At 34.2% G+C, this 144179-nt stretch overlaps 6 protein-coding genes and 1 pseudogene across 6 annotated transcripts in view; 4 read left to right on the top strand and 3 right to left on the bottom strand.

Annotated features, from left to right (window-relative positions):
- LOC133173318 (heat shock 70 kDa protein 12A-like) overlaps positions 1-5501 on the top strand; it is a 14034-nt gene extending 8533 nt beyond the window's left edge. The window contains exons 2-6 of the mRNA XM_061308308.1: positions 686-817; positions 1292-1588; positions 2177-2401; positions 2612-2771; positions 2985-5501. Of these exons, the coding sequence (XP_061164292.1) occupies positions 686-817; positions 1292-1588; positions 2177-2401; positions 2612-2771; positions 2985-4036 (1866 nt within the window). The 3' untranslated portion in view covers positions 4037-5501. The remainder of the gene's footprint in view (positions 1-685; positions 818-1291; positions 1589-2176; positions 2402-2611; positions 2772-2984) is intronic.
- Positions 5502-9350: 3849 nt separating this feature from the next.
- On the top strand, positions 9351-11239 carry LOC133173481 (nuclear apoptosis-inducing factor 1-like). The gene is made up of 4 exons (XM_061308467.1): positions 9351-9508; positions 10436-10604; positions 10859-10934; positions 11142-11239. Exons 1-4 carry the CDS (start codon positions 9351-9353, stop codon positions 11237-11239), a joined length of 501 nt encoding a protein of 166 aa, XP_061164451.1.
- A 3212-nt stretch (positions 11240-14451) lies between these two features.
- On the bottom strand, positions 14452-19566 carry LOC133173007 (putative nuclease HARBI1). Its single transcript, XM_061307884.1, has 4 exons — positions 19360-19566; positions 16066-16403; positions 15016-15232; positions 14452-14496 (listed from the first exon to the last, which is right to left on the bottom strand). The coding sequence occupies exons 1-3, from the start codon at positions 19564-19566 to the stop codon at positions 15016-15018; spliced, it is 762 nt and encodes a 253-aa protein (XP_061163868.1). The 3' UTR covers positions 14452-14496.
- A 25207-nt stretch (positions 19567-44773) lies between these two features.
- LOC133173482 (uncharacterized) lies at positions 44774-71926 on the bottom strand (annotated as a pseudogene).
- Positions 71745-114439, top strand: LOC133172997 (metabotropic glycine receptor-like). The gene is made up of 10 exons (XM_061307866.1): positions 71745-73522; positions 82377-82485; positions 83508-83846; positions 86435-86503; positions 96824-96933; positions 105516-105751; positions 105973-106111; positions 108424-108529; positions 112962-113135; positions 113304-114439. Exons 1-10 carry the CDS (start codon positions 72726-72728, stop codon positions 113619-113621), a joined length of 2397 nt encoding a protein of 798 aa, XP_061163850.1. The 5' UTR covers positions 71745-72725; the 3' UTR covers positions 113622-114439.
- A 22751-nt stretch (positions 114440-137190) lies between these two features.
- Positions 137191-141509, bottom strand: LOC133173003 (U6 snRNA-associated Sm-like protein LSm5). The gene is made up of 5 exons (XM_061307881.1): positions 141413-141509; positions 141145-141240; positions 139178-139205; positions 138774-138846; positions 137191-137533 (listed from the first exon to the last, which is right to left on the bottom strand). The coding sequence occupies exons 1-5, from the start codon at positions 141453-141455 to the stop codon at positions 137501-137503; spliced, it is 273 nt and encodes a 90-aa protein (XP_061163865.1). The 5' UTR covers positions 141456-141509; the 3' UTR covers positions 137191-137500.
- Positions 141510-141560: 51 nt separating this feature from the next.
- The window catches only part of LOC133172995 (kalirin-like), a 148302-nt gene continuing 145683 nt past the window's right edge, over positions 141561-144179 (top strand). Inside the window, exons 1-3 of the mRNA XM_061307863.1 lie at positions 141561-141745; positions 143309-143383; positions 143766-143880. Of these exons, the coding sequence (XP_061163847.1) occupies positions 141679-141745; positions 143309-143383; positions 143766-143880 (257 nt within the window). The 5' untranslated portion in view covers positions 141561-141678. The remainder of the gene's footprint in view (positions 141746-143308; positions 143384-143765; positions 143881-144179) is intronic.

The raw sequence follows: 144179 nt of genomic DNA on the forward strand, positions 1-144179 counted from the left end.
TAAACAATCATCAGGACATATAACAAAAACATACACACACAAATATTTATTAAAATAGAGAGAAAAAAATTAAATACAAATAAATTATTAGGTCACATGAGTCAGTCGGGCGACCTATTGCTATCTGTTTTTGTCCGTCGGTCGTAAACTTTTGAACATTTTCAGATTCTCTTGAAGCTTAACCAATTTTGACATATAGCATCAATTTCATGGTTCTTTTTCTTGCCAACGCCTACCATAACACGGGGCCTGGGTTTTAAGGTCTCATCCGAAAGACCCGCAACTTTCACTTCAGAGTGCCGAGCGCTTGGTGGAGGAACAAGCACTACCTATTTTTTTATCGACTTAGGTCAGTCGCAGCCGTGATTCGAACACGACCTTTCGATCACAGGGCGAGCGATTTACCGACTGAGCTACCGTTTTTTTTTTTTATCCCTGATCATCTGATTTTTCTTGCTTTGGATAACATATATGGACCATCCATCAGTTTATTTTTGTTTTATTTTACACTTTTGTGGATCCTTTACAATTTCGTATTATACTCGATGACCTTTAAGGCCTTTGGGCCTCTTGTTAAAAAATATCCGGTCTATTTTAAAGAATTCAACATTAAATAGTAACCTTAATAGTTTTTTTATCTTCTTTTTTTTTTTTTTTTTTTTTTTTTTTTTTTTTTTTTGATCAGGTGACTTTTTCCACACTGAGTCCGCCCCAAGCATGTGCTGCTCCAGCAATACCTCCTCGGATTCCTCTGACCAACATACAGAGACAACAACAAGGAAATAATGGCCAATTCTCCATCCAGTTACAAAATCAGGTAGAAGTGCAACTAATTCAACCGAAGACTCGTTATATTGATTGTTTGTTTGTGTGTGTGTGTTTAAAGTTCCTTCGAGAAGTTTTCACTCATATTGAGACACCATCTCTTGCCGGTGGAGGACTGCAAATTTAGACCTGTACTCGCGGCATTTGCACAGTGAGGGATCTTCAGCATCCCAGCAACTACTGCGACATGGGACCTCGGTTTACATCCTTCAAGTCCTGCAGTGGGATTCGAACCCGCAACAAAAGGATCAAATCAAATCAAACTCCACAACTCTAGAGCAAAACTACTGCGCCAAGCGGGTCGACTTTGTATATCATAAACATACCGGACATTACACTTTTTATGTCTTTAAACCACTTCAGAAATGTATATGTTTTGCAGATGAAGCAAAGTCTCCCCAAAAATGATCCTCGAAATAATTCATTGACCAATTCTACATTTTAGTGTTTAATTTTTTTCTTCCAGGAATATCCAGAACGAGTCTTAGTAGCCGCTATAGATTTAGGAACCACATTTTCTGGCTATGCATTTTCGTTCCGTCACGATTATCTTTCGGACCGCTTGCGGATCAGTACCAACCTCTGGCCACATAACAATGGAATGTCACTGAAAGCACCAACCTCTATCTTGTTAGATCAAAACGGAGTGGTGAAAGCATTTGGATACGAGGCCATCAAGATGTACGGTGATTTGGCCGAGTATAACCAACATACTGCATACTATTTCTTCAACAAGTTTAAAATGAATCTTTACCAACAAGGAGTAAGTATTTAAGTATTATTTACAATCTAATATGAAATTAACAGAAATGAAATGAAAAAATAAAATCAAACAAACAATTTCTTTTCTTTCTTGGTATGGTTGTGGTTGATTTTCTTTGATGTTTCATACAAAATAAATTCTGATATTCCTGCAAAGTGGCGGAGCTTATACAGTGAGGTATCAAATATGAAGAAGTATATGAACATCTAAACGTTTAAATCAATGCCACCTGCAAAACTAAACCTACATCAACGCACGCTACGGAAAATTCCACATATTTAACGCCAAACTATCTTCCTTCATTTTTACTTCAAATTCCATCCATAGCTCTCAGGTGTCGCACGTTATATGATGATGAGCGCAAGATGCAGTTCGGTAATAGTGGGAGGGACTTGCCAATGTGCCACGTGATTGAAGATTGACAATTTGCATTTATTTCGATATCACTTGATATCTTCATGAATTGGACATGTTTGTTAGTGTGAATTCGTCCCAATCCATCAGAATATCACGGATACCGGAAATAAGTTCCATAACTGTAACAAATGAGTTTTAAAATTCTGTTAATGCTCGCTTATTATATTTCAGGGACTTTCAACAGACTTGAAACTTCATGATATCTCTGGGAAGACAATGGCCGCAGTTGATATTTTTGCAAAAGTTATTGGATATTTAAAGCAGCACTTGTTAACCCGAATAAAAGACATAGACTCGAAACTCACCTTGTCTCCCAGTGACATTCAATGGGTTGTGACAGTTCCTGCTATATGGGATGACAAAGCCAAATTTTTTATGAGAAAAGCCGCTGAGAAGGTAGGAGACATTATATATACTTGTAATTTCTATGGGTTAAAAATGGAATTGCCGTACGTAAAAATGATTTTCATAGCTATTATACTCCGACTAACTTCCAAGCTCTATTATGTTTGTATTTGAAATTCATAGAGATTATAATTTGCTTGTTGTGCAATGGATGGTCAGCTGGACACGGTGTTTCAAAGCCAAACTATTGTTTATTACTAGGCTGGCATTGAAGGTCGAAATTTGACCTTAGCTCTCGAACCGGAAGCAGCATCTTTATTTTGCCGGTACAGCCCTACTTATCAGAGCAATGTCCAAGAGAACACCCATATATTTGACATTTTCAAACCAGAAACAAAATATATGGTTGTTGACCTGGGTGGTATGTTTTTTTCTTTGATTCCGGTTTAGCACATTACTCTTCGAAAGCAGGAGACAAACTTGCAGAAATCTTAAAGCCAAACCTTGCACTTTATTAAACTATCAAAAATTACCAATGTTTGAACATATCGAAATTAAGTAAATCTTTTCAATATAACATACATTCAGTTTGATATTATGTAAATTTTAAAACTTTTATTGTTATATCCCAAAGGTGGCACAGTGGACATCACGGTTCATTGCGTTCACGAAGGTGGTGCTCTAGAAGAACTGTATCAACCTACAGGTGGTTATTGGGGCGGCACAACTGTTGACGACGAGTTCTGTTCCCTCCTTGTGGGAATTTTTGGTCAAGAAGTGTATAAAGAATTTCAAGATAAATTCACATCTGATGTGATTGAACTATTTCAAGAATTTGACGTAAAAAAACGCGTTTTTGAACCAGGACAGAATATGCCTGTGTCAATTAAGATATCTGCTTCTTTAGTCGAGTTGTACAGGAGACACGCTGGAAGAGAAATTCAGGAAGTGTTAAACACTCAACAAACTCAAGACGTCAAAATTAAGAGAGATAAGCTTCAGATTTCTCCTCAAGCTTTTATTCACTTATTTGACAAGTCCATTTCCAGTATTGTATGTCACATTCAAAGCTTACTTGAAATGACAAATGTCTCGGGCGTAACTGCTCTTTTATTAGTGGGTGGTTACGCTGATAGCCATGTTGTCAGGGACGCTATCGTATATCACTTTCCGAATCTTCAAATCATCCATCCTCAGGAGGCTGCCTCCACTGTTCTTAAAGGAGCAGTGTTATTTGGACACGAACCCCGAGCTATCGAGGCAAGAGTATGTAAATACACATACGGTATCGCAATGTCTGTGCCGTTTAAAGAGGGTGTTCACGATCCAGACAAAAAGAGATTCGTTAATGGAGAAGTCATATGTGACGATGTGTTCGATGTCCATCTTCAAGTTGGCCAGCAAGTGTCTCTGTCAGGTACTCGGAGTGGAAAACCTTACAATGTCTACAGTGGACAGTCGCACTCTTTACTAGAAGTCTACGCCTCCTCTGTACCGTGTCCAAAGTACGTCACCGAAAGCTGGTGCACAAAAATAGGATCAGTGGTTCTCGAGTTACCTTCAGATATGAAAGAAGATGAAAAAATTGTTGTAGGTCTATATTATGGCGGAACCGAACTGGGGGTTTATGCCTGGAATTCAAAAACTGGATCACAAACCCATGCCTTTTTCGATTTTTTGGGATAAAAATAATTGTAGTGATTTTGTTTGAGCAAACCAATCAAAAACTACATTCATGCTTCTAATTATCAAAAATTGAAGGATAAACCTCAAGACAATCGCTTGCATCTATTCAAGGAGGGAAACCTGAATTTAACATTTTGAAACTTTTTTAAATCAGATATCCACGTTATTCTATACTTATCATTAAGACTGTATGTCACTTGTGACTTTGATTCGATTGAAATGCAAAGAGATTCTTTGACTGGATTTGAAATTAACTGCGATTTATAAAAAAAAAAAAGAAGCTTTATAAGAACCCTTAACATTTCCAAGCAAGATAATTTACTGGAAAATTACTTTATTGTTTATGGTTCATATATGTTCATATTCTTCGATAATTAGATTAAATAGGCAAAATAAAGCAAACCGAGATATGTAAAACCTATAATTCTGTTCCACACTTTCAAACTTTTTTTAGGAAGCCCTACGCTGGTCTATATTTATTGCAAATTCGTTAAACACATTTAAGTCTGGAAAAGTAAAAGATTTTGGCATGGTGAAAACTCCTTCAACATCTTGAATCCCTGTAACCACAACAATTGTTGATTAATTACTATTATATCTAAAGATGCTAGAATTATTTTTAAAGCAGTTTTTAGAATGAACTCTAATTTAGACGTTTAACCTGTCGCGGTAACCTAGTAGTAGGGGGCTCGCTTCGTGATTGGGAGGTGCCGGGTTCGATTCTCGTTCCCGGGGCCCCAACAAACCTAAGACGTATAGGAAGTGGCTGTTCCTTTGCTACGCACCCGGCACTAGAAGTGAAAATCACTGGTCCTTAGACCTTAAAAACAGAGGACCGTGTCACGGTAGGCGTTTGCACGATTAAGAACCCTCACTGCTCAGTCGCCTTGAGTGCCAAGTAAAGGACTAAGGAATCCCTTCACCGGTTTTATCATGATGACGTCTCAGTTGATGAAAAATTCTCGGAAGGGACTTAAAACATCAAACAATCTTATTACGTGTCCTGCACACTCCATGACTTGTGACGTCTATTCACTGACGACTAGCCTGGCACCGCTTTTAAAAGAGTCTTACAAAGGCTTCAAAGATGATGGTTTCTAAATGGAAAAGTATGCTTTGAACTGAGAGGGACATCCTAATTAATCATAAACAATGAACTGAACACATGGCACAATCATGGGGTGACCGAAAGAAAAAAAACTGTTGATATTTTCAATAAAAGAGCAACAGACCTTTCGAGTTTTGTAGCTTATATAATAATTAGAAGATAATAGGTATATCTATGAGAAAACTTTATATTATTTATACTTTAGGCTAATCAGTACGTTTGTTGTGAAAATGATTATTTTTGCATACTGATTTATGCGTTTCAATTATACCTATCCCATTGTGTGTTCATAAATATTGGTAACTAGAGTGTTTCAAGGAACGCATGTGTCGCCTGCTTTGTAGCTTCATTAAAGGTGTAAATAAATCTAAGAGTGGTCAGCTTTTTTTTTTTACTATAAGCTTGATATAGTTTATGCATTTACCTGCAAAGAAAAAATGACATCCATGGATAGTACAAGACTGCGATAGAATCTGACAATGAAAAATTAAATTGAAATTAATAGAAATAACTATTTTCATTTTATTTATACCTGTTTCCAACATTCCTCCAAAAGAAATTTCAGTCTTTCTTTACTGCAATTGTCAGTCTACACGATCCATTGTTGAATATCGATGTATTTTTATGGTATTTAAATATGTTTGATAGCATATAGTTTCACTATACTTTTTCATGAGCTAAACGTGTTTCAAATAATCATTCAAAAGAGATTTAAGGAATGAGAGCACCAAATCCCCGCGCCGGCCGGATAAACACGTGGCGTTGTTTGTGATGGAATGTTGTATAGAGTATTGAATGGGTAGCGTTATCTGATTGGCTGAATTGAAGTATGTAATTTTTTACGTTTTAAAGTAAAAATATTAATGTTTGAAATAAATGATGGAATGTAGGAATATTACAGGAAATATAGAAATACCAGGGAAGATTGTAGGAGTGGGGATTGATATTTTAGGCAGAGTGTCATTTACTGCGGATCGCTATAAGTTGTAAACAACTGCAGTTTTGACCTATAAACGCCATGGGACCCTGTATTTTTTCGGGCTTTTTTATAAGCGCTTAGAATAAAGTTTAAAATGATGCCAAGGATTTGTCTGAAATTAAATTAGTATAGTACTGAGAGGGCAAAAGGTTTGTATAGAGTTCTATGGGAAAATAATTAGTGGTCTCTTCCCTATATTAAGTCTGTCTTTACTGCAATTCTCAGTCTACACGATCAATTGTGGAATACCGATCCCGATGTATTTTCATTGTATTTAAACATAAGTTTGTTTGGTAATTGAATATCATCTATACTTATAAATTAATAAATTTTGCAAATAAACTCCGAAACGGGTACACCAGAGTTCTTACTCCCATGAGAATACACTAGATACAAGATGATGTCCGTAAACTTTATTTAGATTTCACTCGCTTAGTAAGAATCATAAATTAAATTAAAAGTCTACTCTCATTTTCTATAAACAGCCATAAAATAGCAAAAACGTGAGTACGGTGGCGTTTCCGGTTGGCGGATCTATGTTACTGGCAATTGTTAATGAAACCGACAACTAGCAATCGTTTATTTATTTCATAAAACGTCACCACTGAATAATTCAATCAAAACTTGATTTAAATGATATAAAAGAAATAAGTTGTGATAACCGATTAAAAAGGGAAATGTGCAAATTATTTTCATCATTCACCGATCTTAATATTGACGGAAGCTTCTAGAACATCATATAGCCCGATGTTAAAAAGAAAAACGATCGAGGCGATTAGCTGCATGAACATAAAAAAGCTTTTGTGTGAATGGTCATTGAAATAATGCTAAATCATTGATAACACTATACATTATGTATATATTTATATATCGAAAGACTATTACATATCTGTAGTAGGTTTTACTAATAAATTTATCGATAAAATTTGTATATATTTCTCACTGAGAGCATCGTGACAACGAACCCGAAGTACAATTTGCGCTTCATAATAAACTTGCTTATATGAAAACAGAAAATTAATGAATAAGTACGTTTTTTACATATCAATAAGGTACATACATATTTATAAACCAAGACCCAAGTACCTCTGAATTTTATACCCCCCCCCCAAAAAAAAATTATCAGTAAAATGTGCATATTCGCTGCTTTTATCCTTGATGGAAATGAAATAAGAGCATCTGAAGTACAATATCCATAACATAGTATAACAGGTTTCTCAATAAACGCCAATTAATGAAATGTTATTTTTCAAGTTTTTACAAAATGGAGGATTGGGGTGGAGAAGTACATCTACAGTACTTCATGCGTGATTTTGATCAAAGTACTTCTTCCTGCTATAAGCCTGTAGGCTGTCAGTAGAAACTACAATATTTTCTGTAGGTAGTGGTACAAATTCAATTCCCGGCGCTTACGCGTGCGGTTTCAAAGTACACTATCATGAGCTCATATTTACATTTGCAAATGCTTTCCTTTATATAACACTATTAAAAGCAATGTGTATCTATATCCGTATAAACACGGGTTCCTCGGGTCATAAACGTTCGACGTAATTTCTCAGTGACGTCATAAAGGGTCGACGCGCAATCAATGGATCAAATATGTGCCGTTGAGTTTGAAAAATAAAACATTTCATGCGTTAAAGATTATAATCAGGAAAATATAAAATATGAATAAGTCATAAATGTAAATATAAGTAATAATGTATCATTTTTAAACATCTATCGGGATATAAATACGGGTTGGTACGAGATCAAATTTACCATAAAGCCCTTCGGGCTTTATGGAATTTGATCTCGTGACCAACCCGTATTTATATCCCGATAGATGTTTAAAAATGATACGAGATCAAATTTACCATAAAGCCCTTTGGGATTTATGGAATTTGATCTCGTGACCAACCCGTATTTATATCCCGATAGATGTTTAAAAAAAGATACATTATTTCTTAAATAAACGTGTATAAATGCTAGTTATCTAAACCCTGCCTCTCAAAAGTCATAAGTTTAATTAAACTGCCTGAGTTATTTTTTGCAAAGCAGATCAAAGGTCAAGTGGATTGTAATACTAGTATTTTTTCATATTTTCTTATTACAAACAGTGCACATGCTAAATAGCATAGACTTACCCCTTAAATATAAAAATTATGCCGTATATCGGCACGGCACTACGAAATGTATCAAGGTCAAAGGTCACGAGATTGGTAACCATGGTAATTAACAAAAGCCATAGTGTCAAGCATTATATATGCAAAATATCAAATCCAGACCTCTCACAATTCTTGAGATATAGGGTGTGACAGACAGACAGACGCCGGCGACACAAAAAGTGTGTTTTGGTCGTCAGTAATGAGATACATAAGAATGATAATGTATGTCGGATCTTACCAGCGTTTTAGAGACCTAGATAACAGGAAAGATAACTCTAAAAAGGCACTTTAATACCAAGGATTTTGAAAATATTGTTTTTCTTTATCAATACATTTCATTTTAATTTCGTATTGTAATTAATTCATTATTGTTTCTTCTATACTGAAGACGTCTTCCCTAATTTTTCAGCCATGTATTTTAGAGAAAATGAGTTATCTTGAATTTTATCTTGATTTTTTTTTTTACAACTTTAATTTCTTTAAAAAAAAAAGTATGTTGAACAGATAAATTTGTTGTTTTGTGAACTTTATTATAAATGTATATGCCATGAAAAGCAAAATTTGTTCTGCTACTAATCAAAGCTCAAATCCTTCTGTGTTCTTTAAAAACATTGAACACGATCACTTTAAGTCCAGGCTTTTTTGACAGAGCGGCTTTTTCAATAAAAATGGAACTCGTAAATTTACTTACCTTGTTATTGGTCATTTGCAATTTTAATTTATTAAAAAACATTCTGATTGTACACACAAGTACCCAAAGTTGATATTAAAAAGATGCTTGAGTTTCTGATTGACAATATCTATGTGGTTTTAGGAGATCAGTACGCAGTTTTACTAAAGGTCGTAAATTTTGTCGTAGACGTAGACGTAAACGTAGACTTTACGAATGAATTTACGTGTGCGTAGATAGCGTTTTACTAAAGGTCGTATCTACGCCCGTAAACGTAGCCTTGCATGTAAAGTTTCTCGTAACTTACGACTGGAACTCTTCGGAAGGAAGGCAAATAAACTATCCTAGTAACGAAAGCTGCGCATGCGTATTAGCTACTTTCGATTACATTGCGAGTCGTCTGCAAGATCATGGATAGAACGAAAGCGAGGAAGCCGAATTGGACGGACATCGAAATGGATGTACTAATGGAGGCATATTGTAACTCCATAAGGATTATTCGAGGTAAATTTTCTCCATCTATTACCTCTGATGCTAAGAAAAGAGCATGGGAAGAGATAACAGAGAGGTTAGTTTTTATTTTGATATTTATTTAGGCCCCATATTTATTTTTTGCATGTATCTGATTCTATTCTATACGTTAAATTTGCAACAATGCAAAAAAATAAATTTATAAACGGCATAAAGAAGATTCCTACTATACATGAATTCAATTGATTAATTATTCAAAAGACACTTCTGTGAGTGAAGACATGTCCATATTAATATATCACACTGTATGCATTAGGCCTAAATCTTTGAAATCGTGTAATGGAAACGTTCCATCAACTGACCAAGCCGTCATAAAATATCATTGAGATTTCACAGTTTTAATTTTTTTCTCAATAAGAGTTGATGTACATAATCCGCCACAATTAGATCCGCAGATTCATTTCAAATAGAAAGCGAAAGTAAACAGAAGGCGATAGTGAGCTGGTGAATCGAAGATGGAGAGAAACCCATATGTATGTTCTCTTATAAAAAATGTATCCATTTAGTATATTCTGATAATATGCCACCCCCTGTTTGTAATGCATGTATGGATTATTACAGGGCGTACTATTTGTCAGTCTGAATATGAATCCTTATCCATGTTTTATCACCATTTCAATTTTCATACAACAAAACAAATATCGTGGATTTCAAAATTATGACGCACTGTAATTAACAAATACGAATAGAAAAATAAACAGCAATACCATGATTCATGGTCACCATGAATACTGAAGACGTATACACTAGCTGGTATACTGTATACCGGTACTAAATACATGTACATATTATATGCCTGTATGCATCCTTGGCAGTGCAAAATTTTCCACTGTATTTACAATATATATATATATATATATATATATATATATCCATTTCAAATATAAAATTTTTATTTTTATCATTATTTCATTAGGTAATTAAAATATTATTAAAATAACTCTTAGCATTAAAATAAATGCAGAGTGAATGCTGTAGCAGTATCATGCAACAGAACATTGGATGAAACCAAAAAGAAAATACAGGATAGTCTGTCCAGTGTGAAAAAGAAGGAGGCTTTCCGAAAGAGAGAAGCATCAAGAACAGGTGGAGGACCCTGTTCAGAAGTGATTTTTAAGCCATGGGAGGTGACTGTGAGTATTTGGTAGTGGATAGAAAGCTTACTATAAAAGTTAAGTAAAAGTGAAATGAGTGAATAAAGTTTATACACAGGATCAAATGAAATGTTCAAAGAACCTGTCTTTAAAGTTTCGCATTTTTAAAAAATTACATCACAAAAGGAATATTTCTAGAAATGAATCACTAATTCATTAAATGGAAACAACATTCTATGTTTTTTATGGAAATAAATTTAAGCTTACATACTAATGTACTTTGATTTTTTTAGCTTCTTGGAACAATTCCACAAGAGATTATACATGGCTTAGAAGGGGCAGCAGATACTAGATCAGATGCAGATCAATGTAATCCCATATTACATTTACATTAGAAATCGCAGTATGAGTTAATTTTTTATGACACCATGAATCTCAAACATTTACTTTCATATACTTAATACATGTACAAAGAACTATATCTGTATGATAGAATTGTTGTATGATATTGCAAATCTAGCTGTAGAATTTTGTAAACATACTGAAATATTATTCTTTTTTATATCTGATGTACAGGTCAACCAAAGGAGACAAACTTTGATTTGAATTGTCCCGGAGCAACAGGGGATTGCAGTGCGACATCTAAGAATGTTTCAGGTCATTGGACTGTATAATACATTTTATTATATGACTGAATAATTCCCATCTCTCTGATTGGCTGAGATCCAACAATTTTAGAAAAATACTATTTTATATTGACCTGCTCGTGATCTTCCAGGTCAATATAAGGAATTATTTATTCTACATTGGACCAAAAATAGATAGGGAAATTCCAGATTGATGCAAATAGTTTAGGAAAGTTAGTTCACTTGCTCATGACATCCACTGATATGAACATAACATTAAGGCACATATATTCTTGGGCGAGGGGTTGGGGGGGGGGGGAGGAGGCCTGTACCTCTCCCCACCTTTTGAGAATGTTAAGTTTTAATTTAAATTTTAAGGATAAAAAATTTCAATGTAAGCCTCCCTCCCCTCAAAAAAGTTGTGGACCTTTACATCCCACCAAATAAAATTTTGATTTGGGAGAATTCTTTTCCTTTTTTTAGGGGGGGGGGGGGAGTCAAAGATTTGTTTTTAGGTAAGTTGTAATTTTTTTTTTCCTTTTAATGCCCCCTTTTCAAAATCAATCCCATATATGTGCCTGATATTTATTTTTTCTACATTGCACCTAAACTAGAATTAAAAATTCCAAAAATAATACATCTGTGTTTTTTTAACCCTGTTTCTCTCATTATGTTTGGCTAGTACTTCAGTATATGTGAAGAAGTAAGATGGCTCGGATTGCTTAATGAGTGTATGTCATTTAATCATTGAATTGTATATTAAAACAATTATTGCTGTTTTTTCTGTCAATACGATGATTTAGCCACCTTCGAAGTACAATACTCACCTCGCCCTTCGGGCTCTGTGAATATTGTACTCCTTAGGTGTCTAAATCATTGTATTGACCTCAAAAACCAGCAATAATTGTATATTGTTTATAGTAACTGTGTTTACAGTCATTGTTGATTTTATAATCAAAATCTACATTTTTTGCCCCCCCCCCCCTCCACCATGAAATTTCACTGTCCAACTATCATGGTCTATTATTTCTTCATTCCATCATATTTAGTTTTTTAGTATTATAATAAAAAATATTCATCATTTTTGATAAAAATTGAAAAGTTACATATAATTGGAATTATCCTTATTTATGAAAGATACATTTTATTTTAATCACATATGCTATCTAATATATAACATCATGATCTGGAAATTTTAGAATGTGTGGTTGACATACATGTAACTTCTGAAGAGTCTTCAACTCCATGTACAGGTATGTATGCATGCATACTTGATATCTGATTCTGACACTAATTCATTCATTTAAGGAATGTTTTTAAGTTTTGTGTGAGTTATTGGTGTGTAAATCACACAGACTTGTCACGTAGGCATATTTCATGAAGCGCGCTAGCGCTTCATGAAAAATATGCTTACGTGCAAGTCTGTGTGATTTACACACCAATAATTCACACTAAACTTAAAAACATTCCTTATATTTACATTTTACAAGTTTAAAAGCACCAATAATATACTCAATATTTGAATTTCTTGCTGCCCTATATTGTTACATTTTTATTAACGTCTCTGTAGCCTCATTGTGACGTCACTTTTACTCGAGTTTCACCGTGTATATTTCTATGCGTGAGTATACACAAAAATGACTTTCAAATCAATTTCACAGTTGGCTTAGTAGAAAACACAGCAAATGTAAATATTATTAAATGATGTTACAACTTTTTATTTAATTATCAGGATTTGCATATAGCATTTAATTGAATATATATACGGTAATAAGATAAACCACCAAGGTTTGTGGTTGGATATTCAATCAAGGGTTTATGGGGATTTACCCCGGGTTGTATTCTATACACCCTTTGGCCTAGGAATAATGAATTTATTTCCTATGTAACAAATAAATTCTTTGTAAACATAAGTCCTATCACGCTACACGCTACTCAATTCCTAAGACAGTTTGCAGGCAAGAAAATTTTATAGACAAGATCTTTCACATCTGTTTTCATTTTTATTTCAGCCTTGCCATCACAAGCATGCAAGAGAAAGAAGAGTATGGAATCAGTAGGAAAGAAGAAGACTGAAGACTATGGTAATAGTTAGCAAAAGAATATCCAGGGTGCATTAATCATAGAAACAAAACATCAAAATTCAAACTTGTGAATATTCTAGTTATTAAATTTCTGAAATAAAATATATATAGCATTAATTGAAATAAAATAAAACTAAGTACAACTGTCACAATTTGTAAGGGAAAAAAGGTCTCAATTTTATTAGTTTCAACTGGTAAACATTTTTAGCACTGACATCAATCTAATGGATTTATTGTAATGTTGTTATGCTTCCTGAGCTGGTTTTTAATATGCCCTTTTTTGCAGAAAATGGAATTAAAGAACTTGTCGATTTGAAAAAGAAAAGATTAGAAGTTGAGGAAAGGAAGGCTCAAGCGCTGGAGAGAGCTGTAGCAATATTGGAGGGATGGCAGAATTTAGAATCAGGATTGTCAGTTCCTTCAGTTATTTTTTAGCTCACCTGAGCTGAAGGCCCAAGTAAGCTTTTCTGATCAAAATTTGTCTGTTGTCTGTCGTTGTCATAGTTGTTATTGTTGCTTTTCACATTTTCATCTTCTCTAGAACCAATGGGCCAATTTCAGCCAAGTTTGGAATAGAGTTTCCTTGGGTAAAGGGGATTCAGATTTGTTAAAATGAAGGGCCACACTCTTTTTCAAGGGGAGATAATTAAGATTCAAAATTGTTCAAATTATAACCCCAAGGGATAGGGCCAGGCCACAACAGGGTGTCAAAGTTCAACATAAGAATATATAGGAAATATCTTTAAAAAAAAATTCTTCTCAAGAATAGCAAAGCCACGATTAATTATATTGGTTTTGAAGCATCCTCAGGTAGTGTAGATTCAATTTTTTCAAATCCTGACCCCGGGTCAGGGTGAGGCTACAATAGGCAGTTACAGTCTTACATAGGAACTTTTCAAAACTGAATGTTTTTTGATTTTTCTAAGCCAATATGCTCAGGTGAGCAATGTGGCCCGTAGGCCTTTCGTTAAATTCTTTGTCATCAACATTTGATTACACTCTGTATATTTTGCCTAAAAAGAAAAACACTTCTCTGTAAAACAATTTTCAAAAAGTTGATACATGTATATGGTTACATTGTTTTTCTCTTCTACGGTACCAGATACTAATGTGAAAATAGACAAGAAAATAATATTTATAGATTATTTATTTTAACTTTAAATTATTAAATTCAAAGGCAAAATACAGCGAGTTCTTCATTATTTCAGTTTGTCCTCCTTTCTACAAAGTAAAACAAATTTTGCTATGAAATAAAAGTTACTTGAACTAAAAAATAACCATCAAAGGCAATTAAATTTTATGCACTTACAGTGCTAAGTTATATCCCGGACAATTTAAGGAGGCTCTAAACACCAAGGAAATTGTGTTTTGGACTTTAAAGAAATATACATGTATCATCTAAAGGTGTCCATGAATACTGAATTTATCTAGTGGGTACCTGTCATTTCCAGGATATGTTAAAAGATAATGAAGTGGTAGTGAAAGAAATCACTGCTGTTTACTTACATTTGGAAAATACCTGCAAATAATGCATTCAATTGCTTTATATTACAGTGTAGTATAATTTACTTTAATAATACTTAAATCTAAATCAAATGGTGATATTCACTGTGTATTTCCGTTTAATTCACATTAATCTATGGGTAGATCACTTTAACTGCATAAAACTAATAGGGAATTAGAACTCTCCTGTGCGCAGTGTTTAGAGTCTCCTTAAATGTTGCCTGTTATTAAATTTACTTAAAATCTTGATGCAATGTGTTGTCTCAGGTCTCTGGCTGACCGCAGAGGTGCTCCTCCATAAACATAGTTGTTGTGTTGTAATACAACTTGACCACCTTGTTGTAAGGGGATTCTCTCCTCAATGGCCTTGTTATGAAGTCTGCAACATGTCTCAATGACAAGTGCACATTTGGTCGGTGTAAATGGCAGACATCCTCCACTCTTGTGAAGACATCTGCAAAGTATGAATGGTTTGATTGATCAAATTCTCAATTTAGCAATTATGAAGGCTAAATTATGATTTAGTATATATTTTACTGCTTTTTCATTTATATATTGTTCATATATGGCTTTTAAGGTAAATATGAGCACTCGTTCTTGATGGAGATAATAGGGAACTAGTTTCTCACGTAAACTAATGATACTTATACAACTTTATGTTACAGATAATATCTAATGGAAGATAATTATGATGTTTTGAAAACTTATCACATGCCTAAACCTGGATTTAAGCACGCCAAATGCCCTCTCTATAACATTTCTTGTCTGGCAGTGAACATGATTATATCTTTCCTCCATTTGAGTAGAAGGGTTACTGAAGGGTGTCATGAGGAAATCTTTCAAAGGGTACCCAGAGTCACCCAGCAGCCATCCGCCTTCTGTCAGGTTAGCCATAATGCCTGGAATGTTGGAGTTTGACATGATGTATGCATCATGCGCACTGCCTGGGAATCGGCAATTGATGTTAAGAAATCTGAAATAAGAGTATAACATCGTATGATCGTAAAGAAAATTAAGCAAGAAGAGAAACAAAATGTTCTCCATTTGAAAATGAATTACAGTAAAACTTGTCTAATTCAGACACTACTGGTTCCAAAGAAAATGACCGGATTACACAACATTTCGGATTAGACAACATTTTAAACAAATAAATTTACTGAAATTGACATAAAGATAATATCGTATTAAGCAAGATTTTGGATTACACATCATCTGGATTAGACAAGGTTTACTGTATATTTGTAGATGGAGTGCATTGTACAAATCGCTAACAATATTTGGATAGACCTCATCTCTGCGTCCACTACCCCTTGGATATTCAGGGCATGAAAGTTCTTTCTTGACACATAGATGTGTTCGTCATCGCTACTCATTCCTTTGATAGGGATAAGCGTCCCGTCTATGGCTCCTACCACGTTGGGGAAACGGGCGATGCAGTAAAATTGTTCTTTCATTTTCCTTAGAGAGATCACTGATGATGGAAATTTAATGTTCTGCAAGTGCTCACAAAGGGCTTGACACACCCTTGGTATACATACAGAGACGAACGATTTCGAAACCCCATGAATGTCTCCAACTTCGGAAAAGAAATCAGCCTTTGCGATGTAACGTAACGTACATAACACCTGAAAAGGAACCATGAGACTTCCTTTTAAAGAAACAAGTCACATTTTTATGCCCCGCCATGAATATGGCATATAGTGTTTGTCATGTCCGTCTTCCGTCCTTCCGTCTGTCCTTCCGTCGCGCTTTGCGTTTAGCTCAGTTCAAAGCTCATTTTCAAAGAAACTATCCAAGATATTTTCATCAAACTTCATATGCTGATAGATATTGATGTGAGCTATGCAACTGGATCAACATTTTTTGACCTTGACCTTTCCTTTGACCTTAACCTCACTTTTCTTAAATTAGTGTCAAACTTCATATGCCATACATACTGATGTAAGCAATTCAACTGCATCAACATTTTTGACCTTGACCTTTCATTTGACCTTGACCTCACTTTTATCAATTTGTGTTTAACTCAGTTTTAAAGAAACCATTCATAGTATTTTTAATTATCAAACTTCATATGCTAATACATACTGATGTAAGCTTTTCAACTGCATCAATATTTTTTCACCTTGACCTTTCCTTTGACCTTCACTTCATTTATTTTAAATTAGTGTTTAGCTCAGTTTTTAATAAACCATTCAAAATATTTTTATCAAACTTAATATGCTGATACGTATATGTAAGAACTATTAAACTGTATCAAAAATGTTTGACCTTAAATGTTCCTGTGACCTTGACCAAATTTTTCTTAAATTTGCATTTTGCTTAGTTTTAAAGAAACCATTTAAGGTATATTTTTATGTAAGCTTTTGCACTCATACATAATTTGGTGAGAATTTATCATCTATATCCAACTTTTTAGATTTCAATTTTAAAGAAAGTATTCAAGATATTTTCATCAAATTTCATACACTAATACAAATTTTCATGCTGCATTACTAATATACCCTCGGCGGGGCATTCATGTTCTATGGACATATTTCTAGTTACATTTATATACGTATGGCACCGTGGCATATTTCTGCCCCCAACATGCAAAATAAATTATTTAAATAATATAAGATATGAGTATTTTTACTTGCACTCAATTTGTATTGGCATTAAGTTTATTTACATCTAGTGTCATTACAGTGTACAGTTTTCCTTTGATATGTGTAGCATATCAGAATTTTGTTTATGTAAGTTTAAAATTATGTTTTTTTAATTCTTATACAGCTTTAATAATGAAATATAGGTTGATAAATAAAAGTTATATAAACAAATTAAATTACAAAAGTGTCTGTGTTAATTTAATTGACAATTTTGTTAAATTAATTTTTTTTCCCGCTAAAACTCTGTTTAGCGATTGGTGCAGACCTATCACTTGACTGGCAGGCGCAGATCCAGGAATTTTTTTCCGGGGGGGGGGGGGAGGGTCCATCCCAGTCAAAAAAAAAATCCAACCGAAAATTTCTTGACAAGCAAAAAAAAAAAAGACAAAAACAAAAACAAAAAAAAAAAAACATAAGCAAAAAAAAAAAAAAAAAACAAAACAAAAAAAAACCTAACTAAATAACCCCCCCCCCCAAAAAAAAGAAAAAAACAAAACAAAACAAAACAAAAACAAACAAAATTAAAAAAAAACAAACAAACAAAATTTAAAAAAAAATTAATTCCATTTCCAAACGTATCAGTTTGCTTCAGTATATACCTTTAATAACTATGCAAATTCAAGGAGGGGTCCGGACCCCCGACCCCCCTCTAGATCAGCGCACGACTGGTGACCATTGGCAGGTTTTTGAATTTCTTATGGTGTTGGTCACTCCTGTTCCGTGCTGTTGTTCCAGCAGGTTGTATTAAAAGTCTATTTTATTTTTAGAATTTTTAGATTTTCAGTCATTGTATTTTTGACGTTTTGTTTGATATTTAACTTTGAAGTTAAAGTATTGGTTTAGGATAAGATTTCGGCATTTCTATATTTTCAGTAGTTAAAATCTTGCATGTTTAATTCTTTTAGAGCAGCACAGCACTTTATAAAATATATCTAAAAAATTATTGGAAAGCCTAAATTCCATAATTTTGGGAAGTCTTTTGTTAATTGTACTTTGTAAATATACCTGTAAATAATTTTTAAGTAATGTGCTAAACTTTGATAAGAAATTAAATAGGTTTAGTTGATATCACTTTATAAATTAAATTTATACTGTCTAGTAAGCTTTTATGACATATGAGTTCATAAGTTAAAATACGCATTTAAATGAGAGAGAAGATATTTTATGACTGGTGTTTCCTATTATTCTGAGAACACAAGAATAATGTATATATCTACAATGTCTTGTGCATGAAATTTTAGCAAGGCCAGGAATACATATATCAATTTATTTATACATGCAGCTATATGGATGATGAGTACGACCTAGCTGCTTTGAACTTAACAACATGTGTTATATATAGTGTTTTATAACTTGAATATATACAAAACTGAGGTTTACATGTAAAATAAAAGAATTTATGTAAATGGGGCCAGAAGAAAAGAACCTTGTAATTTTAATGTGGTTTTGTGTAGATTGTGAGCCCCCCCCCACCCCCCTTAAAATGTTTGCCGTCTTCGTGAAAAAAAATTCAATACAAAAATTGAACCCACTTAAAGGTTATCTTTGCATTGAACGAAACATAGCGTTGCTCATGTAAGCCTAACGTTAGATTTAAACTTAGAAAAAAAAAAACACACACACACACAGTGCATGTATAAGAACACGTGTGTACATGTGTTATGTAAAGAATGAATGCTCTATCAACAAGAAAAACAGGTTTTTGTTTTTTCCTTAATTTTTAACAACATAAGGGCACTATTTTTTCTTAATAATTTCCTTGAAATATATTCTGTGGGGTAACAAAAGTGAAACATTTATCCGTTTAATATATAAATATCTAGCTACTTCTGCCGGAATGTTTGTTTCCTAGACCTAACGATTCCTTGTTTAGAAACTCCCGTTGCCATAGGATGTGACATGGATGCGCTTTCAGTTTCAATGTTTACAATATTACCTGCAACTGAGTGGGGATGGCATGAGATCTTTGCGTATATGGTCGTAGTTGCTCGTCCACCCCATCAATCATGTCAAAAATTACTCTTCGAGGGAAACGGTACCTCGAAATGAGCTCCGAATCATTCAAGGAGTCCAGTGGTTGGCTCCTATCGCGGAAAACACGCTGTTGTCTTAAGGAACGCTGCATAATTAAAATTGTCGCCATTTTTATTTACGCTAAGTGTTTTTCTACGACTGCTATAGGGCACACGTAGATTTTGACGTAAATCTACGTTAAATCGTAAGATACGACCTTTAGTAAAACGCAAAATCGACGTAAGTTACGGCGACGTCTACGTTTACGTCTACGTTTTGACTTACGACCTTTAGTAAAACTCGGCACAGGTCTTCCACCAATCTGTTGGAATACCCATGGGTACCAATTGCGCCCCGTTATTAGTAGACCTATTTTTGTGTATATATATATATATATTGTGTATATATACAGATTCTGTGTGAGGACGATCGATATGTTTGAAAAAATATCGAAATATCGCAAAAAAAAATTCTGACTTATGTTTTTCTATGTGTACCTAACATGTTGGGTTTATTATACAAAATACACTAAATATAGATACAAAGATATATAGATACAAATATGAAATTCATAATAATTAACACAACTTGTGTAAAATAATTTTGCTTTATCACAGATATACAACTTCTTTAAATAAAGTTTTCTTAATATCGTATCTTGGCTCAAATATTGTGATACATATCGTATAGTGGCTCAAATATCGTGATACATGTCGAAATAGAAAACACTGTATCGTCCCAGCCCTAAAAATCTTATACATAAGAAAAAGAAATCTCTTGCTGTGGCCTTCAACTCGACATTTAGATAGATCGACGAACGTATTATCAATTAACAATAGTTATTTCATTCATATGTCGACATGATATATCCCAGTGAGCTTGAAATAAAAAAATACCACAGAATCTGATACGTGTTTCATATTTGGATATTTTAATAGAAAAAGACGTTAATGGTAATCTGACAACCAAGCTTTATGATAAACGTGATGATTTTAACTTTCCAATCGTCAACTTCCCTTACTTACCAGGTATACACCAATATACCCTCGTCTCCTGCATATGGGTGGTGTCACCAAGAGGGTTCAAAGTTTTACATAGGAATATAAAGGAAACAACCTTGTATCCTATGGTAGTGTAGATTCAATTTAGTGAAATCATGACGGCGGGGGGGGGGGGGGGTAGGATGAGGTCACCATGGGAGATCAAAGAACGGCAAAATCACGATTAGTCATATTAACAGGGGATCAAAGTTATACAAAGGAATATAAAAGATAAATCTATAAAAATTTTCTTCTTAAAAACAGCAAAGCCATTATTAGTCATATTATTTCAGAGGCATCCTTAGGTAGTGTAGATTCAAGCCTATTCTAATCATAACATCCCCCCCCCCCCGAACCACTTTAATATTTAATTTTTTTTTCAAAACTGAACTGATTTCTACTTTTCTCCAAGCCATAGTGCTCAGGTGAGCGACTTGGCCCATGGGCCTTTTGTTAACAATTATTCAGAAAGAGTTATCTTTCTAAGGCATAAAAAAAAGATGCACAACACAATGTATTCATTAAAAAACAAGAATAGTAAACATTTTTATTAAACTATGAAACTATGACTACGTAAAATAACTGCTGTGACAAGTTTTACCTTTTAGGTTTTTTTCTAGCTGTCTTGTTAGTTCACTCAATCACTGTACAGTAACAGTAGTCCCTCGTGGTAACACCTGGAATCAACAATTCCACTTATATACTTATTTTTAAGTTTGATTGTAAACTCAAAGAATTTATTGAAGAGATATTAACAAATATATGTGATAGGTTTGCAATACAAATTTAAACCTCAAACATAATATCCAGTATATTAACCGATCTCATTTCTTCTTTGAAACTGATTATTTAAAATCCTGAAGTTTTTTATGGGATTTTTCCTTTATACGTTTTTCTCTGATACACCTAAACTGAACAAAATATAGATATTCAAAAACATTGTAAGGCTTCAAATCTAAAACTTGAGAAAAACTGTTTAGATTCCCCTTATTTACTAGAAATTTACCTTATTTTCGGCTTCTATTTTTTTTCCATCCGCCCCCTGAAATATTTGTCGAAATTTAAGATGTCCCAGTTTTGCTTCCTTAACAAAAGATGTTTGTGAAACACTTATGCCCCCCCCCCTGGAATTTTTCTAAGTTTAAGGGGCATAACGCTGTCAAAATTGGCTCGATCGTACCCAAAACAAAACTTGACCTAGATATTCTTCTGATAAATCTGTATATCAAATTTCATTTTAGTATGTGCAACCTCTGGGAAGAAAATGAACGGAAATGTTGGTCGACCGACAGACAACAGCAAAGTAATATGCCCTCCCTTATTAAAAGGGGGCATAAATATATGCCCTCCCTTCTTAGGAGGGGGCATAAATATAAAGCGTCTTTTATAGTGTTCTCTAGCTTAGAATGCCATTTGTTCGTTTTGCTGTGTGAGAGAAAGGGTCACTGCAAAATGAATTAGCATTTGGTTTGAATTTCCTAAAGACCGAAGGTCAGGGTCTTGCTTGTCGAATCAGGTGGTGTTCTCTGTTCCTCTTTTAAAAAATTAACTTTTTAAGTGTTCATTAATTTATTCAATTTTTGGTGGGATAGTTAGGTTAAGATTAAAAGCACAGGTTAGACCTGTAAAGAAGCACTGAGCTGTATTTACACGTATATTCAGTGAAACGAAATCATAGTGTACATCACAAAGGAAAGATGAGTGTTCAGTATACCATTGTGTGTTATTGTAGCTATGGCTTATCAACACATCAAGGATGCAAGCGTCTCCATATGAGTGAAAAATTCTCCAGTGTTTAATTCACGTTAAACAACAAACAATCAATCAAGGATGCCGAAGAATATTTAAACTCAATGCTAAAGCAATCTACATTTTCTTACAAGAGGATTTCCTCAGCGGGGAAGAAGGATACTTCAGAAAATGAGGAAATCAGATGTGCTTTAGCATCGATTTAACAATCAATCCTAAGGAGTTACAAAGGATGATATAAGGAAAATAAGTAAAATATAGTGGCCGACTTTAAGGATTGTATGTTGTTTTAATCCCGTTCGAGAATTTTTCACTCACATAGAGATGACACCATATACCGGTGAAGGGCTTCAGATTTAGACCTTTATTCGGCAATCAGGGCCATTGAGCAGTGAGGGATCTTTATCATGCAAACGCCTATCGTGACACGGGGCCTCGGTTTTTAAGGTCTCATCCAAAGGACCCGCAACTTTCAATTCAGAGTGCCGAGCGCTTGGCGAAGGAATAGTTGCTTCCTAATTTTAGCTCTACTGGTCAGAGACAAGAGGAGCTTATGCGTCCGTCCGTCTGTCTGTCAAGCTGTCCGTCCCTCTGTAAACAATTTTTCAAAACGCTACTCCTCCTACAGTTTTGGTCTGATTTCAATATAACTTTGCACACAAATACACAACACTAAGATATATAATTATTTTTTTTTATTGGTTTTTGATTTCGATGAACGGCGTTGCCATGGTTATTAAAAATAGAAATGTCCTTGAAATACTTTCAAAATGCTACTTTTCCTACAGTTTTAGTCTGATTTTAGTATTACTTGGCACACAAGTAGACTACACTAAGATACATAACGCTTTGTATCAGTTTTGGATTTCGATGAACAGTGTTGCAATGGTCACTGAAAGTAGAAAGTTTCTTGAAATACTTTCAAAATGCTACTCCTCCTATACTTTTTTCTGATTTCAGTATTACTTGGCATACAAGTAGACTACACCGAAATACTGTAAACCAACTTTTATTCGCGACGACTTTATTTCGCGATTTCCCGGGGGTAAACTAGTTCGCGACGATAAATTTTCGCGATCAAGCCTTTTTTGGGTCTGTTGTTAATAGAAAGAGAGACTTTAAGGAGAGGTTCGCTGCGAGAAATATTCGCGATGACGATGCTCTCGCGAACATAATTGTCGATTTTGTTGAATGAGATCTCCATGGTTACTTAAAGCAAAATTTCTGAAAAATTGTTTTAATTGGCTACTCCTCCTACAGTTTTAGTCTGATTGCAATAAGTCTTGCCACAAAAAGAGACTAAACCAAGGATCATTATTCTATTTATTGCTGTTGCAAAGTTTCAAGTCGCTACTTTTATCTTCCTTTATAAGTACAGCCAGTAGAGCTGCAGTCTCGTCAGAGACTTCTGGTTTATCGACATACATGTAGGTTAGTCACGGCCGTGATTCGAACAGACGACTTTCCGATCACGGAACATGCGCTCTACCAACTGAGCTTCCGTGAAGGCCCTACTTTAAGGAAGATGTCAAGAAGTTACCAATGAAGAGTTGACCGTTCCTATAAAGGAAGAGGTTCCGAAAGATCTGAAACCAGAGGTCAAAGTGGAACCGATGTTGCAGAAAGAACAGCAGATGTTGCCAAAAAAAGGAAACAGCTTTCAGGCAAAGTGGATGGGGTTACGATGGACAATGATACCAATATCGAAAAATTGTTAAAACTAAAAAATAAATAAATAAATAACTTCACTGGAGACCAAACTGGAGGAAGTAAACAAAGTTGCCAGCACAGAATTAAGATCACCGATACCAACCAGCAGTACTCCCAAAACAATAACATCAAGATTCTTAACTGGCCAGAATACCAAGGCCAAAAGCTGAAAGAAGAGTTACTATGAACTAAAGTGGCAAGAATAAGGGTTATACATGTACCTTCGATCAGCTGGGACATCAGTGCCATCCATACTATTCCATCCAGTCATTAACACCACCTGTGCCCCCGTGATTGTCAAGTTCAATACTGCAGAGATGAGATAATCATTTATTACAAAGAGGTGAGAAAATAAGCTTTTACAAAGAGGAAAAAGTCAAAAGGAAAACAGTCATCTTGTGGCCAGTGCATTGTACTTTATTATTTAGAGAACGAGACGAGTTCTTTATCGGGGTGGACGAATGTGCAGCACAAGTCTCATGTATTTACGAGGTCGATTTCTCTAAATGATTTGTGACAGGATTCAATCAAAATAAGCACCTCCCAGTTTTGCATTGTGTAAGCTGTATCCGCGGACAGCGTAGAATAGCCGTGTTTCGAGTTATGCCGGAACACCGTTTTTATTCCCCGTTTAGTCACGCCGATCACGTGATTTTAGGAAAATGTTCCACAGGGTCACTTCCGGTTTACATTCGAGTCGGGTTGTTTACTTTAGTTACGCCTGAAATCGAGATTATGTACACCTGAAATCGTCTATTTATGTGTGTAATATAATGTGTTTACCATGAAGGTAAAAATATATTTTAATATACGTTTATTTGAAATATCTAGGGTTCTCCTTTCTGAGTCAAAACCAGTTCTTGTACATGTGTCCCTCGATATCAGTATCAGTTATGTAATTTTGGAAATAATACATAGTAAAAACGCTGTTTAACGACTACTTTGTTGTATTTTACTCTATAAGTTGTTCTTCATTCTAGAACATGTAGTGTCAACATGCGTTGTCGTAAATTGTCAATTGGGCGGAATTGTAGCAACTGTAAAAAAAAAGGGGGGGGTGAAAAAAAGACTTTACATAAAAGTGTTGTGTCCTCTATAAACAAAGTTCTTAATGTATATAGGATTGTTACACATATTTAAACATTATTCCAATATGTATTGAAATCGAAATTCATTGTAAAAAGCCTGACAATTGGGTACATCATCTCAAAAGTCATCATTTCAGGATTTGTTTATATTCCAAATACCATGCACAAGATCAAAGCATTTTAATGCTAGAATTTTTTTTTTTTTTTTGGGGGGGGGGGGGGGGGAGACTTGTTCGGTTTCTTAAACAATCAATATAAACATGTAAAATCCCTTTACTCAATAAATCAGATTGAAAAAATATTTTGCTACTGCTTGACACTAAAATTATCCAAGATCTCCAATGATGTATGACTGAGAAAATACATGTACCTTGTATTAAGTGTACCAAACTTGACACTAGAATTCAAACTAAAGTTGAGTGTACTGCCTTAATGGTGGTCAAGATTCTGCACAGAAAATCAACTGTGTAATATTTAAACATCTACACACAATTGTAACTGGAAAGAAGAAAAATGTGACGGACCAGACCAGGATTCAAAACCCAGGCACTTGCATCACTAGTCAAGTGTTCTACCAACTGAGCTATCTGGCTACCAGCAACTGAACCTAACTACCGGGTAACTGCCACACACTCAATAACCTGCAATGTTGCTGAAATGCCATGTACCAATATGCACGTTTTATCAATTTACAATATCTCATGTCCATACACATATACAGTGAAAGTATAATTTATATTTTGAAGATATTTTTTTATTGTAGGTTTAGAACATATTTTTGAGAAAAATAAACAAACAAAAAACATTTAGCAACATACAAAACAGTTCCTCAATGTATTCAAAATTGTTTCATTCAGATACTAAGACCACCTGAGAGTATTATAAAGCAAACAAAAATAATGTCCAACTGTTCTGCAATTTTATTTGCATGTTTCACCGCAATCCAATATTTTTTCTATGATAAGCCAGAAATCATATCTATGCTGACACGGTGGAGAAGTGCACAGTAAGTTTTAAGGTTTAAGACACACAGCAATCTTCTGATTGGCAGGACTTAAGCAAGCTCTTCTCCTAAAACATAAAAATGGGTATCAGCCTAAAAAATCTTGCTAAATATATGTGTACTCTATACAAAATTTAGCACAATAATTTATTAAATGTACTTCATTTTATCAAATTTAAAAAAATTAAAGATGAGGATTCTGTCTTGTATATTTTATTGTCTAGTCCATGAGAATTTACTCAAACACTGAGAATACAGAGAATTTTTATACTATTATATATACATTACATTATGAGGATTTAATACAGCAGACATTGATTTTTCATTAGCAGGTATACATATTATCAATCTTGTGAAAATCATAACTTACACAAAACTTTCAAAGCCATACCTTACAGATGCAATGAGGTGATCTGTCATAGTGGTACTCCAGCAACATCCTGCATGCAGACCTTTTTCGTTAACTATATATGGTAGAATATGAGTGTTCTTTTCTATACTTCTTCTTGTCAGGGAACGTACTTTCCTGGAAGCATTGTAAAGCTACATGTACTTTACTGATCAGATTACCCCCCCCCCCCACTTTTTATATAAATCATAATTTGAAACAGTTATTCAATACTTTTCCTTAAAAGACCTAGTATGACTTATCTCAATGATATTTGTAATGGACACGGTCAAGTTTCATGTATATATAGTTATACTTAGGCCTTAGCTCTATCTTTTAAATTTATCAGTGCTTCTGTGTGGAGTTCTCTAAAATTCATTTACAACTAGTTACAAAATTGTAGCTGTCTGGGAAATAACATTATGACAAACATCTCTGTTGTGTCAATGTCCTCATTAATTAAGTTAACTGAAACTGAAATATATGTTTTTAATGTTATTTGTTCAACTTTACATTATTTCTTAAAGGTGCTTGGACACAGATTTGAAGTTAATATTTTCTCAGATTTTCTGTATAATATCATGACTTATATGTTGCTATAGCATTTCATACTAAAATATAATAAAAATCTTATTTCATGTCGAAGTTATTGAAACTTCAAATTTCTGGACGCGTTTGATTGACACATCCTTGCACTTTCACAATTTTTAATTTTATTCTTAATACTGAAGAAAAGTGGCAGTTTTGTTGTGTATTAATGAAAAGTAAATTACAACTATAATCCAGAAAATTCAGAGTAGAAATGTTCGAAAGCAAAACCCACTCACAGTATTGTCAGTACGTGCTCAGTGGTGCTTGCAGACTTTAACAATTGAACACACACCCGGTGAATCGTAAACATTAACAATAACAGAGCTCGTGCCCTGTATACAGAAACAGTTTACGTTTCACGGGTGTATTCAATTTGTTAAACTCTGTACACAACACTGAGCACGACGATATTAGTGAGGGGGTTTGCTTTCGCACATTTCTACTCTGAATTTTCTGGATTATAGATGTAATGTTTTTCATTAATACAAAACAAAATCGCTTCTTTTCTTAAATATTAAGGATAAAGATAAAATTTGTGAAAGTGCAAGGATGTGTTAATCAAACGCGTCCAGGAATTCGTAGTTCCAATATATTTCCAGATAAAATAAGTTTTTAACTATATTTTCGTGTGAAATGCTATTGCAATATATAAGTCGTGATATTATACAGAAATTTTGAGAAAATATTAACTTCAAATCTGTGTCTAAGCACCTTTAAAAATAAAAGTGAAATCTTAGCCCCCCCCCCCCCCCCCCATCTCCCGTGTAACACTTTCAAACTGCATTTCGTTTAAAGATACATGTATTATAGAACAAGTAACTTCATCAGTTTTCCATTATTTTTTAAAATTATTATCCAATATTGTTGGCCCTGCTTTCAATAAAACAATTTGATTTCCGTACTTTGCTCAGTCGCACCTGTAGATCTGCTGCAATTGACGTCTGGTCGAGTTTTTCAACGAGGACAACAAAAGTGGTGTGTGCAAATAAATTTTCTAGACAATTCCATGCTCGCAACTTAAAGGAAATTTGCATGTCGCAACTTAAAGGAAATTTGCATGACAGTAACAGAGTTAATGATAAAAGATAAAAGTTTCCAATCTAAACAAGGTATTGAATAATACCGGAAATAACGTTGAGGAACATTTTTTATGCGGCGTGACTAAAAGGGGAATAAAAACGGTGTTCCGGCATGACTCGAAACACGGCTATTCACGATTAGTTTTGACAACGCGGTAGACTAGTAAACACGTTAAATAGAACTCTCTTAAATTCTTAACAGAGAAGATGTACGATATACCTTATTACAAATTTGTGACATTATGGAGATTGAGAATAATGTGTTTGAGGGACTTCAAAATCTCAATCTTTAATGCATCATTAAAAGCGAAGAGAATGCTTGTTCTAGATTTTGGCCAGTCGTCAGCGACGGATTTAAGACTTACAAAAAATATAGTGCATAATAAGCAACCATGAACCATTGGCTTTATCATTCTGAAGGAGACACAAAAAAGCTATGCAAGAAAAGCAAACACGTTGTGACGGACTTATGCAACATTATATCGGTTTTCCGTAACTGTCAATTTTTCTTCTCGTTTGAATCGAAAAAAACTTGTAGGCTATTTACAGAAATAATTTAGAAAGTGAATGAGAAAATTTGACATTTTACATTCACAAGGAATTTCATTAAAAAATTCAAGTAGAAAAAAAAATAGTACTCACGATACTGCGCAAGGTATTGGGAATTAAAATGGGGCTACAATTATAGTTAAGCAGCTCAGCCGAAGTTGCAATATTTTTTTTGAATACCTTTGAATTAGAAATCCAGTTATGAAGGACTCTTACGGTAATAGACCTTTCTGCAAATGATTTTAGATATACTTTTGTGGATTTTTTTTTTATTGTAGTCCAAAATTCTTTCAGAACATTTACAATGAGATAACTAGATAAGAAAACTTGTCTATCCTTATCTGTGGGGAGTGGAATTTTGTCCAGTCAATTTAGCGACTCAACGTCCAACTAACTGCAACATAAATGATTTCATTATAAATTAAATCTAACATGTATAAAATATTTGCTGTAAAAAATATAAAAAAAATCTAATGAGTGGAATGAATAATTTTGGCATAAGCCATGGGAATTATTATAGAAAAAGGGGCATAACTACAAATTGCAGAAGTAAATGAAAGAAAATTCCCTTTTTTCAAGAAAAAATCATGAAAATTTGAAAAATTAAAATCAATAGATTTAATTCCCTTAAATTACGATTTAGAATGTATGGATCATTTCATTTAGTACATAAATAATAAATACATGTATACTATAAAAAAATATCCATAAAGATTTAGAGACAAAATTTGCCCTATGCTATGATAGCTTCTGCCCTAACATTTTATTAAGTCACCTGAGTCACTCAGGTGGCCTATTGTTATCTGTTTTTGTCCGTCGTCGTGCGACGTGCATTATGCGTCGTTCGTAAACTTTTAAACAGTCCCATCTTCTCTTGAACCACTGAAGCAATTTCAATCCAAAGTATCAATGGGTAAAAGGGTTCAAAATTGTTAATTTCATGGTACCCCTCCTTGAGGGGGGGGGGGCGTTAGGGGTTGACTCAAACCATCAAAATAAGTGCTTTCTTTAAAAATCTTCTTCTTTAATCTTGAACATCAAGCAGTCAAACTGTTTGCATGTTGTAATACTTATTGAGAACTCTACCGAAATTTTAAATTCATGGCCTCAGGGTCAGGGGTTCTGGAGTTAAGGTGGGACTCTAATGATCATATAGTGAAAATGAATTAATTCTTTAAAAGGTTTCTTCTCTGCTCCTGGGTATGAGGCAAAGAAACTAAGTTTATACATGTAGTTATGACGATCAAGGGTGCTTCTTCCAAAATTATGAATTTCATGGCAATACTTAGCATCGCGATTACGCCACAGTTATCTAACTTAATGTCACTCTTTTGCGGCAGAGTTAAGGAAACTCTAACTCTCGCAAGATTTCCTGGGCATAACATTGCTTACGCTAGCAACAATCCAATGATTCAAACAATTAGTATGCCTAAAGTACAATGCATTGCAAAGTGTTCAACTTCAAACAGCAGGTTGTCTTATTTGGAATGTTTAAAGTTTTTTTTTATCAGCTTCCAAAAGTAAAGATTATCAGAAAAAATAGTTGAATTTAATTAGAAGAGTTGGCCTATTGAAAAGTATCAATAAAATGTAAAACAAGAGGACTAACTTCTCTTAAGTTTTATTAGCATGTTTCAGCGAATGTTCCACACGATATTTCACCAGGACTTTTTTTTAAACCTGCCCTTTAAAAATTCACAATGCTCGATCTCGCGCTGTATGCAACAGCACATTGCCCAAGCTAACAGGCGATTCCTACCTTCACTGCGAAAGAGTTCCATTAAGTTAAGTAATCGGGATATCAAGTATTGGGTCAGGGGCTCTGGTTTTACGGCGCAGGCTCTATTACATATATATAGTAAAAATGTTTTTTTTCTCCGATCCGGGATATTTAGCGGATAAACTAAGTGCATGATTATGATAAGCAAAGATGCTTTTTCCAAAACCTTGAATTTGTGACCCAAGGGTTAGTTGTTCATGGGGAAGGGGGCTTGAATATATAGTGAAAATACATTATTTTTAGGAAACCTACTCTGCCTATTTCATTATTGAATGTAGATTACAAAAATATAAATTACAAAATTAGTACCAGTGCCATAGTAGCAAACCATAAAAAAGCGTATTGACGAGTATTATGAGTGAAATAAAAAAAAAAAGTTTAATAAAGAAGCGTTTTGTAGGAGAAAATATTAGGTTTATACTTAAATTTTATAGTTTACCTTAAAGATTTAAATAAAAAAAAACGATTCGGTGTGGTTCTTTTTGATTATTTAAAATGGGATTTATATCAAATTCCTTCACTTTTGGAGAATTTAAGTCAAAAGGTTTATTCCTTCTACTCATCCAGCACAAGCTGTGTGATAAATAGTGGAATCTTAACCTCTTCCAGGGAGAACCATAAGCACCATATATTTTGACCAATACAGTAGAGTTGCCAGCAATTTCACTGAAAAAATCAGCATATCAAAGGTGTATTCAGAAATGGGAAAGAAAACGAGATAGGATAGTAAGCAGGTGACCTCTTTTTGACATTAGACGTAGGTGAAAAATCGATCAGAGAACAGGTGAAATTAATTTAACATTCATCAAACGTGTGGGGATATTATATGCAAAAACCTTTTCAAAAAAAAATTTCACACATTTTGACTAGTAATTATAGGTTTAAAATAAGATGATAGAGAGGAGCAAGGAACAGTTTCCACCTACTAAAAAGTCAAAGGTAAGATTTTTTTTCTCAGTTTTATGCCTGAGTGCAGTCCTCCAATAAAGAAAGGACACCAGCCTGGAACCACATTATCTGGGGCTGATGTGTTATATCCGAACCATGTAAATGTGTTGTTACCACAGACGAAATCTTGAAAATTATCGAAAAGAACCAAACCCAATTTCCTTCCTGGCGCATGCAGCACAGATTCTTGGCCGACCCGGCAACATCTGGCCCTGTGGAAAGACTACACCATAGACGAATTTCACATTTACGAAAGTTATTTCCATTTGCGGGGTCAATCTGGGGTCAACCGGCGTAAGACACTGTTTTCCCTCTATAACATTACCAACTTTTGGGGGCAATATCTCACAAATTAAATCCGTTTGAATATGTTCATTATGTTTTTCATGTTGCCCCATACTAAAGCAATTCAGGAACGGGTCAAAATTGTCCGATTCCGTTTGAACATCGAAAATATTTACAGGTAAGTTAAAAAGGACATAGTGACAAAAATAAGTGTTATGCCGACAACGGGAGATAACTCTTAAGAATGTGAAATTCGCCTATTGCAGGCAATTTTTTTTTTACAGGTAAGAAAGCTGTTTATTGACTAACAATATTTTTTTGAAAATATGATGAAGATAACATGCAACTATAATTTGTAAAATGACAAGTATATTATTCCGATATTTATTTACCAACTAATTAAAAAGTTAATATGTAAACTCTTAACACTGTCCTCTAAAGAGTGTTAAAACTTGATGCTACACAAGGATCTGAAGAAACCCCATTTAGGGTCATCTCCTGTTGACCTTTCTGATAAAAATATTCATTAAAATGTTGACCAATCAGAGAGATCGTACTTAAGCGACATTCGGAAAAATGAATGTAGAAGTGAAAGTAGCTGTGGTGGAGATCAAAACAAAGAGCTAAAAAACATGGCAAAGCAAATACGAAATATATTTCTGAACAGAAAAGACTGGTCGTTCTTTTGACAGGCTACGAAAGCCAGGTGATGATTTTCCATTCATGTATCATCGGGTTTCACTTCTGTAACTGAATTCCGAGATACTTCTAAATATCTCTTGAGCAAATGTTTGTTTGGATAATTGAAAGGTCACCAGGATATGACCCTGAATGGGGTTTCTCCAGATCCTTGTGTAGCGATCTATGTGAGCGGATCAAAGGATCTGATTTTAATCAGATTGTCCATGATAGTTTAGATCTGCCCTTTGGTGTAAAATAGAATAAACTGAAATCTGAAGTAAATAAAGCAATTTGAAAAAGATAAACGCATTCTTAATATTTACGTGTCCAAGCTGATGGCAGTGGTAATTGCAACAGAAAATATGCCAGTTAAACTTTGATATTTTTTAAATATATTTATATCTTATATATATGTTTTCATATATATATATATATATATATATATATATATATATATATATATATATATATACACAAAATATGATTTTTTTTTCCCATATATTTATAATGTTCCCTTAGATATATCAAATCTCTTGGAAAATTTATTTGTCCAAACATCATTTAAAAAAAAAAACTATTTTTTAAAAATAACTATATATCACTTTTTAAAGAGACATTCTCTTTATGGACAAATATACTTTTGCATCTATAATAATGGACTTTCTTGAGAGGTCATGCTGAAATGCGTCTTCAACTGAATCTAATGATTATTTCATTTCTAGGATTTTTTGTTTTCAAAGCATTGAACAAGGCAATCTTTTTTAAAAGCAAAATTTTGCAATCTATGGTCGATACAATGACCTTGTTTGTTAATACTCTCATAAGGATGAATGTTGACTGACGTCTTTCACACAAGTTCATAGGCCATTATTACATACTGAATTGAAACGTCACGGTAGCGCAGTCGGTAGAGCGCTCGCTCCGTGATCGGGAGGTCGTGTGTTCGAATCACGACCGCAACTGACCTAAGTCGACAAGAAATAGGTAGCAACTGTTCCTTCGCCAAGCGCTCGGCACTATGGAGTGAAAAATGCGGGTCTTTCGGATGAGACCTTAAAAACCGAGGGCCCATGTCACGGTAAGCGTTAGCACGATAAAGATCCCTCACTGCTCAATAGCCCTAAGTGCCGAATAAAGGTCTAAATTAAAGCCCTTCAACGGTGACGTCTCTATATGTCTGAAAAATTCTCGAACGGAACGTAAAACAACACAATCAATCAATCATACTGAATTGACTACAGATTTCTCCTTTTACCCGGACATGTCATAGGGCACACGGCAGATGTGACCTTTTGATAGGAAACACTTATTCCTCATGATCCCATCTCTGATGTTCTCGGAGGTCTATATTTGGCCTGCTTACAATTTATACTCTTGCATTGGATTCTTGATCGTCATTACTGTTTGTTATCTCCACATTTAATTTTCCTAAGATTTTTACTACAATTTAATAGACAACAATATGTTCCATTTATAAAACAATAATAGTTATCAAAAATCGATATGATTCATTTGGTGATGCTAGATATAAAGAGAGACTAGAAATCGAAGAAAATAGTTATTCGGGAAATTATATTTTGGTTTTACTCGTAAAGTCTTAAAAAGGGCCCATGATTTTTTTTTTAAATTAATTTATCATATTATTATAATATAAAAAAAAATGTAATTCTATTTGTAAAATATTCAGGTGCATTTTAAACAAAAGTATTCCATTAAAGTTAAAAAAAAAAAATAAGTATGTTATACAGAGAGCAGTTATATCACGATTTTACCTATCACCGTTCGTAACGCAGATAAATTGACAAATTTTCACCGATAAGGTCGGCTGACATTTTTAGCTATGAAGTGTACCGGCCATATACTTTGCATCCTAGACCAGCATTGAAGCATCTTGACTCAAAAAATAATGACAACTTTCCTGGTTAAAACTGTTCAAAATTTATTTTGTTTATAAATAGAGGCCGTCTCATCAATCTATCACTGAACAGAGTGTGCATGAAGAAGCGCGCCCTCTGGTGAAAGGGTAATATAAAATTCTTTAGGACGACTCGTCTAACTATTTTCCCCAGAATTCCAATCTACGCAAGCGCACTTGCAGTTTCATTCCAACGTAACCTCAGTCATGGGACATAATTATTCGCCACTTTAAAAATGGCCGCCAAAAACGCACGTCCGCTAAAGTTACTTCGCTGTTTTTGGTTGATATATATAAAATCTTACCTCAATATTTGGTCAAATTTCCTTTTATTTTGATAACTTCATTTACTCGTCCTGGGATGGAGCTGTAAAGGTCTGCATTTCGAAATTTGTGGCACTTCACCTAAGCAGGTGACGTCTCTATATGAGTAATAAAACCTGGCCTTGTGACCATGAACCAAAAAATTCTCAGACAAAAAAAAAATTCTCAAGATTTAAGAATATTCCTCAACACCAATCAAATTTAAGATTTAACAAAAGTAAATAAAATAAAGAATAATGGAGATAAATTTATTACATTACAATAAAGAAAGAAATAATATTTAGGGTCTTCCGTCTCCAACGGAAGACCCTTCTATTATTCTATTGTTTCTTTTTCACTTTTATTATTATTATTATTCTTTTTTTTTCTTTACAATTTTTGTGCAGAAGATTTCTCGGAGTTGGCTCGATCGATTTACTTGAAAATTTCAGGGAAGATGCATCTTTGTCTGAACCTTATACGTTTTTTTTTTATTTTTTTGAAATTCACCTCCGGTCGGAAGTTATCGCCCTTTAATCAAAATTCAGAGGACCTCCTTGTCTGCAATGGAACTCAAAAACGATTAAAGCTAGAATGCTGAAATTTTCAGCGATGATAGAGGGCATGTTGCCATTGATCACCTGGGTTTTCATATCTTCCGGAAGTGCCTAGTATGGAAGCTCGGTAGGGGTCAAAATTTAGGACACGAATCATGAGTGAATTTTAGAGACATTTCTTACGATAACTTTTTAACTATGAGTATTTTGTTTAACCATATTGAACAGAAATTGTGTAGAATTACAAGATCTTTTATATGATATCAAAGAAAAAGGGCTGACTGATCACATTAGGGGCTGAGAAGGGCCAAAAGTCTTTAATCAATAATTCTTTAACGATCAATATTTTGTAATGCATTACTGAAGCAAAAATGTTTATCTCAAGAATTTACAACTATATATTATGATATTCACATCATATGTTACATAATTAAGGGCCATAAGGGCCAGAATGCTTAATCTTTGACGCTTTATATCTCAAAAGTGGGAAATATTTTGAAAAGCAATATTGAACAAAAGATGTCCAAAATAATGTTTTATACAAGATGCAACCTTTCATTTTTTGCTAAACGTCCCCATTAAGGAGTTGAAGGGCCGGCCCCTAAATACTTCTTTTGCAAATATCTCAGAAACGAAAAAGAATTTCTGAATAGTTGTTGAACAAAAAGTGTTCAAAATCATGAGGGCTTTAAAGAGATATGAATAAAAAGGGGCTGGACCCTCACAATAGGGGCTGAGAGGGGCTGAAAGTCTTTGAACAATAACTCTTTAACGATCAATATTTTGTAATGCATTACCGAAGCAAAAATGTTTATCTCAACAATTTACAACAAAAATTATGATATTCACATCATATGTTACATAATTAGGGGCCATAAGGGGTCAGAATGCTAAATCTTTGACGATTTATATCTCAAAAGTGGGAAATATTTTGATAAGCAATACTGAACAAAAGATGTCCAAAATAATGTTCTAAACAAGATGCAACCTTTCATATTTTGCTAAACGTCCCCATTAAGGAGTTGAAGGGCCAGCCCTTAAATACTTTTTGCAAATATCCCAGAAACGAAAAAGAATTTCTGAATAGTTGTTGAACAAAAAGTGTAAAAAATCAAGAGAGCTTTAAGGTGATATGAAGAAAAAGGGTCTGACCCCTTAAATTAGGGGCCGAGAGGGGCCGAAAGTATACAATCAATAACTCTTTAATGATCAATATTTTGTAATATATTACTGAAGCGAAATAGTTCTTCACACACTTTATCTAAATAACTTGATGTGGAAATCATATGATACGCAATAAGGGGTCTTTAGGGGGCCAAATTGCATAATCTTTCGCGCAATATGTCTCGAAAAGGAAGAATATTTTGATAAACAGTATTGAACAAAAGACGTTCAAAATAATATTCTGAACAATATGCACTCTTTCAATTTTTGCTAGACGTCCCTATTTAGGACTTGAAGGGCCGGCCCTTAATATTTCTTTTGCATATATCCCGAAAACAAAAAAGAATTTCTGAATAGTTGTTGAACAAAAAGTGTTCAAAATCATGAGAGCTTTAAGATGATATCAAGAAAAAGTGGCTGACCTCTCACATTAGGGGCCAAGAAGGGCCGAAAGTCTTTAATCTATAACCCTTTAATGATCAATATTTTGTTAAACATTATCAAAGCAAAATTGTTCGTCTTAACAATTTATTTATATCATTATATTTGAACGAAAATCTCAGTCAAATTCTCATTTCATCTTATCAAAAATCGGACGGAAGACCCACTCGTTGCTCGCAACGAGATCTCATCTAGTTTTTTAAATTATGTTTTCCCTAATATTCTTTGTTTGATGATAGTAAACTTTATAATAATAAATTTATTTTCAATGATGTTAGCAGCCAACAAAGTTGTTGATTGCGTGAATTATGCATGGTGTATATGACATTGAAAATTGATTGATTGATTGATTGACTGTATGTTGTTTTACGTCCCATTCGAGAAGTTTTCACTCATTTTGAAACGTGACCATATACCGGCAAAGGGCTTCAAATTTTGACCTTTACTCGGCACTCAGGGCCATTGACCAGTGAGGGATCTTTATCGTGCCAACGCCTGTCGTGATACGGGGCCTCTGTTTTTAAGGTGAAATATATAAAGATAACGAACAGTATTCAAGCTCAAAAGTTCATTAAACAATACAAAATATTGCAGAGCAAACGCGGACCTCCAAAACATTAGAGATGGGATCGGGTGCCATGGAGATGTGAGCATCCCCCGTCGACCAGTCACACCCGCCGTGTGCTCCTTGTCATGATCAGGAAATAACGGAAAAATCCGTCGACAATTCAGTGTTTAAATAATGGCCTAACAATTCGTATGAAAAACGTCAGTCAGCATTTGACTCGATGATAAATTGTATTTGCTGACAAGGTCTCATCCGAAGGACCCACAACTTTCACTTCAAAGTGCCGAGCGCATGGCGAAGGAACAGTTGCTACCCATTTTTTATCGACTTAGGTCAGTAGCGGCCGAGGTTCGAACTCACGACCTCCCGATCTCGAAGCGAGCGCTCTACCGACTGAGCTACCGTGGACGGTCCATAGATTATTGAAGTTGGACATCAATATCCTTGAAATAACCGTTATAATATGAATACCAGTACTCTTTCTGAATCCTTCCATAACTTTGAGTGCCATTTTATCGACAGTAAAGACGATAACTTGCCAGAGGGCGCGGATACTTAGGGAAGTCACGGCCCGAATTTCCCTGCCGGCAGCAGTCAAGAAGATGTTCAGCCTGTCTCTTATCAGCAACTGTGTGGCACCCGTGGCCAAAAATCTTAGAATAGCAAGAGAGAGAGAATCGGAGATAATGACATATTCCTCTTCGTCTTGCGTTCTAAACCAAATCGCAGTTCCTCGTGAATAAAAAAGATGGTAGGTCTTCTAAACCGATACCTTTCAAAGTTTTGTTTCTTTGTTTTAATGTTGTTTAACGCCCCTCTCGAGAATTTTCCACTCATATGGAGACGCCACCACTTGCAGGTGGAGGGCTGCAAATTTTGACCTATACTCGTACTAAGGCCATTGAGCACTGAGGGATCTTTTTCGTGCTAACACCTACTGCGACACGGGACCTCGGTTTATACGGTCTCATCCGAAGGACCGGTCTCCACGTCCCGCAGTAGATTCAAGTCCGCGACGTAAGGATCAGCTCTGTATTCCGCGACTTTAGAGCAGCGCTCTAACCACTGCGCCACGCGGGCAACTTATATTTCAACTAGTTCCTCATCAGATTAAGACAAAGAGTCAACCCGATCTCTAAAACCCCGTGGAGCAGGAAATGCCCTAGCATAACCACGATTGCGTCGAGACGTTGATGTGCAGCAGTCATGTTAAATTTTCTTGAGAAAACTCTTAAGTATGCTAAGAATCAAACTGAAGAATTTTCTTGACTTGAGAAAAAAGAATTTTTATGGTCAGTAATTTTGTTTAAATTTGAGAAATAAATAAAATCTGAGAAAAAAATGAGTTAAGAAGAACTTTTTTATGTCCGATTATTGTTTTATGGTCACAAAGCCTGGAATGGGATGCTTAATATCATACAATCAATCAACCTAATGGAAAAAAGATTGGTAATTGATCTTCGCACAAAATTTATTAATTATCAGAGAATGTGTCATAAATTTGAATCTAGGTCATTTTTGGCAAGTTCAAAGTCCCTTATATGAACGCATAATTTATGCCCTACCTGATCTTGAAATGGATCTTGAAAAGGGAAGCATTGGATTTTTCGCACAACGATTTTTGTGAGCCAAGGCTAAGGACCTTGACCTAAGTTCATTCGGAGTTCAAGTCACTGGCAGAAAACTTTTATATCAGTCTGTTTATTGTCAGAAATTTTTATAGTTTTGGGGTATTTGTGTTTATCAGACTTACTGTGTTTCAAATTCTAATCAATATATGTTTATATGCAAGAGACATGTGACCTTGTGATACTGCTAAGAAATCCCATTAAGCGCTATAACTTTTTTTGGACATCACAATAGGAAATGGTAGTAGACTTCAACTCGACATTTAGATATATCGATGACGTATTGTCAATTAACAATGGCTATTTCCATTCTTATGTCGATACGATATATCCTTGTGAACTTGAGATAAAAGATACCACGGAGTCTGACACATCTGTTTCATATTTGGATATTTTACTTGAAAAAGACGTTAATGGTAATCTAACAACCAAGCTTTATGATAAACGTGATGACTTTAACTTTTCAATCGTCAACTTCCCTTACTTATGCAGCAATATACCTTCATCACCTGCATACGGGGTATATATCTCTCAGTTGATTCGATACGCAAGAGCATGCTCTACGTATGTACAATTTCTAAAACGAGGTAAATTATTGACAAATAAGTTGATGAAGCAAGAATATCAGCTGTCTCGTTTGAAGTCATCATTTCGTAAGTTCTATGGTCGATACAATGACCTTGTCAGCAAATACAATTTATCATTGAGTCAAATGCTGACTGACGTTTTTCACACTAATTGTTAGGCCATTATTTACACACTGAATTGTCGACGGATTTTTTCCGTTATTTCCCGATCATGACAAAGAGCACACGGCGGGTGTGACCGGTCGGCAGGGGATGCTCACTCCTCCATGGCACCTGATCCCACCTCTGATGTTTGGAGGTCCGTGTTTGCTCTGCTCCTATTTTGTATTGATTAATGGACTTTTGAGCTTGAATACTGTTCGTTATCTCCATATATTTCATAGTAAAAAGTCCGGACTATATCGTGCCCGGAGTTAAATGTCGCACTGTTCCTCAAAGCATGCTTTTGACTCTTGAGGATCGAATAAGTTGGGAGACATAAACACCTCATGCAGGTGCATGATGAATATTTCTACATACATTTTAAGTAAGAAAAGTAGACAATGGAAAGGCTGAAATGATACCTTTTGTCATAGAATATATTTGTAGGTTGTCCCTATCGTCTTTTCTATAAAACATTCAAATATCAAACAAATCATAGGATTCTTTAATTTCTTGTTCACTGGGATATATGGAGTCATCATATGAAAGGAAGTAACTATTGTTAATTGTTAAAATGTCGCGATAAATCTGACAATCGAGTTGAACGCCACAGCAAGTGGCACCTCATCCCGCCTCTGATGTTTCTGGAGGTCCGTGTTTGCTCTGCTTCCGATTTGTTTTGTTTAAATGGACTTTGAGCTTGAATACTATTCGTTATCTCCATATTCCATTTCTTATGTAGAACTTTTGGAATAAATTCTGTTTCATAGGAATATAGGAAGCAAGTCAGCTAGTACGGAAGTGCAATTAAGGAAATTCATTTGATTATTTAAAGACCTGTTCTCCAAAGACTACAAGATGTTGTCAATGAGGAACTCCATCACCTTTTTTTAACTTCAGAGTATATTGTGTGTAGCAACAGAGTGAATTTCAAAAGTAATTTTGCTGATGACCAATCAAGCATTGTCTTATTTTTAATTGAGTATTAATTCTAATGAATAGAGTTGAAATACTCTATACATATCACAACTGTGACCAGGGATGCTGGTAATGAATTCCAGATCGCTACTCCGGCTGGGAAGAAGGAGTCCTAGCATATGAGGTGGCAGAATGGTTGTAAAAACTCAAAGCATGTCCTCTGGTGTAGTTGTTTGTAAATGACTTGATGGAATGTCTATGAAGTAATTCACAATCCTGCACAACATGATGGCTAGTGCTGTTATCCGCCTGGACAGCAGGGTATCAAGATGGAGTTGTTGGAGCGTAGATGTAACGCTGCTCTCCCTGCTGTAATTGCCTATGGTGTATTGTGCAGTCCTTCGTCGTACAGCTTCTATCTTATTTATATGGGTCTTGTTGGTATGATCCCGGACGGTAGAGGCGTATTCGACCTGGGTTTTCACTAGAATCTTATAACTGGTTGCCTTGATGGACCGTGGGCAGCCTAAAGGTTACGGCTCAAGAAAGCTTTCTTGTAATGTTACTTATATGTGATCCCCAGTTGAGCTTGAGAGACACTGGTCGATAGTTAGATGCCTTAAATTTATCCCCTTTCTTGGTAAGTATAGGAGACACTAATAATAATAATAATAATAATATAATACTTTATTTAAAGAAGGTAACCTGATTAGTGCAAGCACAATTCTTCCCCAGGGCCTTCTGTCAATAAACATTACAAAGTTAACATAGTTATACAAATACAAACATATAATAAATATATACATAAATATAAATACAAAAGCAAATAAAATGAATAACAAATTATTCTGACATTGTTTTACATAATGTTTTACTTGTTTCTTGAAAGCATTAAGAGTTGGTGACATTTTTATATGTACAGGTAAATCATTCCATAACACGGCACCAGAGTACTGGAAGGAATTTTCAAAAAGTTTACATTTATGAATTGGCACACACAAGTCAACATTGGATTCAGATCGAAGATTATATTGATTATTACTTCCGGTTGTGTGACAGTGTGATGAGTTCATAGCGGGCTCCGTGAAATGTTAGTTTTTATAATGTTAAACGCGAAAACTGACCTTAAACGGGTGTAACAGACTGGTAAGACCGATGGTGCGGAAAAGAAAACGGAAAAACAGTAACCCAAACAAAAACGTCAGATACAAACTATACCAAAGTCACTCCAGGGACAGAGCAGTCTGAGTTACCCAAGATGGCGGATATGAACACGGACGTGAGGGAAGAAGATCTTAATTCAGAAGGAAATATCAAGAATGAGGAGGAGGAGGAAGTACACCTACAGTTAGATCTAGATACGAACAGTGGTGAGTGTGATGACTCATTGATTCAGTTGTGTAATGAATTAGATCCACCACCCGCCCATTCGAACACGAACCAATACGACATACAGGGGCGACCTACTTGGGTTGGGGAAATATTTACAAAGCTCACAATCATTGATAAAAAACTCTCCAAGATAAATGAAATAGATGAAAAACTTGAGAAAGTCATACAGAAAGTTCATACAGTTGAAGCTGATTTAGCTAACCTAAAGAAAACATCGGGAAATATGGGCAACGCAATAGGCTTATTGAAAAAAACGTCAGACGAGGTCAAAGGTCAAGTATATGAAGTAGAGAAAGCGCAGAAAAAAATGGAAGATACAATAACTGACCTACAATGTAGAAGCATGCGAGAAAACCTGCTGTTCTTCGGGCTGGCTGAATATAGAGGCGACAGGAGGGAGAACTGTGCTGCTTTAATCAGTGATTTCTGTGAAACACAACTGGATCTACCGTGCATTGGAGAAAGTATTGAAAGGGCGCACAGAATAGGAAACGTGGACGAAGAGAGAGAGAGAGAAACCACGCCCAATTGTAGTAAAATTTAGCTCCTATAGAATGAGAAAAAAGGTGCGAGAAAATGCTCCAAAACTTGCGGGTACCAGATTCAGTACACAAGAACAATTTTCAAAAAAAAAATACAAGAGGTGAGAAGTAAATTATTTCCCATAATGAATGAGGCGAGGCGTCACCGAAAGAGAGCATCACTGATAAGAGACAAACTGTACATAGATGGTGTGGAATATATTCCGGAACCTGTTGACACAGCAAACAATGGATAGGACAGACATGAAAATGAATATTGTGACAACTTGAAAATAATTTCATGGAATATAAATTGTGGATTTTCATCAAAAATTAAGGATAAGAGTTTCAAAAATTTCATTCTTACTTATGATGTTGTCCTTTTGACCGAATGTTGGTTAGAAAAAGATTATCATGGATTTATTGAAGGTTTTGATTCCTATTACTTTCCTAGACAAAAGAGTAGAAGTATACAGGGAGGGGGGTCAGTGATTTTGATCAAGAAAAAATTACATAAAAATGTTTTGTTAAAAACCAGTATGACTCAATTTTATGGTTAAAAATCCAGGATATATTTTATAATGTAGGAGAAGACATATATATGGGATGTGTTTATATTCCCCCTAATAATTCTTCCTTTTACCGTCAGTATGAGTGTGATATTTTTTTGGAATTGGAGACACAAATAAGCCATTTTTTGTCGAAGGGTAAAGTTATTATTTTGGGAGATATGAATACCAGAACCTCCACTAAAGATGAGTTTATTACGGATGATGTACTCCAAAATGAGATACTTAGGAACGTAGCCGAAATATTGACCTATGAAGTAGACTCACCATTACCTATGCGTGTTAACCCAGATAAAGTAATTAATGACTTTCGAACAAAATTACTTTCTTTGTGCAAATCAAGTGGATTACGAATACTTAATGGACGTCATAATCTGGCAATGGATAGAGATTTTACTTTTATGGAAACAAGAGGCATGAGTGTCGTTGACTACTGTATTTCAACCCCTGACGTGTTTGAGGTAATATTGATAAATTTATTGTGTCAAATTTCACAACTTTCTCTGATCATGCCCCATTACACCTTTAAAATAATTTCTAGTAAAACGGACAAGCAGCAAAAATCTTATACTAAATGTAACAACGACAGTACACAGAATTTAACAGGTTGGGCACAGTTCTTTTTTCGGGGAAGTATTACTATAAAACGGGATAATTCCTCTTTTCAGTAATGAAATATATCCCATAAACGCGTAACTTTTACACAACTTCCGCCTATCGACGTGTTTTCGAAGAATATAAGAAGTGCAGAAATGTCTTTACATGTGGTAAATAGTTATTGTCTGCATGACACATTTTACTTTAAAACCTTTTTAGTTGTGGCTGCATTTCACTATGATAAAGTAAAATTTACCCCTGGGTTCTCAAGAAAGACATTTTTCGGCTCCTAATGATATTATAATTCAGTTAACTTACGTTAAACTCTTAAATTCAATGATCCATCTGAAACAATACTCCTTTGGTAGCCATTTGCAATGTTCTTTCACTTTGAAAAATGTCTAGTCCAATCAGAAAGCGCAAAAGATCATGCAAGATTGCAGATTTTGTATGGAAGGTCTAATGTGTTTGAATTCAATGCATGATTTGTCATAAATTGTTAAGTCATACATGGAATAATTCGATGCGTATTTCTCACACCAAAGGATTAATTATCACAACTGATTATCAAGTGCATTTATATTATTATAATATTATATTATTAATTTTTGTCACTTTTAGTTCAATACTTTAACTGTTTTGTCTTGTATTATCCTATTCTACTACATCTATTTTTCAACATAGACGTAATTCTATAGATCAGAATAAAGCAGAAAAGACAAGAAAACTATAATAACACATTTTAAGAACATTAAAAAAAAAAATACTGTAGATCACTAAACAAAATTCACGAATAAAAATTCAGAATGAAACTTTGCAATCGGAGTCAAAATTCATTTCTATGCTTATTATAGTGATAAATGTTAACAACAAAGTACAGATGTGCTACACAGATTATACAGTCTGATAACAATATGGTCACAAAGAGTTAAGAAAATACTGATTAATATTTAAAAAAAAAGGAAAAGAAGTACAATCAATTATATATTATTTGAGCAGAAAAAAATCAGTAAATCAGGCAAGACAAGCCTGGTGTCCATCGGTGAAAACAAACACCCCAAACGAAAAAGTGTTTCCATTAAGAAAGCGGCAAATATAGCCAAAGCTTTTAGTACAAGGAAAGACACCATGTTTTCAAAGGTAAGCTACTCCTTTTGTAACTTTGTTAGAAAGTTCACAAGACCATCTTTTTTGCCATTTTTAACCTTTTTCCACTCATTTTGTGATGTTACGTCCATTTCACACTTTTCAATTTTTTCTTTTAATTGTGCCTTTGTTAAAGTTTTAATATTTTCTGCATTGTCTCTTTGTTTTTGGGAAATTGTAATTGGCTTGGGTCGAAATCTTTTTAAAAGGGAATTTGTGCGTGAAACTTCCTTTGCATAATTATGGAAATTGGCCTCGCATTGCTCTGCATGTGAGAAGTCGTATGTCCGGGGCCAATCTGTCGCCACACATTCCCTCCAGCTTCTCTGATAATAAGATGTTACTCTCCTTGATGATTGACCTTTGAATTAAAAACCATAAACACAATAATTTTTAATATCGAACATACACAGTGCTAGATAAATATATAAAACATGAAGAAAAAAAAATAAATTTAAAAAAAATACGAAAAACACACCTAAACCTGACAACTTCATCCTTAATTCCATGCACATAAGTGTAGTTCCCATTATCATCATCCGACACTCCAAGGATATTTATCATGTACTCGTGAATCTATATAGAAAAATATATATTTTATATTGTAGGCAAAAGAACTAGAAGTCGCGACAGGGGCCAAAGTGAAGATGTCCATAAAGGCTCCGTCGGGCACAAAGTATATCTATGGAGAGGTACGGGATGTTTACAATACAGGTTATTTGACCAATACCACCCCCCCCTTCAAATTCCAAATGTTTGTTTCTTATTTATTATTTGTTTTTATTTGTTTTTGTGGATGTATTTGTGCTGTCCCTCTGTTTTGTTTTCAGTTAATACGTCTGTGTTTTATTTTATTTTTATTCCACGTTCTGTTTTTGTACCTGTGGTTGTTTATCTTTTGTATACACAGGATGAATCAAGTTTTTCCTTCCCACGGGCGAGGTGGATTGGGTGTGACGGGGAGAATAAAAGGAAAAACTGTGATTATTGGTGTCGTTGCCATTGCCTTGGCTTTAAAGCCAAAACAAAGGCCGCTCTTTCCAGGTTGCAGTGGTTCTGCCCAGCCCATCATGCACTAGCATTGCAGTGAAAGGCGTACATGTTGTTGTTGTGAACTGTGTTGTTTGTTTGTTTGTTGTTGTTTGTATATGTTTCTTTATTTGGGGGGGGGGGGGAGAGTGTGTGTGTGTGTGGGGGGGGGGGTGTTTGAGGGGGTGTGTGTGTGTTTGGGGGGGGGGGGTAAGGTGTGTCTTTATTATAAAGTTTACAAAATATAACAATACAATAAATCATTAATTTATTTACTGCAGTCATTCTCTCCACGTTTCGGCATGCCCTGATCCATCCTTGGTCATCTGGTAGACCCGAAGGAAGCAGCCTTTTCACATTCCTTTTGAAGCTTTCCAGCACAAAATCTCCGCCTTCTCCTTTACAGTCGTTGCCTGAAACACTATAGGACTCGTGGTTTTTCAGGAAATTCAGCAATAATGGTGGACATTTGGTCCGCAGTACTGAATCCCTGAAAAACGTTTCCATATAAAATGGCATGTTCAGTCCATAAAAGAGGGGCGCAAAACGTGCTTTGGCAACGTTAATTGCATCGGAGTTGTTTCTCCGAACACCCGCTCTAAAAACATGGACCGACAAGCAGTAAGTAAATACTGCCTCTGATAGAAATTTTTGCATAACAGAACCTTGGGGTATCCATTGAAAATACCCTTCGGCTGTTGGACACTCCTGCTGGAAAGAGGCATGTTCGAGATATGGCTGGAGCAATTCAATGGACATGCTGTACATGAAAATTTGAATGATCTGCCAGCTTTTGTGGTGATCTAAAGAATAAAAATCCATATAAGTAAATTGGTACCAATTTAATTTTAAATGAATAACTGAAATATATTTTTATTAAAAAATATCGGATGCATTTTGGCAGGAAAGTTGCGCTTTTGGAGAATTAAATCCAAGCATTTTTGCAAGCCTGTAAAAAAAAAACAAACCAAATCTTAATTTTTTTTTTCAATTTTATGTGATGTTTCAAAAACTTTTTTTTTAAATTGATAATTACCTGCACAAACCAACGTCCCACAACAGTTTGAATAGAGCTTTCACCATATTAATTTCATAATGGCCCAGTCCTATGAAAAGAATTTCAAAATAGTACTGTGCAACATCAACAGCAATAAAAATATTTTTAAAATAATATAAATTATAAATTCACTACCTGGTACTAGCATGATATCCTTATATTTTCTACATTGCTTTGCATCACACTGGTGGTTAGTGTTGAGGCAGTGCTCAGTCAGTTCCTCCTCACTTAAAAAGTCTGCATCACAAGCTGGGCAGGTGTGGACACTTTCCAACACACGGTGTCCAATCGTGTAGGGTAGGGCGTCGCATCCAATAACTGCCCAAACCCTCTGAGATTCCGCAGTCCGTCGTAAAATTTCGTCAAATACCTAAAGAAAAAAATTCAAAATATTTTATGTTGTTCATAGATCTCTCTCTCTCTCTCCGTCTCGGCCCGTAGAAAAGTGGGAGTATGGAATGAAAAGCAAAGGATAAAAACGTAAACTGGCCAAACTGGAAAATATCTGTCGGGGGTATATTTTTTGTTCCTTTTTTCAAATGCTAGAATTGTACAGTGTTCGACCGCACACCAGGAAAAAGTGGGAGGGGGGAGGGGGAGAGAGAGAAGCTTTCAAATGAAAGTTTGCACAGTAAAAACAGAGCAGAAGGAACCGGGGGCACGGAGGGGGGGGGGGACGTGCCCCCAATAAATTTCCCGATATATAGAATACTATAGAAAACGTAGCTACTATATGCTTGTGTCTCCCTTTTGTTTTTGCTTGTGAAGGATTTTTTGGTAGTTGATAGTGTCTCCCAAACTGAAATTGCTTCCTACGGGCCTGAATCTATCTATTCTCAGAAAAAGTAACCCCCCCCCCCACTTCTTGCATACTACGGGCCTGCTCTCTAAATTCATGTACCTTTTCCACTGATTCATAGGAGCAAGAGTTTTCCATTATGGGATCACCCATAGTGCATGATGGTTTGGTAGTGTGGTTATTTTCGATGAACGTGTATCTGGAAACATATGAAATGAATTCTAGCATGTGTTTTATATATATATATATATAATGTATGTATTATTTTATTGTTCTACCGGTACGATATACATGTACATGTATTTTGATAAATGCATACTTATACAGGTGTTTACCTTTCAGTAGCTGTCTGAGGTTCAAAATCACCCCCATCCATCATTTTCTTTAACAATATATTGACAAAGTCCTCCCTGATTAAATCCAACAGCGTATGAGTTAATGTATATATCATACGATACAATGAAAAACGATGATGATAATAATTAAAAAATATTTTTTTTGTTCTCTTTCCTTAATAGTAATTTATTAGTACCTGTATCGACTAAATTGCGTATGCTTAAGTTTCATATCGTTGACTATTGTGTCAACCTCCTCCTCCGAGATGCTAGGGGTCCACCACATACATGGGGAGAAATCTTTTTCTTTCTGGAGGTTGATGGTTTTATCAGGCACTATATGAACTATTGTTGTTATAACACTTGACCTAGACTTGTAGTCCGTTTCTACGTGCCACTTTCTTTCAATTACCTTTCATTAAGATAAAAAAAATTGTTTTATTTTTGGACAATCATGTTGCGCCAACATTTTCGTTTATTAGTGTCAACATCGGTGTATTTCATACTAAAGACAACCAGTTTAGGAACTAGTTTATTCAAAATGGGACTAAATGCAGTAAATTTGGGCGCAATGTTGTCTAACCTGATTATTATCAATAAAAGTGAACGTATCCCAGAGAGCTGGAAACTGCAATGGTTCCGTACTCTTTAGGTACTGCGAAATGGTGGAATAAGAACCAGATGGACTACCTGTAATTTTTTATTACAAGTAACAAATAACGTTATTAGATTAAAAAGTAATTGCAACCTTTTGACTCACAACGAATATATATATATATATATATATATATATATATATATATATATATATATATATATATATATATATATATATATATATATATATATAATTAGTACATTTAATAAATTGAAATTGAAATAATTTACCAGCTGATATTATTTTTACACCAGTTTTGCTGCCTGTTAAGAAATATGTCAGGACATTTTGGAAGAACGAGAGGGGGGCCACATATTTCCTATTTGCAAGAAAATAAACGGCATCAACAGCCTTCGCCATCTCCAGCTGACTATCCATATTGCCACCAATACCCTCCAAAAACGACAGAAGGACTTGATTCCTGTTCCTTAACCAGTCTATATCAAAAAAATATCATGAGAAAAAGAGGGGGGATGAATGTTGATTTAAAAAAAAAATTGAATTTCATTTATGTATAACATATGTTTTTGTATTATACCGGCGAGTTTAAAGTCCTGTAGGAAGATATCGTTATTGTAGAAATTTCTCTGATCAAATGCATCTTTACTAATGGCGGATGAGATCTTCCTACCAATACAGTTGGATATTCTTGAAAGGTCCTCCTCTTTAAAATTACCCCTTTCAATAGCTTTCAATATTTCTTCGCAAGAAATAGATGATGTTGGTTCTGTTTATAAAATCAATTCACATTCATATTAAAATAGGAAACACCATGCAAATTATTTATTTTGAACAAGAATTTTTCACTTTATACTGAACATATTTTATACCATTTAGTTTTCTTTTTTTATTTTCCATTAAGTTTTTTTCCGCATAGTCGGCGCACCCTTCACATACATAAACGGCTCTATCTGACAGGGCTCCGCAACCAAGAAGAGTCTTAATGACATCTTTCCTTATTTTTCTGGTATTTACGCGGTGGATACGGTTACATGAATCCTCGTTGTTACTGCAATATTCCTCATGCCTTATGCAGCTACACGAAAGTTTCCGTTTTGGAGGTATTCTCTTAATAATAAATAAATAAATAAATAAGAAAAATATTATTTATAGAGTATATGGTACTATTACTCAGAAGTAAAAATATGCCACAATATAGGTTTGTGGATTTAAATACGTGTTTTATTCGAGTCAAAATTGAAATCAAGAAGATAAAAAATATATATCATAGAATAGTACTCTAGATACAGATAAATCATATAATTATAACAACATCCGTATCGTACATTGGACAAAACCTTGTAGGGGGTGGGTGGGGTCAATATTCAACATTTTTCAACGAAATGAAACCATATGTGCATAGAAAAGAAATTAACCAGAAGTGAAAAGAAGACCTGAATATATAACTTTCATGATTTTTAGTCTCAATTTTCATTTGAGGCACTTCTGGCTTTGAAATATTTAAAACATTTATTAATTAAATTTTGAAAATGTACATGAGGAAAAATTAATTTTTTTCCCCAAAATTTCTCTAATATTTTGGTGTTGGGAAACAAAGTTTACCCCCCCCCCCATCCCCCTTGATGGGAACTTAATTAAAAATGATTTTTTATAAATGATACTAAAGCTTACACGAAGTGAGAATGAATCTTATCCTCCCCCTTTCCCAATGAATTAGAAAATGAGGCATTGAAAATCTCCTATATAACTATTTTCTAAAAAACATATTCAAACTTTGTATTAAAAAATATTATAGAGTTCCTAATTTAATGTAAATATTATTTTACATGTCTATTCAGGGAATTGATGATTGCTGGAATTTTGATCAATGATAAAAATCTATTTATTTATAAAATGATTCATAGCATAAGTATAGATATATACAGTATACACAAATATTACCGTTTCAATACAATTTATGTACGAACTAATAATTTCCTTTTTTATTGTCTGTATTAGCTTTCCATACTTTTTAAGTATTCCCAAACATCAAATATTAAAAGAACAATACTTGGATCATAGAGTCACGTGATCTTTACTTCCTGTGAATGATGCGGAACTGAGAAGTAGAAGAACTAATTCTCGGTAAATGTTTCTTCATAAATCAATTCAAATTCAACTCAGAAGTGAAAAAGTCAATGCCTATACTAAAGTACTTACGAATTTCACTGCTTATCACCAGTTTCTTCTTAACTGCAGCTATGAAGGACTGAAAATTTTGGCTAGGTAATCTATTTTTATAGAGTAAATTCGCGCCACATCGCATTTCTCGTGCACTTTTACTCAGCTGCACGGGATTTTTACCTTTCTTGAAAAATAACAACAAATTCCTTGGATATGGGAATGTTTTTATTACTGAAAAGAGGAATAATCCCGTTTTATAGTAATACTTCCCCGAAAAAGGAACTGTGCCCAACCTGTTTAAGGCAGGCAAGAAAATTTAAATGGAATCCCGATTACGTAAATGAAGCAAAAACTGAATTATTAAAGGCATTGGAAACATTAAATTCTTATTGGAAGCTCCGGAGGATGAATCTCAAAACACGATTGACACATCTGTAGATCTTTTTACAACACAGATAACACAGGCCATGGAACCATTTTTGAAATACAAAGAAAACCAATGCGTACCCATACTCGTTACTCATCTGGAACGACGCACGAGGACAAACCGTGGTTTACAGCAGAATTGAAATGAAAACACAGTCATCTACCTGTTCAATCAAAATAAGACTCAGATCGCGCACCAGAATTTAATGCAGTCAAAAAGAGAATATAAGACACTGGAGGCAAGGCTAAAAAGACAGTTTAAACGTCAGGAGGGAAACGTACTCGATTATATTCGAAAGATAAATCCAAAAGCGTTCTTTAGAAAACTTAAGAAAAGAAATATTGAGGAAGTGAATATACACCCCGATACCCTATTTAATCATTTTAAGGAAACTGCATCTAACACTAACGCGCGGGCGTGCCCGGATTTACATATTGATGACACTATTATATTCGAAGAACTTGATAAAGAAATATGTGAGAGGGAAATTTTAGATGCAATAAGTAGATTAAAGAAAGAAAAATCACATGGAACAGATTTATTAATGAATGAATATTTTATAGAATTTAAAGGAAATCTTTTGCCATATGTCTGTAAATTGTTTAACAGAATATTACTCTCTGGTTTTTTCCCACGAATGTGGTCTGAGAGTATAATAGTTCCTATATTTAAAAAGGGAGATATGTCCGATCCAAATAATTACAGAGGCATTAGCCTAATAAGCTGTTTTTGTAAATTATTTACGTCAATTCTAAATCAACGTCTACTCTTATGGTCAAATGATAATGATATTATTACAGATGCTCAGTTTGGGTTTCAACCCAGTAGGGGAACTACAGAGGTATATTTTGTCTTTCATCTATTATAGATATCACGTTACGTAAGAAAAAACGTTTATACTGTTGTTTTATTGATTTCAAAAAAGCATTTGACTCGGTAGATAGAATGAAATTATGGGGAAAACTAATTGTTATTGGTATAAGAGGTAAATTGCTTAGAATTGTTCATAATATGTATCAAGGTATGAAGTCATGTGTACGGTCTACAGATACTTTATCAGAATTCTTTAAATCTAAAATGGGTATTTTACAAGGGGAAGTATTGTCCCCGATATTATTCTCTCTGTATGTGAATGATTTTGAAATGGCATTTTTAACAAAGGGCAATATTCCAGGAATGTGAAAAAAAAAAAATATAAACAGCTGGGTAACAAATATAAGAGAAAAATTGTTTGAAATTGGGCTAGGCGACCTTTGGTATAGTCAGGAAAGCATTCAATTAAAAACACATTTTCCTATTATTAAACAGAGAATTGTAGATATTTTTATTCAAACAAGTTTCGAGCAAATAAATTGTTCATCAAGATGCAAAATTTTTAAGCATATCATTGATAAATTCTCTCTCTCCAATATTACTTAACAAAAGCTATTCCAATCAAATATAAGAAGCAATTAAGCAAAATACGTATGTCATCCCATAACCTAGCTATTGAATATGGTCGTCACAATAACATACCAGTAAATAACAGATATTGTGAAATGTGCCATTCAGATATTGAGGATGAATTTCATTTTATTTTAAAATGCCCTTACTTTAGTGATATTAGATGTCGATGTATTAAGAAATATTACTGGAAAAAACCTTCAGTTTTTAAGTTAATACAACGGCTCAGCGTAAAATTTTTTAAAGAACTGTGCAATTTAGGTATTTATCTCAAACGTGCTTTTGAAGTACGAGAAAGTGTCACAAAATCATTTTCTGTCTAATGTATATATGGTCAAACTGTATAATACTAAAGTCTGTTACAATTTAACATTATATACTACATATATTTGTATTACCATGTCACACAACCTTAATCTTTTGATGTTTGTTAACTCAATGCTATAAGATGTATGTCTTGGGCAATAAAGATTATATATAGATAAAAAAAATTGAAACATGCCGTTTATATAAGTTGGGCAAGAATTAAAGAGGGTTTTATAAAACAACACATATTTATTTACAGTAAGTTGTTCATAGACATTAAGTCAATTAAGTTCATCAAAAAGAGGTCTTGAGGGTGTATCAGGGGGAGCATCTAAAATATACCTTGCAGCACGTTTTTGAAGCTTATGAACTCTGTCTAGATTTGATCGGAATGTATTGCCCCAAATTGTAAGGCAGTAATCAATAGTAGGTATGATATATGCATTATAAAACAGCTTGCGTGTTTGAATGGGAAGATACTTTTTAATTCTACGGAGTGTAGAAATTTTACGTGAATGAGATTTACACACATGGTCGATATGTATATTGTACTGTAAAGAATTATCTAAATATACTCCAAGAATTTTTTCATGTGTTACGTTGTCTAGTTTCTGGTTCGATATGTATAAAGAAAAATCATGCTCCGAGAATTTGATGTCTTCTGATGTGTACCTATTAACATGCATTTAGTTTTTGAAGCATTAAGTATCGTTTGATTCTGAGAGCACCATTTTTCAATACAAGCAATGTCCATTGATAATGAATTGACAATAGATTGGGAATCTTTGCCAGGGACATATATAGTGGCATCATCTGCAAACAAATCTATGTTTGAATTTTTAATATAAAGTGGAAGATCATTAATGTAAAGTAAAAACAGAAGAGGTCCTAGTATAGATCCCTGTGCAACTCCCGCTGTGACTTGCTGATAAGCTGATTGTTTGTTAGACAGATGGACACTTTGAAGTCTGTCACTTAAGTACGATCGGAACCATTGTAAAGTTATTGCATCAAAATTATAACATTGTAGCTTTTTAAGAAGAATTTCATGAATTACTAGGTCAAATCCTTACTGAAGTCGAGAAAGACAGTGCCAACAAGTTTGCCTTGGTCCATTTCATATAACCATTATCTGTAATTTTTGTTAGGGCTGTTTGACATGAGTGCAGATCTCTGAAACCTGATTAAGATTCTATTATTGAAAATAGAGATCATATATATTTTGCCACATGTTTTTCTATAATTTTTGATAATGTCGGTAAAATAGAAATGGGTCTGTAGTTATTTGGATCTAGTTTGTTTCCCTTTTTAAAGACTGGTGTAACTTTGGCAAGTTTAAGACTCTTAGGAAAAATACCAGATGTAATACTAGCATTTATTATATGGGTCAAGGGTTTATGTATTATTTGTGCAGTAAGTTGTAATAGACGTGGACCAATAGTATCTCTACCTGATGATTTACTAACATCTAGCTTAATAAGTAAGGAAAGCACTTCATCGGGACTTATAAGCGGGATAACAAACATTTCTATACCCAATTTAGACTGTACAAAATTCAAAAGGTCGTTAAAGTCAATGCCATCGTCTTCAAAAATCTGGCTGAGATGATTTCCGGTCCACTAGCCTTGTTAGGGTTGAGGTTGACCTTTTTCTGTAACATTGATGTTATTTACCGTTAGTAGGTTGTTTGACCAAGGTCCGGTAGATTACTTAGTGACTTTGTATGGAAGACAGATTGAAACTGCTGATTCAAGATCTCTACCTTATACTTTGGACTGGAACGAAATAAACAGTCGTTCTGCGAAGGGAAAACACCTGAACTGTCACACCGCTTACTCCTGATGTAAGAGTATAGCTTTTTTGTTTGTTGAACCCTCCTCTACTAACATATTGATGATGTATTTGAGGTACGGCTTTCTACACTCTTTAGTCCATTCGCCCATCAGCAGTGTGTTCTTTAAGAACATAATTTACAATTTTGATGACAAAATTAAGAACTGGACTACCGAACCATATATCCTTGTAACCATAATTTTCTGAAAGAAATGTCAGATTCAAAGGAGTAAACATAGTGCTCTGTGAGAGATTTTGTCTCTCAAAATTTTGGATTCAACCACATTAGTCATGAAGACTTTGTAAATAAGCACCCAACTTCTACTGCCAAAAAACTTTTTTTGACACTGATTGAAGATAATACTGCATTCAAAGTCTTAGATGGGACCTACATTTTTATACAAAAAAGTTTTAGAAAACAAATTTCATGGGAAGTCCTACAATCTTTATAAACATCGGCCAAGCGATGAAAGCAATGGCTGTGGTGGGGACAGAGGAATACATTTTATCAGTCCAGAGCCCTTGTCAGATACCAGAAATAATGATACAGCTATAACAAAGCATATGGTGACTGTGAACTCTGAAGGAATGGATGATTGGCTTTAGGACAATGATTTGTGTCTTGTAGACAGGGGTTCTCGTGATTGAAGGAAAAGGTCTTTCTGTGCAAATGCCAGTAAATTTGACAAAAGGTTCCAAGCAGCGTTCTACCAAAGACGCAAGCATTAGTCGACTCATTACAAAGATTAGGTGGATGGTGGAAACTCGAAAGCATAGCGGACAATTGAAACAATAGCGTTTTTATGCCCCTGAAATCGAAGATTCAGGAGGCATATAGTTTTTGGACTGTCCATCCGTCTATCAGTAAATCTGTTTGTCCGCAAAAACTTTAACTTTACCCATGATTTTTGAATGGTTGGTGCAAGGACTTTCTTATTTTACAGGTATATTGTGACAAGACCTTAGATGGGGAATTTTTTTTCTAAGAAAATTTCAACATCAATCCTGAATTTTCAAAATATATTTTCCGGAATGCATAAAAAAGATTGCTTCCTGGAGGTTACAAAAAGTTCTTAGTCGGGCCTTTTTCAGCTAGTCGGTCGGGAGAGGGCAACCAAACAATTTTTTAAAGATGGCCTTATGTATTACTTCTGACAAGACTTTTCCTTTGTTGCCGATTTTTTTTACCTTTCGACCTTGACCTTTGAGTATGACCTACTTTTGACTTAAACCTTGGCCACATTTTCTGAATAGTTGGTGCTTTTGTGTTTCACTTGCGTTTTCCTTGTTTGGGTATCAACATTTTTGAACTCTTGACCTACATTTGATAAATTTTATCATTATGAGCTGCCATACCGGGGCATCAGTGTTTCACTAACACATCGTGTTCTGATAAAGTTGTGCCAAACCATTATGTCATGTATCTTGAAGAGATACTGTGAAAAATAGCTGCAATATTCAACAGGTACCATTGTCCACCTGCTAGTAATCAATTTGATCTCCAGCTTCCTGAAGAAATATTGGAGAAGAGTAGACAAGGAAACTGTACAAACCATGGTAGAAAATGAGGGGTTGTTGAAAAAGAGGAAGAAAAAGGGGGATTGTTGAAAAAGAAACCCATTTAAACAGAGGTAGATAGCTCACCTCATTTCTTAAATGATTTCCCAGTGCTGAGGAAGACAAATTGAGAAAGATATCAATTGTGGTATACCAGCTACCACTTTATGCAAAAGAACACATGAATAATGACAATGTATACCAATTTCAAGTGTGCGAAATTAAAGAAAACCCTCTGAAGGTACGAATTTAATCTCGCCACTGTAACAATGTATTGCACACTTTTTCCCATCCAAATTCAGATAAAATGCACCAAAACTGTTTTCATTGTCACAAACAATTTTTGATGACGAAACTCCGCACCTTTACTTATTCTGCAGGTTTCAGTTTGGTGTCAAGGTATGGCAAATTTGTATTGATTGATTGTATGTTGTTTAACGTCCCTCTCGAGAATTTTTGCCGGTGGAGGGCTACAAATTTTGACCTATACTCGGCACTTAGGGCCATTGAGCAGTGAGGGAACTTTTTCGTGCCAGCACCTACTGCGACACGGGACCTCGGTTTATACGGTCTCATCCGAAGGACCGGGCAAATTTGTAATTATAGATGTAACGATTTATTGATCCCGTTTACTACACAAAACTAAAGGACATCCAAGCCTAATTTGATTAAAACCGGGTGTCACAAACAAGGGTGGTCATATTCAGGTACGAAAAAATAAAAAAATCTCAGCCGTTTTTTTGGAACTGTTTGAGGCACTTAACTGACTTTGGATGTTCATACTATACTCTATGGATGGACTGATAAGTGGATGGTATTGTACCTATAAGGTTGGTGCAAGGGTGGTAGACTGCTCTGCACACATTGCTAGCATTATTTGGTACCTTGAGTCCCAGAAATTCAAGCAGCATAGATTCTTTTGATCTCTCTGGCTCAGACAGTGTCTGAATGCAGTTCATCTGTAGAGGAGTATTTAGTGTTGTAAAATCGGTTGAAAATCATAATCGATTAATCGGTTACATCGTTTGAATCTAACCGATCGATGATCGGCAATTAATCGGTAATCTTTTGTGTTTAATGGTTATTAGTTTTATAAAGTAGCATCTGAGTAACTCAATTTTATAATAATAAAAGCATGACTGTACAACTAAAGATTAAATTATTAAATATACTCTGATCTGTTTCATCATTAATTTTTGTTAAACTGTTGATTACGAAAGGAAAACATAGATTTTAACACAAAAAAAGATTTACTTGATCTGGCAGAAATAATCAATTGTTGACAATCAGATGGAATCTATTGTTTTTCAGTCACTTTAAATTTTGAGTTTTTTTTTGTTTGATAAAGATTGGTAAGGCCAAATAAAAAAATATGTGTGTTTCCAGTATCATGCCAAACAGTATCTTAGATATGCATTTCATTGACTGAGTTATGAGAAACTGTACTAGTGAAAAAAAAAGAACAGTTCAAAATCTGGATTTGGAATAAAACGTAGTATGGTCATTGAGTAAAAATTAGGGTTGGTGGCTTAACCGGAAACTCATTTTTTGGACTATGGAGGATCTCCAAACTACCAGTAAATTCTCATATTTTTATTCATGAAGATAAAAGAACTTCACTGTTTTTGTATTTCTCGACTTCTTTCTTGATCAGATTCACTGGGTCCTTTTTTCCTATAGTGGTTGTTTCCTTCACGAATATGACCTCATCAATCCAATCTTCATATTCTTCATTTTTCTTTTTGTTCTCTGAAAATTCTTTGGTTGTTATTTTTATGCATCTCTCTACTATTTGCTTCATTAACTGGGATTTTGTCTTTGCTCTCCTCTTTAGGGAACATAGGAAAGGCAGGGAGCATTTCCTCACTTTTTGTCGTATCTAAGGGTTCGTCTGGTTTCTCTTTCTTTACAGTTAGACGTCACGGTAGCTCAGTCGGTAGAGCGCTCGCTCCGTGATCGGAAGGTCGTCTGTTCGAATCACGGCCGCGACTGACCCAAATCGACAAAAAAAGGTAGCAACTGTTCCTTCGCCAAGTGCTCGGCACTTTTAAGTGAAAGTTGCGAGTCCTTTGGAAGAGACCTTAAAAACCGAGGCCCCGTGTCACGGTAGGCGTTGGCACGATAAAGAACCCTCACTGCTCAATGGCCCCGAGTGCCTAGTAAAGGTCTAAATTTGAAGCCCTTCACCGGTATATGGTGACGTCTCTATATGAGTGAAAAATTCTCAAACGGGGCGTAAAACAACATACAATCAATCATTTCTTCACAGTTACTGATTGTAATTCAACTTGTGCGGTTATCTCCTCCGAAAGTAATTTTGCATGTTGAAAATCCTCTTGACCTAAGAATTGAAAAATTTTAGTCCTGGATTCAGTAAACATACTAATAGTGGAATATCACTAAAACATGATGCGCCTGCTGTGGACTGTAAGCTTGCTTTGGTTTATTTTTTTCTTTTGCTTTGGAACACTTCCAGAATTTGTTCAAAATCTTCTACGTGAAAAGAGGAAAACACTTGCTGTGGTCTTCAACTCGACATTTAGATTTATCGACGACATATTGTCATGCAATTAATAATGGTTATTTCCATTCTTATGTCGACACGATATATCCCGATGGGCTTCAGATAAAAGATACCACACAGTCTGACACATCTGTTTCATATTTGAATATTTTATTAGAAAAAGACGCTAATGGTAATCTAACAACAAAGCTTTATGATAAACGTGATGACTTCAACTTTTCAATCGTCAACTTCCCTTACTTATGCAGCAATATACCCTTATCACCTGCATACGGGGTTTATATCTCTCAGTTGATTCGATAGGCTAGAGCATGCTCTACGTATGAACAATTTCTAAAACAAGGTAAGTTATTGACAAACAAGTTGGTGAAACAAGAATATCAACAGTCTCGTTTAAAGTCATCATTTTTTTAGTTCTATGGTCGATACAATGACCTTGTCAGCAAATACAATCTATCATTAATTCAAATGCTGACTGACTTTTTTCATACTAATTGTTAGGCCATTATTTTACATACTGAATTGTCGACGGATTTTTCCGTTATTTCCCGATGATGAAAAGGAGCACACAGCGGGTTTGACCGGTCGGCAGGGGATGCTCACTCCTCCATGGCACCTGATCCCACCTCTGATGTCTTAGAGGTCCGTGTTTGCTCTGCTATATTTTGTAATGTTTAATGGACTTTTGAGCTCCGTTACTGTTCGTTATCTCCACATATTTCATTCCAGATATTTTGCCAGATGAGTCTGATTTAAATGTGATATCAAATTCGTAGTTTTGCCTGTCATGAAAAAAGAATTCATACATTAAAAAGGTTACAGTTTGAGTGATTCATGAAATCAAAAAAATTATAATTATAATGTTTTAACCAAGGCATACGTAAAGCACGTGCTGCATACTGACACTTACCTTGTGTACAGATTTTACATATGGTTCTTTCCATGTCTAGGGACTTGAATGTCGGCGGACCCTCTGCATTTGCTTTCTTGAAAAATCCGATGTTTCCACACAATTGATTTTGTTTTGCTACCTGGATGATTAAAGAGAGTTGTCTGACTTTCACTACTACAGCTTCGTCCATTTTTGATTATGCGTAATTTGAGAAACCTGGTCCGATAAATCTGTGAAATTCTGTAATAAATGAAATGCGATTTTCGCCTCAAAACATTGAAAGCCAGTTTATTTTATTCAGATCAGATCCTTTATTTTAAAATACAAACATCTATATTATCTAACATTTGTTCTTGAATATTCTAGCGTTGTACTGATCCGGAACAAATACTTGTGACCATATTGACCCACTCATTTAGCATGTTAAAATGGGTGATGTCAACACCTCAGAGGTCATTCTAGGTTGCACAACAGTATTAAAGAGCAAGAGCCACGAACCATCAAAAATGGCCCTGTCTCAAAAAGTAACGGGGTTTTGTCAATTGATAGTGTAGACTTTAAGCTTTTCTTTGCCGTTTTTCTTTTTTCGATATCGATTATATTTTTTGAAAAAGAGAGTTTGAAGTATGACGGTGTTTTAAAAGAAAAATGCTAGTAGAACGTCATTTTTTGAAACGTAACGTCGTAGGACGGAAAAATTACTTTGAGAGATTTTACATATGTGACTTTGAATTAAAACTAGTATTAATTGGGATAGACATTTATTATCTTGCTAATAAACTTCATAATTAATTTAAGACAATTAAGGACAGTTGGAAATTGATTTCACATTGTATTTCTATCCCTTGAACACATTTTTGTGCGATGCATCGCTCCTAATTACATGTAAGTATTGAGTATTGAACATCATTAAAAAAAACATACGACTTGCTTCAAATGACGATAGCCTGTCCAACTTAGTTTTCCGGACTTTTTCTACACGCCTGCAAATATTACCTGATCTTTGGAATGCGCGTCCAGGCACGAAGTTTGTTTTTCAAAGTGGGGAAGAGGGCAGTCAGAAAAAAAAATAACGAGATACCTGAAATGATCTTAAAACGAATGTTTCTAAACTGAAGAACTACAATGTAATTCAATAACTGGATAGAAGTAATTGCAAAAATATTGTTTAAATGGAAATAGACTTTTAATGCGAAATTCTTAGATCCTGAACTTGCGAGTATTTTAACATATAAAAGTTCTAAATGATTTGGAAAAAGGGAGGAAGTAAAAAGTTAGGAAGACTTGTTTCTAATCCCTTTATTCATTTGTAACAATATTTTGAACGTCGTTTTCGAAACAGAGACATAGATTAATTGAAAAGGGGTGTCGCAACTTATCAGAATGGTTTATTAAGCAAACAAAACTCATCAAAACATTGTCGCCCTAAATGTGAGTTTCTTTGGAATAATATGGATTACATTTCCAAAAAAATATATTATTAAGAAAGACAAACCTGTTAAAAATCACTAATTTAAGGCTAAAGCAGAAAATAAATCAGCCCTGTTCATTATTTTATATTTATCGATATTTTCTAGAAACCCCCCCCCCCTCCCTTCTCTTACAAAATATTCGAATATTTCTCTTCCAAATATCTTAACTGCAAGGAATTTGTAAAGATAGAAATCTGCGAAAATTATATGATTATTTTTCATGTAAATGTACAAAAGAATTAAACTTGAGCAAATATTCGTTTTTAGCATACGTAACTATAGTGTAAAATTCCTACTTTCGATTTCATTGCACATAATGGTTTTTATGGTTTATAAAAAGAGTAGAGCTGCATTTATATTGCTGATATGTGCAGGCCCGTAGGAAGCAAATGCATTGGGGGGGGGGGGCACAGCCATACATTTTCAGTTGACAGTTGAAGAGGCACTACCAAAAATTGACAAGGAAAAAAAAATAAGTCATCAGACGTTTTTATTGAGGGGCACAAGCATAGCATCTATGTTTATTATAGTAATCTATATATTGGCAAAATTATCACCCCCCACCGGGTTCCTACGGCCAGGCATGATGTGGGTCACAGTCATAAGTGAAAGACATGTACGGGTGTTCATTTATCCTTGTCTTATTGTCCTGCAATCAGCGCAAGATTGATTTTATTCAACAAAATCTTGCTTAAAAAGGTAACACCCTCAGAAACAATAAGAGCTGTCCCTATATTTTCTTTTCAGTTTTCTTTATGAAATAGTTTTTGTACACAGTGGTGGCGCCGCACCAGGCACCCCTCCCCTTCTCACTGAGAAAAAAAATGAGAGGAGTAGGAAAGTATTCAGCAATTTTCAATTTCTAGATTGATTTCTATTAATAAAAATAAAGAAATTTGAATTCAAGACAACTTATGGGATTAAACTTTAAATAATTACATTAATTGCAAGTTTTGCTGTCATTAGTTTGTGATCTCCCCCCTTTTTTCAACCTCAACTGGAAGTCTTGGATCAACCCCCCCCCCCCCCGATAAGTCCTTTCTACATATCATGATACTAATAATTAATTAATACCGAGGAAGGAGGTACAAGTGTACTATACCAGAATAAGCTGACAATAGATTTAAAAAATATTATTATTTCATGTATTATAAAAAAATCTACTTCATTGGGTATAAAATAACCCATACGTTTCAAAGAATATATTCTTGGTTTATTGTTTTGAGTTTTAAAAACATTTTAAGGAATCTTTCTCTCTCTCTCTCTCTCTCTCTCTCTATGAGATTTCATGGTGCTGAATTCTTAGATAAAACAAAACTGCATACTTACAGTCGCAAAGAAGAAATGGTGGCAGATAAAAAAAAAACTTAAGAGTAATTTATATGTAGTGTACTTTATTTTATTTATTTCTATTCTTTATTTTGTCTAAATAGATTTAAAACCACTACCCCCAACTATCTGACGATCAGAAGCATAAATTATTTATATTGTGATAGTAACAATAAAATATTTGGAGCACAGTAAAAGATGCATAAACATTTTATACTGGATTTCTTAGACATACTCTGATATTTTTTTATGCATTTTTGCTCACTGGGATGTAACTGAATTATGTTTCACAAATGATGACAAAATCACTTATGTGTTATATGTACACATGCATCATCAATATCCTCTCTTCGAAATTTATTAAATGCAGACATATTGAAAAATATTTATGCTATTGAAGCAGGATGGAAATTCACCCTTTTGTGTTACATGCATAAGAATCATCTCAGAGGATTTTTTAAAATACAGTTATTATATCGATATCTTATATATGCTGGTACAAAAGAATATAGCTATAGTATATATGCCGGTATGTGTGTATCGATATCGGGTTTCGTCAAAACACTTGCACTTGATGAACCCGCGCCCGTGACCTAGATTCTGTTTAGCCGAAATGTAGATGATTATACAAATGCGTTTTTTTAATTCTTTTTTTTTTAATTTTCACTTTGCACAGCAAGCTATGTTTTTATTATTTCGTTTGTTTTACAGAGGTCTAGCGTGATATCTTTGCTACATTCTCTTTTAATTTGTTTACAATTTGAGTCATGTCTGTTAACACGCACAACATTATTAAACTTGTCACAAAAATATCAAAAATAAATAAATAAAAATAAATATATATTTTAAAAAATGCTTAAATATAAAATTGTAGGTCTAATAACAGCTTTAAAATAGCAGGCATTGTGGGGGTGGGGGTGGGGTGGGTGTGTTAAGGGCAGTAAAGAAAACAATTTGGCGTGAATTTCTGATAATTAATAATCTTGTGGTATCATCCAGTTGGGCTTAAATCATACAAATAATGACAGCATTCCAGAGCATAAAAAACTTTTCAGCAACATTCCAAATAGTTTAAAGCCTTTATGACGTCATAACTGACGTATTATTAGTAACGTCATATATAATGGACCTACATGTATTCACAATAAAAAAAAATGTTTTGCCAGATATTTATTTTAGAAAATGTTTATTCTTGAGGTTTTTTTTCCACAATAAGCGTTTTAAACGAACAATAAATTGCTTTTTTCGCATATTTTGTGAAATTTATAATTTTTTATTGTTGCATGAATTAAATGTTAACCATTGATTCACAAATTAGTGATTATTTGATGCATCAAAATTTAAATATAAAATCAAATTTCATATTGGCCACACCCACGAACAACAACGATAATAAGCATAAAGATTTGTATCGGCAATATCTATATCTATGGTAAGTATAAAAGTTGTTCTTGACTGTGGCCATAACTAACTTTGGAAAAATCTGTCGAAAAATCGGCATTTTTTTAACGTTTTTATCACACCATTGCATGTTCCAACCGTCGCACGTGCCTAATGGCGCATCATTTAACAAAATAAGTTACGTATGGAAAACAAGTATGTTGTCCTCTAACATTTAATGTATAGGACTCTTGATGAATCAAAACTTTATTTTTGTGAAAAACACAGGGCCAAATTTGATGGTTCGTGGCTTTAGCTCTTTTCCTACCAAAAATGCGCATCTTTGAGTAGATGGTCTGAATTTAAAACAAACTTTTGAGAGGTTTCCTTTTCAGATCCTGTTAAACAATTGTGTAAAGGAGAAAGGCCTCAAACTGTCCATTCTGTGAGAGAAAGAACTAATTGAAGTCCGTAGGCCTACTTAAAACATGATTTCCTTTGTTCAGAAAATTAAATAAAAAATGTACAAAATGACAGGTAGCACACATACAATGACAAGTTCATTGTTTACGAAATGGACAGTCACAGGTAAGCTAGGGATCCAGAGCAATTTTCTGAATAGCCATTATGTTTCCAGATGCAAATAATAAAAGGTCTTTGTCTTAAGAATGGACAGTTACAGGTGGATACTAGTATTTATACAAGTATGCGATGCTTCAAAATCAGTTTACAGTTTGCGTTGTAAAGTTATACATGTTTTCCTGTGATGGAGTGAGTATATGACAAAATTAAAATCTTATAAACCGAAATATGCACAAAAATAGTGATATTTGGATCTGGAAACAGAAAGGTAAGAGTAAAAGAAATAGCAGCCAAATTTTGACCCAGAAATGAACTTCGACGACAGATACAGATGATCAAATTCAAATCAAACCTGGAAATGTTTTATTTGAATTCTATTTTTGAGGATATATTAACTGCAGCAGTGTAATAGTGAGATGCAAATTGTATTCTGAGTGTTGGATTAGCCATGATCCAATGTTTTTCATAACAAATCTGGAAATGTTTCATTTTTCTTCTACCGAAATATTAACTGCAGCAGTGTAGTGTTCATGGTGCAAACTGATTTCTGGGTGGAGGATTTAATATTAGACGTACTTCTATCTGAAAATGAATTCTCCTCGAGGGTATGATTTTTCCGAAATTTAAATCAAATGTAAAATTGTGTCATTTGAATTCAAGTTTTGTGATAATTACGTTTTGAGTATTGAAATAATGTGCATCATTAATGGACTTAAAAGAGTAAAATCGAGTGGATGCTGTGCAGACATTGTATTCTGGATTAACTTTGAGCTCCGCTTTCTTTTTGTTATTTACATGTAAATTAAAAAAGTATCTAATGTATCTGTTTTTGTTTCCCTCTTGAACACATTCCAAAGTTTACCTGTAACTCTCCATTCTGTTTGTTTTAACTGTCCATTCTTTTTGAAAAAAAAAACTGTCTATTCTTATAAGAATGGACAGTTTTCCAAAAAGAATGGACACTTACAGGTAACTTAATGGATTGTTTGAGGAGTTATCTCAACATTAAGCTACAGAATGGACAACACAAACAAAAGGTTTACGTCACAATCATGTTTTAATAATAAAGATTTTAGTACCAAAAAATACATAGCCATCCCACAGGTGCTGTGGAAAGGACCCCCCCCCCCCCCGAATATACACCCTGGGTCCAAGGATATTTTTATTCATTTTTTTCCATAAATTAATCTTCTAGTACACATTCACAATGTATTCCATATGAAAAATCCAAAAATTAACGTTTTCTTAAAAAAATCATACCCGCGGTATCAAAAGGCTGACAATCACCTGCTTGCTGCTCTTAACAGATTACATATGACGTCACTGACTTATTAGACGCGCAGTGTAGGGGAAACAGAAAAATGGTTCAATCTTTTTCACAATTTGTAATTTATTGATATGAATTTCATAACTTTGAGTCGCCCGCGTGGCGCAGTGGTAGAGCGTCCGCTCTAGAGTCGCAGAGAAAGGATATAATCCTGACGTCGCGGGTTCGAATCCCACTGTGGGACGTGGAGACCGGTCCTTCGGATTTCTTAAAAATATACGTCAACTATTGCTTTTAAACATTTTAATTATAAAAACTCTTTAGTGCCAAGAAACATAATCCGCTAACGTACGTGTTCGATCATGTTCTTCTTCCCCCTAACAACAGAAGTCCTGTTGGACACGTCTTTGCATGTTGTTGACGTAAATATAGTTAATAATGAGGACCTGGAATCACTTATTATAAAAAGGCCCAAAATTTAGAGAGCCCCATCTTTCAACTGGCGTCATTATTAGCTCACCTGGGCTGAAAACTCAAGTGAGCTTTTCTGGTCACATTTCGTCTGTAGTCCGTCTGTCTTTCTGTAAACTTTTCACATTTTTGACTTCTTCTCCAGAACCACTGGGCCAATTTCAACCAAACTTTCCACAAAACATCCTTGGGTAAAGGGGGTTCAAGTTTGTTCACATGAAGGGCCACACCGTCTTCAAAAGGGAGATAATTAAGAATTGGTAAAAATTTGGTGTCATCTTTCAAAAATCTTCTCAAGAACCATTGAGCCAGAAAAGTTGAAACTTATATGAAACCTTCATTACATAGTGTAGATTCAAGTTTGTTCAAATCGTGACCCCCGGGGTAGGGTGGGGCCACAATGGTGGTTCAATTTTTTACATAGGAATATATACATTTTTAAAAAAAAAATCTTCTAAAGAACAAAAAAGCCACAATTAGTCATATTGGTATGGAATCATCCTCAGGTAGTGTAGATTCAAGTTTGTTCAAATCATGACCCCCGGGGGTTTGGTGGTGCTACAATGAGGGGTTAAAGTTTTACATAGGAATATATAGGAAAAATCTAAAAAAAAAAAAATCTTCTTCTCAAGAACAACAAAGCCATAATTAGTCATTATTATTATGGAATCTTGCTCAGGTAGTGTAGATTCAAGTTTGTTCAAATCATGACCCCCGGGGTAGGATGGGGCCACCATGGGGGATCAATTTTTACATAGGAATATATAGAAAAAAAATGTAAAAATCTTCTCAAGAACAACAAAGCCACAATTAGTCATATTAATATGGAATCATCCTCGGGTAGTGTTGATTCAAGTTTGTTCAAATCATGACCCCCGGGGGTAGGGTGGGGCTACAATGGTGGATCAGAGTTTTACATAGGAATATATAGGAAAAATCTTTAAATTTCTTTTCAAGAACAGGAAAGCCATGAATAGTCATATTGATATGGAAGCATCCACAAGTATTGTAGATTCAAGTTTGTTCAAGGCATCTTCTTCAACTAGTAGGGTTGGGCCATAGTGGAGGATCAGAGTTTTACAAAAGAACATGTATAGGAAATATCTATAAAAATCTTCTCAAGAACAACAGTCATTATTAGTTATATTGAAATGGAAGAATCCTCAGGTAGTGTACATTCAAGTTTGTTCAATTCATTAACTGAACAACCCCCCACCCACCCGATCCCCGGATAGAGTGGCAGACATCTTTAAAATTCCGTTTTCAAAAACAGCAAAACCATGATTAGTTTAAAACATGGCACCTGGGGGTAGGGTATGCCTAGAACAGGCTTAACAGCTTTACATATGAATATATAGGAGAAGAAATCTGCTGACGAAGAAAAGCAGGGCAATATTGATTCAGGTGAGCGTTGTGGCCCATGGGCTCTTGTTTCGAAAAATATTAAAAATTTATGGAAGATGACGCCAGAAGATGGGGCAAACATGAAAAATACCATGACACTTTGTCGGAATGGATCAAAAGTATCAGATGGGTGTTGAAATCTCGCATTTAGCGATCGAGGGGAAATACGAAAACCATCTATCCTTCTTTCTTCATTAATTCAAAAGTGAAAAAAGAATAAGAAAGAATATGCGATTTATATGTACTGGTCCCAGCCAAGAAAGCAGGTAACAACATTGCATTTATAAGGCTCATTTTTTTTTTCAATTGTACTTTAGAGAAGCTGGGACTTAATTTCTGCAAGTGGTAAACCAACTTATACTCATAGCTCCCTTTCTGAGGAGAAAATTCTTCAAAATCATGTAAGTTTTGAATATTTTTAATTTTCCCAACAATCAAATTGAATTTTATAAACAAGTTGATGAAACAAGGATATCAACAGTCTCATTTAAAGTCAATATTTCACAAATTCATTAGTCGATACATTGACTTTGTCGGAAAATACAATCTATCATTAAGTTTAATGATGACTGACGTGTTTCATACTAATTGTAAGACCATTATTTATACGCTGAATTGTCTACGGATTTTTTTTCAGTTTGCCCGAACCTGACAAGGAGCACACGGTGGGTGTGAGGGTAGCAGGGGATGCTTACTCCTCCAAGGCATTTGACCCCACATCTGATGTTTTTAGAGGTCCGTGTTTGTTTTGCTCCTGATTTGTATTGTTTCATTCGAAAAAATGTATAATCGTGCTTACTTTGATGTACAACTATAGTATGACATTATTAAATCTTTGAAAATAGTTTTGCATGTTCGTAAAATATACAAAGAAATTTTTACAAAGGTAATTGAGTCCAGGTAAAATAAAGGAAAGGTAACTCTTTCATTGGATCTTTCCTGCCAGAATCTTCGTGATATCTAAATACTTTTTATTTAATTTTCAATTTCATTCAATTAATTTTTAATAGTCATTAAACCTTTCAAGATCATTTTGATTTTCAGATTTTGAAGGGAATCCATCTAACAATTTTCCTTAAAATACACCTTAAATTTTGTGTTTTTTAAGAGCTGTCATTTTGAAAGCAATCATACGATATGATATTAAACAAACCTGCATTTTAGATCAGAAAACATATTTTACATTATATATATATTGTAAGCTACCCAAGGGGTGGCTAGTATTTCTGAATCCTCAGCATGTACAGTATACAGGTAATTACTTCATCATCTAAATAAATCATCTATTTACCAGGATGCACCAATTTAATTTGCTCTCATGTAAAATAGACCAGGCTCCTCTCTCTGTAGATACTTGGTGGAATAAAACTTAAGATGATGATCAGTCATACGTAAAGCATCTCATTCGTACGTAAAGCATCTCATTTATCATAACAATATAGGCAATACTCATATAACAACATAAGAAAACATAGCTGATTCTTCAGAAACACAAGTTTAGGTCGTCCAGTGTGGTAGGAGATTTCTAACTAGGCTAATTACGTGTAATTTACATTATAAGTATCTCACCGTCTTTGCTTTCTTCTTTATCTTTTTTAAATGATGCCGCCGTACAACTAGCTGAAATCTGTCGTAACGTAGTACGCGCTTGCTTATATATAACCTCCCATCCCCTGTCACATGACTCAAATTATCCAATGAAAATATGCCGTACGAACTATCAACCAATCAACAGCTTGTATGGGAATCTGAGTTCCCACACAAGTTCCCACACAGAACTACTTTTGCCACACAAGCTGCCGTACAATATCGTAACAAATATAACAACGTAAAATTAACAACTAGAAATAGAATACATAACATAAACTTGACTAGACGAATAAATTAATACCTTCAATGTTTATAAAACATTCCTAGGCTGTACAATAGGTACTAAACAAAGTAGCGTATGAATATCGTAACTACCAACGATATCGTAAACAAATGTAGTTCCGATTAAGCTGACTGATAATAAAGTTAATGCTGACAATAAAGAACTACTTATAGCCTCAAAATACACAACAACTCAAATTAAAATGTAGAATCTGATCCAATATTCATAACTTGAATCATAGATTACTGTAGTATATATGTCACTAAACTGGAAGTGACGATCCGAGTAAAGTATGATGGCTACCAAAACATGAAATGTAAATCCACCCTCTTATCCCTGATATTATAAATCCTACGACTTTACATGAAGCAACAACAGGTAAAATATGATGATAATAGCTGTTACTACAATCGTATCAAGATAAGCTGACATATTATTTTCAATAAAATCGTAAACGAACAACTTTTCTGGCAGGCACATGATGAATATAGATTTAACAAGTATGAGAACTGGACGACCGCATAATATTACGTATAAAATAAAGTGATATATATAGGATCTCCCATGATTTGTAGTTGGATATGATTTTTATCCAACGAGTTGTGTGTTTTTTTTTATCCCCGAGCCTTGGCGAGGGGATAAAAACACACAACGAGTTGGATAAAAGTCATATCCAACTACAAATCATGGGAGATTCTTTTTATCCCATGTTTAATACTTCACAACCAATGTTTTACACTGTTTTATATAGGTCTCCACTCTATTTTACTTATCACGCTAACGCAAAAACCATTGTGACGTCACAACTGCACTTAACTGTGGGTTATGAAAAAAATATCCAATGAGTCATATCCACGGGATAAAGGGGTAAACATGGGATAAATTACAATATATTACAATATGAACATGATGGAGATAAATATACAACATATTTCATAAATGATGAAATTAAAAACCTCAGTCCTAATGGCACATTAGGTTATGATGTATTACACTTCAATTGAACCCATTCTAACAGCTATGTTTACGAAGATAAACTTAAGCTTGGAATAGCTTAAATTCAATTTTATTGTAAGATCTATAACTAAAGTGTAGTGGACTATGAAAACTCGGACCCTTTTGAAAATACCACGTATACGAATAGTGTAAATATGTAACAAAAATATTTTTACTTCCATCATTGATACAATTGACTTATCTGTTAATCTGCCCGTACGCATTATGTACAATTTAAAAAAAAAATTCACAGTAATGTTTTTATTTTCTATTTGTAATGATTCAATTACAGCGTTCTTAAAAATTTGTTTAATTAGCTTGCAGAGGTGGGGTTATCCTGGATGGCTTCGTCCGTTCTTCAGTTCATGTTCAGGTCTGTTCCTGTACTCGCAAATGTTTATTCTGCCGAGAAATGTGTGTATTATTTTGGAGACGATTAAGATATTTGTCCTGACAATTATTTTCATTGAATGCAAAAGATTTCCTGCTATTTGTATTTTGCAAGTGAAAGAAGTTGCATTTTAAAAATTCCGAACTTTGCACAAGACACGCTTACGCATCCTCTTTTTAAATCTTGAATTGATTTTGAAAATCTATATGATTTATAAAATGTATTACTGAACTTTAAAATCACAAGCATCTACTTCACGTTGTCCCCGGCCCCCTGTGTACGAATTCATGGTCAGTGATAAAACAATACACATTCCCCTCCTAATTTTCCTAAAAGTTTCCTGGGATTCAATCCTAAGCCCCACTGATTGAGGAATTGATGTATTCCCTCTTCGACATAAAATCCATGGTACACCTCCCAAAGAATTCTAAATATATTACCTACAGTATTTTTTTAAACAAATCAGAGATATGATGTTTAAAGAGAAACAATGTTTCCTCCGTGTTCGACCACTGTTACCCTGCATATTCCTTAAAATTCAGGATTCCGAGTTGTCATTTCTGATTGTCTTTTTTCGGTGACTGGACTGTATTCTACGAGACGAAAAAAAGGATTGATCATTTGATGTCGACAATAGAAAAAAATCCACTGGCTCAGTCCAGTTAGTAGCTTATCACGTGATTTGCAATCAATATGTAACATGACAGTTGCATGAGGCACGCGCAGCACGCGATAGCATATCGATCGATTTCCCAAGAAAGCATTATCATAATGAAGTCCAAGACACCAATCGCAAGAAATATTCCTTAGAAAAACATAAGGAAATGTTTGTAAGGTGTTTAGCAATGTATATTATTCTGACACATCCCAATTCTCGTAAGTTTATTGATCAGTGTATGCAGGGAACATCGATACATTCACGAGACTTGAGCAGTTGACTTTTGAGAACACCCCATACCTGACAGAGAGCTCGTATTCCATTTGTATACTTTGATTCCGACATGCGATTATGCGTTCAAGCTGCTTATATCTGCTGCAGGCACCATAGGAATAAAATGACTATAAACTGGTCTTCTTCACTCGACAGCTAGGCTTGGAGCTCGAAGTGTTTGTGAAATTTTATTGTTGTGTATTATTATAATTTATTTCCCAGTATCTAGCGAGGGAGTTAAAATTGCAGCATTCAGTTCTTTAAGGTAAATGATGAAAGATCATTTTTTTTGCTTGCTCTGAAACCAGTCTGAGTATGAAGAATGTTTTGATAATAAGATAGAGAATGAGAAGCTAAGAGAACATCGAATTAAAATATATGGTTCGTATTTATTGATTCATCGTTTACCGCGAGGAAGATGGCGAGAGAGGATGCAGCGTGCAAAATAAACATATTTTAAGGGGAAATTTAGTTGCTTTGAAAAAAAGAAATAAGCATTGTGAAAGCATGTGCGGATATGAGTGCCATGAACACCACTCAGGGAGGCATTTCTGCCTGGGCGACGGATGCCGATTATTATGAAACGTGTAATAATTGGAAATATTGATGTGTTGTGTCTGATGAAGAATGTACGAGGCTCAAATCGGAGAGAAGGAAGTGTGGTAGAAGCGCCGCTTTAACCCAGATCAATAACTCGGCATTTTCTGATTTTGATCGTCAATAAAGAGGGATATTTTGATGTGTGGCTATCGAAAACACGTTTCGACTGTCTTGGCTGATACTGGATTTTTTTCTTCCGATGCGTATTGTGGAGACGAATTAAACATATGAATTACACACGCCAGTGGAATAGCTGTTCATCTTCACCGCCATGGATTTGTGCGGGTTCGCCTGGAAGAATATTTATTACGTTCCGCTACTTGTGGAGCTGATGTTATTGAATGTCCTTCACCTCGCGGGGGGAGAAACACTTCAGAGAAGGGACTCAAGGAAATATCCATTATATGTGCCAATTACAGGCAAGTCCAACTCCACAGAAGATGGGCAAGTGCCGTTCACCCCAATATCCATACAATCCTCTTTAGCCCTACATTATATAGATTCTGTGATTAGAAATCCAAGTAAAATCTGCCTGTATAATAGGTCGATGGTAAAGCTGGATTCATTTAAGTTAAATATTGTGAATTCGTCTTTCTGCAGATTGTATAAGTCTCATGCAAAACAGGTTGTGTGGATAGCAAAATCTCTGACTGGATTACTTATAGACCACAACAATTCTAAAGTAGCAAATTTGATCAACTCTCATATGAATTTTTTGTATGAAATTATTAAATGGACTTTATTTGACAATACTCAGATAGCAGGATGCGGTATAGCTTTTGACAACGATACATTTCTGTACATGGCCAAGTCAGATTCTACAGGATTTCAAGATTTATCCACCAAGTATAACTTTACAGATTCTGAGTTTTACTCAGTTCCTGCAAACAAAGATTACACAGGGGTTTGGAACCGAAATGAGACGTTTAGCAGATTTATTGTACCTCCCCTCGATGTCAAGGATGGTTACTGGACAGATCCTTACTATGACTGTAAGAAGTTAGAAAAGTGGATTATTACGTATTCGGTGCCTTTCTTTCACCGACCAAGAGAAAAACCAGTTTTCAGGTAATTTTATAAAGGGAAAATATAGTCCAGAGATTTGACACAGAACCGATTTTTTTTTAAATAAAATCGCTTTTGGATTGAAATTAAGAGGTTTTTGCTTATTTTGCCTGTTAGATTCGCTCTGAAATGAAAATACATAAGAAAAGGTAGACTTTTTGGAACAGTACTCCCCTTATATTAATTGACACCTTTTGATTTCTATCAGATGCACCAACCTAAAAAAAATTTAATTATAGGGAAGAAAGGGGTAAAGTAGGGGTCGAATGGCTTTTATATTTTGACTGTCAAACAATGCAATATTTTCTAAATTAACACGTGATGATTTTATTTCAAAATAGTTATAAGGTCACATATAATATTATTTCAAGTTTCCTTTTTCAATGAATTAGAAAATGAAGAGTTTATACTTGCCTTTAAAATAAAAAAAGAACGAGAAAATTCGGGAAATCCTCCAAATCAATAACACTCTCTCTATATATATATATCATCTATCTAACCATCCATCTATCTATTTTTAAAAACTGCTTGAAATTACAGAGGGTATATAAGGCTTCTCTTGACATTTACAAACTTTAAGGACTATTTTGAGATTTAAGTCAGAAAAGGGCGGGGGATTTCCCCTAACTTAATCCTTTAAAAACAAATACACAGTTCCTGGGCCATCCTCGCAAGCCAGGGGTCCTGAGTCAACACGTTGCCGTTGGACGTCCAACGGCAATGTGTTGACTCAGGACTCCTGGCTTGCGAGGATGTTCCTGGGCATGCTGTAGGTGAGTGAGTTTTTACACAAAAAAGCTAGACCGTGGGATTTGTTTGTGCTCTTAATTATAGTCATGCCAACCTAAAGTTTAACCTTCAATGTGCCTTCCCATTATTAACATGTTTGAATAAAATTCTTTATTAGAAATATAAAAGAAATTTTAAAGGCTATATAAATTTCATACAGCATTTACAGATATTTTATTCCACCTTAATTATAATGTTGTCCTACACACCTGAGCTAAAGTTCCCCGTTTTATTACTGACCCTGGATTATAAGACTTGTCGATCATGGGTAGTTGAAATCCTTGTCAGTATGTGTAATGTTACAGTATATAAACCTAAAAGATTTCTATTTTGACTAAATTAAATAACTCTCGTCATGTGGTGCTTAAAAGTCTAATTCAGCAATGTTACGTTAACAGTTGTTTTCTAGACCACAAAAGGGAGGGTACCTGGATCTACTTGAAATGTTTTTCATACATATAGTACTATGGTCTCTCAATGTCTCTTCTGGCCAAACTTTGTCACCGATATTCAAATACCACGAAATTAAATAAGATATGATAAGGTGGATGAGCGCCTGTATAACTGATGATAATTATTATAGAAATAGTGAACAGTTACAGACAGATTCTACATCCAATACATAGTTGTGTATTCGACAGATGTTCACAGAGGCAATAAACACAGATGTTGAATGTTATTTTAATGAATACATTGTACATATATATTTCTTAAAGTTCAATGTGTCTTCGGCTATATTGCTTGAAAATAAGATTTACAATGAGAATTAACTTTTAAATGTTTAAGAACTTAAAAACTTTTTATTGGTTATTTATACAAAATATAAATTAAAAATTTATCAAGTGGCATTTACTGTGTTTCATAATCGGTTTTAGGAAGAAAAAAACATGTTTATGAATCCTAAGATCACTATCTTAATGTTTATTTATTTTATTAATAGTTTTGGTCAGTCATACTTTATATTTGTAAGATTTTTAAAATCAGATTACCACAATAATTAATCACAAATTTACTGTCATAAAAAAAGATTGACAACAATTTAGTGTAAAGCACTATCTAATAGGTCGGAATATGAAATAATAAGAAAAACAGAGGTTGTAGACTGACTTATTGTTGAATATAAAACATTGTATACCTGGTATCAAACAGTTCTTCCTTTTTATATTGCTGCATGTTATGTTTTAAATAAGGTAATCACACACATTCACATGCACACACAAACACAGAAATCAATATTTTGAATCTTGGGTATCCAGTATCCAAAAAAAAGTTTAATAATTAACGGTGGATATTTAGTTACATTCGAATACACGTAGTCCATTTGTTGAATCACTAATCATGGCAAATCTTGTCTTTAAAAGTTGATTGTCTTTTACATTGAATTTGTTTTTAAAGTTAAAACAGATCCTAAGGATAATAAGAATAATTTTGCAGCATCTTTTAACGCCATAATAGGCAGGTCGTATATTACTTTTTTCGTTAATTTTGCAGAAATTTAACCAATATTTAGTTAATATTTAATGTAGAGTCAGATTTTAACTTCACTACAATGTTTGTTTTTACCATTTCATTCAAATGGAAAGCAATTATTTTAATTCTTATTGTTTTACATGCATGAAGTCGCTGCTGTGGTGCACTTATTTAATATCATATACAACTCTTTAGTGTTCATATTATGTATCAACCGTAAACTATAATTGTATGGCGATTTCATACTTATCGAGTTACAAACAAATGATATACGTCACACACAGCATACTTAGCGTACAAATCGATAGGTTCATGATTCTACGCGTACGTGTGAACATGAAAAAAAGGGGGGGGGGAATACGATAAAATCAAATGCAGTCATGTAATTGTTTTTATAAAGAACATTTTTTCTGTTCACCTGCTGTTTGCCTCACACACCTTTCCCTCTCTTAGCATAAAAAAGGGTTTAAAACGATTGATAACTTGAAAGTGATTGAATTTTCCTTTATAATTTGTGTAAACTGAGGAGGGAAGATCCTATGTGATCTTTGCTTAGTTCTTGTCCCTGTGTTTCTCTCTTTAATAAATTATCATTTCAGAGCCATATGGTGGATCCAAAAGTACTGAATTTTTATATTCAATACTTACGAAGTTTTATTCAAGTCCATGCGGACTTACTAGAATGGGGTTAACCTATTCACTTTTGAAAAATTGAAAGAAGATGGGTGAACAAGGCGGGAAAAGTGCCTAAAGTGCGACAAACATGAAGTGAAAAATAAAATCTCAATTATATCAAAATTTTCTTTGGTATTTCATCTAATATGAAAGTATATTTTATGTAAAATCCCTACAATTTACAAAAATCTCACAAAGACTGAAATTATTTGCCTATGAAATAGCATATACACATTAAAGAGGACAAAAAAGACCATGTTGTCATACTTAACAAAAATTTTCGATATGAGTGGGTCTTTGCTCCATTTTTTTTGAAAATTAGTCCTGAAAGTTTGCATTAAAATAAACATTTTTTATTTTACAAAAACATGGAGCAAGGACCCACTATACCTTAAAAGTACACTTTTATGACAAAGCATTCGCATCTTTCCGAGAAATACTTGAAGTCCATTAAGTCAAGGGTCATATCACAAACAAGATTTAAGGACATTGGCAAGGTTCCTGGTTATCGTATAGAATTTTTCAAGAACTCTTGAGTAGGTTTAAATGTACTAAACAGGCTATATTCTGGACCGTTTAACCTACCAATCCAACCTTCTTTTTTAGATTTTGTGAAATCAATGTTTTTACACTTCTCAATGCATTTCCTATGTAAAATGTTGATAAAAAGGACCTACATAATTTTTCACCATAATATTTTTCCAAAACCCACTTATTTCATACAGTTTTTGTATTATATACATTATTGTATCTTCATTTCCTATGACTTCTAGAAATTTTGGCTAAAAAATTATATATCGGAACAAAACATGGATATACCGGCACCGATCATTATTTCTGAGTTGCTTCCCTTAACAGCTAAAATTGATCAAGAGACTGGATGATTGTTTTAATCATGTAGTTGACTTAATTGATGAAACACATTGTAACAAAAATATTGGCATTGTTTTATTTTTATTTTTTATTCGTAGTTACTAAATGCTGCTTCCTTCACACGACCTAGCTAAGAACTGTTCTCAGTCGGCCTACCTTTCAGCATATGTCACATCTTTGCCCTTCCCAGCATACTGAGCACAACTATCGTAAATGACGACCTATTGGCTCTTTGTCCCTGAATAAAATGTACAACAAAGCCATTTCTACTTTTCTTTCTTGCTGTATAGATGATTCTACCCGTTGAAGGAAGTACACGTGCTTTTGTTTACCGCTGTAACATACGCTTTATTGGTTTCCACCGCTTAGAGAATTCTACACGGGAGATCACTCTCAATCACTATTTTATAAGTGAAAAAACCCATGTATTAAACCTTCTTTCTCCGGAAAACCTTGACTTGCCAATGTCCTTAAATGCCACAATTCGTCAGGAGCTGTGTAGCGTAGTGGTTAGCGTGTTGGTCTCAAAACAATATGATACTGCGGATTTTTATTGCTAGGGTTCTAATCCCACGAATACCATTTTATTTTTTAATAAAAGAATAATTTTTTTCCGAGATCTTTTTTTCTCAGAAAAGTTTTTATTTCATAAACTTCAATAATGAGAACTTTACTTTAAATACTTATTCACAAATTGAATTTTTTTTAATATCTGAAGCTATAGGCACGCCTTGTTCACCCATCTTTGTTAATCAGAGTGATAGTTAATTATGTCGGCAATCTGTTTTTTTTTCTACTTTTAAAGAACGTCAAATCCAAATAACACATATTATGCATTTATTATACCCCACGCAACAAGTTGCGTGAGGTATAATGTTTTTCACCCGTCCGTCAGTCAGTGTGTCAGTCCGTCAGTCCTTTTTTTTTTTTTTTTGTCAGCGCAACTCCTCATAAACCGCTGCACAGCATTTTGTCAAACTTTGCAGATATTTAGGACACAATGTGTAGATGTGCACATTACCAGGAAATTCCGATTCCTTTATTTTTTCTGGTAATTTCGGCACTTTGCAACTATGATTTTTGGCCATATCTTGAATACAGAGATGAACAATTTGTCAGCGCAACTCCTCTTAAACCGCTGCACAGAATTTCGTCTAACTTTGAAGATATTTAGCACACAATGTGTAGATGTGCATATTACCAGGAAATTCCAATTCCTTTATTTTTTCTGGGAATTTCGGCACTTTTCAACACAGAATTTTGGCCATATCTTGAATATAGAGATGAACAGGTCAAAATAAGGATATAAGTGTATGTGTCGCAGTAGGTGCTGGCACGAAAAAGATCCCTCACTGCTCAATGGCCCTGAGTGCCGAGTATAGGTCAAATTTGCAGCTCTCCACCGGCAAGTGGTGGCGTCTCCATATGAGTGAAAAAATTCTCGAGAGGGACGTTAAACAATAAACAAACAAACAATATATATATATAGTTTTTTAATTAAAAAAAATTGCTAACAACACTAAGAAAAACATGTATACTGTAATAAAACTTGGTTTGAAGGCTTCATCGATTATAGACAATGTTTTCGATAGGTTAGGGGTAGTATAATAAAATGAAATCTGCCGATATTGCATCTTTTCTGGTATATATAATGGTGTGTTTGTGTGTCAAGATTGTATCACTCTTTTGAGCAGTAAGGGATTTTTTTTTTCGTGCCAGCACCTACTGCGACACGGGACCTCGGTTTATACGGTCTCACTTGTCACTCTTTTGGACAAACAATGCAATTATAAGAAATGTTTTATATTTCAAGATCTAAATATGTGTTGGCTTTAGTCCTCTGTATTAGATTTTTCATTCTTTTGTCCGATCTTAGTATACAGATGCCATGTAATTTTTATGAGGTTATGGACTTCACCTCTACATTTTCTCTTAAGTTAAAATGTCTTTAAATTGAATAATTTTTTGATGCTGCATATCATATTCGCTTACAAACATCATAAAATTTGTTTTTCTTTTGGTGACAGCACGTATGGACTTACATTCAAAGTTTTTTGTTGTTGTAGCTATAAGATTATAGATTTCAAGGACCATGCACACGAGGACATACATACTGTGGGTTGATAAAACACGTCAAGTATGCTTATTCAAGTAGTCTGTGATTGAGTCTTAGTAGTTTATCGTCAAAGGAATAAGGAAGCAATTTCAGAACAGGAAAGCTTTGAACCATGAGGACAATCTAGTGGAGTCATTATTAAATTCTCTCTCTCTCTCTCTCTATATATATATATGTATACAAGAAAAATACATACCCTTTTCCATTCCATATCACATCCTGTATCAGCCTGAGACATCAATATCAGCCAGAGGGCCGAGGGTTGATTGTGGCCGATGGCTGATACAGGATGTGATGTGAAAAAGGGTATGTTTTATTAGGTTTATTACAACTTAGTAATTAAATATAGCACACATCAACTTGAAAAAAAAAATACATATAAATATTCATGCACTGACTACTGACATGTAGCTTATTATATCAAAGAACAGTAATTTAAAATTAAAAGAATGTAAGCAAAACAAAAAAGAAAAAAGATAAGTGTATTATTACAAGTACTGTTTTTTAAGGTTTAATCTACTAGGGGTGTGATATAAATCCGTTTCAGCCCTGCAGGATCCGTATCAGCCCTAAAAGCTGATGCAGCTATTGTGACGTCAGACATATAACATATGCAAAAAATCTGTATTTATTACTAAGTATGTAATACTTATAATGCACATAGTGACATATAGTGCCACATACATATTAATTTCACAACATTCTGAAGGATTACTTTTAAATGACATTTACCAAGTCTTTGAAATATCTTTTTACTGGGGAATAATATTACACGATATTTCTATCAAAGAGCAAATAAAGTTGACGGTTATAAATCTGGAAGCATGAACATTGTGTTCACGATACTGCTAATAATTGACATATCAACCTATAGACAATATGCAATAGTATTCAGCTGCAATTTATGTTCTAATCAATCTTCATATAACAAAACCTATCCCTCCCCCGCACCGTGATGGAATAAAGTCTCATCAAATAAAATGTATCTTCAAAACAGCACGTATTCATTGAGTTGAAAAGGCATGTCTATGTGTTGTTAAAAAGACTTAGTACTCTGTAATTAGTCTGTTGTGCGTTTTTTTTTCTTTTGGTCATGCACAACAAAACTGGAAATAAGTCACTAGTTCTTAAAAAAAGCTTTATAAAGATTGTTGGAATAAAGTGCCACCAGTCACTACCAATAGAATACTTTCACGATGGATACCTTGTCTTTATTTACAAATCCTTATTAAAAAAAAATGGTTGAAAATGGTTTATACATTGCAAACGTTATCAAAAAATTCAGCTTTTAAGATTTGTATGGTTTTGGCTATAACAAAAGCAAGGGATATAAAAAGTTTGCTATTTTAAATATAAAAGAAATATACGAAAAAAAAATCAACATAGATAGTTTTACGAAGCCAACTCCTACTGTTAGTTATACACAATTCTTTTTTTTTTTTTTTTTAATTGGGACGCATTTGGTTGACTAAAAAGTTCAATTAATCATATGCTATAATTATAATATGTTTTCGGAGGTAATAATAATTTATGATGCACGTACTTAGAATTTTTAGCTGTTAATTGTACAAAAAATACTGTAATAATGACAAACCGCCGACAGAAATAACAAAACTCAAGAGAAAAAAATCTCACTTAAAACATAAATAACATGACACAAATATATATATCAAAAACAAAACTTCAACATTAATATCATCGTTATTAAACGCTATATTACATTTTGCACAGTTTGGAACAATCTTATATGGTTATTTGTGGCCCTAAAAACGTTATTTATTAATGGCATGATTTGCAGATACATGTTTAATCTCTAATTCATTCATCAAATTTGATTCACACTCCACTGTGTGATTGATTTTTATCCCTTCAAACTGTCTATGGCATTTTTTAAAAAAAAGTTTTTCATATACTTAGTCATCTCCTACAAAAACGACCGGTACACTATATATCTCAAAAGTCGATTATTCTTCATTCACCAGCCTTTAATTCATCTTTTTATTGAAACAAAATATTAACGTCTGACGTGCAAAGTTCGATTGGAATACTCGGCAAATTGATACACGGAAGTCAATAGAATGATAGATTTGCATGGAAGGCAATGGGTGTGACGTAACTATGTCTTGACGACAAAGGGCAAAATTTACTAAGATTAAGCTGATTTACTAAGGCAAAGGGCATTAAAATAGCAAAGTTTATCATGGAATGCAGTCCAATTTGTTCAGAAATTATTATCATTTACTTGCCTGTCTCTCTTGGTGACATTGTTTGAAATAGATGTAAACTTTATTGTAAAATTCCCTGCATTAAAAACATCAAAGATACATTGATTCCAGTCTCCATAAACATATTGTAGAATGAAAGGTGTGGTGTTTGTGACGATCAAAAAATGTTCTTTTATGCCTTGCATTGCGATGGTGAACGCTACCATCTTTGGGGTTAGTGCGTGTAAGTGTTTGAAGTTACTTGGTACAGAAAGAAGGCTCGCATGGTCTAGGCTTCTAAAAACATTAATTTGTTTGAAGTGATTTGACATGTACGTATACGCTCCTTTGTCTTTATGCCATTTGATGCTTTACTTTTGCTTTGTGAAAAAAAAGCAATTGGAAGAGCATTTGAGTGAACAGTTGTTACACAAGTGCTGAACGAAGAATTAAAAAAAATTGCTGAACAACTTATTAGTTTTTACCCAATTAAATGGAACTGTTTTCATTTTTGAAAAACGTTTTTAGAACCTAATGAAAGTCGTTGGTTCACTAATTTCAAAGATATTAAGACTACTTTGTTGCATTCAGAATTATAAATTATTTCTGTGAGTGTTGAAGTACAGCAGTAATTTTCACAATGGCATATGATGTCTTCTGTAAATATTTTATATCAAAAATAAGTATCTTTAAATTGTTATCCCAAAAATCATGATTTGATTATTTTTAGCGGAGTTGTGATGATTGACATTGACTTAAACCAATCAGATGTGAACCAGTGTGCACGTGACCAACAACTATTTTCTGGATCAAACAAATGTTTACCAGAAACGACACAAGTAAGTAGTCGAATTATTTTTCCAGACGGTTTGGTGAAGCATCATATTATATACGTAGTCAAAAGTTAAATTAATACAAAGCATCACATCAGCCGCAAAAATATATTTAGAATTTTGAAGTATTTCCAGAAGAAAGAGTCTAAAGAGAAAAATTCAAAGTAGAAAAAGTATATGACACATTTTTAATGCAAAACTGTACTCTGGGATTTTCTTCCTATGCATTTTTAATACTTTAATTTTCAATGATCAATTGTTAAATATTAATCAAAATAAGTGAATGGATATGATAATCGGAGATAAAGGATAAGAATATATCATCATCAAATTATTTGATTCAAAGACAAATGCAACAAATATCTAAAATTATAAATGTCTGAATGCTGACAAAAAAGGACGAGCAAACCTTATGTGCTGATACCCTGGGATCTTTGTTACGTGGTAATGCAGGTCAGTGTTGTGATAGATATATGTATGTGTCACAATACACGTGAAGTGCAGGAAAAATGTGTCATTTTCAACTGTAGTGTATTGAAAACAAAATTCACTTCTCAAACTTTTCAGTATTAATTATTTCAGGCACTGTAATTAATTGCCGGAACGTCAATGTGTTTTATATCTTAAATACGCCCCTGCTAGGGAGCAGTTCATGTTACAACTTTATAAAATCATAAATTAACAAATATCTGATGAGAAATGAAAACAAATTGAAACGTATTAACAACCATGTAGACTTAGTATTAAGCAAATTTAAACAAAAAATATTCATAACTTTAATGTATGTTATTCAATAAGGAATTATTACATCGAAGCAATGAAAAATTAATGTCTCATTTCACCATGTGTACATTCTGTAGATCGGTCGTTCTCGCGGCCTAAAATGAGCAAAAACATTGAAAGAATGCTATAATAACAGTAAAAACACTTATAGTTTAGTTACTTTATTTTATTATGACACCCAGTTGCTTCTTAACTAATTGAGTAATAATACACAAGTAAATATCTCTTTTGTTTTTAAATTCTAGTGTGTTCACATACCTGATAGGGGATTAATAGCAGGGAGTTATAAATGTGTGTGTCGAAAGGGATTTTACTTCCCGGATAAAAATAGCACCAAGAAGTCTTTCCCAGGATCCGAGCTAGAACAAGCTTTTTTAAATTCCTGGTACAATAAGACAAATTTGTCCAGCTTGGAGTATCAGTGTCTTCCTTGTCCACCGGGCTGTGAGAACTGTGTTGATGACACACCATGTATGGCGGAATATAACGTGTTATTACGCGGAATACCACTTGGAATTCAGAGTTTCTGCATTACAGTAACAATCGTGATAGGTGTTGTTGTGTTACGACTGCGAAAATCAAAGGTAATATATAAGTTTATTTAGAAAAAAAAGAAACACTAGATTGCTGGGTTTGTGCAGCCCTCAAATTGTTCTTTGTATGTATTGCATTGTTTAAGTATCTGTTTAATCGAACCAATAATTAATCCAGCATCAGTTAAGTTTAAAACAGAGAGTATTACAATATACATGATTGTAAAATGTTTTATTTGTTAAAGATCAATTTCATGAACAACAAGATGTGTTTGTGAAACACTAATGCCCCCGTGTGGCAACTTAAGGCGAAGAGTAAAGTTTCTCAATGCAAGTCAAACTCCGTGGTCAATGTCAAGAGATCAAAAATATTGTTATCCAAAGAAAGGACTTGTATCAATGGATATACCTGGTAAATATGAAAGTCCAAGCACCAACCATTCAAAAGTTATGGCCTATGTTCATGTTTTCTTAAAGTGGAACAGACTCCACGGTCAAGATCAAAGGGTCAAAATTAATGGTATGCAGGGGGAGACCTTGTCTTAAGATATACACATGCAAAATATAAAACCCTAGCACCGACTGTTCAAAAGTTATGTTCAAGGTTTAAGTTTTTCAAAAGTAGGTCAAACGCCAAGGTCAAAATTGTTGGTATCCCAAAAAAGGTCTTGTCAGAAGGAATATACCTGTGAAATTTGAAAGCCCTAGTACTAACTGTTCAAAAGTTGTGACCAAGGTTAAAGTTTTTTTAAATGTGGGTCAAACTGTAAGGTCAAGATAAAAAATATTTACATCCATGGAAAAGTCTTGTCAAGATGAATACACATGTGAAATGTGAGAGCCCTAGCACCAACTGTTCAAAGTTATGACCAAGGTTAAATTTGGGTACATTTTTGCAAAGTGGGTCAAACTCCAAGGTCAAGAGGTCAAATATGTTGGTACTCAAAGGAAGGTCTTGTCACAAGGAATGCACATGTGAAATATGAAAGTCATAGCTCCAACCAGTTAATAGTTATGGGCAAGTTAAAGTTTTTGCGGACAAACATACAGACGGACGGACAAGGCAAAAAACTAATACCTCCGAATCTTCGATTACGGGGGTATAAACATTTTGCTCATTTATGCTGGATATTACTATTCAGTTTTTAACTTTTGTTTTAAATATGCTACGCGATGGGTGCATATTTAAGAATATAAGATCTCCCATAGTTTGTGATTAGATATTTCTATCCAACGAGTTACAGTCCAGTTGCAAAATATGGGATATATACTTTCTATCACATAAATGGTTTTACCTCCTACACGTATTCCCATCCCATACCGCATAACAAAATCAACAATGTTAAGTCGCCAATAAAAATAATGTATAATGAAATACTAGTAGTGTTTTTTTGTTTTTGTTTTGTTTTGTTTTGTTTTGTTTTGTTTTGTTTTTTTTTGTTTAAGTAGAATCTGTTATTTTAAAAAGTTTGTTAATTACTTGTTTTGAAATTCTACCTCGACTTTCCAAGTTTATTTTTGTTCATTCAGTTACACTCAAATGGCATTATTTTTGCCATTCCGTAAGTAATTATGTGTAATTATAAAAGAAGTAATTCATGTATTATCGAAACATAAATTTCCACATAGAAATATGGTTAAATCAAAATGATTCTATTTAATATAAAAAACAACATATTTGTCATATTTACTTATAAACAATATGAGCTGTATTTTAAGAATTGCGATTGGTCTAGAGTCGCGGAGTAAGGAGTTGATCTTTACGTCGCGGGTTCGAATCCCACTGCGGGACATGGAATCTGGTCCTTCTAATGAGACCGTATAAACCGAGGTCCCATGTCGCAGTAGGTCCTGGCACGAAAAAAATCCCTTACTGCTCAAGGGCCCTTAGTGCCGAGTACGGGTCTAAATTTGCAGCCCTCCACCGGCAATATGAGTGAAAAATCCTCAAAGGGACGTTAAACAACAAACAGTGTAAATATTTGCTATTAGTTTACATGTACTTATTTGATAAATGATATTTCTGCATGTAACTTTGCATTAAACTATATAAGAACAAACCATTTCTGTAATATGGAAAATATAGAATTCCTAGAATTGTACAACAATTTTTGTACGGCGGTAATGCAATTTTGCTTCAATCTGAGCTTCTAAATGGTTGTTATAACTACGAAAATAGGAATAACAGAAGTTTCTAAACCTTCATTTTTTTATGTCATTGAAATACTAAATTACAATTTTACAACACAAAATTTCCGACACGAAAATTGCACCTCATATTGCTTTAAATATAAATTGGATGTTATGGCGCTACCTTGTTTCTAAAAATTCCAAGAAAATTTAATTATAACGAAATTTTTTACAAACGTCAATCTTTAAAGCTACTCTCTACGCAAATACCGAAGACGGATTTTCGAGAAAATGCCATCCCACCAACAAAAAGGTTACGTGTATGTGACATATGAATTAAAATATAATACACGTAATATGATTGGAAAATAAGAATTGACTTGCGATCGGCAACTCTCGCGATGCATCCACATACGAATAGGGTGTTCAGATATATAATTCTAGCATCGGACTTAAGATAATTCAAGTTAAATATGTATAGAAAAAATAACTATCCCATTTCTTTTCAGGTGATGGTAGCGAGCATGTGGATTCTTCTGGAAATGGTCCTTGTCGGTGCTGTGTTGTTATATTCCACGGTAAGCTTTAAGCTACGAGACAAACTCGGTCCTGTTTGTTTTTATTGATCTCTTATTTATATGACACCTTCGCATTTCAATTTTGTGATGTTCGGTTTGGAAAAGGTTGTTGAAACCTATACAGATATACCTGCAGAAGTTACAAGAATTTCAGACTAGATATTACAAAATGGAGGCTGTTGTTTGTTCCTGTATTTAATAGTTCTTTGAATACATGTAGATAATTCAAAAGCTGCGAAGGCTCGGTGTATCTCCTATTTATGTAAATACCTGCTGGGAGAACGATTTTTTCCGAATCTTTTCGAAAATACCTACTTGCTTTCAGCAGCAGTAATGAATGGTTTTAACTAAGTTAACTCGTCGAATATCGATGGACAACAGATCAAAATGTTAACTTTGCAATTTGTGTGGCAGAGTTGTCAATGAAAACCTTACCGCCCAGTAACATTTTTCACCAGGTAAACCTAACGTCTTGGTTCACATACTGATTTCTAATACATGTGCTTACTATAGTTGCTAAGCATTCTTCTCCACTTCTGTTGCTGGCAGCTCTGTCCCAGGTTCTTCCAGCTGTTCCTATCCAGCCGTCTTTTGTCCTTCTCTCTCTTTCTTTCTCTCTCCAGATGGTTCTTGTCTTCCTTGTTATTCCAGGGGCCCATTTTGGAGCAAATCCATGTTGTGGAATCTCGAAGGATTATGATGTGGCCCATCTGCATATTCCTATGACCAATTGTGCATGGTCATGCTTTCTTGAGAAGGACATGCCAGAGATGAGTTCCCGTTAAGAAAGTGTTCTATACAAATATTTTCAAATTTCATGTGCAAAATATGTACATGTCATGTACAAATTTTGCCTCAGAAATATGTTTTTTTTTTTTCGAGAAGGACACAGGGACACATTGTGCCAAGTTTGATTTAAAATTGGCCACGTGGTAGTAAAGCTTAAAGATGGACGCTTTACACCTTTAGATCAGAAAAGTTCACTTAAATGTTTGGCTGAGATGAGCTAATACTTGTAACTAAAAAAAAGTTGATCGATTGATTGTCATTGTTTAACGCGGAGTCGGCAATATGTCAGCCATATTTCGGCGGTTGAAGTTTACGTTCCGGGTTGAAAGTTTTTGGGGTTTCTCTGGCGGCCCCCAATGAGCCTACTCTTTCTCGAAAAAAAGAGGAAAGACGAATCTTAAGTACAACTTATATATTTTATTTTAGCAATTGGCATGATATTAACTTAGATGGCTTTAAAATACATGTACAGCTAAATTTCAAACAATAAAACAATTCTAAGGTACTCATAATACCTACCAGCATCTTCCACAGCATTGACATTATCTACAGTACAACCTCATATTGTAGTAGAAAGTTGTAAACGTGATAAATGGCTTAATCTATACTCTTAAGATGTAAACGAAAAATTATACTCACCCCTTCTGCTATTTTTTTTAAATTGGTAACCGATTAAAAGGTCGAGGCAAAAACGTCTCAAACTCCCGTCTTGTTAAGTTGTCCATATACGAGTAAAGTTAAACTTAATCTTGGTTCTCCGCGAAAAATATTTCCTCGGGTATTGCAAGTGATACGGATGGCTTAATTATGCTTCGATTAGCTTCCATATGTAAAAAACGATAAAATTATCAAAAGTCAATAATTATAACATACACTGTACATTTGCTGTTGAAGCAATTTGAGAGTGTCTTATTTCATTCTTATCAAACATTTGGTTTCTATCCACCACAGATGTATCACAAGATTTTTCGTAAGAAGCAAAAATTTCAGTAATATACAGTGTTTGTTTCTTTGGTCGTTCATCCAACTACCTGTCAAACAGAGCATCAGATTGTAGGAGTATTACACCAGGTAATCAGATACATGCGAGATCCAGTTAAATAAAAATGTATTTAAACAAATGCCCTGGTGTGTAGTAAACTAAAATGTTCACTTAAAGCGCATAAAAAATACACATTGAGACATTAGGACATAATTAAGAGGAGGAAAAATGAGTGAAATTCCTCTGATATGGTATTTTACAACACGCGTGACCTTTTCAAAACACAAAAACTATGTATGTATGTTACGTTCATGTATGTATTTTTTTAAGTTATTGGTAAATGGCAAGAAGTTCTTCAGACATTGAAGTCGTATTTTGATAGTGCTTAATTTGATACATAATTAACAATGTAATTTCTTAAGAAATGAATCTATTAAAGGTATTTTGAATAAAGAGTGGGAATTTACTTAATATTTTTCCCAACAACTTTACCTTACAAAATTATTTCATCATATGCCATTAATTTTATTAAAACCATTACTGTAAGTAGTCGATTATTAGTATTAATAAGTGATTAATTAATGAGGCATCTGACACGTATTAGACGCCCATCCACTGGAACGTGCAGTCTGAACCTGCTTCATTTCGACACGTTATACGGAATGATGCAGCGAAATCTGATGTTTTCTTCTAATGAAAAATTTATTATAATCTTCTTGTTGGGTATTGTTTTACTAAACAAACGCTTGACATTTTGATGACATTTTAACATACTCTGTAACTTTGAAATCTCTAAACATTTCAACTATCCACAAACATATCGACATACAGAAAATTCTTATAGAGAATCTCTATTGCGTACGGTTTTTGTTTGGGGGGGGGGGGGGATTCACGTGGTACTATATTTTATTTTTTTGTGCTATTGGTAGACTAGTGGGTCTTTGTTTGATTTTTTTTTTACTTTTAAAGACAACGACCTCTGTTTATTTCTACTGGTGTTCCTGTTTATGCTAATTTTCATTCAGATTTTTGCACCAAAGCTGCCCATTTTGCTGCAAAACATTATTTATCACTTATTCTCTTGAGGTCTTATTTCTACAGGAAACGAGTTTCATATTGGTATACATCATAACACTCTGTGTAGCAGAGCAAATAAATAGATATCTTTCTACAAACAAATGAATTTTGTCAAGTACTTTACCAACATATATCTCTCTGACACTTGAATTCTCATTTCTCTCCGCTTCAAAAACTCGATATAGTTATCTGGAAGTGTATGCATGGGCTGGGAAAATGGTGCTTCAACATTTGGTGTATACACTCGTTTTAATTTCCTCTGCATAAAGAACTTTGTTAAATTAGTAAAGTTTTAGTTAAAACTGAATTGAATGTTTTGATTTCAAACCTGATTTAAATACCCCTTTATTTGCAACGCAGTTTACAGAGTTGATTGTGACATTGGCAATTGACAGGTGTTTGATGACGATTTTGTTGCTAGATAAATATTGTTTGTGCCTTTTCTTCTATGTCTTTATAGACTTTATTACAATGAATACGCTGACCGATTAAGTGAATCTGCCTTGACAGTTCATGCTAAGTTGTAGGAATTACATTTTTTAACAAACTACTCAGATCAATAAACAAGCCTTAATTATCGAATCCATGCACTTGTTTACAAACAGCATACCCCCACACATTTTGACAGGTTTTATCCAAATAGTGACAAAGCCATGGTTCCTCACACCTACGTATTGTTATTTATATAGTGTAAAACAACTATAGACTCTGTGTACTTAAGAATTTCATTTGACTCTAGGATGCTTCAACATTTAAAGACGCTATTTGCATTCAATAAAGATAGTCTTCCATTTTTTTCACCAAATTCTGAGCTACGTTCAAAGCAAGTAAAAATTGATGGTCCTGAAAACTTAATTTGAAAAAAAATGAGTGAAAATAGATTAAAATTGTTCACGATATACGAAGAGAACAGCTTACACAGTGAATTAAATTGCAGTAGACAAAGAAAATTAAAAATGGTTAAGCTTTATATTGGTGAAAAAATTCAGACATAAAAATACAAATACTGTCAAAATGGACAGACTGACAAGAGGAAGCAGTATCCACCTTCTGACCTCTTTTGGCCGTTACTGCTCAGTGCATGGATTCACCAACGAACAATACTGTGCAAGTACAAAAATACTCACTTCAATTAAGCCAATGTCATCATCGTTGTTGTTAAATTCCACATATATTTGTCTTAATACTGCTCGTTTCACGATATTTCACTGATTAGACTTAGATGCAGTTATTAGTTAATTTTCAAAATTAAATCATATTGATTGACATGTTTAGCCTTCTAGCTTCTATTCAAGTTTCAGGATATCAAGCAAAAGACAATTATACTGCATACAATTTAAACACTGAAAGTACATGTACCTCTAAACACATTTATCACTGAACTAATTCTGTACAAAGTGCCAAGTACAGAAAATGTTTCAGAAAGAGCTCTGTTTAACGACCAATAATAACATGCTTTAAAAACTTCACGGGTGAATATTGTACTCTTCGGGTATCTAAATCCTCAGATTAATGTCAAAAATAGCAACAATTACACAGACATTTGTTTTCTATGGAGGCCAACCTCCCTTTTTCTTTCACAAGGTTCGTAACTCAATTTCAGACACCCCCACTTCAAACTCGTATTTTATTATCCATATATCATTCACCTACATTATCTTGATATATTTATCTTCGAGATACTTTTTTCTTGTCTAAAAAATCGGTCCAGACGTCCTTCATCACACCTCTATATTGTAAACCATTCATTTATTCCTCGACAATTAACGTATTTTAAGACTTTACACAAGATACATCAACTTCCGATTAGGCTTATTAGTGTATGATAAAACCAGAAACTACAGAATGAACAGCCCAGAAGTGTCTGTTTTATTGTACACAATAACCTTAACCGGAAGTTGGTGTATCTCCTGTAAAGTCTTAAAATGTGTAGACAATTTTCGAAGAGTAAATAAGTAGTTTACAATAAAGAGGTTCGACGAAGGAGGTCTAGAAGGATTTAATAAAAAAGAAAAAGGTTTCTCGAAGCGAACTGTGTCTTGTTAAAGTAGTTTAATGATTGATAAATAAATAACCACTTTACTCATCGATTGGATGTATGGTTTCAAAGAAATGAATACTACTTTGCATATGAAAATACCACTGATTGTACTGACCAATCGCACCTTTCTGAAAGGTATAGATTATTTCTAAGAAAATCAGAGGATTAATTTAATAAGAGTTTGAATTTGGGGGTGGGGGGATTAAGTTTCGTACCTTGTAGAAAGAATGAGGGGATGTCCTGTAAAGAAACAAGTGCCTGTGAATAATCGTATAATTTAATAGTGATTTTTTTCATATTTGCATTGTATAGGACTTTCAAGAACCTGTGCACTCGGTTCACTTCAGCATTCACGAAACGGCACTCATCAAAACAGAAAATTTGCACAGATTGCATGCAGTTAGCAAACTGTGCATGAATTCTATTATACAGGATTGTGTTTCAGGTTTTGTTTCCGACTGTTGGAAAAGAATGATTATTTTTTCCAAGTTATAGACTAGTCTAATGTACAAAATAGGATAACGATGTCTAAAATAAATATTTTCTAAAAAATATACATACACGTGTAGCCAAGGTAGGAAATGCCCTGTAAATGATTTTGTCGGTTCAGTTGAGGACATGGTTCAGTAAATAAAACATTTTGTCTCACTACATAATAACGAGGAGATATTCGGTGACGCCACATTTCATGTTATGTAATCCAAAGTAATGCCGATATGGCTACGTACGATGTTTAACGTACTTTCTTGACTTGAAGGGATATATGTTCGAGTAGTTTGCACCTAACAAAATGCTGATGTTAATTCAATGATAACTTTGAATTAATTCCAGCTAGAGTTTTGAAAGTGAAAACATACAAATTTTCAACATTTCATTTTCCAACCGACCGTGGGGCAAAATGAAACACTCATCCGTTGATCATCTCATTTTTTTTTTTTAATTTTAATGATTTTTTGATAAACTAATGTTGTTTTATTTAACGCTCTTCGAATCCTCCAGTGCACACAATATTAGGTCAGTGCTTCGAATGTGCTCATCTAGATCTTCTGTTAGTGCCAAAAATGAAGTAGCAAAAATCTCGACTATGTCTGTTGTTCATGAAACAAAATTAATAAACAGCTTTATACTAATTTTATATGATGTATGAACACGTTTTAATGGTTTGAAAAGTTAAGTTTTTACAAAAAATTATGCAAATTCATTTTTTATTATCATTGGTCGAAAAGGTAAAATAGTTGACTTCTGTTGAATTCCGGTTCATTTTGGCATCCCTAGAGACACCTAGGCTGATAGTTCTGCAAAATGGTACTTCAGTGTCGGATTGCATGTTTTAAAATCCATACACTGATTTAAGATATTTTGTAAAAAATTATGTAAATTCTCTCTGACAATTTTTCTTTGAGCAATTTAGTTGGTAAAAACGTAGATCAAACATACATTTTAACTGTTTACATATTTTTAAATTTAAAGTCTATCAGATGGGTCGTTAATTGGTCCCCATGTCAAGGATTACATCCCCCTTGGCATTAAAAGATCGTTTCTCTGGTTTTGGGAGAAAAAAAGTAAGCTCATTTGAAGCCGCCAGAGAAACTAAAAAGTTTCAAAAACCGGTTATATAAACTTTAACCGCTAAAAATAGTTAGTTGCGTGGACCCTTAGGTCCACTCAGAAAATGTATCAGAGAGTTAAAACCGATGCTGTGGGCTTACTTCAGGATACGCATGCGCGATAATGCTAGACGGTTCGCCTCTAGGACAACTTGCCCGTTGGACAATTCGCCCTATTTGAATTTGAACTTGCCAATTATTGGCAAACCTCCCTTAAAATCCGTACATCGTATTCACTAGCGTATCCAAGATCTGAATCTATTCTTTTATACATATAGTCTTATATGTAAACAAAACATATTTTACTGTAGTTATGTATATAAAAAAATTAATAAGATTGGAGTTTCTATGGTACAAACATTTTAAAAAAGGAGGAAGAATTTAGATAGCTTTCGACTTGAATCAAAAACTAAATTCAACGCCTAAGCTTTAAAAGATAGAACAGTCTTCACTGGCAACAGTTTTGTCCATCCAGGTTCGTAGGGCGCAATTTCAGTTTGGGGTGGGTAAGAACCTGCAAATTCTTATAAGGAAAAAAGTTTGTCTGACGTTTCTTGAGGGGGTACGACGTAAATAAGCTTTGATTTCTAATGTATAGTTTATACTGGCATAAACAATGTTGAGGGACAAACCTGTAAATTACCCTCGTTTTCCATAGTAAAGTATATACTGCCAAAAATTATTGGGAAGGTGGGGGTAAACCCCCCCCCCCCCCGTCCTTCAGGTCTGGAATCATACAATGTATGTTATCTTCAACAAATGTCACTTTCAAGGAGAACAACACTGCTAAAAACTGGACAATATTTTAAAATCTGAGCTCGAGCAAAACAGTTGGGTTATATGTGATGAATGGAACACCTCATTTAAAGATCAAGGCTACATACAGTAAACAATAGATACCTTGATCAAGTATTGATATCCAGGATGTGCATTCTTCTATCATTCATTATTACAGTTTTACTAATTAGACTTAAACGTTAAATTATAATGAAAAATTTACATGTTTCAAGATAACAGAAATCTTTCTTATAACAGATTTTTCATTACAACCGAGAATTTCTTTTAGATTACTGTTAGAAACACAAGCTTATGGCCCACGTATTGTAGTTCTTTTTGAAGGACAGCAACTTATTAGTAAACAATATAATATCAATCAGATTTAGGGAAAAGAGATATATGTAAAGGCCAATCTACTAAGAATCTTGATAATGGAGGCGGTCCCACGAGGAATGAATTTTAATGTTTTCAGAATTATACCGTCTACGAAAAAAACCAAACTATTCTTCAATTTTTTTGGAAAATGTGTTCCAAGAACAATGACTGGGATTTTGAGGCTTGTGAAAAGTACCGGCCGGCGGGTAAATAAATAATTAGTAGGACCGAAAATGTTGCACAATGCAACTACGAATGAAATGCATCTACATATGTCGTCATTCTTATATGTCGTGAAATACTTGTGTGATTGTGGATAGAAAAATATGGTTAATGGAGGTGCTACTAGCGTAGAATGAGCTTATGAAAATCACGTCATTCATGTTTATAGTATGAAAGAAAATCCAAGCAATACAGATGTTGTTTTCCTCTTAACCAGCGTTTACTATAAATTCTTTGCCCTTCATTACACGATTTATTAATCATTAGCCACATTTATAAGAGTTTGCTGAATATTAAATCATATTGATAGCGTATTTGTGGGTTAATTTTCCTCTGCTTCTATTTATAAATATCAAGAAGCAGTCACATTATACACAATGTCAATGCTAGGAGTACTATCAAATAAGTCCAGGCCCCAAGACCATAAACTGAAAACAGACTGAAGTCAAAATTTAAAATCAATATAACTTTTGAAGTAATTTTGATAATGAAACAAAATTTTCAACATATATTTGAACTTGAATATGATACATACCTGCAAATTTTTAAGCACATATGTTAAATAAAACTCAAGATATTCAAAATCAAAATTTTGACTTAAGTTTGTTCTCAGTTTATGGTCTTGAGGCCTCTACATATACCAAACATTAACTGATGTGTCAGTAATAACATACTAGTACTAATCAAAACTTAATCCTTTTAGTTTTGCTTAGTACCTAAAATAAAGCGCTGATTAAAATTGGTATTGATTAAGATTAACCAAGTACATGCATTGTATAAATTGGCATCATCTTTTAAACGAATTTTCATTAAAATTTGGACACTTCTGTTAGTGAAACTACATGTTCCTTATATTTATTGAAAAAAAAAAAAATCGGTAGAACACATTAAATTGATGAAATAAGCAAATTAATGACATCATTTTGCATGGCCGGAGGAACCAGCCCCCCCCCCCCCCCCCCCCCCCAATAATTTTGCCGATATATAGATGACTATAGAAAACAGAGCTACTACATGTGTTTTTTTTTTTTTTTTTTTTTTTTTTTTTTGCTTGTCAAGGAATTTTTGGTTGATAGTGCCCCCTCAACTGAAAATGTATGGCTGTGCCCCCCCCCCCCCCCCCCGAACTAAAATTGGTTCCTACGGGCCTGTTTTGTTCTTCGTAAATGCTGTCATTTAAATTCTAGATTTGAAACAAGCCTTTTCAAAGATGATTTACTTTGAAGTATTTGCTTTGCTTTTAGACCCATACAAAAGTTGTTCTTTTACTTAACATGAACATTGACCCTTTGGATTTAGATTTTAAGGAGGTTGGATCCTGACATCAAAAGTAATGAGAATTTTTTATCAAGTATATTTTAGAATTTATACACATAGCTTAAAAATCAAACAAAAAATGGGGGTCAATGCGCTTCTTTTGGCGCTACAGAGCATTTAGTTTGACCTTTTTGCACTGTAAATACGTCTTACACATAAATCCTTTTTTACAGTTTTTCCTCCAATATTTTTTATTCAAATAAGTTATGGGAACAAACACAGTCTTATTTCATCTTGAATAGATCCATTAAAATTTTTGACAACGAAAAAATTTTCAAATTGCTCTGCATGTTCAATTATTTGACCTTTTTGCACTCAAAAAATTTCATTTTGCTAGCATTAATAATTTAACAAGCAAACAATCAGTGAAAAGTAATGCCATTTTACTGAATTTAAGAAGAGTGGTTAAAAGTATCTTATATATTCAGAAAAGAAAGTTAAAAGTGGGGGTCTGTGATGTTAATTTTTAGATATTATTAAAACAGTGCTAGTTTTGAGCTTAAATTAGGGTTATTTTTTTCCTTGATTTTCACAATATATTCTCTATATTTATCAAATATGATGATAGAATTCATGACACTTTATTAAATATATAATTTAGGACCAGTATAAAACAGTTCAATTCACAAAATAACTCTGTGTGCAGACTGCATGTAAAAATAGGAATTCAAACTTAACATACTTTAAATACTTCGAAAGAGAAAAAGTTATCATTTTCTTCTAAAAAACCTTCCGCCACAAAATATAGTTCCTCACTTAATGCTTTTGGTATGGAATTTAATCATGGAGTTTTAACTGAATATAGTTTATTTGGCATTGTAGAATCCAAATTTATTGTAATAATTAAAACATTATCCAGAATTTTTTAAATATAGGTTAAAATGAAAATCTGCTCAAAAGCTCAGGAGCGAACCTCGTTAAGCTTAAAAAATATTTTTCCTATTGTGTGTCTCATAATGGATATGTTAATGTATATATATGTACTTATTTATGGTGCCTCATCATGATTGAACACATTTCATTTGATTTCATATGGATTATTATTGTTTTCCTCCATTTCTGTTGAACTAAAACTGTGATAATACACACACACCCACACTGCTTTCAAGTGATCTGTTTTTCCATATTTTCAGATAATTATACAGTACTTCAAGCCGACAACGACCGTTTGCATAATGATTCCCTGGTTTAGGGAAATGGGGTTTGCAGTTGTATACGGATCACTCGTTTTAAAAGTATACAGGTATATTTTACGTATTATCTAAAAATGATTTTTCTTAATTTATCTTCTCTTTTTACCTGGAAGAATATTTCCCTTAAAAAAAAGTGTTGATTTTCTTTCCAATCTGCGAGTGTTTCTTTCATTTCGGAAGATCTACTTTAACTATGAACTACTGTAGCACAAATAATTATTATGGAGTCCTCATCAAACTGTAAAATTATGGTCACGTAAGTCCAAACCAATTCCAGGTTTGCCCAAGATCATACAGGTATCATGTAACAACCCTTTCCCAATCACTAACTTTCTGGATACAATCACATTCATTATGCTTTTACCGAGTTTCTTCTATAAATCAATATATTATTTTTTGCTTAATCACTAACAAAATTTACCCCCCCCCCCCCCAAAGAGGTGTTATTTTCATAGTCCAAGATCTACTTTTAAGATCGGCCAATCAAAAACGTTGTGGTTGGAGCTAACATAGAACTTTAGCCGGCAGAGGACAATTTTAACCAGAAGTCTCTGATGAGACTGTAGCTCTACTGGTCTGTACGTATCTTATACTTATAAATTAATAAATTTTGCAAATAAACTCCGAAACGGATGCAGCAGAGTTTTTACTTACTCCTCTAAGAATACACTTGATACAATATGATGTCCGTAAACTATAATTAGATTTCACTCGCGTTGTAAGTATCGTACATTAAATTAAAAGTCTACTTTTATTTTCTCTAAACAGCCATGAAATAGCAAAAACGTGAGTACGGTGGCGTTTCCGGTTGGCGGATCTAAGTTTCTGGCAATTTTCAATGAAACTGAAAACAAGCAATCGTTTATTTATTTCATAAAACGTCATCACTGCATTATTCAATCAAAACTTGATTTAAATGACATAAAAGAAATAAGTTGTGATAACCGATTAAAAGGGAAATGTTCAAATTATTTTTGTCATTCACCGATCTTAATATTGACGGAAGCTTCTAGAACATCATATAGCATCGAGCCCGATGTTAAAAAGAAAAACGAGACGATTATAGCTGCAGGAACATAAAAAAAAAGCTTTTGTGTGAATAGTGATTCAAATAACGGTAAATCATTGATAACACTATAAGTTGTGAATATATATACATCGAAATGTTTATACATCGAAAGACTACTACATATATGTAGTGGGTTTTCCTAATAAATTTATCGGTAAAATGTGTATATATTCCTCACTGAGAGCATCGTGGCAACGAACCCGAAGTACAATTTCTACTTCGTAATAAACTTGCTTACTTGAAAAGAGAAAAATAATGAATAAGATATTGTTCAATTACAATTAAAGCTGTAAAATTTTGTGCTTTAATCAATACATTTCAGTTTTAATGTCTAATTACAGTCTTTTGTATCAAATACTCGGCCTATTTATAGGGCGTTAAAAGCTAATTTTTACACAGATACTTGCGTCTTGGTTTATATATATTTATATACCTTATTGATATGTAGAAAAGGTAAAGTACATTTTTACATATCAATAAGGTACATACATATTTATAAACCAAGACCCAAGTACCTGTGAATTTTTACCCCCCCCCCCCCCCCAAAAAAAAAAACAATATTAATCAATTTAATTATCAGTAAAATGTGCATATTCGCTGCTTTTATCCTTGACGGAAATGAAATAAGAGCATCTGAAGTACAATATCCATAACATAGTATAAAAGGATTCACAATAAACAACAATGACTGAAATTATTATTTTTTCAAGTTTTTACAAAAGGGGTGGGGATGGGGAGGGGGGGGGGGATGGGGTGGAGGCATGCGGGATTTTGAACAAAGTATTTCTTCCTGCTTTAACCCTGTAGGCTGTCAGTAAAAACTACAATATATTTTCTGTCGGTAGTGGGATAAATTCAATTCCCCGCGCTTGCTCGGGATTTCACCTAGTAACAAAAGAAAAGTAGCACTTGGATTTGAAACTTTGCAACATGCAACAATAAATAGAATTATGTATCTTAATGTAGTCTACTTCTGTGCCAAGTTATATTAAAATCAAACGAAAACTGTAGGAGGAGTAGCGTTTTAAAGTAATTTCACAGAAATTTCTATTTTTAGTAACCATGACAACACCATTCACCGAAATAAAAAAAAAAAACAGAAATACATATTATGTATCGTAGTGTATTCTAACTGTGTGCCAAATTAGATTGAAATCAGACCAAAATTGTAGGAGGAGTAACGTTTTATGGGAATTTCACAAAATATCTATTTTAAGTAACCATTGCAACACTGTTCATTGAATTCAAAAACCAATGCATTAAATCATGTATCTTAGTATAGTCTTCTTGTATGCCTAATTATATTAAAAGCAGACTAAAACTGTAGCAGGAGTAGCGTCTTAAAGTAATTTCACAGAAATTTCTATTTTTAGTAACCATGGCAACACCGTTCATCGAAATCAAAAACCGATGGAGTAAATTATGTATCTTAGTGTAGTCTACTTGTATGCCAAGTTATATTGAAATCAGACCAAAACTTTAGGAGGAGTTGCGTTTTAAAGGAATTTCACAGAAATTTCTATTTTTAGTAACCATGGCAACACCGTCCATTGAAATCAAAAACCGATGCACTAAATTATGTATCTTAGTGTAGTCTACTTGTGTGCCAAGTTATATTAAAATCAGACCAAAACTGTAGGAGGAGTAGCGTTTTAAAGTAATTTCACAGAAATTTCTATTTTTAGTAACCATGGCAACACCGTCCATCAAAATCAAAAACCGATGGAATAATTATGTATCTTAGTGTAGTCTACTTGTGTGCCAAGTTATATTGAAATCGGACCAAAACTGTAGGAGGAGTAGTGTTTTGAAAAATTGTTTACAGACAGACAGACAGACGGACGGACGGACGACAGACACCTTACTATCGCATAAGCTCTTCTGGTCTCTGACCAGTAGAGCTAAAACTAGTTGTCGATCAGTTACTTTATCGGTGGAACCTTGTTAACTTTTGTATCTCCATAATAAAAAAGTTAAAGTGTTAATGCACCATATATCAATGTGTGAGTTGGCAAGATTGTGGTTCCCTTTGATCAGACCTATTTTATTCGGCTTCGCCTCGGAAGATGGAACTGGTGTCCAGGAAGCAGAATCTTGCTTCATTCATTCATTCATCTTTTATTTCCTCCATTACAAAAATTAGAATTATACATAGAACGAAAAAATTACAATAAACAAAAAAAAAAAAAAAAAAAATGTTATAAAGTGGAGATATATATGTACACTAGATGAAATCCCGCGCAAGCGCGGGGAATTGAATTTATACCACTACCGACAGAAAAAATATTGTAGTTTCTACTGACAGCCTACAGGTTTACAGCAGGAAGAAATACTTTGTTCAAAATCCCGCATGAAGATGTACGTCTCCACCCCCCCCCCCCCACCCCTTTGTAAAAAATTGAAAAATAAAAAGTTCATTAATTGACGTTTATTGTGAAACCTGTTATACATGTACTATGTTATGGATATTGTACTTCAGATGCTCATATTTCATTTCTGTCAAGGAGAAAGCAACGAATATGGACATTTTACTGATAAATTGATTTTTTTTTTTTTGAAGGAGGGGGGGGGGGGAATTCACAGTTACTTGGGTCTCGGTTTATAAATATGTATGTACCTTATTGATATGTAAAAAATGTACTTTACTTTTTTTTTACATATCGATAAGGTACATACGTACATATTTATAAACCAAGACCCAAGTACCTGTGTAAAAATTATCTTTTAACGCCATATGAATAGGCCGAGTATTTGATACAAAAGACTGTATTCAGAAAAAAAATCTGAAATGTATTGATGAAAGCGCAAAATTTTACAGCTTTTATTGTAATTGATAATACCTTATTCACTTATTTTGTCTTTTCATGTAAGCAAGTTTATTACGAAGTAAAATTGTACTTCGGGTTCGTTGCCACGATGCTCTCACTGAGGAATATATACAAATTTTACCGATAAATTTATAATGAAAACCTACTACATATTTGTAATAGTCTTTCGATATATAAATATATTCACAACTTATAGTGTTATCAATGATTTACCATTATTTCAATGACCATTCACGCAAAAGCTTTTTTTATGTTCCTGCAGCTATAATCGCCTCATTTTTCTTTTTAACATCGGGTTCGATGCTATATGATGTTCTAGAAGCTTCTGTCAATATCAAGATCTGAGAATGACGAAAATAATATGCACATTTCCCTTTTTAATCGGTCATCACAAATTATTTCTTTTATATCATTTAAATCAAGTTTTGATTGAATAATTCAGTAATGACGTTTTATGAAATAAATAAACGCTTGCTTGTTGTCAGTTTCATAAAAAAATTGCCAGTAACTTAGATCCGCCAACCGGAAACACCACCATACTCACGTTTTTGCTATTTCATGGATGTTTATAGAAAATGAAAGTAGACTTTTAATTTAATGTACAATACTTACTATGCGAGTGAAATCTAAATATAGTTTACGGACATCATCTTGTATCTAGTGTATTCTTAGAGGAGTGAGTAAGAACTCTGGTGCACCCGTTTCGAAGTTTATTTGCAAAATTTATTAATTTATAAGTATAGATATATGTAATGAGAAGGAATGAACTCTCTCAGTGATATACACTTTAACTATTAATTACGTCTCTATCATTAAATTAAATGTTTAAAATATTGATGACCCATGTAAAATGATGATATTCTTTAGCCAGTGTCCTGGGGTCAAAATGGCCTAAAAATAATATAGTTTCATAATAAAAAATGTACTTACGTTGTGTAAATTAATATTAGTTAGCAATATTAATTAGCAAATATTTAACATCTTGAACAGTTGAAAGAATTATGCGTTTTTAGTACATTTTAGAAAACAAAACGCTGTTGGATACAGTATCCACAAAGAATGATAAACATACTGCATGGGATAGTTAGCTTGATGACGGAAAGTATTCATCTCAAACTACACTTAATAGATGGTAATCTACTTTATCGTACGAAATGGACCGTCACGGTACTTCTGTAGGTAAAGCGCTCTACCTATCGGAAGGTTGTGGGTTCAAGCCACGGGAGCATCAGACCTATAAGTCGATAAAAAATAGGTGGTAAATATTCCTTTGCAAGCGCTCGGCATTTTGAAGTGAAATTTGCGGGTCTTTCGGATGAAACCTTGGAAACCGAGGCCCCCTGTCACGGTAGGCGTTGCTACGATAAAGATCCCTCGATCACTGCTTAATGGCTTTGGGTGCCGGGTAAAGGTCTAAAATTGAAGTCCTTCACCGGTATATGATGACGTCTCTATACAAGTGAAAAACTCAATGGGACGTAAAATAACATAAAATCAATCATATTAAATGTATTATATTTTAGTTTAATTTTTGTGAACATGGCGTACTTTAGACCAAACATTTTGATAGAGCAGGATATTTGTAAAATTAGTGTTCTTTGTGTACATAGCGTATACATTCTTTCATCACATCTCATGGATATCTGAAAATAATTTTGTTACATAATTCTTCTTCATAATTATTCAATCAACACATGAAGCAGTTATAGCATTTGGAGGATGATGATCATCCCCATCCAATTGCTGATTTTCCCCTATAACTAAACAGTTAACAAGTCATCATCAGCACCTGGAAATATTCAATATAAATTTAAAGGTTTTTACTTCCTTATCATTGATAATTTTAAAGAATTATGTGATTTGCGCGAGATTTGAAAAAAGTCAAAGAATAAGAACCACGTGATTTCTAAAGTGAATCTCCGTTATTTTAACAATATTGTCTTTGTTTGTAAGGCTCACTCATGCAGCAAAAATATTACACGTCTAAGGAGAATTCTCCTGCAACTAAGCTTGATGAATAAGTGTTATTTGTGTTTAAAAAAAGTGCAGATATTTGAAGTATGTTATTACCGATGCGAAAAGGAGGGATTGATGATGTGAAAAGGAGAACTGATTCGGACAAAAGACTCGTTTATAAAGCAGTTACTATCTCTGAGAATTTGTATGGAACTTGTGTATTAATAATTGGTGTCAGTCCGAGCGTTGACATTGAATACAAAGTTGCTTTTTGTTGATATTGATGGATGACCAGAGACAGAGAAAATTCAAGTTAAATGTGCTGTCAGTATGATGTAATTTTCTTTTGGATAGTTATTAAAGTTTTGCAGCCAATTGCAATAATTTCAAGAGTAGGTTTATGGGGTATGAGATTGATAGTCAGCACAAAAATATATATCAGAAACAATTATTCTAAAACGAATTTTCAAACAACAACGACGACTTTAAGCACACTAGTATCTCCATATTCTTTCATTCACATGTAACTATTAACACACTGTGTAAGAAGTGGTGTCTTCTAAAACCACTTCATATTTGAGTTCGACTTCTTTCATTCATCTAATTATTTTCAACAGTCATTCACAATAAAGACATTTAGCACATTGTAGATTTTATATAAATTATTTATTTTTATGCCCCGAAATCCGATATTCTTACCCTTTTCTCAAGGTCATTTGATTAAGTTCAAGGTCAGTCCAAAAAAAGTAAAATTCCTGTCCTGGCCATCCCTTGTAATGGAGACACATTGAAAGCTTATAGTTGACCGAAAGATTGTTTATGATATGAGTATCTCATTACCCAAGGTCATCTTTAAAAATTAATGTCACTGGCGTGGTCCATATCTCTCCAGTAAGGACACATTGGAGTTGAAACAAAGATTACATGTACTTACGACCTTGTTGGGGTGGGGATGGGGTTGTCATAATTGAGCATTCTCATTAAGGGGAAGTTCAAAGAATTTGGCAGAAAAAAATTGAAATTTATGACTGCTTCTTAACTTGTTATTGAAGAAACATTGGATATTGATACTTCACACAGACTTTTCTGATGAAATGAGGATGTGTCATGACCTTGACCAAGTCTTTTGTTCAAGTTCAAGGTTTTTATCAGAATAATGTATAATCCAGGCTGGTCCAAAACTCTCTAATGGAAAAGCATTGATGATATTTCACTCAAAGATAACTTATGAGCAAAGGTTTGTCATGACCTTGAACCAAGGTTATTTTGGTAAGTTCAAGGTCAGTTTTAGAAAAAAGAATAACCCCTGCCCTAGCCATATCTTGTAATGGAAAAACATTGAAAGCTGATTCTTGGCACACAAATTTCTCATGAGCTGAAACTGTGTAAGCACCTGACCCAGGTCATTAAGGGAAGTTCAAGGTTACTGGCAGAAAAAGTGTATAATCCGAGTCATTTTATCATTAGAAATAGCCATCTCAGGGCATTGTGTTTAACAAACGTTTTGCTCTAGATTGGTATTAATTTCCGTTGTTTTTACAAATTTAAAATATATTGTAGTGAATCACAAAGGTGTAATGCTAACTTGTCTTAGATGCATGAAATATATGGAGATAACGAACAGTATTCAAGATCAGAAGTCCATTAAATATTACAAAAAAGGAGCAGAGCAAACACGGGCCTCCAAAACATCAGAGGTGGGATCAGGTGTCATGGAGGAGTGAGAATCCCCTGCCGACCGGTCACACTCGCCGTGTGCTCCTTGTCATGATCGGGAAATAACGGTAAAATCCGTCGACAATTCAGTTTGTAAATAATGGCTTAACAATTAGTATGAAAAACGTCAGTCAGCATTTGACTCAATGATAAATTGTATTTGCTGACGAAGTCATTGTATCGACCATAGAAGTTACGAAATGATGACTTTAAACGAGATTACTGATATTCTTGTTTCATCAACTTGTTTGTCAATAATTTACCTCGTTTTAGAAATTGTACATACGTAGAGCATGCTCTGGCGTATCGAATCAACTGAGAGATATAAATCCCGTATGCAGGTGATGAAGGTATATTGCTGCATAAGTAAAGGAAGTTGACGATTGAAAGGATAAAGCCATCACGTTTATCATAAAGCTTGGCTGTTAGATTACCATTAACGTCTTTTTCAAGTAAAATATCCAAATATGAAACAGATGTGTCAGACTCTGTGGTATCTTTTAACTCAAGCTCACCGGGTTATATCGTATCGACATAAGAATGGAAATAACCATTGTTAATTGACAATACGTCGTTTATATATCTAAATGTCGAGTTGAAGGCCAAAGCAAGTGTTTTCTTCTTTTCACGTATAAGACTTTGGACAAATTCTACTTCATATGAATACAAAAAAAGGTCTGCTAATGACGGGGCGCAATTGGTACCCATGGGAATTCCAACAGATTGTCAATCAGAAACTCAAGCATCTTTTTAATGTCAACTTCAGAGAACTTGTGTGTACAATCAGAATGCTTTTTAACAGAACAGTTTTGCATATTTCTTTATATGCATGAAGTTGTTCAGTAAAGAATTCATAAAGACAGTTGTTAACTGGCGTAAAATAAACATAAAACTGAAAAACTGTCCTTTTGCGCAATTTGATGTCACCAGTGATACATAAGCATGTTTGACATTGTCCTTGGGGGAAAAGATTTTAAAAATTGGGGGAAAAAATCACATTTGACTGTACTTTTGTAGATTGATCAAAATACTTTTGAACTATCTGTAACTAATTTACTTTCAGGCTTTTATCCGAGTTCCAGTCTAGGAAAGCTCATCGTGTGCACGTTAGAGACAAAGACCTACTTAAATATTTGTGTTGTGTTATAATAGTTGTGCTAGGGTATATGTCCGCATGGACCACAGTGACCTATGATCATATTAACACAGGAGAAGTTATATTAGAATATGGTGTTACCAAAGACAATTTAAAATATATAGTGTGTAAATCTGGTTGGTGGGAGTATGTTGTAGAAATAGGTAAGTACCTGAATATATGTTGTAAGTTGAATTATAACATAAACCTAAAAAAAAGAGCTTTATTTTTTGCATTCTTAATGTATGTACCTAATTTTTAAAACCTCTTTTAGAGTCATTATAAGAAATATTTACATAAACGTCATAAAATGTTCATAAATACTTAAAAAAAAATCTGCCTTTTACATATCTCTCACAGAATATTTTGTGACTTGCTTTTGTAGCGGAGTTGCTGTTTTTATTATTTGGGATCTATTTGTGCTACCGTGTTCGGTCTGCACCATCAGACTTTGCAGAGGGGACTTACATAACGGCAGCTATCTGTTACGAAGCCGTCATTTCCATTGTATTCTATGTTCTCAGGTACGTCCAAAGCTCCAACCTAGCAAGCTTAATAATTATCCGCTAATAATCACAGAGTTCTGATTAACTTTAGTAGCTCTACTGCAAACTTAAAGAGTTCTAGGCTATCACCTTAGTAGCTCTACAGAAAATTTAAAGAGCTCAAAGCTCTATATAATTTATAATTTATAATAATGATTTATAATTATTATTAATTATGTATTACATATGTAATTATGTAATAATATTATCAAGGATGATAATATATATTATCAATTACTGCACTCAAAAGGAATAGCAAAAGTTCTACCCTTTAGCAAACTAAGAGCTCTTGGCTAACGTTAATATCTCTGCCTTTGGTAAACTTAAAGAAGTCTAGTATCTCTACATAAGGTTAATAGCCCTACCCTTTAACAAACTTGAAGATTTCTAGGCTAAACTTGGTAGTTCTACAGCAAACTTAAGAGTTCTAGGCAAATGTTGATATCTCTACCCTTGGCAAACTTAAGAGTTATAGGCTAATGTTAATAGCTCTACAGCAAACGGAAAGAGTTTTTGGCTCAAGTTAATAGCCACACTTTTTTTTTTAGTTTTCAGCTATTGTTAATAGCTCTACCTTGGAGTAAACTTAAAGAGTTCTCAACTAATGTGAATGTCTCTACAGTATTCGGCTAATGTTAATAGCTGTACCATGGAGCAATCTATCTACGTGCTCAGCTGCGTTCATACATGTAGCACTACATCCTGGAACAATGTTATCGTTCTTTTTTGCCTTTTCCCTTAGATTTTTTTGACGGCCATATTTGTGCCGAAATGCCTTGTTTGCTCTTTATGAATCGTAAGTTTTGAAAATTGATTCATACAAATAAAACACCCCCCCCCCCTATTAGTTAAGGAAATATTGTAAAAGAAATGAACAAAATTCAATTAATTCTTTATTGTACCTTAGGTATATGCAAAGTTGCAACTAGGATGATTATTATTGATCAGTATAATAAAAATACCCGTTTATTTGCTAGTCGTATATGCAATATTTCACATAAATCAGCCAAATTGCTTCTTATACTGAAATAAAAATAACATTTCTAAATAAAATGTATCAGTATACTACTGTATATATGTTTTGTGTATCTGACAAACCTTGCCATATTAAAGTTTTGAAATTAAATTTTTTCCCCCTTAATTTAGTTTGGATTTTCTTTCTTTGCCCCTCATGTCTGCTTCCCCTCGGGTTAACGACCTGTCTTGCATTTGTTTTAAAACGATGTCTTTCGGCACTGTGAAATACTATCATTTCTGTGAAATATTATTAAACGAATACTGCACTCAAAAGGAATAGCAATGGATTTTCCCCCTAGATTTTGTCGTTGACGGCCGCATTTGTGCCGAACTGGATAACAAATCTACATCGTGAATATAATGTCACGCATTACTAAACGTAGAATATTATCGTTGCTGTCTGCAAAGGGTTGAGAAATATATCAAGGATAAATCTAATTGAGAATTGAGTCTCATTAGGAAACACAATCCTGCAAGTTCACGGTAGTTTCTTTCCTGTGCTTCTGCACATAGTATTGGCCAGAATGTGAACACGTATGAGGCTCGTGTATAATCAATTTAATACCTGCAACCTTTCTTATCTCGTAGCTTCTCATATTTTATAAAACAGATGGACAATTTGACTTCATTAAATCTTAAATGTCGTCCAGATTGAGGTTTTTATAACTGAGCGGATCGGGATGTACTGTAACGAGAGTACGTCATACTGACTAGATAGGCAAACAGTGCTTTACTTCCAGCATTTATATACATTAAATTGGAGTTACAAGTTTTACAAGCATTGCTGTAGTAAGGATGACCAATGTTTGGACCATGTCCATGTACATTTTTGTCTGCAAGGATACCCTCAAAGGCATCCTTACATGTAATGTAATCTTCATGGAAAGAACAATTTCGTCAAAAGAGAAACACAATTATTTGCTTTTTGTATTTCATACAAAAAGTCACACTATCCTTCTCTGCTTACATTGCCTTACAAATCGTATTATTTGATATTAAAGCAAAGAAAGGCAAATTGAATAGAGATTGCTCATATTTAAACCTATATATAACAGAGGTACAAATTTGCTAACCAATGAGTGCTAAATTTTAATTGCATCCATTTCTATATAAACCGCGTGTTGCCTGTGTTTTAGGAACAGAAATCAATGGTCAAAACCATTGAATCTTGGAGTAAGCTAACAGAGGAGAGATTGATCAGAGATGATTATCCACATATATTTTACTGTTATTACTGACTTAGGTAAACAAATTCATGGCTTTTTATCTTTCAGACATGTATATTGGACAGATTTGCACCCCGACTATTTGTTCCTTATGTCCTTCGTTCGATGCCAGCTTACAGTAACCATTACTTTACTGCTAGTGTTCGGACCCAAGGTAAGCGCTCAGAGCAGCTTTTATAGCTGCAGCAAAAATCATTGTAAAATCATTAAGTGCTAATTGGACCAAATACTATTTTATTGTGTCCAATGAACAAGTACCACAATATTTGTGTCTTTATCAATATTTCGACATTTCTTACCATCTGCCACTGAGCTACAATGTAGGTTTTAATTTAAAAAAAATATATATTGTTGTGTAGTCGAATTTGAAATACTTATGTCCTTTCTGACATATTTTATTTTGTCAAATAAAATTCTGCAATATGTCTATTACAATAGTTATATTGAAGATTTTTATTTGACAAAATAAATTATGTCAGAAATGAAACTCGCTTAAGCTTTACTGGTCAAAGACCAGATGAGCTTATGTAATGGTAAAGTGCCTAACGCCATATTGTCTGTCTGTTTTTTTTTTCTTTTTTGTTTTTGTTTTTGTTTTTTTTTTTGGTTTTTCTTTTGTTTTTGTTTTTGTTTTTTACAAAATGTTATTCCCCCTTCAGTTTTGGTCTGATTTCAATATAACTTGGCAACCAAGTAGAAAAACAAAGGTTCTGAGCTCGATGAACATTATTAAAATAATAAATTATATGATTTTTTTAAAAAACTTTACTTCTACAGAATAAGTTTGATTTCAATAAGTATATAGTAAGACACATAATTCTGTTTAAAGGTTTCTGATTTTGATGAATGATGATTTATGGTTACTCGAAATACATGTATGTTTACGAGGATTTTTTTTTTCTATCTACGCTGTCTCTACTACAAGTTCGATACAATTTCAGTAAAACCTGGTACACAACAAAGACTACATCATGATATACAATCTCTTACAGCTGTAAAACGTTTTTATGTATTTACCTATTTAATGTTGGGGCAATTTTGTCTAATAATATTATAAGCCCACAATTGTAGAGCTACAGTTTCATCAGAGACATCTTGTTAACAAAATGTTTTTGAAATCGGACTAGGATACTGCAAAAATGGTAGAGATTAAAGAGAACTATAGATTAATGGATTTTAGCTGTACCATAAAAACATTATGCTAAAATTAATAAACGACGGTTGTCCATACACTTCGTGTTCGTAGACAAATGCTATAATTTTAATAATGATCATATTGCCGAACGAGTAGAAAATACTTACTATAGACCATGATTTAGTAAATGTTTAAAAACTAAAACAATGCACTCTGTTTTACGAACGTATAGGTGTAAATATTTTGTATGCAGATATATGCAAGCCACAAGGCCCAGTTTCATAACAACGTCAAGAATATTGATTTTGAATTTTTATGACATATTCGTGGACACGGGCTTTTTTCTTTCGTATGCCACACTGCTAAATGTTTGCGATAAAATTTATATGGGTAAATTTTCAAAATTCAAAACAATACACAAGAATTTACGAGCTTCATCATTATAAACATTTTGTATACACAGGCTACGGGTGCGTATCATTACCGCTACATTTTCATTACCGCTACATACTCAATACCGCAAAAAAAAGGTTACATTACCTCTACATTTTAAAGTATACATTGCCGCTACATTGCCTCTTTCGATTGCCAGCGGCTTTTGGATTGATTTAAAGTACAACATATATACATATGTATAAGACCAGTTTCCCTTGCTCACCACGGGGAGGTGAAAGTAGGACTCTGAACAGGATTTTCCCCCACTTTCTCAAATTTCATTTTCTTTTATTTTAATAAGAATTTAGAAAGTTTTAAACAGACTACAAGTCCGACGTTGCGCTAGATTCATGATCATTTTATATTATCATGAATAAGGAAAGCATTTTTTTCTTCAAATAACAGTTTTCTACTTTTTGTAGTGTCTCCAAAATTGTACACACCGTTGAAATATTGTATATATCAATTTCAAAGCAATGAACTAAATTTATTTCAATAATTTTCAGTTGTATTAATAATTATTCTGACGTCGTTTCAACAATATTAAATCATAATTTAATAATTGGACACTGTTCCATTTGAATAGTTAATGTCGCTTTTTCTGTCAATTTTAGAAACATGTTCTTGCGATTTTCTTTCTAAATATTTCCACTATCTGTACAGTCTTATAACACTATAATAGGTAGTAAAGATATCAGAGAATACGACAGCCGCTTTATTTAAGGCACATTTAATAGTTATTCAGCTTTGGCTTGTATTATGAAGAGAGTAATCATTTTTCCCAAATCAAAGTTTATCTTATTTTAATTCTAGGCCGTTCGTACATTTTATCCGCGACCTTTAAAAACCGCGATTTTTGAAAAATAGGAAGCTCAAACAATGAAAATCAAACTTTTTGGACTTGGATTTTCATCATAAATATTTTGATATTTTGGTATATCGCAGGTTTATTTATGACCATTTAGTTTGATAAAAACGTCATTATCCAAGAACTTTATGGACAAGCCTCATCTTTCATATCTCACTGATTTTGTATATTTCAAGTTAATAATTGACAAAACAGTTTTTGAAAATCCACTCATATTTGTCGATAAACGATTGAAATGTTTTTTCCCTTGACTCTACCATCCCTGCATCCCTTGGTACATGTACGTGCATGATTTTTGAATCCCTACTTGAAGTTGCCAAAAATGAGGCTTACCGGCTAATTTTGACTCTTGCATCAGTGTGTCCTTTTTAGCTCTACTGGTCAGAGACCAGAAGAGCTTATGCGATAGTAAGGTGTCAGTCGTCCGTCCGTCCGTCTGTCTGTCTGTCCGTCTGTCTGTAAACAATTTTTCAAAACGCTATTCCTCCTAGAGTTTTGGTCTGATTTCAATATAACTTGGTGCACAAGTAGACTACACTAAGATACATAATTTAGTGCATTGGTTTTTGATTTCGATGAACGGTGTTGCCATGGTTACTAAGAATAGAAATTTCTGTGAAATTCCTTTAAAACGCTACTCCTCCTACAGTTTTGGTCTGATTTCAATATAACTTGGCACACAAGTAGACTACACTAAGATACATAATTTAGCGCATCGGTTTTTGATTTCAATGAATGGTGTTGCCATGGTTACTAAAAATAGAAATTTCTGCGAAATTCCTTTAAAATGCTACTCCTCCTACAGTTTTGATCTGATTTCAATATAACTTGGTACACAAGTAGACTACACTAAGATATATAATTTAGTGCATCGGTTTTTGATTTCGATGAACGGTGTTGCCATGGTTACTAAAAATAGAAATTTCTGTGAAATTCCTTTAAAATGCTACTTCTCCTACAGTTTTGGTCTGATTTCAATATAACTTGGCACACAAGTAGACTACACTAAGATACATGATTTAGTGCATCGGTTTTTGATTTCGATGAACAGTGTTGTCATGGTTACTAAAAATAGAAATTTCTATGAAATTTCTTTAAAAGGCTATTCCTCCTTCAGTTTTGTTCTGATATTAAAATAACTTGGCGCACAAGTAGACTACACTAAGATGCATAATTTAGTGCATCGGTTTTTGATTTTGACGAACGGTGTTGCCGTGGTTACTAAAAATAGAAATTTCTGTGAAATTTCTTTAAAATGCTACTCCTCCTTCAGTTTTGGTCTGATTTCAATATAACTTGGCGCACAAGTAGAATACATTAAGATACATTATTCTATTTATTGCTGCATGTTGCAAAGTTTCAAATCCAAGTGCTACTTTTCCTTTGTTATATGTACAGACCAGTAGAGCTACAGTCTCATCAGAGACTTCTGGTTAATATTTAATGTTCTATAGATTTGTTCAAATCATATCCCCTGGATCTAGGTTTGGCGACAAAACAAGGGTCGGATATGGATAATCTGTTTTAAAACATACGGGATTGCACACGCATTCCAGTGTACTCTAAATTCGGGGCCCCATTTTACAAAGAAATTGCGAATAGAACCATTATGTCATTCTGCAAATAACTTTTTATTTTTACAGTTATTTGAGTAAGGTTTTAATCTTTTTTTTTTTAAATAAATTTAGAAAGATATTTTAAAGCAAGCAATTTTTAACAGGAAAAATAATTTTACAGTCAACTTAAGTTTTTGGTCATAGTCGTAGTAAAAAACAAGTCCAAGATTTGTTTTAACCAAGACAATCGTAATCAGAATAGACAAATAGGATACAGAAAAGGTGTAGATTTAAGTTTTTCCTCATTGCCACTGGGTCCAAGCAGAACAACGGAAAGAAAAACGAATCGATATACCGCGGTACTTCTAAAGAGTATCAAATCTATTATTTGTCCTTTTAATGCGTTTTTGCTCTAAAATAAAATTGCTAGAACTTTGAAGCCTCTGGTTGGGTTTGGACCAAAGGTATTTAGAAACCGTTACATTTCATATTCCATTACCAGGATTATAAGAGAAATATGTTTCAGGTTAGTGTTGTAGCCCATGAGTTCTTAATTTATTTTCATAGCGTTTATTTCCCACGTTTTTTACAGTTATTATACGCTCATCGTCCACCTGATCATCATAGGAATCGGGCATATTCCTCTTCAGATGTACAAGAGAACATGTCTCCGGAGTCTATGAAGCTAAATGTAGGAATTAGTTCAAATGGAGACGTAGATGTGGCGGAAATCAGTCTGGCCGACATGGATCCAGAGGATATTCGAGTAAGATTTAATTTTTTTGTATCTTGTGTATGGCATCTGCAGGACAACACTTATGGGAATCAGAATTTCTGTCACTGTAAAATTTAAACATGATGGGTTTTGATATTTAACATAAAATTATACATTCGTATGCCCATGGTTGATTGTAACCTTACAATTCTCTTTCAGGCAGAGTTAAAAAGACTTTACACCCAGCTACAGGTATACAAAACCAGAATTATGAGAAAAGACAATCCCCATATTTCCAAGCGTCGGGGAGGCAGGAAACAAACACACAGAAGATTCTCTATACAGCCTTTCCACCTTAAGAGTCGTCACGAGCGCAGCTGTCCTGTTGAGCATGAACACGAGATTTCTAAGACACCAGAGGAGTCCACAAATAGCGCGGAAATGTCCATATTTGAACCTGGAATCAAGGAGGAAAATCAGGAAAAAGACAAAGAAAATAAAAAAGAACACTGCACTGTTACTTTTAAAATGAGATAGACAACACTTATAGAAATTCTAAGTTATGTGAAGAATATAAAAAAAGTTTTAAGTGATGAAGGGACAAAAAGGCAAGGATACCTGTTACAAGCCAGTGTTCTCGGATATGATTCTGGTTCACGACCAAAGAGATGGAGTTACCGGCATAGATTAATTAAGTGGGGCCAGACTGAGATTTATGATTCACAAGAATTACGGCGACGATGACGATATAGATGTTACTTATATTCATTCATACAATGACTTTAGTACATTTCCTCACGTAATGAAGTTTTTAAATTTTATCACTCCAGTACACATGTTATTAAATGGAGTCAGCAAATTTGAAAGATATTAATGTTTTTGCCAAACTAGGGTGCCATGAAATAAGGGAACAAGAAGTGCTCAGAAGATAGGATTAAACATTTCTTCAATATCTCGCTAAAAATCTTATTTTTGACAGTCCTGCAACAGAAGTTGTGTTGTCAAATGATTTTTTTTGTATTCGTGACTTGATTTTATGCATTTTTGTTCTGGTAGGGTTTGCTCAGAATCTAGTCTATGTCCATATAAGTCATTATCAAATCAGTTCAGTCTTGTGAACAAAGTGTGCAGTTTCATGTTGTGTGCACTTTTTGTGTTGTTGCACAGAAGGTTATCTCTGAATAGTACGGCACTCCGTGGGCAATTACATGTACATTTCTTAATTGACATGTAGAATGCAAAGATGAATTTGTAGTTCATGCAACTTGCCAACAACATTCTATTGGATATATTTTTTCTATACTGTGGAAACGGGGCAATTGGGCTGATCATAAACAAATTTCAGATATCTTAAATGTATTTTATTTTAGTTTAATGATTCATTCATTCATGTATCTAAAACAAGGTTACATTTCTCCCTCAGGTGAGCAATATAATTATGTAGCCCCAGAAACTCCACTGTGTTGTGTAACCACGTTGTTAACTAATCTTAGCAACTAATGTAAGGTTCTTTTTAATCGGCCAGATACTTCTTTTTTTTAATTTCATTCGTAGTTTTGGTTGCAAACTCGATTTTTTTTTTAATTTTCTCTGACAAATATGACCTGTATTATGTTGCTCGTCAATCCATTTATAAAGAACAGGTTTTTTTTTTTTTTTTTTTTTTTTTTTTTTTTAATCCTATGAGATTTGTGTTTCAGCACATCATTGTGATATATAGTATTACTTTCTATTTATTTCTGTGTTTATATTTAATTACTATATATTTATTTATTGTATAGTTTAATTTGTGTTGAGTTTGATTAACTATGGTGTATTCTTCTGGAGGCGAATGATATGATGAACACTATGTCTGTTTTGTTCAACATATTGTGTAACCAACTGAATTTTTGAAATATCTAGTTATATGTAGGATAATAAATTATATATGATACAATCTTAAAGAACAATAACAATTTCTTCATGGAATAAGAGTTTTTGGCTAAAGGGAGAGACACACCTCGACAACGAAATTGAATAAAAGAAACCAGTTGTGTTCCTGAGGAGCGTCATTTCTTCCAGAGGTTGGCGGTGTGTCGTTGAGACATTTACAGTACATTAAGAATGACTGGAGTGTAGAGGGAAAACGCCGAGAAACTAAAGAAACAAAAAACTGTTTTGATTTAAATTATGCCTTTGAAGTTGTTTTCCTTTCTTCCCTTGATTTTTTTTAGCTCCTATATTACGGCTATAAACGCTAGTGTAACCGTAACAAGAGGTCCATGGGCCTCAACGCTAAGCTGAATCACCTTGGTCTTAATCAGATTTTGCTGTTCTTCAGAGAAAGATAGTTTAAAGATTTTTTAAATGTAAAATGTTGATCCTCTATTGTGACCCCATCCTACCCTTGTTCCCCTTGATTTGAACAAACTTGAATCTACATTACTGAGGACTTGCATATTAATATGACGTCAATGTCCTGCTTTTCTTCTTCAGAGATTCTTAAATATTTTCCCTATATTTTCTCATGTAAATCTTCCGTCTCCTATTATGGCCCAACCCAACCTCAGGGACAATGATTTGGTTAAACTTTTATCTGCACTACCTGAGGATGCTTTCGTATTTATATGACTAGTCATTTTCTACTTGTAAGTGGGATTTTTTTTTTTTTTAGATTTCTGGAATAGTTCCATGCTAAACTTTAATCTCCTATTGTGGGTCAACTCTATCCATCGGGGTCATTATTTAAACAAATTTGAATCTGCATTACCTGAGAATGCTTGCATATTAACACAAGAGGCCCAAGGGCCTTAACGGTCACCTGCGTCTAATACAACACTGTAAAGGATCCATAGAAATATAAAACAAAATTATCTGATAAACGAAGGTATGTTGCCCACACTGTAAAAATTGTGTTTAGGAAATAAACACTTCTTTTACATGTTTAGATCTAAACGTGTATAGTATTGTGTTTAACAACTAAACACTTATGTCTTAACATGTTTTATATCTAAACGCGTTTAGAAATTAAACACGTTTACTGTAAAGTGCAGAGTTATCCTCCCGGAAATGACACACATATATTTGAACGTTAATTTGAGCGGCTATCTAAACAAAGAAAGCACAACAAGCTAAGGTGATGTATCAATGAGAGTTATGACAACCCAGTTCAAGGGATAACCATGACGAAATAGTGAAATACGTGAAAGGGCATCTTGTTACTACAATACATTAAAGGTTTGTTTTCTTCTTCTTTGCATTAATTAACCACGATGAGCAACGTAAATAAAGTTGACTTGGGATATCTTGAATTCGTTCATAGACTTGCAGGAGAGGAAATAATATTAAATGTCATTAAAAAAATCTATATTTATATCAGTATAGTTTCACTAAAACTTGAACAATTTTGTTTTTCTAAGTTACATAAAATATCAGTGATAGTGTACTTTTACTACAATCTGGCTTTCTTTCCTACAGGTACTGATTTCCAGATCGAACTCAGAATACACGTATCAGAGTACCTGGTGTCATCTTCAAGTGCAATTTTGTTGTTCCATAATCAACACTTTGAAACTTCATTTGTTGAAGACTACTGAGTTAATTCGACAGTGTTTACAATTATCCTCGTGCATTCGAAATGGATCACTTTCTGGCAGTTATTGATGGGATATAAATTATAATATGTGGTGCTTTGGGACTTGCTGAAAGTTAACAAAATTTGATATTTTTTGTGATTGACATGAGGAAAACTCTGCAGCCGATTCAAATTATAATGATTATAATACATATATATATAAATATACATTTTGTATTTTTCATTTAAAAATCCTTTAATAAAGCCTTTTAGAAATATTCAATGATTATGAAGTTTTGATATCAAATTGTCAGCTTAATATTATTTTCTTAATAATTTTGAAGATTAAAAGTTTGTTATCTATGTGTACGTTTTTAATTATGTGTCATTCTGATTGATTTGTTGAGACTAATCAAATCTATTCAGTTCTATCTCCTACATTATTTGTGTAAATTAAGTACATGTACATCGCACAGTGTCCATTATATTGCATTGTATAATTAGATACATATCCCAAAGTTCAGTTGCTTTATGGAAAATAATTAATATTCGTTACATATTTTGAAAATTTTGACAATTATGCGCATTTAAAAAACATATACTTTTTGTGCCTAAATTTACGAGAGTGTTTTGTTTCTCTAGGTACAAATTATAGTTGATGTGTTTAGATTTTAAACACATCTGCTGTTATGTGTTTAGAATTTAAACACTTGTGTTTATGTGTTTAGATATGTTTAATTTCTAAGCACACAAGTGTTTAAATTCTAAACACTTTCTAAGACATGTTTAGGAATTTTACATGTTTAGAAATTAAACATATAAAAAAGGAGGTGACAAAAAAGTGTTTAGAAAAGTGTTTGAATTGTAAACACATTTTTTACAGTGCAAGAATTTCAAAAATGTCCTTAAAAAACCGTGCTTATTGTAACGTGCCAGACCCGAGTGATCTCCTTGGGATCGTTCTTGGTTTTCCCAAGTCTTACAGGGATGATATTGGTTGCAAAATATATAAAAACGTGTACACTGAACATTTGCTTAACGTGTAAATTATTTAATATATACAGAAATGTTTTTGTCACTTGCCTACAATTAAGTACAAAAAGAGAAATATCTAATGGTTGTATATTTACTCGATGTGATGCCTCTAGGCTACACAAACAACTTAGCTGCTTGCCATTTGGTAACACTTGGTACCAACACTTGCCTCTTGGCTATACAAAAACTGGGTAATACTTCTTACCAGCACTCTCCTCTTGGTTTAGTATAAAACATGGCTATTTGCCACTTGTCAGTAACTACAACATGTGCCCTAGTCACCCGGGCTCTCTTTTCACTTTGATAAAGTATAAGGAAACTTTCTGCAATCTCTTGCCAACTAATCTCTGATCTCCATAAATTTACCTTACAACAAGTCGTCAATTGTCCAACAGAACACTGCAGTATACACATACTGAGTAAGATTGGTCCTTTTGCTACATAGATAATCTTTTTTTTTTTCAATCTTTTATACTGCTTTCCAGGCAAGAGTCCGACTTCGAGTATGCTTTTTTCGTTTAAACCAAACATTCATTTTTATTTTGTTCCTATATATATAACATTCTTTCTTGTATTCTCATTCCATCAAATACTGAGTAACCGGTTAATTGATGTCTTGATTTAACACAATTTAGCAAAGGGGAGTAACTCTCATTTGCTTCACTTATTACAATTTTGTACTCTTTTGCTTCCTAGATACCAGGAGCAGCGAAAAGGTACGTTTGCTTATATTTATACGATTTCATTTTTTATTATTGCATTTAGTCTGTTTGCTTAATACTCAGGGGCAGTGGAGAAGACACTGTCGGATACCCCGAATGAACTGGCATATTAAACATTATTTCAGTGACTTTGCCCACAAGTGATAAGTAAAAGACGAGATCGCCCATTAAGTCTCCCCCATGGAACCCCTGACACAGGGGCAACATCTTTCACAATTTTGGAAGAGGCACCCTTCCTCAACATAACTATGTACATGTACTTAGTTCATCGGCTTAATACTCAGGAGCAAAAAAGATTATCAAAGAATTAATGCATCACATACATTGTATAATTGTTAGAGTTCCGCCCTAGCATCAGAATCCCTGACCCAGGGGCCTTGAAATTCACAATTTTGGAAAGGCACCATTCCTCATCATAACTATGCATTTGGTTTGTTTGCTTAATACCCAGGAGCAGATTAGAAGATTTTTAAGTAATAATGCATTTTCGCTATATATTTAACAGAACCCCTGACCCTGGGGCGATGAATTTCACAATTTTGTTAGAAGGCTCAATTGTAATCACAATCAAGCCAACGGTTTGGCTGCTTGATATCCAGGAGTCAAGAAGAAGAATTTTAAAGATAGTATTAATTTGATGGTTTTAGCCCCACCCCTCAGCCCCAGGGGACAGGGGCCACGAATTTCACAATTTTACCCCTCTTCACCCATAGATGCTATAGGCCAAAATGGGTTGAAATTGGTTCAGTGGTTCGTGTACAGGCTTAAATGTTAACGCACTACGACGGATGAAAACAGATAGCAATATGTCACCTGAGTAAAGTCAGATGACCTTATATGTAAACATGGTCCTTTAGTTCTTGAAAAAAAATACCCTATATATCCCCATGTAAAACTTTAATTCCTATTGTGGCCTCACCCTACCTCCAGGGGCAATGATTTGAACAAATTTGAATCTCCATACCTGAGGATGCTTGCATATTTATTTGATTAATCATGACCCTGTTGTTCTTGGGAATTAGGGTTCTAAAGATTTTTTCGCTATATTTTCCCATGTTAAACTTTAATTCCTCAAGGTAACCCCACCCTACTTCCGAAAACAATGATTTGAACAATTTTTATCCTACATTACCTGTTTATCAAGAGAGTTTGTCACTAAGTTTTATTTTTTCTGACCAAGTGGTGGATCTGGATGGAAAAAAAATTAAACACCCATCCAATTTATGCTTTTTCTTGAATACTAAAAAGTATCTCACTTTTAAAGAGGGTATGGCCCTTCATTTGAATAAACTTGAATCCCCTTCATATAAGGATGCTTTGTTGTAAGTTTATTGAAATTAGTCCAGTGGTTATATAGAGAAGAAGTAAAATTTTGAAAAGTTAACTGAAAGACAGACAGACAGACAATGATAGATGATTAGGAAAGCTTATTTGAATCTTTGGTTCATGTGAGCTAGAAACTGTATGAATGTTCTAAAACTGTATACATTTACGTGCTCAAAAACACAGTGTGTCTCTTTCGTTTTTATGACTGTGTTTACCTGGGTTTGACTTCGATTGACCTGTTGAATAATAAATTCATCACGCGGTATTCAGCAGCGAGTGTACTTGTGAAAACTATGATTCTAAAACGTGACCTCGATCTAAATCACGTCTTAGAGCGTGTTTGATTGGTCTGCCATTTGCAAAATTTAGCAAAGTAAATCTGTTGTTATACTTTTCCATGTCCTCAATATTAATCAGAGAAATCTCTTAATTTCATTTTGGCATCGCTTTAATATGTCATAAACATATTCGAATTTCTAGAGAGAGAGATTTAGATGAAGAGAAATCGACACTGACCGATAGCCCCGCCTCCTATAAATATTGATCATGTGCCCTAGAAACCACTACTGGTACATGTCAAATTCTTGACGGCGACAGTAATACATTGTATATCGTTGCTTCAATTTTGATTCATGGCACCAAGGTATTACTTTTATACAAATGTTCTACCTAATATAATCATGTACGGTATATGTAGACCTTGCTATTGCTTGTAAAACATTTTAGATTCACTTTATTTACAGCTTGGTCGAGGAATCGCAAAAAGACCTAAAATAGGGCGTTAAGTCTACTCATTCTCTGTGGAGATGAGCGTTGTGGTCCATGGGCCTCTTTTTTTAATATAGTTTCCCCCCAGTTTCATAGTGTGATATCATTTAGCACACTATGAGGTATATGATCGTTTGTCAGCTGAGTTTTTTAAGCTTCTTGGCTTTTTCAAATGCATCTTCATGAAGTTAATACAAGTATATAAAAATTTCATCCAAATCAGACAAAAACGTTAGAGAATTGGAAAATTAGAACAATTTCACAAAAGACGTGTATTCCATTGTAATTATTACTGTTTATCAAATAATATTATATAATTACATTATAAGTGGGTTTTTTTAGTACAATACGATTCAGGCACCCGAGGAGTACAATATTCACCTTGCCTTTTTTTCTTGCTTGTTTACTTTTCTTGAATGAAGTCCTAGCCGAACGCAGCGAGAGAAACAAGACAAAATAAACATAACCATTTGTATGAATTAGAATTCCTTCATATATTTTTTGTGTGATGTAGGAAGGAAATGATATGTTCACCTGAAATGAAGTGGGATGCAGTTGGGTTCCAGTAAATGTTCTTCCAAGCATCTTTCTTAACTCCTCACTAAAATATTAACAGCAGTGAAGGAGAAACTTCAGAGTACTATGCAACAATATTTTTGAGAAGTGGTGTAAGTCAGATGTGGATACTTAAAAGTTCCAAGGAGCGTTTGGAAAACTTGAAATCACAAATTTTTACCAAATTCAATAACGTAAAAACTTACGACTTTTCAACTCTGTATACAACCATTCCCCAACTCGTAACTCGTAAAGGATGACTGCACTTAACGCCTGTTTTTGGGTCCTTTTCGATTGCTTCTGTTGCTTTTATATCTAAATCTTATTTCACTTTTGTATGTTTATGAAAGAATCCTGTCAATTTGGAACCAAATTTAAATCTTAAAATGATTTTAGACTGTGATACAATAAAATGATTCAATGTTTTTTGTTCTTGCTGCTTTTCAAATATAGTGAATTTACACTTACCTGCCCTTGATTGAACATTAGATATGCAAAAGAGGTGGGGCTAACATTGTAAGAATGGGTCTAAAATTAGACTTGATAAATAACAATGACATGTTTGGAAAAAAGAACGTGATCACTCTTTCCAATCTCCCTCTCCATTCTGTGTGGCACAAATACACTTCTGACAAAGGTTTCAAAACGAAATTAACAATATGAGCACGTTAATGTGATTAAAGCAGATTTTATATCAATGCCAGATGACTTAACGTGTTCGAACACAATGTCCTAGTTAGCACATAACATGCTACCTTACAAGTCACGTGACGGAATCTAGTATTCACAAAGTTACCTGAGATAAGAAATCACGTGGTGAATTATAATATTCAACAAGTCACAATCCTTGGTTACAACACAGAAAACGAATGTAAGAAGAAGCAGTTTTTTTTCTCTTTTTAACCATGAGCGCATATTTGTCTATTAATCTCCTTTTGGCACATTGTTATTTATGCAAATATACAACTACTGTTAAACGTAGAACAATAGACAAACATGCGCTGACTATGTATAAAGTCAGTAAAAAAGTGGGCGTCCTCATTATCGAACGGAGATTCAAGAAATTGTGATGACCCCTGCCTTTGAAAACAGATTCAAACTTCGTAAATACACACTTTTATTAAACGTAATTACATAAAGTTGTAGATTGGATTTTGACCATTCTTGCAATGAAAAGAAAAATGCTTGTTTTGAAAGTTTATTTTGTCGCAAATTTCGCATGTCCTTAAGTGCAGTCATCCTTTACTTACCTTGTCATTGGTCATTTGTAAAACTATTTTGTTAAAAAAATTCTGATTGTACACACAAGTACTCTGAAGTTGATATTAAAACGATGCTTGAGTTTCTGATCTATGTGGTTTTTGGAGACCTGGCCTCGAGACCATAAACTGAGAACAGACTTAAAGACCAAATTTTGATTTTAAATATCTTGAGTTTTATTTAACGTGTGCTTAAAAATTTGCAGGTTTGTATAATATTCCAATTTTAACATATGATGAAATTTTGTTTCCGTATCAAAATTATTTCAAAAGTTATATTGATTGAAATTTTGACTAAAGTCTATTCTCAGTTTATGGTCTTGGAGCCAGGTCTTCCAGCAATCTGTTGGAATTTCTCTGGGTACCAATTGCGCCCCGTTGTTAGCAGTATTCATATGAAGCAGAATTTATTCAAATCTCATACATGAGAAAAAGAGATCTCTTGCTGTGTCCTTCAACTCGACATTAAGATATATCGACGACGTATTATCAATTAACAATAGTAAATACCATTCATTTGTCGACACGATATATCCCAGTGAGCTTGAATTAAAAGATACCACGAAGTCTGACACATCTGTTTCATATTTGGATATTTTACTAGAAAAAGACATTAATGGTATTCTAACAGCAAACTTTATGAGAAACGCGATGACTTTAACTTTTCAATCGTCAATTTCCCTTACTTATGCAGCAATATACCCTTATGTGACGGTACATATTGTCGTTTTGTACATATTGTCGTCGGCGACAATATGTACCTACCTTTACTGCACATACTGTCGTCTATCAGTACATATTGTCGCCAGCTGAAAAGTTGCACATGTACATATTGTCGCTGGCGACATTATGTGCCTCACCCTTACTGTACATATTGTCGCCCCACAGACATTGTTGCTTAAACATTTCTTTTGTTGTTTTTTGGTAATTTTGTGATTGTAATTGGCGTGTGAATCACACTGACGTGTCTCGTATGCTATTTCATGTAGCGTGGTTGTGACGGTACATTTTGTCGTCCTGTTAATATTGTCGCCGGCGACAATGTGTACCTACCCTCACTGCGCATATTGTCGTCAATCAGAACATGTCGCAAGATAATGCACGGCAATGCTCCATATAATATGACTAATCATTGCTTTGCTATTTTTGAGGAGATAATTTTTAAGCTACCTGAGGATGCTTCCATATAACATCACTAATCACGGGCCTACTCTGTTTCTCAGTGGTGGATCCAGAAATTTCTGAATGGTGCCTATACTTGGCACTCGGGTCATGGAACAGTGAGGGATCTTTTTCGTGCTATCTAGCACATCAAAATTGAATGTACGCTATGTAATGAAGCTTTCACATAAGTATCATCTCTTCTGACCCAGTAGTTCTTGACAAAAAGATTTTGAAAGAATTTTTTTTCTAAATATTCTTTGGAAAACTTTGATCATCTTTTGTATCCACGCTTTTCCCCCAATGGACATGATCTGAGTAAAACAGAATCTACACTTCATAATGAAGCTTTCACATAGGTTTCAACTTTTCTGTCACAGTGGTTCTTGAGAAGATCCTTTAAAGATGTCACTAAGTTATCGCTAATTCTTATCCACTTCCCTTGAAAGAGGACTTGGCCCTTCATTTGAACAAACTTATACCCCCCCCCCCCTATCCACGGATGCTTTGTGGCAAGATTGGTTGAAATTGACTCAGTAGTTCTTGAGAAGAAGCTGAAATTGTGAAAAGTTTACAGACAGTGGGACAATCAAACAAAATGAGGTCAGAAAAACTCACTTGAATTTCCAGTTCATGTGATCTAAAAATATCGACCCCAACACCAATTAAATCGGCACATGATTGTATGTATAAGAATAACGCATTTATTTCCAAACAATCATTACTACTGAACAAAAAACTAATACATGTATTCCATGTCCACGTATATAGTACAAGAAAAAAAGCATAGGCTGATTTTTCAGATATCTCAAGAATTTCGTTATCTTTGACATATCATAGTGAATTACATAAATCCTGAACACAATTTTCTGACCAAAATGTTTTCCCCTACGGTATTGCGAGTAATGCTGTCTGTCACCGTCCGTGCGTGTGTGAGTTTGTTAATCTCTCTTTCCTTTCTCAAGTAAATGTTCGTCAAAACAATATATCGACGAAAATATATGCTGACTTGACTGTACATATTGTCGCCGAAGACAATATGTACTGGTGCTGGACTGTACATTTTGTCGTCCATTATGCAGGAGGAAAATAAAGCTCGCCTCGGTACATATTGTCGCCGGCGACAATTTTACCGATGGACGACAATATGTGCCGTGAGGGTAGGTACATATTGTCGCCGACGACAATATGTACAAAACGACAATATGTACCGTCACACCCTTATCACCTGCATATGGGATATATATCTCTCAGTTGATTCGATACGTAAGAGCATGCTCTACGTATGAACAATTTCTAAAACGAGGTAAGTTATTGACAAACAAATTGGTGAAACGAGAATATCAAAAGTTTCGTTTAAAGTCATCATTTCGTAAGTTCTTTATGGTCGATAGAATGACCTTATCAGCAAATACGATCTATCATTAAGTCGTTTTTCATACTAATTGTTAGGCCATTATTTATTTACTGAATTGTTGACGGCTTTTCTGTTATTTACCGATCATGACAAGGAGGACACGGTGGGTGTGACTGGTCGGCAGGGGATGCTCACTTCTCCATGGCACATGGTCCCACCTCTGATTTTTTTGGAGATCCGTGTTTGCTCTGCTCCCGATTTGTATTGTTTTACGGACTTTGAACTTAAATACTGCATGTTCGTTATCTCAATATTTCATGCAGATACATATGTAATATAACATTTCATAATCAATTGTATCAATTTAATTCTCGATCTATAATCCTCCAATTTGTTTGTAGAAAAAATGCAAATGTTTATATGTATGTAATATGTATATGTTACATTAAAGTTTTAGAATTCATAGAATTTAAAACTAACTATAACAGATTGTTATAGTTTGTTTTAAATTCTATGAATTCTAAAACCTTAATGTAACATATATCCATTGGGGTCAGGTGCAGGTGATATATATTTTCTTAACTAAATGCACGAATTATCTTTGGACCAATGTAGAAACAAATAAATCCTTCTATTATACTATTAAAAATTGGTTCTTATATAAATCTAAATGGCTGGGACATGTGATGAGAGTGCCCAAGAGTAGAATTACCTAAAACAGCCCTACATTGGACACCATCTGGAAAGAGGAAGCGAGGTTTATCACGAACAACACGGAGAAGAACCATAACATCAGAGCTAGAGCAAATGGGTCACTCGTAAGGACAGGCAGCATGTGGCGAGGACAGAGGAAGATGGCGACTGCTTGTTGAAGCCTTATATCCCATAGGGGACGAAGAGGATAAGTAAGTAAAAAGTGAGCATGGCTTAGGGGAGACATAATAAATACATTTACATTTATATATCTTTATTAGGTTTACAACTGCATGCGAGGATCTAGAGGGGGGTCGGGGTGGGGGTGGGGGGCTCCGGACCCCCCCCCCCCCCCCGGATTTTGCAGAGTTACTACAAGTATATACCGAATCAAATAAAAAATGACCTTGGACCCCCTCCCCTAGAAAACGTGGACCCCACCATCACCACCACGAAATATGTGGGGGGGGGGGTTTCTTGTCAAGAAATTTTCTGGATGGGGAAAGGAATTTATTGATTTTTTTTTTTTTTTTTGCTTTTCAAGAAAGTTTTGGGTAATTGGAAATTATTTTTTGACTGGGTTGGACCCCCCCCCCCGGAAAAAAATTCCTGGATCCTCGCCTGAACTGCACATTTTATTATAACCTAAATTAGACCAAAACGATTCAAAAAGCAAAAATGTACATGTATAAATCTTGAAAAGTGTCCAAATATACTGAAACGCAAAAGAAACGCAACATCCTAATTTAGGGGGAAATATTACATATAGGATATAATTTTGTATCTAAAAAGTATGGTATCAGATATGTCGACATGCAAGATAAATATGTTGACATGCAAGATAGTTATGTCAACATGCAACATAACTATGTTGACATGCAAGAAAATTGCAATCAAATAAAAATTATTAGCAATTCTCTGTAACCACTTAAACTTCTTGCCACACATGGTCACCGATTTTGATGAAACTTTGCCCATTATTACAACTTGGCACCAGAAACATATATCAAATAAAATTTCGTTGCTATGTGTCTTGGTTGCCATGGTAACAGCCAGAAAAGTTGAAAAAATTGAGATTTTCAGCTACTTTGAATCTTTATTAAGCCTTAATAAAGAATAAGAACAACAAACAAACCATTCTCCCCAAAACCTGACACCTTGTTGCCACTTATGCTATAAAGAAACTATTTAGAATTTATCTCTAAGTAAGTGGTAACCATGGGTACATTTGGAATACATTTTAGATGCTGAAAAATGCAGAAAAACGCTCAATATTCACTAATGATAGGTGTTAAATGATCAAACTCAATCAACAACCTAAGAAAAAAACAATAAAAAATATTTGACCTTAAGTAATTAGGTATTGGCAATATTATTCTAAAAATAACTTTCATGGTTGCAGGGATCGACATTAACTTTCAGATTCACTTGCCCTTCGGGCAAGTGATCTCAAACTTTGACTTGTCCGAATGCAAACTTGGTTGCCCAAAATAAGGAAAGAACATAAAAAGAAAATTATTAATTACTGTAAACGTTCTGATACGAAAAATGTAACCAAATACACTACTGTCATACTGTCAATCTGGAAAAAATATCGATGCATGCTACATTTGTACATAAATGAATACCACTGTGCTTGTAAACTTAATCTGTTAACACATACTGCCATGCACACAATAACCCTCCGTTTCCTTTTAATAAAATTCATATTTTTAAAAATTATTTTTGGTAGGATCCTTTTGTTAGACGTACTACGAAAGAAAATAATGAACCCGATTTTTAAAAAGTGTGGTATAATCCAGAAACGCTACCAAGGAATTCCGAATGCAAAAACATTGTCAGTCAGGTTCGTGGCGGAAATTAAGTGTTCACTTTATTATTTTATTTATAAATTAATCTAAAATAAATAAATATGTACATTTGTATGACAAAAATTCACTTGCCCGATCGGACAAGTACGTTGACAATTTCAATTGCCCGAACTGAGAATTTACTTGTCCCGGGCAATCGGACAACCGTTAATGTCGATCCCTGCCGGTTGCCATGGTAACACAGTGTTACCATCCAAAATGTGTTGCTAAGATTGGGTTAATGCTACTATCTCAGGAAAAACAATAAATTTCATGACTGGCACATATATATTCTTAGGACCTTGCAACACCGACAACATAAGAAAAAATGGGATTAATTGTTACTTTGCAGTGTACGTAACCATGGAAACAATGTACCAGTTGTTTTAAGTGATATTTTTTTGCTGCGTTAGGAATTTACTTACCTTTTATTCAAGAAACATATTATTTGACTCACCTTGAATAGTACTTATTTGGTAAAACTAAAGTTGAATATCATATATTGATAACGTTTGTTGAAAAATAGAACACTGTTGCTATGGTAAAAAGATAAGATTAGATTTAATCACTAATAAGAGAGTAAATTTAAAATCCCTTCTTGGTAGTAAAACCATGGCAACCATTGCCAGCCTATAAGAAATATCATATTTCTTCCATGGTATATATTACAAGGATCTTTTGTCTATTATTTGCTTGTATTTCAACCTATTTTTTTTTTATTCTTAAGTGTATGATGTTATAAAATTAAATGAGCAAAATTATTACTTTTGAATACTTTGTTTCCATAGTAACGTATGTAATAGTTGATTTACCAAACATGTTTATCACGCATTTAAGACATCAGGCCTTCAACTTTCAGAAACAATCATTACCACTTGTTTGCTTTGCTGCAAACGTTAACTTTGGGACTCTGAACATGTTGAAAAATGCCATTTTTCAAACTTTAGGACATGTTGCCATGGTAACCATGTCACGCAGCAACCAATTTCTGCCTCATTTGAGTTTACGGTATCAAATACTTTTATCATAGAGAGTTTGGAGAAATTCTGAGACTATGCGTGCCACAGCTTCTATATAAAAGTTCAAGTCGTTACAGAGAATGGCTCTTATAAAACATCTTCAAAAATCTCAAATATCGTCCACATGTGACATCCAACATGCTAGATACTACTTATTTATGTCAACATGCATTTTATTTATGTTAACATGCGAGATAAATATGTTGATATGCAACATATTTATGTCAACATGCAACTTGGTTATGTTGACATCCAAGATAAATATGTTGATATGCAACTTATCTATGTCGACATGCAACTTGTTTTTGTCGACATGCAACTATTTATGTCGACATGCAACTTGGTTATGTTGACATGCGAGATAAATATGTTGACATGCAAGATATTAATGTCGACATGCAACTTTATGTTTACATGCATTTTTCAGATACAGTTCTGCTATGACTTTAACCTTAGACCTTGAAACATAGTTCAAGGTCACTGCACACCCTTTAAAAGAGACCTCGGACGAACAGATGGACGGACGGACACACTAATTACTATACTAGGTCGCCCGCAGAGAGGGGTCCTAAAAACGTTTTATAATCTACGGTCACGTTTCTGAAGCGCCAGGACATTTATCTAAGGAAATTCAATTTACACTTTGTTGTCCACCTCATGTTGTAGAAAATAATTTAAACTGCAACATTCGCTTGAATAAATTTTCGATCATTAAAATCAACTTTAATTTTACCGAGAAAAAAAAAAAAAACAAAAAAAAAACAGAACCGTGCCTCATTGCACGTGTCTTGGGTAGTAACGAATCTGCACGCTCGCACAAATGTTCAAATTGTGTATCACATAATTTCTTTTGCATTTAAATTTAATCATTTAATTCAAAATCTTATCATTTTGAAAATCGATCATATTTAAAAAAGTATATATCCAAAATGAAATCACAAAACGATCATATTCACTGTAAACTTTTTCGCCATTCCTGGGTCTTCAGACATTTACATCAGTTTGTGATTTCATTTTTAGATATTTACTTTTTTAAAATTATATATATCGAATATATCCGCTACTCAACATAACTAAGTTGCAAGTCAGCATATTTATCTCGCATGTCAACATAACTAAGTTGCATGTTGACATAAACAAATTGCATGTTGATATAACTAAGTTGCATGTTGACATAAATAAGTTGCATGTTGACATAAATAAGTAACATGTTAACATATTTATTTCGCATGTCGACATAAATAACTTGCATGTCGACATGAAAGAAAAAGTGAGCAAGCTCACATACCCCACGCTCCCCCAAAACTCAACAATGCAACACGTAATGAATGGCACAGTGCATTTTAAATACACAGTATAATAATTCAAAAAGGGGCATTACTTGCAAAAAATCATCACATCAAAACTTCTTGCATATAAGGACATTCAAATCTTTGTATGTTACAAATTTAATTCGGCTGAAGTTTCTAGATAAATAATGGAATCAAAATTTCTTGGTAATATACAAATCTGTACATTATGTCTGAAATACCTAAAGTTTCAGGAAATTCAGTGCAGGAGTTATGCTGACAAACTGTTATTTAAATTCCTCAGTGATTTCGATTTGTTAATGAGTGTAAGTCCATGTCCAACACATGATAATTTACACATTTAAATAATTGATGGAAACAAAATTATGATGTAGTCATATGAATTTGTTTATATACTGTAATTAAGAAATTATTTAAGCCAAAGCACCAATTGGGGGGGGGGGGGGGTTGAGAACTATCCAAGATTTTGCGTGTGTGTTAAATCATTAATATTTTGATCTCAAAATCAATAGGGTTCTTTTAAGGTCATAAAACATTTCACATAAAATTTCATTACAAAAGCTGATTCCAGTGGATTTCCTTATTACCTAGCTGGAAAGTTTCTTCAATAACAGGCAAAACTCTTAAGGCAAAAATAATGGAATCGGAATTTCCTGGTAATTTGCACATCTACGTACTAAATATCTGTAAAGTTTTACCAAATTCTGTACAGCGGTTTAAGAGGAGTTGCAATAACAAACTGTTCATCTCTATATTCAAGATATGGCCAAAAATCTAAGTTGAAGTGCCAAAATTCCCAGAAAAATAAAGGAATCGGAATTTCCTGGTAATATGCACATCTACACACTGTGTACTAAATATCTGCAAAGTTTGGTGAAATTCTGTGCAGCGGTTTAAGAGGAGTTGCGATGACAAACTGTTCATCTCTATATTCAAGATATGGCCAAAAATCTAAGTTGAAAAGTGCCGAAATTCCCAGAAAAAATAAAGAAATTGGAATTTCCTGGTAATATGCACATCTACACATTGTGTCCTAAATATCTGCAAAGTTTGACTAAATTCTGTGCAACGGTTTATGAGGAGTTGCGCTGACAAACTGTTCATCTCTATATTCAAGATATGGCCAAAAAACTAAGTTGAAGAGTGCCGAAATTCCAAGAAAAATAAAGGAATCGGAATTTCCCGGTAATATGCACATCTACACATTGTGTCCTAAATATCTGCAAAGTTTGACTAAATTCTGTGCAACGGTTTATGAGGAGTTGCGCTGACAAACTGTTCATCTCTATATTCAAGATATGACCAAAAATCTAAGATGAAAAGTGCCGAAATTCCCAGAAAAAATAAAGGAATCGGAATTTCCTGGTAATTTGCACATCTACACATTGTGTCCTAAATATCTGCAAAGTTTGATGAAATTCTGTGCAATGGTTTTTGAGGAATTGCGCTGACAAACTGTTCATCTCTATATTCAAGATATGGCCAAAAATCTAAGTTGAAAAGTGCCGAAATTCCCAGAAAAAATAAAGGAATCGGAATTTCCTGGTAATATGCACATCTACACATTGTGTCCTAAATATCTGCAAAGTTTGATGAAATTCTGTGCAGCGGTTTATGAGGAGTTGCGCTGACAAAAAAAACAGGACTGACTGACTGACACACTGACTGACTGACACACTGACTGACTGACGGGTCAAAAACATTATACCCCCCGCAACTTGTTGCGTGGGGTATAATAAATAAGTAGCATCTAGCATATTGGAAATCACATGTGAGCAATATTTGAGATTTTAAAAGATTTGTTATAATTCTTATTTGATTGCAATTATCTTGCATGTCAACATAGTTATGTTGCATGTTGACATAACTATCTTGCATGTCAACATATTTATCTTGCATGTTGACATATTTGACAGAAACATAACTTGCACACATGGGGCAGAAATATGCCAACATAAAAAAGTAAGGACATCATCAACTTTGTAAATATCGGTAATTTAACGGTTGAATGATTTTCATATCATTACCGGAAGTGAAGTTTGAGTCCGCTTAACAGAAATCAAAAATTGGATGTTTAATAAAACATTTGGCAATAATATGGGGTTTTAAGGATTTGTATCTGTTCATCATAAGTAATGCAGCAAATTAATGTTCCGAAAAATAAATTCTCCTGTCTTTCCGTAAGCGATGCCAAGGCTTCCTGAAAATGACTTAAATACGCATTTCCATTGCTCTAGCTAGAAAATCTCAAAATAAAGGTGATGGAGAGTTGCAGGTGCAAATATGCACCATATCACGCCTCAACAGGCTCTTACGTATCATTAGCATGAATGACAGTCCTTGGACCGGAAGTCCAAGGGTTACTACACTGCGCTTAGCTAGAGAAACTTCGACCTCATCATCTTAAATTCAGGCATTTAAAAATGGCAAAGAATATTTTTTTCGCTCAGATCTCGAGATTGATTAACCTATTGCATCGCAGAAATCAAGCTGCAACTGTTGTGCATGACAGTCTTGCGCGCTGTAATTGAATGGCCGGGGTAGGGGTGTTTTAACAGTCGTGTTACTTTCTAAAGTTAAAAGATAATCATTTAACATTTTTATCAAATCTCTGATGTTTTTAAATCGAGTTTTACCTTACTGTATTCATTTTTGAAAATCATTTAATAAAATATTCAAATATATGTAGATTACTGCTTGTTGCGTTTCTTTTTAGTTTCAGTATAAATTGAGAAGTTTGCGATTGCCTTGTGGTTATTTTAAAATGCAATTTTTGCAATCCCAACTGAAATGATAGACAATTGGTGAGGTTACTTATTTAGCCATAACCTTTTTTTTTTTATTTTTCAAACTATAAGACATATATTTGGTATAATTTTGCTCATAATTGCATGTACTTTCTATATAAAAGTTATTTCTTGCAAGACAAACTTTCTGATCAAAGGAAGAAGTTGAGGGGTATTTACATGAGACACACTCTGACCCACTGAGAGAAGAACCAGTGGGTCAATGCCCTATAATGAGGTGATAGTGGATCCATCAGGGGTTATGATGGATGTGAAGAAGCCTACATGGAATTTAAGGAAATGAAGGAAGTGATGAAGAAAGCAAGATCAGGTTCAGCTCAAGGACCAAATGGGATACCATACATAATGTATAAGAGGTGCCCAAAGTTACTGAGAAAATTGTGGCAACTTTTCCGCGTAATCTGTACGAAAGGGACAATACCAGTATGGTGGAAAGAGGCAGAGGGATGTTTTGTAACGAAAGAGAACTCTAAGACAATGGTACATTGTGGAAAAACAGATACATAGATACTTCTATTTAAAAGGCAGGCATAAAAGGGTATTTCGGATGCGCAGACCACACAATTGTCATAAGCCAGCTCATCAAGGAGGTCAAAGAAGGCAAGGAAAACTTTGTAACAGTGTGGTTAGACCTAGCCAACGCGTATGGATCTGTGCCCCACAAGCCGATTGAGTCGGCTATGGAGTTGTATCATATACCAGAGAATGTTCGGGGGATTGGCAAGAGCTACTTGGGAGGAATGCAGATCTGGTTTACTGTCGATGACTACACAATATCCTGGCAAAGTGTAGAGAAGGGAATAATCTCTCCTATCTGTTAACCGTCACGGTAGCCCAGTCGGTAGAGCGCTCGCTCCGTGATCGGAAGGTCGTATGTTCGTATCAAGGCCGCGACTGATCTAATTTAATAAAAATATGTAGCAACTGTTCCTTCGCCAAGCGCTCGGCACTTTGAAGTGAAAGTTGCGGGTCCTTCGGATGAGACCTTAAAAACCATATCACGGCAGGCGTTGGCACGATAAAGATCCCTCACTGCTCAATGGCCCCGAGTGCCAAGTAAAGGGTTAAATTTGGAGCCTTTCACCGGTATATGGCGACGTCTTTATATGAGTGAAAAATTCTCGAACTGGAGGTTAAAAAACTTACAATCAATCAATCGATCTCCTACCTGTTTGTAATGGGTATGGGGGTGGTGACCAGGGCCCCGTTTTACAAAAGAACTTACGACAAAGACCAAAATGTAATTTTGTCAATAACTTTCTTTCTTATATTCATTTTAAAATGGTTTTTATCTTTTTAAAAATAATTTAGAAAGATATTTCATGGTAGTAACTTTTGATATAGTCATTTCGTTTTACAAAAGAACTTACGACAAAGACCAAAATGTAATTTTGTCAATAACTTTCTATCTTATATTCATTTTAAAATGGTTGTTATCTTTTTTAAAATAATTTAGAAAGATATTTCATGGTAGTAACTTTTGATATAGTCATTTATTTTTGCAAGATTTTACAATCCACTAAAGTTTTTGGTCTTTGTCGTAAGTTCTTTTCTAAAATGGATCCCAGAACTGCAGAAAGAGAAACTAGAGGACCAAGGATGGACATGAGGATTTATCAGCCACCAATCAGAGGCTTTATGGATGATCTCACAGTGACAACAACGACTCATTTACAAGCAAGGTGGGTCCTATCAGCATTGGAAGATGGCATTTCTTGGGCACGCATGAAGGTCAAGCCAGGTGTCTCGTATTGAGGAAGGGGTGCATCAACAGGCTAGTCAAGATGCAAATGCAAGGAGAGGAGATCCGATCAATAGTACAAAAACCAATTAAATGCTTGGGAAAGTGGCTTCACAAAGAAGGAACTCCTTTCTTGGCTTTAAATGGTTGATGGAAGCGGATTACCTGGAAAATATAAGGTATGGATCTACCAGCATGGGATCCTGCCAAGACTTATGTGGCTGCTCCTCACTACTACAGTCAAAGTCATGGAAAGGAAAGTGAGCAGGTATCTGACGAGGGGGCTAGGAGTTCCACCCTCATTTACATCGATTGGAGTCTACAGCAACTCAAATCAATTACGCATACCAGTTTCCTCTGTGGTGGAAGAATTCAAGATGGCAAAATGTCGCTTGGTAATGACGTTACGTGACTCAGCAGACGACGGGGACGCAGGAGCAGGGATCCAGACAAGGACAGGAAGAAAGTGGACAGCAAAAGCATCAGTGGACCAAGCAGAGAGTATATTACACTTACGAGACATCATTGGAAACAAAAGCACTTGGCGACAGGACGTGGGAATGTCACACATCCAACAGTGGTCAAAAACATCAGCAGCAGAGAGGCGCACCATGGTTCAGGCTGAAGTACGGCGCACTGAGGAAGATCAACGGAAAGCAAGATCAACAGAACTTGCAAAACAGGGGACCTGGATGAACTGGGACTTACAGGAGCGGGAATTAACCTGGGCAGATCTGTGGAGGAAGGACCGGTTTAGAATCTCGTTCCTGCTGAAGTCAGTGTATGACACACTCCCATCTCCTGTAAACTTGCAATAGTTGGGGCTAAGCGAAGACCCTTCCTGCAAGCTGTGTGGTAAGAGAGGAACCATGGCGCATATTCTATCAGGATGCAAGTAGCACTGACTCAGGGGAGATATAGATGGCGACACGACAAAGTCCTGCGGGAGTTGGCTGATGTGACGGAGGTGAAAAGAAGGAAACGACCATCAGACAAGAAAAAAGACAGATACGGTTTGTGAGACAGGGTGAAGCAGCGGCTGACACAAGAGCAGCAAGGCGGACATCAGTGCTGCATAGACGACCAAACGCAGTATTAGTGTCCCAGCAGTCGAAGACGTTGATCGCAATAGAGATGACCGTGCCATGAGAAGAAAATTATGAGGGTGCACATGAGAGGACGAACCTTAAATATGCAGACCTCATGGCAGACTGCAAGAATAGAGGATGGCTCTTCAGCATAATAAAAATGAAAAACCATTGTAGTATACTTTTTATGATCTTTCTTAATTTTCTGAATTTACAGGGATTAGCGAGAGCTTTTTCAAAATAAAAAGTTAATTGGTGAGGGGAGGTGTAAAAAGATTTATTTTGAAATTTCAACATAACCAAATCTGATACTTAGTTGGATCCAAGGGACGTAAATTTAAGCATTTTGGTAAAGCCTAAGGACTACGTAGTCTTAATAATGCCTTCTAGATGGCCATGAGAAACGAATTTAAGTCTTTCAAAATATTCAGCAATTAAAATTTATGATCGACCAAAATAACGCCACTCTTGATTCTAATCCCCAAAACCAGGCGTAATTTCACAGTTTTGGCAGGTAATAGTCATGTAAGTAGTTTCTAGATATCATACAGTAATTTTTTTGAAAGATATACATTTTCAATAAATGGGCAACTTAGCGCCACCTTTAGGATCGAAATCCGGACCTAAGAGTAAAAAATTCACAATGTTCCATGTAGTTGTGCAAAGGGTTTGCCTGTAAGATATGTAAATAAGCAAAGAATAAGATTATAATTTTGGTCCCATCCCTAAGGCCCCAAAGGGTCCGGGAACCACGAAACCTATAATTACTGTTCCTCAGCATTAGTTGTAGCTGTGTACTGTAGATCACCTTATTTTCGCGAGGTTGTTGTTTGGTATTTAAAAGCAAAACAAAATTTTCACGAATTTTGGTTATTGCTCTATATAATCTTTATTAAGAGAATTATACGCGTTAATGAAATTTTCGCGATCGACTACACGGTCTCGCGTAATTGCCCGAAAATAGAGTTATCAAGAATAAACAGTATTTGTTCGGGTCATTTCAGAAATTTAAAGTTTAAAAAAAAAACACCAAACAAATAACAGGAAGTGGCCTAAAAATAATAAGAATCTTCTGATAAAACTGTAGCTCTACTGATTTGAACTTTACAAAAAATCAAGTATAAAGTTAGATTCGGAAAAAATCTCTTTTAACGGTTTACATTAAAAAGAAATATGAATCTTTTGTTTTCTAGATTGACTTTTATGCGTCCTCTAAAACAGTAAGGGTAATTACTGGGCATTCTTAAAGAATCTAAGAGTAACAATTTAATACCGGTATGTATCGAAATGGAAAAAAAGAGATATTTTATGTGTATTGTACCTGTTTACCGCATCTTCTCAAGTCAAGGCCGCTCCACATAATGTGGAGCAGACTGGATCGGAAACCCTTGACTTGGGAAGATGGTTTACATTGTACCGTGGCGTTATCGCAAATCTAGCTTGAAAGTATACACTACAACCGAAACAGTGATGCGTTGAGTGACGACAATTAAATTCTTACTGCCCGAGTACCTAACTATTGAAAATCTTTTCATTACGTGCGCCTATTAAAGCTGTATTGCAGGTAGAAAATTGGACCATATTGGGGTAAAGAAAACCTAATCATAAAACAGATAGATTATAAACTGTAACAAAATCTGCAACAAAACTTTGCCGTAGGTTTTCTTGTTAAATACATGAAACTTATATATAAACAACGAGTAAGTATTTAAAACTGATACTGCATAACAAGTTAGTGCATGATGAAAGAACTTATGACAAAAAAGAAATTTTATGAGTAAATTGGAAGCATACTTTCCTGTCATCATCTTCATCTAAGATAGTTACTAAGATTTCTATATACAGTGAAATTAAAGTCAAGATTATTTTGAAAAATTGACTGTTTAATTTATTCTTTATAATCTGGCAACACCCTTTGTCAAAATCAAAACTGATCATAAAACTGTGAATTTGATGTAGTTTGCCCATGTGCCAAGTTTTAATGAAATTGGACAAAATCTGTAGAGATGGCAGCATTTTGAAAAATTGTTTACAGACAACAAGATGAGTAAATTCTGCAAAAAAAAAAAAAAAATCATTTTTATTTTAATCATTGTTGATGAAGAATGTTTCTAATGGTATGAGTGGCTTGTGAATGATGTCCCTCCCTTGATGAAATGACAGAATCTTCTTCTATGTCTCTGGACCCTCTCCTCCAGGAACCAACTGTAAAACATGAGGACAATTCAAAATCAGCAAAAATTCTCCTGTAAACTTTTATCTGGAAACAAAATTGTTGCACAGAGACAGAATTTATGAATTTAGGGTCGTGACCTTTGACCTAAAAATCAATTAGGCCTTAAGTTGATATAAAATTTCATTGCAAAAGCTCAAAGGTGTCTTAATTGCCCAGATATTGCCCAGAAACAAAATTGTTTCACACAGTAGGAATGTATGAATTTATGACCTTAACATTTGACCTTTGACTTCAAAATCAATAGGGGTCTTCTTTAGGCCAGGGGAATTGTGATATACAATTTTATTGAAAAAAAAAACAACTCAAATTAAAAGTATAGTTATCATTCGGAAAATAATATTTGCAACATATGGATTTCTGACCTTGACCACTGACCTTAAAATCACGCCATAATGAGCTGTGATATAAAATTTCATTGCAAAACCTCAAAGGCTTCTTAAGATATCACCTGGGTAAAAAAAAAGTGTTACAGACAAAATGCATGTATATGAATTTGACCTTGACCTTTCCACCTCAACATCAATAGGGGTCTTCTTTATAGAGATGCACAATTTTATTGGAATACCTGTATATCATGATTTTTAATTGTGTGATACATATCGTGATACAGAGACTAAAATACTAATATTTAGGTACATTATTATAAATTCCAGAAATTATTCATTTATTTGTTCAAACTTTTAAATTACAATCACACAATGTTGAAAACAGTAAAACAATGCCATCCTAGTATCCAAACTTGCTTTATATTATGCAAATAAAAATGAAAAGAGTGGAGTTATGTTTTTCCAACAAAATTATGGATATTCATTTAAAATCAGAGTAAAAATTTATATTATCATATTTTGGGGGAAATCCTGATACATGTATACCCCATATGAAATTGTGGCGATACCCATCCCTACTTCTTTATGCCATAGGGAGTAATGATATAAAATTTCATTGCAAAAGCTAAAAGACTTCTCATGGGGATAAAATTTCATTGATTTGTCATCAAAAAAGGTTTCATGGGCATTAAATTTGGTTGTTTCGAAAGTAACAGTGATATAATGATAAAAAAATTTCATGTGGGATTTAATTTTGTTGCTCATCATTTATAACAAAATAAACGAAATTAACTCCCCAACGAATATTTCTGCTTTTACAGTATGCAGTGTCTGTGTCACATACACTCTACATTTGTATTGACCTCTTGTATTTGTAGCTTACCATTGTGATGTTGTTCCCATTCAATAAAATCTGATCAAGTTTGGTCACCCTCCTTCCTTCTGGAGTGCTCTCACTGATCAACAAAAAAAACAGGACACCGATAGAATAAATAATGTAGATCAAAATCATAAACTGTGCAAAAAAAATTCCATCATGATCAGAATGCATTTCAAACCGTATTCAAAGGGAGGTAAATTTTTATGACGTTAATTGTAATCCATTAAAATCATTGCACGTCTCTAAAGAACAGAATCAGAAAATATTTTGTGTGGATGTTAAAACTTAAATGCCTTAATTAACACTGTATCTAGTATTTATTTGCAATGTGTGTCTGTGGCTGTTTTGAATAAAGTATAAATTTTCAAACTTTCACATTTTAAATCATGTGCCAGTTGAATACTTACAATTCTGTAACATCTTCCAGCACCATGTCTGAAGAAAGTTAAGGATAAAAAACCTCTAGGTAGATTATTATTTAATAATTACCTTGGTGGATTTTTAATGTCAGTAAAGCAGCAACATTGTGTAGATATAAAAATGAAGTAAAAAATTATTTATGTTTTATTAGTGAACTATTGTCTTCAATTTTATCTAATTTTATCTAAAACTGTAAATAGAGTAGCCCTTTGTCATCAAAATTGAAAACTCAATGCACAGAAATATGTTTCCTTGTTTTGTCATATCAGCCCGAGTGGCCCCATATCAGCCCGAGGGCCGAAGGTCCGATGGCTGATATGGGGCCTGAGGGCTGATATGACACATCAGACAAAATTTTCAGGACTCAGTAGTAATGTTTTGAAAAAATTTATTAGTTGGTTATAAGTTTATTGAAATTGAAAATCAAAGCATAATGTAAATCACTTTTCATATGCAAGAACTTAATTTTTGTGTAATTACGTGAGATGATCTACTCATGAAAATTTCTTGAAGGGAACAGGTGAAAAACCTGGTAGGGAAAAGCCTGGGTTTGTGTCTTTGAGGGCAAAGACTTTCAAGGAGGGAGGAATGTAGCAGTCAGGCAGGTTTGATTGCCAGATGGTCAGATAGCTGTTGGTAGAGCATGCTTCAGGGAATAACTTTCCTTTACCGGTCCCAAGAAAAACATGCTAAAATATATTGTCATGTATGCAACTTCAATAAATATGAAGTTGCATGAGCAATTATAGAAAAAAATAAAAAGTATGAGATTTTGGGCCAAAATTGAATTCTACAGATAAAAGTTTAGTTTAAAACTTCTTTTTAAACAAAGTTTTAAACCTCATTCTCTAAAAACATTCAATAAATATTGTTGTTTATCCAGTGAAAAACAAAATTGACAAAAATAATTGTAATGAAGCAGTGCATGCTTATAAGTGCTGTTTCTTTGTACTTAACCATTTTTTTTTCATGTAAAACAAACCAACGAGATGTTGTGGAAGCTGAAAGATCTTGCAAAAAATACAGATGCAACCGACTTTTTTAATTAATCTAAAAGAACAAGAGGCTTACCCTAATCACTTGAGTGGTATGAGAGGACGAACCCAAATCTCCGGGCATATGCTAGCTAGACTAACCCTAATCAGTCAAATAGTGTGTGAGGACTAACCCTAATCTCTCAGATGGATGCTAGACTAGCCCTGATCAGTCGAATACTTGTTCAAGAACTAACCCAAATCTCTCAGATGGATGCAAGACAAACCCTATTCAGTTGAGTAGTGTGCAGAGTAGTGTGCAGTAGACTAATCCTTATCAGTTGACATATATCTTACATCATAGTGCAATGAGCTCGTGGATCTTACGGAACTGGGGACCAGTAAAGTCTACCCTGATTCAGGAGACCCAGTGGCGAGGTGAGGAGGAGGAGATGGAATTGGATCGGCCATGTGCTGAGGAGGGACCCAACAGATGATTGTGTTGTGGCCCTCGGGTGGAAGCCTGAGGGGAGAAGGAAACGAGGCCACCCCAAGACAACATGGTGGCGGATGGTGGAAGTGGAGTGAAATAATGCAGGCTGGAACTCTTGGAACACGGCACGCCGTGCAGCCTTAGACCGGCCCCAGTGGAAAAGAGATGTTCAGGCCTTATGTGCCTCCTGGCACGGAGAGAATTAAGGTTAAGGTTAAGGTAAGGATGCAAGACAAACCCTAATCAGTTGAGTAGTGTGCAGTAGACTAATCCTTATCAGTTGACATATATCTTACATCATAGTGCAATGAGCTCGTGGATCTTACGGAACTGGAGACCAGTAAAGTAAAGTCTACCCTGATTCAGGAGACCCAGGTTCGCATCCTGGTATTTCTCCTTCCCTGTTACACATGTTTCAGTCAATTCAAAATCAGACAAAAAATGTAGAAATGGCACCATTTTGGGGGAAAAAAACCCAGAAGGATACTGACGTAGTCATCAAAACCAAGTAACACTCCCACGATTTCTTTGTCATTCTTCATGATAATGTGAATTCGAGATCCAATACATTTATCCACCAACTCTGAAAAAGATATGAATTATTATAGCTTACATCACTGTACATGTATATTGGAGATGAAGGTAGGAATGGAGATAAAGATGCATCAGGAGCATTTTGGAAATGTACTTGTTGTAAACTTTTAAAGACATTGTTATTCAGAATACATAAATACATTGAAATTGTCGAAACAAACCTAGAGGCAACAATTGAGAGGGATTTGAGAAAGTTGTTGTCATCTTTTTTGTTCACACATGTGAGATTCCAGGAAAAATGCAAAGATAATCCGAATGGGTATGTTCCGAAAGTAATCACTTCCGGTGACGACATTTCGCGAACATATCCGATATTAAACGAAGGTGTACGATGATTACGAATTCATGGCCGACAAAAGATGTCAGGAATAAACAATGATGCGAAGATCTACATCATGATTTCTCGAACTTCTGTTGAAGTTAGGAGATGAGTTCAAAGGAGCAGCCAAATGAGGGTTTAAATGATCGAGATGTTGAATTTTACTATCGACCAGGTACTTCTTTGTTGGTCTTTGAGGCCCTTTTGTAGCGCTGTGATGCTGGATTTTGTATTTTGGAAGCTCAGCTTCAGCATCATTAGCGGATATCGACTTACGACTTTTACTGAAGCCATTGTAATGTATTTAATTGATAAATGATATATTTTGGATAACATTCATTGAAAAATAGTCAGTTTTACCCCTCTATATATGTGTGTGGAAGCAAAAATCTAACAAATGGGTCAGGTATAATCTAGGTCTTGCAGCTTATCTTCTATGATTCATCTCCACTTCCTCCTAATTTCTTATCTAGTAGGATTTGCCAAATTTTCTGTATGTTGTTGTTAAGAGTAACTTAAATATCAGTGTTTTTATTCAATATTTTATTTTGAATCAAGAACTCTTCTGCAGCAAAATGTTCTTTTTTCCATGTTGAAACCATGTTTAACTGCAATAGATTGATCACTTAGATATACCATTTAGTGGGAACTTTTCGTGGGGTGCTAATTTAAGCTTATTTCAGCAAGTTGGTAGCTATAGTACTGGGCAAAAATTTTGATTGCTAAATTTGCGTTTTGCGTACAAGTACTGGACACAAGAAAAAAAAACCCTTTTGACCAGTATGTTATTAAACATTATACCTTTTTTGAAATCTGTATCCGAACATATGGAAGGCCCATCTACATATCTAATAAAAGGTTCTTGAGGCAGTACTCTTCTGTTAATGGGCAAAAGATTATGTTACTGGTTTGCAACGTCATGGAACACTGTGTCCATCGATCAAAATAAGTTCTGCCATTATTATTGTCATACTTCTAACAAGCCAACAATGCCAAATTTAACACCTGTTAAAGAAACCTACTAACCGGTACTGTATACAACGGTTGTCCCAGTAACGGAGCATATTTAAAACCGTGTTTCTGACATATATTGGAGTGTTTTGTAAACATATACAGGATTTGTGAGACAAATTGAGATAATATGATATGAGGCTAATAAGTGGTCATCACAGAAAAAGTAAATTGTCAAATCTGATACTTTAAGCTAGCATTTCATCAATTTTTGAAAAACATATTGGCATAACTTATTAATTAGCATAGTAATATAGCAGCTATATGTGTTTTTATTTAATAATGTCTATATAGATCTACTTATCTTAAAAGCATGTTTTAATCACCATCTCATGAGTCATGTTTGTGAAATATGAATTAACTTATGCAGTTATATAAGTTCATAACCAAGAGATAAAGATAAAGGACTAAAAGGAGCTTATATTGTTTTAAAATCAGAAAGTCATTCAGTAGAATTAAAAAAAAAAGACTATAGAAATGGAAAATTTGTTATTTAAAATTCTGTAAATAATATCTGTATAGTCAGTAGACCATGTGTGCCTGTAGCATAACTCACTCTTGCACATCCTCTAATCAGCATAGCTTTGTCTTGAAAACTTTTCTTTATGCAAATGAGGATTGTTTGCAGATGTTTCTGCATTTGATGCATAAAAAAGAGCATCATATGTTTCTGAATTCTTGTATTAATAAAGTGACAAATAATGTTACGCAATATTTTTTTTCGTAGGAGGAAAAAGAACAGATGGGTTAAAGGCAGCAGATATTGTGCCCATCCTGCGAGAGCGGGTGGCGTATCTCTCAGGTAAACATATCTGTTACTGTAATATTAATCAGATAATATGTATGTTTCATCATGAAGTTCATTTTAGGTGTAGATGTAACTTCAATGGTTTGTTGGATTGATCTAAATTAACATGGACGATAATTAGACATTGCATGTTTGTTTAATTCAAAAGATATAATTGTTCCACAATGATTAGCTAGTGCTAATTAAAAACTACTGTATAACAAAACTGGTTGAATGAACATGTAGTGTGCTTTTCTTAAAATACTAAATGAATGTTGCTGTTACATAGTATAAAAAATAAGCATTTTTTTTTTTAAATCCAGAATTTATACAATAGTTTAGTAGATATGTTGAAATTATGTATTAAAATTTTGACCCTTAACCAAATCTATTTCAGGTGGAAGGGACAGACGGGGAGGTGCTATCCTGACATTTCCTTCCCTCACCCACCCAGAAAGACTTGATACAGATGACTTGAGACGCCTCATGACCTATTTGGCTAGTGTTCCTAGGTAATTGTATAGAGAAAGCTGTACATATGTTTATTACTTTATTGCTATACTGCTATAAACTAACATTAGCAGTCCTCACCAAAACTCAATGGTCTGAAAGCCAAGGCAGTTAGAATTAATGTTGGCAAATAAAAATATACATGAAAGAAATATCTAATGAGCCTGTAAAAATGTCAAATTATGATGTGAAAAAAAATGAATAACACAATTAGTACATGTATAATTAATATTATAAAGAATTTTCTGAAACCGCTAATACTGTAATTAGTAAGTCTCTAGTACATAGGGATAGGTTGATA

Source organism: Saccostrea echinata, unplaced genomic scaffold (genome assembly GCF_033153115.1).
Source record: "Saccostrea echinata isolate AGI-Se365-2 ecotype Australia unplaced genomic scaffold, CSIRO_AGI_Sech_v1 ptg000056l, whole genome shotgun sequence".
NCBI classification, from domain to species: domain Eukaryota; kingdom Metazoa; phylum Mollusca; class Bivalvia; order Ostreida; family Ostreidae; genus Saccostrea; species Saccostrea echinata.

What these genes read in the sequence shown, in the direction of transcription:
- LOC133173481 (XM_061308467.1), top strand. Translation starts at nt 9,351, where the DNA reads ATGGATAGAACGAAAGCGAGGAAGCCGAATTGGACGGACATCGAAATG. An exon ending in TTAAGCCATGGGAGGTGACT is followed by an intron (nt 10,605 to 10,858) that starts GTGAGTATTTGG and finishes TGATTTTTTTAG; the next exon opens with CTTCTTGGAACAATTCCACA. An exon ending in TAGATCAGATGCAGATCAAT is followed by an intron (nt 10,935 to 11,141) that starts GTAATCCCATAT and finishes TCTGATGTACAG; the next exon opens with GTCAACCAAAGGAGACAAAC.
- LOC133173007 (XM_061307884.1), bottom strand. Translation starts at nt 19,566, where the DNA reads ATGGCGACAATTTTAATTATGCAGCGTTCCTTAAGACAACAGCGTGTT. An exon ending in CCATCCCCACTCAGTTGCAG is followed by an intron (nt 16,404 to 19,359) that starts GTAATATTGTAA and finishes GTTCCTTTTCAG; the next exon opens with GTGTTATGTACGTTACGTTA. An exon ending in GTAGTGGACGCAGAGATGAG is followed by an intron (nt 15,233 to 16,065) that starts GTCTATCCAAAT and finishes CATACTTTGCAG; the next exon opens with ATGTCTTCACAAGAGTGGAG.
- LOC133172997 (XM_061307866.1), top strand. Translation starts at nt 72,726, where the DNA reads ATGGATTTGTGCGGGTTCGCCTGGAAGAATATTTATTACGTTCCGCTA. An exon ending in GGAGTATGTTGTAGAAATAG is followed by an intron (nt 105,752 to 105,972) that starts GTAAGTACCTGA and finishes TTGCTTTTGTAG; the next exon opens with CGGAGTTGCTGTTTTTATTA. An exon ending in TGCTAGTGTTCGGACCCAAG is followed by an intron (nt 108,530 to 112,961) that starts GTAAGCGCTCAG and finishes CGTTTTTTACAG; the next exon opens with TTATTATACGCTCATCGTCC.
- LOC133173003 (XM_061307881.1), bottom strand. Translation starts at nt 141,455, where the DNA reads ATGACAACAACTTTCTCAAATCCCTCTCAATTGTTGCCTCTAG. An exon ending in CTCTCAATTGTTGCCTCTAG is followed by an intron (nt 141,241 to 141,412) that starts GTTTGTTTCGAC and finishes TATCTTTTTCAG; the next exon opens with AGTTGGTGGATAAATGTATT. An exon ending in CTGGAAGATGTTACAGAATT is followed by an intron (nt 138,847 to 139,177) that starts GTAAGTATTCAA and finishes TTTGTTGATCAG; the next exon opens with TGAGAGCACTCCAGAAGGAA.